Source organism: Curcuma longa, chromosome 3 (assembly GCF_044706935.1).
Source record: "Curcuma longa cultivar G26 ecotype Majalengka, Jawa Barat chromosome 3, ITB_CL_G26_1.1, whole genome shotgun sequence".
NCBI lineage: Eukaryota > Viridiplantae > Streptophyta > Magnoliopsida > Zingiberales > Zingiberaceae > Curcuma > Curcuma longa.
In genome coordinates this window covers 11,000,046-11,125,957 of record NC_133863.1, presented here as the reverse complement: position 1 = coordinate 11,125,957, position 125,912 = coordinate 11,000,046, and the positions used below count along the sequence as shown (strand labels likewise).

General features: G+C 37.7%; 19 protein-coding genes, 2 long non-coding RNA genes, 1 other non-coding gene and 2 pseudogenes across 25 annotated transcripts in view; 11 read left to right on the top strand and 13 right to left on the bottom strand.

Annotated features, from left to right (window-relative positions):
- Positions 1–601: 601 nt before the first annotated feature.
- LOC141822788 (very-long-chain 3-oxoacyl-CoA reductase-like protein At1g24470) lies at positions 602–2,021 on the bottom strand. The gene is made up of 3 exons (XM_074710116.1): positions 1,372–2,021; positions 925–994; positions 602–841 (listed from the first exon to the last, which is right to left on the bottom strand). Exons 1-3 carry the CDS (start codon positions 2,019–2,021, stop codon positions 602–604), a joined length of 960 nt encoding a protein of 319 aa, XP_074566217.1.
- Positions 2,022–4,421: 2,400 nt separating this feature from the next.
- On the top strand, positions 4,422–15,555 carry LOC141825396 (lysine-specific demethylase JMJ705-like). Its single transcript, XM_074712779.1, has 7 exons — positions 4,422–5,322; positions 5,779–5,857; positions 5,936–6,003; positions 7,134–7,284; positions 9,002–9,711; positions 11,316–12,110; positions 13,620–15,555. The coding sequence occupies exons 1-7, from the start codon at positions 4,422–4,424 to the stop codon at positions 15,029–15,031; spliced, it is 4,116 nt and encodes a 1,371-aa protein (XP_074568880.1). The 3' UTR covers positions 15,032–15,555.
- A 5,159-nt stretch (positions 15,556–20,714) lies between these two features.
- Positions 20,715–21,668, top strand: LOC141823676 (manganese-dependent ADP-ribose/CDP-alcohol diphosphatase-like). Its single transcript, XM_074710946.1, has one exon. The coding sequence runs from the start codon at positions 20,715–20,717 to the stop codon at positions 21,666–21,668; it is 954 nt and encodes a 317-aa protein (XP_074567047.1).
- Positions 21,669–24,516: 2,848 nt separating this feature from the next.
- Positions 24,517–31,342, top strand: LOC141823544 (uncharacterized). The gene is made up of 15 exons (XM_074710844.1): positions 24,517–24,545; positions 24,630–24,741; positions 24,826–24,957; positions 26,086–26,190; positions 26,844–26,927; positions 29,114–29,229; positions 29,324–29,424; positions 30,063–30,087; positions 30,159–30,272; positions 30,391–30,447; positions 30,525–30,591; positions 30,682–30,735; positions 30,886–30,960; positions 31,056–31,091; positions 31,229–31,342. The coding sequence occupies exons 1-15, from the start codon at positions 24,517–24,519 to the stop codon at positions 31,340–31,342; spliced, it is 1,221 nt and encodes a 406-aa protein (XP_074566945.1).
- Positions 31,343–31,571: 229 nt separating this feature from the next.
- LOC141823675 (uncharacterized) lies at positions 31,572–32,661 on the bottom strand. Its single transcript, XM_074710944.1, has 2 exons — positions 32,142–32,661; positions 31,572–31,878 (listed from the first exon to the last, which is right to left on the bottom strand). The coding sequence occupies exons 1-2, from the start codon at positions 32,659–32,661 to the stop codon at positions 31,799–31,801; spliced, it is 600 nt and encodes a 199-aa protein (XP_074567045.1). The 3' UTR covers positions 31,572–31,798.
- Positions 32,662–36,904: 4,243 nt separating this feature from the next.
- On the top strand, positions 36,905–41,324 carry LOC141824013 (uncharacterized). The gene is made up of 2 exons (XM_074711233.1): positions 36,905–37,723; positions 40,819–41,324. The coding sequence occupies exons 1-2, from the start codon at positions 36,986–36,988 to the stop codon at positions 40,948–40,950; spliced, it is 870 nt and encodes a 289-aa protein (XP_074567334.1). The 5' UTR covers positions 36,905–36,985; the 3' UTR covers positions 40,951–41,324.
- A 2,523-nt stretch (positions 41,325–43,847) lies between these two features.
- LOC141824925 (protein ATAF2-like) lies at positions 43,848–45,911 on the top strand. Its single transcript, XM_074712274.1, is given in 4 exon segments — positions 43,848–43,919; positions 43,922–44,087; positions 44,178–44,446; positions 45,202–45,911. Coding segments are annotated over 4 exon segments (1,110 nt in total). The 3' UTR covers positions 45,805–45,911.
- A 2,505-nt stretch (positions 45,912–48,416) lies between these two features.
- LOC141823344 (uncharacterized) lies at positions 48,417–50,263 on the bottom strand. Its single transcript, XR_012601401.1, has 4 exons — positions 50,160–50,263; positions 49,906–50,014; positions 49,651–49,725; positions 48,417–48,778 (listed from the first exon to the last, which is right to left on the bottom strand). It is a non-coding gene; the product is annotated as an uncharacterized LOC141823344 (long non-coding RNA).
- A 218-nt stretch (positions 50,264–50,481) lies between these two features.
- Positions 50,482–53,807, bottom strand: LOC141823343 (uncharacterized). 2 transcript variants are annotated; one of them, XR_012601400.1, is made up of 5 exons: positions 53,655–53,807; positions 52,275–52,382; positions 51,752–52,183; positions 51,568–51,679; positions 50,482–51,286 (listed from the first exon to the last, which is right to left on the bottom strand). It is a non-coding gene; the product is annotated as an uncharacterized LOC141823343 (long non-coding RNA). The 2 variants fall into 2 exon arrangements; XR_012601399.1 differs by having other exon boundaries at positions 50,482–51,679.
- A 4,580-nt stretch (positions 53,808–58,387) lies between these two features.
- LOC141824116 (uncharacterized) lies at positions 58,388–61,864 on the bottom strand. The gene is made up of 3 exons (XM_074711352.1): positions 61,647–61,864; positions 59,093–59,197; positions 58,388–58,688 (listed from the first exon to the last, which is right to left on the bottom strand). The coding sequence occupies exons 1-3, from the start codon at positions 61,713–61,715 to the stop codon at positions 58,647–58,649; spliced, it is 216 nt and encodes a 71-aa protein (XP_074567453.1). The 5' UTR covers positions 61,716–61,864; the 3' UTR covers positions 58,388–58,646.
- A 1,235-nt stretch (positions 61,865–63,099) lies between these two features.
- On the top strand, positions 63,100–63,181 carry TRNAS-CGA (transfer RNA serine (anticodon CGA)). Its single transcript has one exon. It is a non-coding gene; the product is annotated as a tRNA-Ser (tRNA).
- A 351-nt stretch (positions 63,182–63,532) lies between these two features.
- LOC141824115 (snRNA-activating protein complex subunit) lies at positions 63,533–72,963 on the top strand. Its single transcript, XM_074711351.1, has 11 exons — positions 63,533–63,931; positions 64,019–64,074; positions 64,161–64,227; positions 64,310–64,362; positions 65,459–65,666; positions 68,291–68,379; positions 69,089–69,179; positions 69,907–70,002; positions 70,294–70,419; positions 70,502–70,765; positions 72,658–72,963. The coding sequence occupies exons 1-11, from the start codon at positions 63,788–63,790 to the stop codon at positions 72,937–72,939; spliced, it is 1,476 nt and encodes a 491-aa protein (XP_074567452.1). The 5' UTR covers positions 63,533–63,787; the 3' UTR covers positions 72,940–72,963.
- Positions 72,847–75,135, bottom strand: LOC141824114 (putative pectinesterase/pectinesterase inhibitor 51). 2 transcript variants are annotated; one of them, XM_074711349.1, is made up of 3 exons: positions 74,967–75,135; positions 73,829–74,864; positions 72,847–73,732 (listed from the first exon to the last, which is right to left on the bottom strand). In XM_074711349.1, exons 1-3 carry the CDS (start codon positions 75,042–75,044, stop codon positions 73,035–73,037), a joined length of 1,812 nt encoding a protein of 603 aa, XP_074567450.1. In that variant the 5' UTR covers positions 75,045–75,135; the 3' UTR covers positions 72,847–73,034. The 2 variants fall into 2 exon arrangements, with proteins under 2 accessions (XP_074567450.1, XP_074567451.1); XM_074711350.1 differs by having other exon boundaries at positions 73,829–74,888; positions 74,967–75,035.
- A 1,494-nt stretch (positions 75,136–76,629) lies between these two features.
- Positions 76,630–81,021, top strand: LOC141823470 (NAC domain-containing protein 82-like). The gene is made up of 6 exons (XM_074710757.1): positions 76,630–76,683; positions 77,657–78,125; positions 78,226–78,503; positions 79,552–79,854; positions 79,937–80,194; positions 80,321–81,021. Exons 2-6 carry the CDS (start codon positions 77,972–77,974, stop codon positions 80,405–80,407), a joined length of 1,080 nt encoding a protein of 359 aa, XP_074566858.1. The 5' UTR covers positions 76,630–76,683; positions 77,657–77,971; the 3' UTR covers positions 80,408–81,021.
- A 584-nt stretch (positions 81,022–81,605) lies between these two features.
- On the top strand, positions 81,606–84,742 carry LOC141824588 (glutamate receptor 2.9-like). The gene is made up of 4 exons (XM_074711897.1): positions 81,606–81,879; positions 81,966–83,230; positions 83,305–84,000; positions 84,085–84,742. Exons 1-4 carry the CDS (start codon positions 81,612–81,614, stop codon positions 84,607–84,609), a joined length of 2,754 nt encoding a protein of 917 aa, XP_074567998.1. The 5' UTR covers positions 81,606–81,611; the 3' UTR covers positions 84,610–84,742.
- A 1,669-nt stretch (positions 84,743–86,411) lies between these two features.
- LOC141823674 (uncharacterized) lies at positions 86,412–87,006 on the bottom strand (annotated as a pseudogene).
- A 1,408-nt stretch (positions 87,007–88,414) lies between these two features.
- Positions 88,415–89,673, bottom strand: LOC141824590 (myb-related protein 308-like). Of its 2 annotated transcripts, none has more exons than XM_074711900.1 (3): positions 89,479–89,673; positions 89,263–89,392; positions 88,415–89,170 (listed from the first exon to the last, which is right to left on the bottom strand). In XM_074711900.1, exons 1-3 carry the CDS (start codon positions 89,609–89,611, stop codon positions 88,810–88,812), a joined length of 624 nt encoding a protein of 207 aa, XP_074568001.1. In that variant the 5' UTR covers positions 89,612–89,673; the 3' UTR covers positions 88,415–88,809. The 2 variants fall into 2 exon arrangements, with proteins under 2 accessions (XP_074568001.1, XP_074568000.1); XM_074711899.1 differs by having other exon boundaries at positions 89,499–89,613.
- A 3,876-nt stretch (positions 89,674–93,549) lies between these two features.
- Positions 93,550–94,081, bottom strand: LOC141824591 (uncharacterized). Its single transcript, XM_074711901.1, has one exon. It carries the CDS (start codon positions 94,079–94,081, stop codon positions 93,746–93,748), a length of 336 nt encoding a protein of 111 aa, XP_074568002.1. The 3' UTR covers positions 93,550–93,745.
- A 4-nt stretch (positions 94,082–94,085) lies between these two features.
- On the top strand, positions 94,086–99,694 carry LOC141824589 (uncharacterized). Its single transcript, XM_074711898.1, has 5 exons — positions 94,086–94,171; positions 94,400–94,946; positions 97,240–97,323; positions 97,424–97,513; positions 99,110–99,694. Exons 2-5 carry the CDS (start codon positions 94,509–94,511, stop codon positions 99,392–99,394), a joined length of 897 nt encoding a protein of 298 aa, XP_074567999.1. The 5' UTR covers positions 94,086–94,171; positions 94,400–94,508; the 3' UTR covers positions 99,395–99,694.
- A 1,409-nt stretch (positions 99,695–101,103) lies between these two features.
- LOC141822815 (protein GL2-INTERACTING REPRESSOR 2-like) lies at positions 101,104–101,589 on the bottom strand (annotated as a pseudogene).
- A 6,323-nt stretch (positions 101,590–107,912) lies between these two features.
- Positions 107,913–112,720, bottom strand: LOC141824511 (mRNA-decapping enzyme-like protein). The gene is made up of 8 exons (XM_074711818.1): positions 112,406–112,720; positions 112,258–112,298; positions 111,812–111,861; positions 111,047–111,191; positions 109,821–109,874; positions 109,045–109,165; positions 108,418–108,873; positions 107,913–108,207 (listed from the first exon to the last, which is right to left on the bottom strand). The coding sequence occupies exons 1-8, from the start codon at positions 112,562–112,564 to the stop codon at positions 108,136–108,138; spliced, it is 1,098 nt and encodes a 365-aa protein (XP_074567919.1). The 5' UTR covers positions 112,565–112,720; the 3' UTR covers positions 107,913–108,135.
- A 188-nt stretch (positions 112,721–112,908) lies between these two features.
- LOC141825643 (uncharacterized) lies at positions 112,909–116,857 on the top strand. Its single transcript, XM_074713028.1, has 5 exons — positions 112,909–112,996; positions 113,480–113,520; positions 114,698–114,843; positions 114,928–115,203; positions 115,291–116,857. The coding sequence occupies exons 3-5, from the start codon at positions 114,705–114,707 to the stop codon at positions 116,511–116,513; spliced, it is 1,638 nt and encodes a 545-aa protein (XP_074569129.1). The 5' UTR covers positions 112,909–112,996; positions 113,480–113,520; positions 114,698–114,704; the 3' UTR covers positions 116,514–116,857.
- Positions 116,858–118,506: 1,649 nt separating this feature from the next.
- LOC141825605 (NAC domain-containing protein 90-like) lies at positions 118,507–119,497 on the bottom strand. The gene is made up of 3 exons (XM_074712988.1): positions 119,274–119,497; positions 118,894–119,189; positions 118,507–118,806 (listed from the first exon to the last, which is right to left on the bottom strand). Exons 1-3 carry the CDS (start codon positions 119,428–119,430, stop codon positions 118,507–118,509), a joined length of 753 nt encoding a protein of 250 aa, XP_074569089.1. The 5' UTR covers positions 119,431–119,497.
- Positions 119,498–121,680: 2,183 nt separating this feature from the next.
- The window catches only part of LOC141825485 (uncharacterized), an 8,097-nt gene continuing 3,865 nt past the window's right edge, over positions 121,681–125,912 (bottom strand). The window contains exons 3-5 of the mRNA XM_074712869.1: positions 122,829–123,195; positions 122,141–122,503; positions 121,681–122,057 (exon numbers count right to left, since the gene is read on the bottom strand). Of these exons, the coding sequence (XP_074568970.1) occupies positions 122,453–122,503; positions 122,829–123,195 (418 nt within the window). The 3' untranslated portion in view covers positions 121,681–122,057; positions 122,141–122,452. The remainder of the gene's footprint in view (positions 122,058–122,140; positions 122,504–122,828; positions 123,196–125,912) is intronic.

Here is a 125,912-nt window from a genome sequence, read left to right as displayed (position 1 = left end):
ACGTTAATAAACCTTTATTTCCTTCAAAACAAAGTGAACATAAATATTTTCCTTCCCTTTTCTTCCCCTTCTATTAATGAACTTTTTCTCACTCCCATCCAAACAGGCCATTATGGATGCCATCCAATCCACTAAATTATGAGGTCCCAAATCGACGTAACATTAACATTAAGCGCAAAAAGTGTGTGCTTGCAATTTTGTGGGTCCTCGAAAAAGATGGATATCTACATTTTTTTTTTCCTTCTTCATGATATATCAGCCATAAATTAAAAAAACAAAAATAGTACACGAAACCTCTAATCGCGACCACAACATTCCTCAATGTTTTTTCAATAATTATTTTAATTTTATGTTAAAATTCTCGGTCTCTGTTTACGTTAAGGGGAAAGAGTGCGTTGAAGTTTGGCCGCATTATTGTTCTTTGGGGTGGTCCATCAAACAAAGCTTTCAGATCTTCATTCATAGCGCACCTACGAGCGGAACACATTCAATCGATGGAACAATTTGAATCGATCGAAATTATTGTAATTAACAATAAATAGAAAAGATATTGAAAATCTTTCGAGACAGGAAAGTAATTAATATACGAATTAAGCATGCATTATTTGTGCCCCATGGCCTGGGCCCTTTTGAATTCCCCAACGATGAGTCGCCATCTATTGAGCACGAAGTGAGGGATAAACCCCAAGAGCCACCACTGAAGGGCGTGCGACCAGTAAGGAGTGCACCTCGGCTCGAAGCCTATGCAGTCCACTGCGGCCTTGGCGTAGCTCTCCGGCGAGGGTACGAAGGTGGATGGCTTCTGGATGTCCACCATCTTCGTTGCCACATAGAAAGGAATCTGCATTAATTGTCCATCGTTTATCGTCGTACGTCTGTTTAATAATGACTGTGCAGTATTAATAGCACATATTATAATACGACCTGGCACTGCACGTCGATGCCCATGCTCCAGTACTCCACCTGCAAGCTCCTCGACAGTTGGTCTATGTACCTGGAAGAAAACGCAAATAATACATTTTAGAAGTAATTAAGTAGGATTTATGATGGACCAGAGTATGCATTAAAGTACTGCATGTGTCTTTTCTTTTTTTTCCTAATAAAAAAAGATATCGAGGTTTAATTGTCTCAAGAATGCGGAAATAAATTTGGTGGATGGTGTGGCGACAGCCGCCGTGCCTGTGCTGCTGCCACTCGTGGAGTGTCAAGAGAGCCCTCGCTTTGTGTTGGGTTGGACCATTTCAGTGTACAGATAGACATCGCAAATAAACTTAACCAACTAATTAAGTAATTGTTAATTAGTGTGTTAAGTAACTGTTAATGAGGAAGAGGAGGAGGAGGAGGAGGAGGAGTTAGCAACTATGAGCTTACGCTTTGGTGGCGGCGTAGACGGCGGAGAAGGGAAACGACGGCAGCACCACGGAGGCGGCCGAGCCGACGTTGACTACGGCGCCCCTGCGCCGGCGCAGCATCCCAGGCACGACGGCGAGCGCCACCCTGGTGGCCGCCTCGGCGTTGACGCGCACGATGCCGCGCCAGGTCGCCTCGTGGGCCTCGTGGAAGTACATGGCGTGCGGGAGCGTGGCTCCGGCGCAGTTCACCAGCAAGCCGACATCGAGCGCGTCGACGGCGGCCTGGAGTCTCGCGAAGCCGGAGAGGTCGTCGTCGGCGAGGTCGAGGACGAGGCAGTCGACCTTGACGTTGGGGTTGGCGGCGGCGGCGGCGACGTCGAAGGCCGCGTCGGCCAGCTTGTCGCGTTGGCGGCCGACGAGAAGGAGGTGGAGGCCGCGGCGGGCGAGCTCGGCGGCGAAGGCCTTCCCGATGCCGTCGGACGCGCCGGTGACGACGGCCCAGGCGCCGTAGGAGTTGAGGTTTTTGGGGGCGCGGAGGAGGGTGTGGTACAGGTGGCAGAGGAGGGTGGTGGCGGACCGGAGGAGCAAGAGAAATCCGACGGAGGAGAGGAGGAGGAGCCACCAGGGCAAGGATTTGAGGAGGAGGAGGAGCTCCGTAGCCATGGCCATGGAGAAAGAAGCCAAATTGCATTTTATATATTTCAAAAAACTATTTTTATTTTAAGACCAAATTTTCTCTAAATGTTTTACCGGACCTTCTGTTTTTACGAAATACTTCTGAAATTTTGAAGGTGTCTCAAATTGGTCCAATTTAACATTTTAAACTAATTAAATTATTATGATTTGATAATTTTTATGTGATTTCATTTACGTTTCAATATAACTATTGTTTATCGATCAAGGATTTTATTCTGAAAATTTCAAAATTTTATAAGAAATAAATAAATAAAACCATTTGGTTTAAAGTGGAGCAAGCACGGACTTTGCTTGAATCTATTCAACGGCCCGAGTTTCGCCATTTTCACTTTTCTATTAAAGGCTTATTTATGACTTTGGCAGGCTCCATTAATGACCGGACTTGTAATTCAAGGGCAACAAAGGAGAAATAATTAGCACTCACGTTTTGGCCAAAAATTAAAACTTAACGTTTTTGTTATCATTAAAATTATTTTTATATTGAAAAATATAAAAGAATAACACACTTATTTTTCATATGTAAAATTATAAAAAATTATTCTAACTTGATTAATTTTTAAAAATATTACACATTGTACTAGTTTTAGACAAAATATGAAGAGTATTTTGGGATGAAAAATAAGATGAGAAACCTTTAAAAAATTTTTTTCAATATGTGGTGTTCTTTTGGAGAGATCTTTTAATTTTTACCCGAATAATTATATAAAAATGTAATATCTTAACTCAAACTTTTAAACATTAAATCTAAACTTACAAAACATGTTCTGAAAGATAAATTTTTTTCCAAGAAAATTTAGTATAAGCCCAATCCAATTCAGTCAGGCCCAAATGGCCCATGTAACCATCGTCTAATATAATTTTTGGAGGGAAAAAAACAAAAAAAAGAAAGAAATCTACAAATGCTAAAAGAGAATTAAAAAAAAGGCAACTTTATGATATCAATAAAAAGGGAAAGATTCCATCCATGTCAATGGACACGGGCCCCACTCCGGCGGCATCAGTGTAAAATGGGCTTCGCGTCCTAACTCACCTCCCAACATTATTAAGAGAATATTTCACTTTGAAAAAAAGATGAATATTTTTTTATTTCATTTAAAAAATCCTACGGTATTTTATAGTTGAGATTACTTAATTAATCTGTTGAACGGAGGGAGGCAATAGTCATTTACTCTTGATACGGGAAACAAAGCAGGTGTTCTCGGGACATAACTGAGTTGGTTACGACGCAGCAGAGTTGTAAAAGAGAGTAAGAGTTTGAATTCTGATAAAATCAGGTAATACTCTGTTGCATCATGATCCACTGTAATTTTTTGATCGTATAGGGCCGCTAAGGTGACGTTTTATAATGAGAAACAAAGCATGTGGCTATTATATCCCGAAGGGGGGTAAAATAGACATTGCAATCGCTCTATGACCCGACCCGAGCTTGTGTCTAATAGATTTTAGACGGATGCATTTTGACTCAAAATTGCATCCACTCAACCATAGTCATGATTGACAGATGAAAATACCAAGGTACACAGACAGAGCCAGGCAAGGCTCTGTTTTTTTTTTGCCGCTTTTAGAAAAAAAGAAAACAAAAAAAAGGATAAAAAAGGGAGTAGGAAATGGGTGAAATGTAAATTGTTCTTATTAATAATATTTAATAAAAAATTATCGCATTACCTCCTCCTTTCCCTCTATCGCCACTTCTGGCTCGAAGAGAGACGGGCTCCAAAACCCTATAGTCAATAGGACTAACTGGGATTATCATTTTTAAAAAAATAAATATAGTTTAGAAAAAAAAAAAGATGAATATATTTTTATTCCATTAAAAAAATCCTACAGCACGGATCATTTAGTGATACTAGAAATAAAGCACGTATCGATTTATCTTTGATAGATGATTATAAAATTAATCGTTTAAAATTATTGTGGTCATAGATTCTACCTTTATTGCGGTAGAGAAACAAAGCTTGTGGCTATTATATCCCGAAGGGTAAAATAGACGTTGCAATCGCTCTATGACCCGACTCGAGCTTGTGTCTAATAGATTTTAGACGGATCCATTTTGACTTTAAATTGCATCCACGAAATCATAGTCATGATTGACAGATGAAAAAACCAAGGTACACAGACAGAGGCAGGCAAGGCTCTGTGTGTTTTTTTGCCGCTTTTAGAAAAAAAGAAAACAAAAAAAAGGATAAAAAAGGGAGTAGGAAATGGGTGAAATGTAAATTGTTCTTATTAATAATATTTAATAAAAAATTATCGCATTACCTCCTCCTTTCCCTCGATCGCCACTTCTGGCTCGAAGAGAGACGGGCTCCAAAACCCTGACCGCTCACACTCTCTCCTCTGTCTAGGAATGGGGAAGCGCCTTCTGCGTCACTAATGGCGTCCGCGGTGTCGTCGGCCGCTCCGGGAGTTGTGGCGCCGGAGCCACTGCCGCCGGAGGTACCGCCGTGGCTCAAAGCGCTCCCATTGGCGCCGGAGTTCCACCCCACCGAGCAGGAGTTCCTCGACCCCATCGCGTACATCCTCAGGATCGAGAGGGAGGCTTCCCCCTACGGCATCTGCAAGATCGTGCCTCCCTTCCCGCCCGCCCCTAAGAAGACGGCCGTCGCCAACCTCAACCGCTCCTTCGCCTCCCGCAATCTCTCGGGGAGCGGCGGCCGGAAGTCGTCCTCCTTCACCACGCGGCAGCAGCAGGTAGGGTTCTGCCCCCGCCGCCCCCGCCCCGTGCAGAAGCCCGTCTGGCAGAGCGGCGAGCGGTACACGCTCCAGCAGTTCGAGGCCAAGGCCAGGCAACTTGAGCGCTCCCACCTCCGCCGATCAGCCGGCCGCAGGGCTGCCTCCTCGGAGGCCCTCTCCCCGCTCGAGATTGAGACCCTGTTCTGGCGAGCCTCCGCCGACAAACCCTTTGCGGTGGAGTATGCCAACGACATGCCTGGATCAGGGTTTCCACTGCTGGCCCCTTCCACCCGGCGCTGGCGTGAGGACGCTCCGGCTAATGTTGGGGAGTCTGCATGGAACATGCGGGGAGTGTCGCGAGGTAAGGGATCGCTGCTGCGGTTTATGAAGGAGGAGATCCCCGGGGTGACATCCCCAATGGTCTACGCAGCAATGTTGTTCAGTTGGTTTGCGTGGCATGTTGAAGACCATGAGCTGCACAGCTTGAATTACCTGCATATGGGCGCGGGGAAGACCTGGTACGGAGTGCCGAGGGATGCTAGGCTCGCGTTAGAGGAGGTCGTTCGTGTGCATGGCTATGGAGGGGAGGTGAACCCGCTCGGTGGGTTTGTCTGCCTTGACATGCATATTTATCCTACTTTTCTTCCTTCTATCTACTTAATCGGTATTCTATCTTAGCCTTGTAATGCTTTTCTTAAAGATCTTCAGTCTTCACTAAACATAGGTTAGGTTTTCATGGGAAACTAAGAATTAAGATTGTAGATGGTTAGAGCCACCGTACCTTTTGCTGATACACATAGAGGAAACATTAGCTTATTAATCATTGCACAAAATGGAAAAAAGCATGTTGGTAACTTGATTAGCTAGTCATTCATACATTTGGAAGTCTAAAAACAAACCAATTTATGCAACACAGAAAGTCTTTTGCATAAAGACTGTGTAGGTTTTGCCTCTTTAGAACCTGCTTTGTAATTTATTTTGTTTTTATCCACTCAATTCTATTTATTCAACTAATTGCTTGCTAAACCTCATGCTAATGTGGTTAAGATGATGACAGTGACTTATGCAATCTTGGGTGAGAAGACCACAGTTATGTCTCCTGAAGTACTTGTTGGAGCAGGAATCCCATGTTGCAGGTGATAATTTAGAACATAGTGATTTTGTTATTTTATCTATTATTTACTAACACTGTAAAATTATGTTTATTGAATTAGGTTGGTTCAGAATGCTGGTGACTTTGTCGTCACTTTTCCTGGGGCTTATCATTCTGGGTTCAGTCACGGTAAACCATTATTTTCGCCATCATGATGACCTTATTATGAATAATTATTTCTGCTGAATAGCTGACACCATACTGATAGATGAAAAAAAGGATCAGGTAAGGCTCAAATTATATTTTTGAGATATGCCAACTATGTGGATGATAAACCACTGACCTTAGGCAAACACTCTGTTCCAGACATGCCTTGTTTCACAGGCTTAGTCATAGCATCTTCAAAAGTGACCTGACCTAGCTAGGAATTAGGATAATGGCGAGACTCCTTAAATCCTTGTCCATGTTTTAAGCCTCACCTAGTAAAAATAATCTATAAATTCATTTAAACAAATTTATTCTATCTTGCAAATATAGGTAGTACATGTACCTTCTGAGCCTGCATAGGTTAAATGTATTGGATTCTATTAACCCTTTTCAAGGGCTGGGTACTAACGGAGTGAGGTTTCTTATTGGCAAAGCTGTTTCGGTTTGACCAATCAGCTAAAACCTGATCTGTTCTTGTCATAATGCCACCCCAATTTGTGTTGATAGGCTTCTTCACTTACCAAAAATTCAAGCATAGTGGATATGTTAGAATTATAATAACTCACATCTTCTATAATGATTACATGCTAAGAGTTCAAAGTTTATTCAACTGTCAGATGGAGAGGTTCTCATTTCTAGTATCTTAATTGGACAGTTTATGACAGGATTCATGTATGTTGTATTTTCTAAATTTGTTTCTTGTTTGACACACTTCACATTATTAAGGTTCTAAATTTTGTTTCTTTGAAATATATAATCATAGTTACTGTTGAAGATTAAACCATGTTGCAAACACAACATATTGTGATCAGCAATTTGTCTTCAATGGAATTTGTGAAAAATTAGCCAGTGCAATTGATCGTCATGAAAGTTGTCTTGATAGTTTGATTGAATATTTTTTGTTATGATAATCTAAAATACACTTTTGATTGCATAAGATAACTTAGTTGTATCATCATCTTGGTATTTCCTAATTTTTGAAGCCTTGATATACAGTCTGATATGCATATCCAAGATTCTTAAACTTGATTTGCCATATCATATGTGGAAATTTTCATACCAAGACACCGTTATTGCATTTATTAGAATGATTTCTTCTTTTTTCATTGTAGGATTCAATTGTGGTGAAGCAGCAAATATAGCTACTCCTGAATGGTTGAGATTTGCTAAAGAAGCTGCAGTGAGGAGGGCTTCAATAAACTATCCACCTATGGTGTCTCATTATCAATTGCTATGTGCGCTTGCATTATCATCAAGCAGAAGGTTTGCTGTTGCTTTATTTTGTATATTATCTTTCTGTTAGTGTGTATCACTTTCTCTTATAACTATCTTTTGTATAAGTTTGCTTTGCAAGTAGCTGGTAGTTATGAAGGTAAAAAGTAATAAAGGGGTCTGAAGGGGATCAGTAGTGTTGATTGCTGGCAAAATAGTATTACTTGGAATTGTGTAGTTTGTTTTCTGTTTTCTTTTGATATCTCTCACACCTGTCTTTCTTCCTCTGTGCCAACTCTTTTTTGCCCATTGGAAGTTTATCTTCATATTATGGTTTTATGATGAGCTGTTCAAGGACTGATCTACTGCTTCCTGAGTTTTCAGGGTCTGTGTTTGTTCCTTTTCTATCATATGGCTCTAATCTCAAATGCACACTAGAATACCAAAGATTGAACACTAGACCTTCTCAATATATGGATAATGGAGTACATATGGTGAGTATGAATTGGACATACTGCTACTTTACTCACAGTATCGGAAAGCTTGCTAGTTAAATATGTTTGACATATTGTTGTCACATTTTCAATTCTTGCTGAAGAGCTATTTTCCCTGCATTCCAAATTTCCATTATACAAGGATCTTGAGTATAAAATAAATATTGAGATTTTTTGACAGCCCAGTCTCTTATCTATCTATAAGGCTATGGTATTAGTGATTTTCAGAGGGGTTAAAATGAACATATTTAAAGCATGTGACGATTGAACCTATGAGTTGCTTGATTTATGTGTAGAACTAATTGCATATTTTAAAGCTAATGTGAAGAGGATATATGTCAGAATTACTATAAAAAAATTACTGTTACTACTTATCTAAAGCTCAGCTTTATAGTGCAATTATGGGAATGGATATTCTTTTAAGAAACAATGTAGGCAACCACCTATGCAGATGGGTTCATATGAGTCCTTGACTGTAGTCCCTATTCAAGTTTTCTGTTTGGTGTTAGTTCATGTGGTTTATGTTGTGACATATGCACTGCATTGTACTGATGCACCATTTATGGTTGACATCAGCATTGCTTTTGTGAGACATCATTTTTTTCTCATTCCTAAGGTGTAAAAGAGATAAATTAAAATGTTTTGCAAATTACACGAGTTATAAGTATTCTTGTGAATCATGATAACTATTTCTTTGCTTTCTGATAACATAAATATATTCTTGATGAATAATTTGTTAAATGCATCTCTCCCCTTTTCATCTTTTTTATTCAAGCAAACTTCTTACATTATATCCCTTTGTATGTTCTCAGTTTGGCTTACCCTTATGCTTCTAGTTTCTATTGTATTTCTTTGTGTATATAAAAGTTATGCCTTTTATTTTATTTTATTTTTTCAATAAGTAATTAGAATGAACTGTGATGGCATAACTGCCTAGATTCTCAGTTGGGCTTCCATCTCACAGAATCTATTTTTCTTCCACATTTTATGTTTCAATAAAGGAATATGAGGTTATAACTTCTTCTTTGGTTATGAAATGCAATATTTATTTATTTTTAGTTTGATAAATGTGAATGCAATAGATTTAATTTTTCTTGTGGTGGGCTGGTAGCTATGATGCAAATCACATTATTTTATGAAATCTTTCATTGAAAAGATACACATGGATATCCTGCTATGTATATGATGGTCTTAGAAGAATTGCTTTTCTACTTATGAATTTATGCTTCAGATGCATAATTCTTATGTAGAATGATTGCCCTTTTTCTTTATAGGATGCCCATAGGCAATGGAAGCGAACCACGAAGTTCTAGGCTAAAAGATAAGATGAAAGGAGAAGGAGAAGAGGTGGTAAAAAATGCATTTGTTCAAAGTGTGATCCAAAATAATCGCCTCCTTGATATTCTTCAGGATGCTGGAACATCCTGCGTAGTTCTTCCACAAAATGCATATGGAAGTTCTTTCTATTCAAATTCACTGGTCAGGTCTCAAGTCAAGTTAAAGCCAAGATTATCACTTGGTCTATGCAGTCATCAAGAAGCTGTAGATGCATCACGACTTGTTCCTTCTAGTGATGTTGGTCCTGGATGGAATTCAAGAATTAGAAATTTCAATGGGTTGTTTTCATATGGAGGAAATTCATCTGTAGAAAGCGATAAAATGATTTCATCTAGCACATCTGATGAACATGCTAGTCCTTGTGTCCTCTCCTCAACCTTTGTTTTACAAAATTTGGAAGGTGAAAAAGAAGGGACAATACAAGCTAATGGTTTGCTGGATCAAGGATTGTTGTCATGTGTAACATGTGGAATTTTGAGCTTTGCTTGTGTGGCTATCATTCAACCAAGAGAGGCAGCAGCCAAATATCTAATTTCTGCTGATTGTGATTTCCTTAAGGATCATGCCATTGGTTCTGGAGAAGTTGCAGATGTAAATACAAATAAAAATTGGAAGTCAAATGGAAACAATTTGGTTGCTGACATTGGTAAGACGCTACTTCAATTTTGCAAGTTTCATCAGAATAATTCTCTTGTTCATTTCTAATGAATTTTAAACTTCAATGTTCTTTTTTTTTGTTCTACTTAAATTTGCTTAAGTTTAAAAATGGGATCTTTCTGGAGAAAACTCTCTTTTCTCCTCTAAGATATTACTAGTATAGAGATGCTTTGCTTACTGAGTCTTGTAGTCGTGAGGACCTTTTATTGTAACTGATACTATGAGATGAACTATGAAAACTGTGTTTGAGATTGTTAAGAGCTGCTTCCTAAATTCTTAATCAAACATATATCAGTTTTAATATTTGACAGATTCCACCAGATTATGTGCTTCCTGACTTTCTGCTGAATTCAAGGTTTAAAATATCGAGCTGTGCCGGAATTTCGGTCCCCGACCAGAACGATACAGTTTCGGTACCGTATCGGACTATGCCGGTATAGTTTCGGTATTTTTAAAATATAAAATATATTAATTAAAATAAAAAAATTTAATCTAAATATTAAAAAATAAAAAATAATTTTTTTGATAATTTTATAGGTTTTAATAAAGCCTATTTAAATTATTCTGAACTATAACTTTGAACTATAGCTAGGAATTGATTATTAAAACCTAATTAAACCCTAAGTTTTAAAAATAAAAAAAATAAAAATCGCCGACAGCGCCGCGCAATCGGTGCGCGTGGCCCGCGCGTAGCGTTGCTGGCGGCTCGCCGGCCTCGGCGGCGTCGCCGAGGCCTCGCGACGCCTCCGGAGGCATTCCTCGGTCGGAATTCCTGTGCCGGTGCTGTGCCCGGTGCCGGTGCCTCGGCGGAACGAAATTTTTCGTGCGTATCGTCCAATACGGCACGAGATTTCAATCCTTGGCTGAATCATAGGCCTCCTCAAGATTTTAATATTTGAAGGTTGTTGCTAAATGCGTTTTTTGGCTATCTTGATGGAAAACCTAGAAACTTATTGTTTGTTAATAAATTTTCTTTAATTTTTGGTTAATGTTGCTCAATGCTCATGAGAAAAATATATACTAGTTCATCTAATGCTCGTTCTTTGTTATGTTAATCTGGTGGAAGGATGTTTATGTTGGAGATTGGTTGTTTGGTCAAACAAAACATTAAAACCTTGGAGATGTATAACTTCCTTCTGGAATGTAGAATATTGGTCTAAGATTGGAGAACTTTAACAATAAACTTTTGGATTTACTTGTTATCCAATCTAATCTTCGGCATCAGTTCAAGTATGTACCTTTTGTTGTTCTTTGTTAATCATTATTTCTTTCTTGTGGTTTATTTGCACTTGATCCACATTGGCCCTTTTCACATATTTGTAGATTTTGGGTTGTGTTACCCTAACGAATCTTCATTCTACAGAGCTTAGATATTGATTTTTTTGGTTTCTTTTGCAATACTGAAAGATCAATATCTTTTTCTTTGGTCAAATGAAATATATCATAGCATTCTTTCTGCATCTCACTTGCTGGAAATAGGCTCCTTGACTGTACTGTTTATCTATTTTTATTCATTACATTCTTTGCCTGTTGCGGAAATTTACTCTGCTGATTGATGAAATGATAACTGATTTTTCTGTTACCTTTATTCAGCTCAGGGTTCAGACCAGAGTGTTGATATGTTTTCTGATGTTACATGTCCAAGAGATACTTCTGCACTTGATCTTTTAGCTTCTGTTTATGCTGATACATCCGACATCGAAGATGGTGTCCAAGATGATGACAAAAATGTTGTGGAAGATTCAACACCATGTAATGGCAATCATTACTCTGAAACTGCTGTTGCACTCCGAAATATCTTCTCGAAGGAGGCTGCATGTGAGTTGGACTTGTGTTTGGCAGGATCAGACAGCCAAATTGCTACATCAGCTCAAGGTCCTCAATCTGTGGGCGTTTCATATAATTTAGATGGGAAAACCAATTGTTTTGTGGATGGCAAAAGCCATCTAAAATCAGAGTTATCTAGTCCAAGCCAATCAGAAACAGGGGACATAGTGAATACATCTGATTCAGAGTATAATGATACTGTAAGGCTTGAGGGGGAACCTAGAGATGTAGGTTGCAAGAAACTATATGGTGTTTGTGAAAAGATTATGACTACTGGAGATTACTACAGCATATTGAGAATGGGAAATCAAACATCTATTTCATCAAACATTTCTGTCAAACGTGATATTTGTGGCAACCCAACTGTGCCAGGATTCAAGGCTGGGATACATTCAGAAATGATGAATTTTGATCCAAAATTGTCAATCTGTACACCAACCATGCAAGGATCCGACAAGGATTCTTCCCGAATGCATGTATTCTGTCTTGAGCATGCTGCAGAAGTTGAAAAACGACTGCAGCCAGTAGGTGGGGTGCATATGATGCTTCTATGTCATCCAGGTGATGTTCTGAATTATGCGATCATGCATTTCTGTTGAATGACTATTTTATGTTGTATTAGTTTTTACTCTTATCCTAAAATATCATTTCTTTGTATTATTTCTAACTTTTTTCCCATTTATCCTTATACCTTTCCTTTGTGTTTGTATCTTTGTGTTTGTTCCTTTCCCTTAGAGATGCAGCTTTGTAGGGATTTTGCTGCAGGAGTTGCTTTTTTCCTTAACTTTTATATAAATTTCCAAAGATTCATGTTTTGTCTCATGTTTGGTCTGCTAAGATTTATATACTTATTTCGTAGATAACAACCTTCCCAGATAGTAATTAAGAACTCAGATATTCAAATTATCTTTTTTTGCGAACTGAAACAAAAAGCTGGACACTGTTTCCACGAAACTTGAAGCAGAAAACTGAAAGCAGTTTCAAGATCTGCTGTAGGTATTCGAACATGATTGCTTATGTTAAGGCATAAGAGAGCCTGTTTCATTTCCATTTCAAACTGACAAAAATAGAAACTTATGTTGCTGTTCAATTTAAGATATAGACAACTTTCTGAAGCCACAAAAGTGTTAGAAGATGATTGTGTTAGTGTGTAAGAAAGTGTGCTTCATTCCATTTCACATTGGCAAACTATGAACGAGGATTGCTGTTGAGCATTGTGTAGCTTTATTGTCAGATACATTGGCTTGCTTAATTAACAGTGGTTCTTTATGACAGTGATAGCTAGAAACACCATTCCATTAAACAGGTAGGAATTAAATATCCTTGTTATCATTTTAATGCATATGTATGATTGCCTATTACATGCGACCAGGGATACCTAAGTAATGGAAACCACTTAGGAAACCAACTCACTACGACCAGGAGCAATTGTGCATTTATTGATCTTCGTACTGTTGAAGAATGTTGTAGATTTCTTTGCAATTTGTCTTTTCTATTTTGTTTAAAATCTTGTCTGCTGCATCTACTAACAGCTGCTCATTATTAGGGTGATAGCTAGAAGCTCTATTCTATTAAACATGTACTAAATAAATAATTACACTGTCATTTTAATGTTTTCTGCTTTATGCATCTCTACGAATTAAACCTTCTTCAAACATAAATCTTATTCTTTTATTGCTGCTTGTATGGTGGTTATGAAGTTGTGCGTTGTGGGAGGGGGGGGGGGGGGGGGGGGGGGGGGGGGGGGGGGGGGGGGGGGGGGGGGTGGGATGTAATTCAGCTGTAATCTATGTTGAGCATAACCTATCTAATGTGTTGCAATGGAGAACGATTCTCTTTCAAGAATCCTGTGAGCTGTAGCTTTCATGATACCTGAGTGGAGTGTGCGCATACGATTTGAATGTTGTAACCTGATGTACATGTTTGCATCCAGAGTTAACTTAAAACTGCATGAACATATGCTTGATTCTTGTCAAGTGATAATTGCGTTTTATTTGTTTTTCTTTATGCACATATTCTAAAGCTATCTGTAGAGATTGTAAAGTGATTTGTCTGTAATGATAAATGCAGTTTATCCCAAAATAGAATCAGAAGCAAAGTTGCTGGCAAAAGAATTAGGAATTGACTATGTTTGGAAGAACGTTAAATTCAGGGAGGCTAATGAAGAAGACCAAACAAGAATAAAAGCAGCCCTAGAGGATGAAGAAATCATGCCTGTGAATAGTGATTGGACTGTGAAATTGGGAATCAACCTCTACTATACTGCAAGCCTCAGCAAATCACCTCTCTACAACAAGCAAGTTCCATATAATCCGATCATATACAAAGCCTTTGGTTACAACTCTGTTCGTAACTCCCCTGTGAAGTCACAGGCTTGTGGTAGACGTCCAGGCCGGCAGAAGAAAATAGTCGTTGCTGGTAGGTGGTGTGGGAAGGTTTGGATGTCAAACCAAGTCCATCCATTTTTAGCCTACAAAAATGAAACTCTTGACCAGGAGCAGCCCGAAGAGGTTTTCTCTCTCAACCCTGACCTGAAACCTTTGGTGGAGACTGATACAGATCGTACCAGCAAAGCATCATCCCAAAGGAATCAAACTGGTGACAATCTGTCTGCAAAAAGGACCGGAAAGAAGAGGAAGAAGTCTATGAGGAAGGCAAAATCTAAGAAACCCAGATACTCAAGGGCAGAGAGAAATCCAAAAATGGAAGATGTATCTGAGACTCCAGCATCACCATTAGGAAGGACTCTAAGAAGCAGTCTGTTGAGGCAGAAGGAAGGCACCAGCCAGCTTAAATTGAGTTCCAAAATTGAATCAGGAGGTCCTAGCACATGTCTCAGGAAACGACCATCCAAGTCTGAAGATCTAAAGAAAAAATTGGCTGTCAAGAAACAATTTGCAAAGAGGAAACCCAGAAAATCTCAACCTGTGAATCTTACAACCAGGGATGAGGATGAACAATACACATGTGACAAACAATCTGGAAAGAGGAAACCCAAAAAGTCTCAACCTGTGAATCTTACGACCAAGGATGATGATGACCAATACACTTGTGATAAACAATCTGCAAAGAGGAAACCTAAAAAATCTCAAACTATGAATCTTACGACCAAGGATGAGGATGAACAATACACGTGTGATATTGAGGGCTGCTTCATGAGCTTTGGCACAAAGCATGAGTTGACATTACACAAGAGAGACATTTGCCCAGTAAAAGGTTGTGGGAAGAAATTTTTCTCTCACAAGTATCTGGTGCAGCACAGGAAGGTACATACTGATGACCGGCCATTGGTCTGCCCATGGAAGGGGTGCAAGATGACTTTCAAGTGGCCATGGGCCCGAACTGAACACATACGAGTGCATACTGGGGATCGCCCTTATGTCTGCTCTGAACCTGATTGTGGCCAGACATTTCGTTTTGTGTCAGATTTTAGCCGCCACAAGCGGAAAACAGGGCACTCTGTAAAAAAGAGTCGAAGATGACTGGTCCGTGCAGTCTCATTTGATGCAGGTGATTCGAAGATTGTAAAATAATGTTCTTGATTGAATGTGCCATTGCTGGCTTTGCAGGTAGAAGCCTCACTGCATGTTCCTCCATTAGTGAACACTAATCTTTCTAGTTTCCACCATTGATCCAATCAAATTGACATTGATTTGTAAGTTATCTTAATCCATCAGTCAAGAGACTGATGTTGATGCAGCTGCCAGAAACCTGCCTGACATAGCACCCGCCTAGACAACTTTAATTTTGTTGATTGCCCCTCTGTAGCATAAGGGCGCATCTCTTCTAATTAGTGAATGTTGATGAGCTCCATTACCCTGTTCTTTTTGTTTCCGGCTCCAATTGCAGGCCTGGAGAAGCCTATGGCCGTAAGCTAATGCATGTTATTAGCCAGTTGGAGAATAGTTTGATAGACAGGTGAGCCCGTTGCTATTTCTTATGGCATTGTTTTATATCCTTGCAGCCATTAGTTTCATCTCTGTTAAAGATTATTGAGCTTAACATGGTTAATAGTAGGTTTCTAATTTCTTAAATTAGTTTTATATCCTTGTAGTTGTGAAGCATTTGGTTAAAGGTATAACTCTGCTTGCAACGAAAAAAGGTGGTTCTCCATTTAAGAACATGAACTTTAAGTTTTGGTTGAATTCTGAATTGGATGTTGGTGGACTATTGCTATGTTTGGTAGGGTAGAATGGAATGGAATTACATTGGCTCATTCCCTATCTATTCCATTGCAATATTTGCTAGCACAATTTAGGGTGATCACAATGAATGAATGGTTCCGTTTCACAATTTTCATAATTAAGCTGCTAAATGTTTCTATCACCTCTCCTCTAAATATAACATTATGTGATATTTTGCAATGCTAAGAGATAGTTGCACTTAGCTTGGCCATGTCGAGTGGAATGTGCAGGCTAATTGGATGGACCAGGTGGTCTCAGCTAGTTGGGTTGACTAAATAGGTCAACCAAACCAAACATTTGAGTTGATTTAGATGTGCCTAGCAATCGAATAAATTAGTCAGGCATGATGGATTAGAAGAGTTGGGTGAATTAGACAAGTTGAGTGGGTCAACCATGTTAGGTAGATGTGACGATGCATGTGCACTATTTTGATGGGGTCGATTGGGCAAATTGGACATACCAAACAGAGTAAGTAGGTTAAAATTTAATGAGTTTGCTAAGAAAGTGAAATGATTTATACTACAAGACTTTATTTCCCTTCTGATTTCTCTCCTCCAGAAGAGAAACGTACACCTCCAATTATTGCTGTTCTCAGTGTAGTTTGTGGATTGTATAAAAGAAACAGTGTGGCTGGAGCCCTAAACAATAAATAAACGTTCCAAAACAGATGTGCAACTTATTTTAATTATTAAGGTCTGCCGAAAATACTTGGAACTTTTGCTCCAAGTAGATTTGGATGTATTTGAACATTTGAACCTCCCGTTGAAACTATTTTTTAAGAGATTATTTGATCATCCTCTGTTCATGAAAATACACGACAAAAATACGAATTAGCCAAACTTCTGGAATATCAATATGAAAATCTATTATCTTGTAGTTCATCGTCGGAATGGCTTGTGCGGCTTCGAGAGGCTCTCCTCCGATGTCAACTCCTCGTCCTTGAACAGAATGACTTCAGTGACCATTGAGAAGACTAGTGTTTAGCAGCATGATTACCAATGGTGGCAGCTTCTTCGCAATTGTTGACCATCAAATGTTCGATGAAATGTCCGCGGAGGGGATGAGGAGTTGCCCTTGCGCAACAGCTCAGAGCTTAAGATAAAGCATTGAGTTTAAGTTAGAACACTGGAGTGAGGAGAGGAAGTAGTAATGGTTAGAAATGACAACGGAGACGTTGAGAAGGAAGAGGTCACATGATAATTTTGGAAGGTCGACCTGTGGGTGAAGGAAAAATATGATAATTTGAGAGATTATATTGGTTAAAACAAACTAAGAACTAGACTGACCTTTGAGAAAAAACCCAAGTTGATCAACTGAATTGATTGATTATATTTGTTTTCAAACAAATCAATGAAAAAAAAACATATCGAACCGAGTAGACTATGTGCCTATTTAACGTTTCCATGCCAACTTTTTTTAATAATTTAGATATTAAATTTTGACTAATTTTGCCATGGAAAATTTCCATAATTCCTTGTCATTTTCTATACACAGGTTGAGTGGTCCACTGGATGCCTAAGTCAATTAATGTTTTTGTTTTTTTGAAAAGATTGGACTTGTCGGATGAACACAAAACCAAATATAACTTCCTTTAGGAAAGTTATTTGTTTTTAGACAATAATTATTATAGAAATCAAACTAAGTAATATAAATTTCTAAAAGTTTTATAAATTTACTTGCTCTAATTTTTAAAATTTTAAATTTAAAAGATATGCCTCAAATAAATATATCAAATTTAAAAATGTCTCAAATTTTAACTCAAATTATTTTAAGTCTATTTATTGAAAGTGTGTTTGGGCTAGAAATATAGTATGTATCAAATTACTTAAAAGATATGTCTCAAATTAAGATATCAAATTTAAAAATGTCTTTTTAAATCTATTTATCAAAAGTGTCATTGGGCTATGAATATAATATGCATCAAATTGCCTTTTTATATTCTTTCCTCAATTTTCTTCAATATCGCGAGATAATATTTTATTTATTTTCTTCTAAAAATAAGCTCCTTAACAATATCATGTGTTTCAATAAAAAAAAATGGATTACTATATAGAACACAAAAGTTTCATGTAAGAAACTGGATTTCAATTTAACATGATGTTTAAAAAAAAACAGAAACAGAAAATTTCCGATTTCGACGGAGTCGCGGGTGGTTTAGGGAGCGAGAACTAGTCTCAAGTTACCCCCTTCTCGCTGTTACTTATTTATACCGATGTGGATCGAACGACTGCCCTCGCTCCGTTTCTCCCTCTTCGCGGTTCGCGTCATCCCGATCGATTCGTCGCCAGATAAATCACTCGCCAAGGTGCGGATGCTCTTCTGTTCTGGATTTTTGTGAAGAAAAGCTTTGCTTTAGGTTTCTGTCGATTTCACATTTGCCTTTTTTATGTTGCGAAGATTGTCGATTTAACTATTTGATCTTTTGCATGAGAAATTTAGCTGCTGATTTTGTTCGGCGGAACGTGATTAGGGTGTGATTGTTCTTAAAACAAACGGAGCTGTTTTCTGGATGAAAATTTTCAGACTTGTTTTTTTGTTATTGGGAAATTATTTTACTAACCTCTTGAATTCTAAAACATGAATGAAGATCTAATTACGATAAAATCTATAATAAAAATAAATATAAAAAAGAGATGATAAAACCTGATTGCAGCATCGTTCTTTTGTATCATCCATGAATTTGAAATAGGATGATGGTGCTGTAATCTCTTCGTTTATTGAGAACAAAGAGATATTGCCAAATCCTTAATCACATATATGACTTAATTTATTATCAGTCCATTAATAATAACGTCTTAGATTTTCTTAACAGATATCTACACATAAAAACTCAGCAAAGGGATAAAATCCATCACTGGTTTCAATGCTTTTATGCACATGGTTTCGTGATTGTAAAGAGATTTTAACTACTTCACAATCTTGATGGTAAGAACTGTGTTATAATCTGTCTACATTCCTACACTAAGTATGCAGTACTCCTCTTAAGAGGACACTCTTCTATACCAATAACATCCCCATTCATTCAGAATATATGAAGGATCAAAATGACAAATTTTTGATTGAAATTAGACATTTTAGTGTATTAATTAGCTATTCTGGTTTCCTTGAATTCACTGTGGTTGCTGTTTTGTGTAGTCTAGAGTCGAACCTTATCGTGGACACTTTAGCAGTATTGTGACTTAATTGATGAACAATTTAATTAGTTTGGCAGTTTCAGGTTTAGCTCTTGAATTTGAGAGAAGACTGTGAGGACCTACCCGAAGTTGTTTTGTCCTTTAGCAGTATTGTGACTTAATTGATGAACAATTTAATTAGTTTGGCAGTTTCAGGTTTAGCTCTTGAATTTGAGAGAAGACTGTGAGGACCTACCCGAAGTTGTTTTGTCCTTTTATTTGATTGTCTCTAGAAGATAATTGTTCCGGCCAATACATCGTGGATGACTCAAACATCAATTTAAGAACTACTGACATATACGCTCCTTGAAGATGGTTGCAGAGAAAGATGAAGAAACCTGAAAAACACTCCAAAAAGAGGGTTAGATGACACCGGGGGTGAGTCCTGGTAAACCACTCCGACGTTCAAGTTAGGATTTTGCGTGAGGAAAGAGTTTAATGACTTGAAAAAATTAGGACTAATGTGTGCATACCTATGCCCATAGATATGGTCTCCGAAATATTAGCATTTGTTTAGGAAAAATTCTAAGATATTCGTTCCAATTTTTTAGAAGGATTCTGTCAGTTTTTATCTTATTTGGGGATATTTTTCCTATTTTCTCGGACGAGACAATCCCGGGATCTCCTAATTATATGAGTTGACCGCCCTTTGGTATTAAAGCATATGTTAAGGTTGAGGTTCGGTACGTGATGCCTAGGTCCAAACAGAAGTCAACACGAGATGTGGGAGGCATGCCAAGACTGGAGTATGAGGTCGGCACGAGATGCGGGAGGTATGCTGAGACCGGAGCATGAGGTCAACACAAGATACGAGAGGTATGCCGAGATCGGAGCATGAGATCAAGGTATGCACGAGATATGAGAGGTATATCGAGATCGGAGCATGAGGTCGACACGAGATGCGAGAGGTATGTCGAGACTAAAGCATGAGGTTGAACTCGGATCCTAGAAGAAACTTAAAAAGTCAAGAAATTAATCTATATTTTAACATAAAACGATTATACTTATCCTACTCTTCTATACTTCTCTAAGTCTCCCCTTTTCTTCTGTAAAAAAGTGGAATCCGCCACCTGGGGTCCCACGACTATATCTGTGAGGAGGTAAATCGAGAAACTGTAGTTGGTCACGATGCATGATTCGTCAGGATTCGAACCCTTGTACTCTTCTACAAGTCTGTTATGTCGTAACCAACTCAGCTATGCCACGGGGCTCTAAGTCTTCCCTTATTTTGAAGATAAGAAACCACCCTGGGTTATCACATAATGAGCACGTGTTTACTAAAAAGACTCCATCAGATCAACAATAAAATAGGGATTATAATAAACACTACACTGCATTGCTAGTTGCGGACAAAGGATTTGTTGTTTGTAATGGTTGTCTAAAGATGTGACCCACATGGGCGGTGCTTACTCCAAACCTACCTTTATCGTTGCATATGACTTCTCTATTGTCTTCTCGAGGGCAGGGTATAGGCAATGGCCTGTCCACCTATTACGTATATCGTGTATATGGGCCTTGAGAAGCTTCCATTCGGTGAAGATGAGTTTTCAACACAATACCTTACTAACAACTTCCAACTTCTTCTTCACCAACTCGGTAGCTAGAGCCTTCTTCACTTTTATATTTCAGATAGCGAGTTCAGACTCCATGGTGTTTAATTTATGCAGACTTGATGATCTTATATATATATATGCATATGTTTATGTGAAAGTGTTTATTTTTGCTGATCAATTAATCACGTATGTATCCAGGAATCCTTGAAGAGCTAGCTGCCTCTAATCTCATCTGTTTGCGAGCGGCGGTATAAAATGACTTCCAATGGCCATGCCAAGCAGGAGCAGCCCCTTTTCTCCTTCGGCGTCATAACCGATATCCAGTACGCCGATATTCCGAACGGCCACTCATTTCATGGCGTCCCACGACACTATCGCCATAGCATTCAGGTTCTACAAAGAGCAGTGCATCAATGGAATGATCAGAAGAAGAAGGTCCAGTTCTCGATGAATTTCGGGGATATCGTCGATGGGTATTGCCCCAAGGCTGAGTCACTCAGTGCTGTGAATAAAATCGTCCGAGAGTTCGAGAGGTTCGACGGACCGACCTACCATATGATCGGCAACCACTGCCTCTACAATCTCCCTCGCGATCAATTGATTTCATTGCTGAAGTTGCCCTCTGAATCTGACCATCTGTACTACGACTTCTCCCCCAGTCCAGAGTACAGATTCGTCGTTCTGGATCCGTACGACATCAGCGCGATTGGCTGGCCAGGTGATCATCCAAATACACTGGCCGCCATTCGAATCCTCAAGGCAAAGAATCCCAACGTCGATAAGAACAATCCGGCCGGCATGGAAGGTCTCGAAAAGAGATTTGTGATGTTTAATGGAGCCGTCGGCAAGGATCAGATGCGTTGGCTCGATGATGTGCTTCGAGAATCCACCAAGAAGAAGCAGAAGGTCATTGTGTGTTGTCATCTCCCTTTTTATCCGGAAGCAGCATCGGCCTTGGCGCTCCCGTGGAACTATGAAGACGTACTGACTTTGCTCCATCGGTATGGATGTGTGAAGGCTTGCCTTTCCGGCCACGACCACAAGGGTGGCTACGCCGTCGACTCTCATGGAATCCATCACCGTGTTCTGGAGGCGGCCCTCGAGTGCCCTCTCGGATCAAATGCATTTGGATATATCAACGTTTACGAGGATAGACTTTCGCTGGTAGGAACTGACAGATTGAAGAGTACAGAGATGGCCTTCAGCTAACTCTACAAAAAATCCAAAACAAATGTTCCTAGTTGAGTGTAATTGGTTTTTTTTTTAAAAAGAAATATGCATTAGTTAAATTGTGCATTGGTTTATCCATAGCTATCAAATTAATGAAGATACGAAGAAAAAAAAGACAGGAAGCAAAATTTTATGAAAACTATCAAAGGTTCATATTCATTTTTTTTTTAAAAAAAAACATCTTAAACTCCGAACACCATGATTTCTACTCCAATTTCACCCATTTCTCTTTGGGCTTCCTGAAAAAAATGGGCCCGTCTGGATATTTAATAAAAAGAAGGTCTAACTGAGTGTAATTTGCACACAAGTATGATAAATAATGTCAAATGTTTTAAAGCATTTACTTCCTAATTTATTTTGTCGGACTATGTTTTGGCTTCTTCGTCGTCATTATCATCATTTTTGTTCCATAGTAAAATCGGCGGATCGAATTGAATTGAAGGCGGTGGATTTGGAGAACGGCCGGCGGCAGGGTTTCAGATCTGCCTTTTGTTGATCGGTCCCAGGTCATCTTTTCGACCGCCCTTTTCTCGGCGTTCCATTTTGCCTCGTACTTTTTGGATTTCAGAAATGGAGTTTATTTCTTTATTCTTCTGTTTTCCGACAGCGTGGTTGTAAATTTATAGATATTTTCATGGTGTACGTCGTTGAGTGGATAAACACGATTGTGATGTCGTTTTTTTTCTCTCTCGAATATGTGTTTTGTCTGTCTGTACCATGTTTGCGATTTTTTTTTTAAAAAATAGATTTTATGTGATTCTGCGTTGAGTGAAAGATGAACAGTGGTTCGATGACCGTTAAGTTTTAAAGATCGTTCTGCGGCAGTTGTTCTTCCAAACACTTCCTTGCGGTTATTGTGACAAATGCAACATTAACTGGATGTCTTTCACGATAAGTTTCCATGATATTATTAAGAGATAGAAATTCTAGGCCTCTCGGAAGATCTCACTTCCGGAACTAGTCTATGGCTCCATTGCCACACAAATAACTCTTTCAAACTAATGAACCCCAATTATGCATTTATCTGTTTAGTGTAAAAATTGTTGAACTATGTTTCTGTGGTTTTGCACTTAGGAAATTTATAAAACTGTCATTTAAAAAAAAATCTTGGTCCTTGTATTGTGCAACAAATGCAGATTCTCATAGTAGATGAACAGTGTAGAGAAGAAACCAAATACTAAATTTCACCTGTTTGTGGCCTTGGGACTTAAATAACAGAAAATAAGTGTTGTTTGCCACAAAAGTGATATAATGTCTCTATGGCATGAACACCACAATAAAGTTAAAAAGCAACTTGTTAAAGTATCATAAAAGATGAAGATGGTGTAGATTCAAGGTATTTGCAACAGGAGTCCTTGACTAGTTACTGATATGTATTGCAGCATTTTTGTGCCTATTTCATGTTTATTTTATGGAATTGTAGCGTCCTATGCAACTTTCTCTATCGTTCTATTAATTCCTGCCTGATTTGTGGCCTTGACTAGTTGTCACATGTATGAGGTTCGTGGTTCTCCCTTAAGTGGAAGTGATTGCAGTTCTATGGCAAGATCTTAAGATAAATGGGCAATTTCTGAGAAACCTTGAGATGGACTCATTATTGTGACAGACCATCTTTGATAATGGGTTGGGACATTTTCATCTTTGATAATGAGTTGGGACATTTTTGGTTACCAAATGATATTCAAATGAAACCTATGCATTGGCTAGCGACATTTTCATCTTTGATAATGAGTTGGGACATTTTTGGTTACCAAATGATATTCAAATGAAACATATGCATTGGCTAGCGACATTTTCATCTTTGATAATGAGTTGGGACATTTTTGGATACCAAATGATATTCAAATGAAACCTATGCATTGGCTAGCCTTAGAATATAATGTTAAAGAATCATTTGTCATCTACTTCAAAATGCTCGCTTTGACATGTGAATTCCATCAATTTTCCTCAAAAGGCTGTCTGCCTAAAGACCTCAAGCATGCCAATTATGGAGGTAGATGCTTTATATAGTATTCGCAAGGTCCAGTTGATGAAGATAGTTCAGAATTAACTTAACAATCTGAAGTAAATATACTGCATTAATCAGCTTGTCATTGCCTAACCATTTCATGAACATCAAAGCATAGGGTTGGAAGCACTTGTTTTTTATTAACAAAATTCTCAAATTATTCATTACACTTCTACTTGTGGCCAACATGAATGTTTATTGTTTATATGGACAAAATGAACTAGTTGAATGAGAATATTAACAAACTATTATGCTTCATTTATTCTTCTTGTTTTATCTTTAGTTTTAGGTAAATCTATAATAGCTATGTCAGCTGATTATATAGCATGATTGTTTATAATCATGGGGTATTCTATTGAATCAAGGTTAACTTTTTGTTCTATTTCTTTCTTTCTTTATTGATTTGTTTTAGTGAGTTGGGAAGATAGGCCATTCTTGATTTTTGTTCTTGTCATTTCTGCAAATCAGTTAATATTCTTACCACATTGTGCTACTTAGGTGCTTTGCTGCTGTGAGACTTGGGACAAATTTTATAGTGTATTTCTATTTCAACTAATTGATATAGCCTTCTTTGATGTCTTCCTTTGCAACCTTGGATGCTGATATGTGCAACTCCATAAATTTGGAAACATTATCCTATTGATTTATTTATGCCTTTCCTAAAACCTAGTTTTCTCTCAGGCTGTGGCTCATGGTATGTCAACTGCGATGAGAACACTTTACTAGATGATAACTATGGATCTACCATATAATGTCAAGATGCCTTCTGCTACTAGTATTGTGGTAGCTTTCTGGCACTGAAGTTGAAAGTTGAAAAACATGGCAAAACTTGGAATTGGTGGGCGGGGGTAATTAGTGTTATCATCATTTGCATGAAAGAGTCACAATTATGCCTCACATAATATCCTGCTCAATTACATTTTGACTGGCAGTATTCTTCCAAGAAAATCAAATGAGAATATGAGGCTTGTTATTTCAACAGTCATTGGAGTAATGCTTGGATACTTGATTGGCATTTCCTTTCCAACAGTTAGCATAACAAAGGTACATCAAATTGATTGGCTTGTTACTTTTTTTTATTTGATATCCTAATATCAGATGAAATATTTTTCTTACCAAATTTTGCAGCTTCACTTTCCTCCTCACATTATATCTTACATCGAAGATATGAACTCAGGTGTCACTACCCAAACTTTATTGAACCATGCTTTGACAAAGATGAGAAATAACTCTATGTCAAACTCTACTGATGCTTTAAAGGTGCATTGCTCTTTTGATGGTCTTATTGCTATCTTTTTAATCTATCGAATATTTTTAGTATTTTATAGTTTTTTGATTTGTTAGTTAATTTTCTATTGCCAAACTAATCTTGCAAGTCTCAGATAAAAACAGAATAGTTAGCTAGCACAATTGTATGGACAATTATCCTTTCTAGATCAACAAATAGAAAGCTACAAATTTCATTTAAGCCTGTAAAATGGATGATGCTGGATTTGGTAACAAAAAATATCACTTAGATATTAAGAGAACACCAGTTAGAGTTGTGTGACATGGTATTGACAGTTGATACTAGTTCTTTAGGCAGGACATTGGAAAAAAGAGTGCGTGGGTGGCAATATTACTATCAATTTTGGTATCAGAAATTCAGAAAATTTAAGTATTGTCCGTATCAGATTGGTGGGATCAAAATCTGTGAAAAGACTCAAAAACATATGGTACAAACTAACAATATTTACCAAACATGACAACAAAAGATATAAAAAAAATATCTAAAAATGTGATCCATTGTCACCAACAATATCTTCTTGCAACCTCTCTTTAGTGACTGCATGTGGAATGTATTTTGTTTGATTTCTTTCTCACCGTTAGATGTGCTACCATGGTATTTCTAACATTAGTTGTCTATTCATGCAAACTTTCACATTTTCTCCTGTATCAAGCTAAATGCTCCTTCAATCATGATGCTTCATGCACTACTTTTTTGTATGATTTGCATTCTACCATTTTTCGAATGTGATCTGTTAGCCTACTATGTTCTCACCTAGTGTATTCGACTCATATTTTCCTTTTGAACCAGTATATCTTTTCTAGTATGTCGTTTCATGAGTTTTGTTAAATGTTAATTATCAGTTATCAGACACCAATACTTTATTCTTTATCTTTGCACTAAATTGCTAATTTTTTCCATGTAAATTGAATCCTAATTCTTTGTTAGTACTGTAGTTGCATCATGCACATATTTGGAACTGAATTGGTCAATATGAAAATTCTTTTTTTTTATGTTTGATTTCCTTAGTTGATGAAACAATGAAAAGCTATGTTTATGCCAAGGGATTTGATACTTTTCGTAATATATTGCATTCATTTTCTTCATTGATTCTTCTACAGATTTATGTTCCAACAAACCCCAAAGGTGTTGAGAGACTACCACCTGGGGTCATTGTGCCTGAATCAGATTTTTATTTACACAGATTATGGGGTGACCCAGATGAGGTAGGTAGTTTCTTAACCTATTTTTTTGGTGATAGATCCGTGACACACACCATTTATATACATATGTCAAAGTTTTGACAAGTAAACAAGAGAACCATTAAGGGTATGCCTGAAGAAGCTCTGAGTTCTTTCTCTTTTGCAACTCTTGTAGCAACAAATATTGGTTTGCACCATCAATTTGTTTCTCATATATACTATTAACTAATCTGTGAAATTATTGTTCTAAACTGTATAACTTGTAAACAAATGTACAAAAAAATTGAATTATCTCCATCGTTTCTTGATGCATAGCTGACAGCCAGTTTGATCACTGGTTAGGAAGCAATTCATCTATGTAATTATGAATCTTTGGCTGGATTTAATGGCTGGTACATATGCTAACTGTCTAAAAATGTATATTATTGGATTTTCCTCCATTTGACCTGTTTCTCATCATGATTTTTGATGCATGAACATCATGAGCTTGCCCTGTATTCTCTATCAAGCATCAACAGTATATTTTATATTCAAGGTCAACCCAAATATAACCAGTGCATGTAGTGACATGAATGATTTTTTTTCTCTTTTCCGATATATAGATCAATTTGATAACTTCTGGCAGCCTCATATAGCATGGTCTTATGAAGTTGTAATTGTTTCCTTGAAATGAGCAGGATTTGGCCATACGGCAGAAGTATCTTGTAACATTCACTGTTGGATATGATCAAAAAAATAATATCAATGCTGCAGTTAAAAAGGTGAATAGTTAACTATTTAGTACGATTCTAGTAAGTGGAATCTGAATAAGCATTAGTTATTTATTTTCCGTTAACTTTGTTAAAATATTTTAGATAACCTAAAATGATTTGCCATTGAAAAGTAAAAGCGACATGGTTCTTAGTTTAGTTATGTTTAGTATGCTATGCTACCTATATGTATATTAGTCGCCACATCCTTTGATTTCAGAACTATTGCATGCTAAATTAGGCATGATCATAATTGTTACTGATATCAGTGTCACTCGGAACTGTAAACACAGACTACCATGTGAGAATCCTTGTGGATCTTCTTAGTCAATTATCTCACAGAAAATGCACATCTATTTCAAGCCTGAGATTTATTTATAGTTCATGAGCGGGTACAACTACAAACTTTGATCATTTTGGTAGATTGCGCTGATGTAGGTCAAAGCATCTAAGGAAGGATACTGACAAGGGTGTAACCCTTAGTTGCTGGTTAATTGTTATTTATTACCAAACTTTACTTTGACATTTTTGCTAGATTGATTTTTGAAGTTTACTATTTCTTTGCTGCATAACCCATACTAAGGTACGACTGGTCAAATTACTTTGATTGAATTCATAAATAGACAGAATTTGAAAATTCAAATTATTTAAGATTGAAAGTAAGAAGAATTTGTAAAATGGCAAAGCTCCAAAATTACATTGGTTGAACCACAAAATCTTTTCCTGTTTGATTTATCCCCATCTTGATTGGTTTAAGCCTAGCATTTCTTGCTATGATTTTAGAAAGTTTGCTAACGACAATCAGTTTCTAGATTATAGCTTGCAATAACATGAAGAGAGAATATTTTTCTTTTATTGGTCAACTGTTTAAGCTTAGTCTGGCTATAAACCTTGATAATCAAAACCCCTGAAATGTTCAGAGTAGATTATTTTCTGGTGTTAAAAAAAATACAAACTTTGTATTATGCTGAAGATATAGCTGGAACTGTAAGAAATATCATTCTATTGTTTAGGAAAAGTGGAAGCAATTAGGTTTTACTTTTTGTCATCTCTTTTGTATTTGAGACATAAAACAACCCTTTTTAGTTGATTAGTCTACTAAATTGTTAGGGAAAATGTACAATAGATCTGATGCATCAATGTGCACAACAAATTCACATTCATATACTAGGCACCCTCTCTATGTTATGAACTTCATCTATAGAAGTTGAGAAGAAAGGAAGAAACTAATATTGTATATGCCATACAAGAATTTTTCATTTTGAATGTTTATCGGTTGTCACCTTTGATAACAAAGCAAATCAAATAGCCATGCCTTGCACAAAAAGATATATTAATATAATTTATGTAATACTAAGATGAGATAACATACGTCGAGATGGTATGAACATGTTAAATATATACAATTCTTCTCAGACAATAACAATCACTTTAAGATTAAAAATTAACTTTAGGTTTAGTTTGCAAGAATAGCTCTTCCATTCTTGATGAGTCTGTGTCTGTCTAATGCCAAAAAATAGCTATTCCTGCATTTTTTTTTGGAAAATTGACCTAGAATACCAATTCTGACAGAATTGTTAGTCCCACTAGTTCCTTCTTAGCTAGACAACGTATCATACTCTGATTTGGTTTGATATGTATTGTTATTCATGAACCAAATAAAGAATTAAATATACCCCTATTCTATTTATTCCCCAAGAATAACCATCCTATTGCTTCTCAATTCTATTCAGTGAAATGATGTGCCCTAATGTTTTGAGCATTAGATAATTTTGATACCTCAATAATATGTTGGTGACTTTTAGTAACCCCTTTGGAGATGTATTAAAGAACTTACTGATTGTTTCTCTTCTCTAGCTCCTCATTATTTTGCACTTCTGAAGGAGCTGTATTTTGGGATTTGCTTGGTCCATTTTTATTCCTATTGCCAAGGAGCCAATGGTTAGTCTGGACTGCCATTTTTCTTGGCATTATTTGTGCTTGTCCACTGTTGTGCTGACTTTAGACTTTGAATATGTCGGCTGATTTTGATCATATTCACAAGTTATCAAATCAAGTATCCCCAGTAGTTCTGGCTTTAGATTTTGATTAAGTTGGTTAATTTTGTTTTTGTTGACAAATTAGAGAACCTCATATATTCAATAGTTCCTTCTATCCTGCTTATTGCATTATTCTGAGAATGTTTTTTCTTCATGCAGTTTTCTGAAGATTTTACAATATTGTTATTCCATTACGATGGACGAACTTCTGAATGGGATGAATTTGAGTGGTCAAAACGTGCTATTCATGTGAGCGTCAGGAAGCAAACTAAATGGCAAGAGAAAAATTCTTTATTGTTTATTTTCTTTTTTCCATTGCTAGAGAAATGTGGTGTCTTGGTATCATCTAATCATGTTACTTTATATTAGGTGGTATGCCAAAAGGTTTTTGCACCCTGACATTGTGGCGCGGTATGAGTACATATTCATGTGGGATGAAGACCTAGGAGCAAGGTTTGAAATTTCGTGCCGTATCGCCCGATACGCACGAAAAATCTCGTTCCGCTGCGGCACCGGCACCGGCACCGGCACAGCGCCGGCACATGAATTCCGGCCGGGCGTCGCCTCCGGCGGCGTCGCCGGCCCCGGGCGGAACCTCCGGCTGCGTCGCGCGGCCTCGGCAACGCTCCTGAGGCGTCGCGAGGCCTCGGCGACGCCGCCGGAGGCACCGCCCGGGGCCGGCGACGCCGCCGGAGGCGCTGCCCGAGGCCGGCGATGCCGCCGGAGGCGCCGCCCGGAGCCGGCGATGCCGTCGGGGCCCCGCGACACTCCGCGCAGCCGCGTCCGCGTGCACCGATCGCGCGACCGCGATGTTTTTTTTTTTTTTTAACTTAGGTTTTAATTAGATTTTAATAATCAACTCCTAGCTATAGTTCAAAGTTATAATTCGGGATAATTTAAATAGGCCCTATTAAAACCTATAAAATTATCAAAAAAATTTATTTTTTATTTTTAAATATTTAGATTAAATTTTTTATTTTAATTAATATATTTTATATTTTAAAAATACCGAAACTATACTGGCATGGTACGATACGGTACCGAAACTGTATCGTTCCGGTTCAGGACCGAAACTCCAACACGGCTCGATATTTTAAACCTTGCCTAGGAGTAGAGCATTTTAATGCCGAAGAGTAAGTAAGATCTGTTAACCAAAAAAATTAATGGAAGGTCATTTAATTGTATTACTTTATCGACATTTTAGGTATATTAAATTAGTCAAGAAGCATGGGCTAGAGATTTCGCAGCCTGGTTTAGAACCTAACAATGGTCTAACGTGGCAAATGACAAAGAGAAGAGGTGACCGTGAAGTCCATAAGTAAGCTTTTGAAGTACTATTTCTATGCAAAAATATTTATTAAACCGTCGAAGTCTCCTCAATTGTTTTTTATCCTGACCTCACTAACCAATGGGTGACCTACCTGTTTTTGCTATAGAGAAACAGATGAAAGACCAGGCTGGTGTTCTGACCCCCACTTGCCTCCATGTGCAGCGTATGCAATTTATTTTATGATTATTGTATTTTTGCAAGCGTCTCTCAAAATTATGATTTTGTTCTTTGTCTAGCCAGATTCGTAGAGATAATGGCAACTGTATTCTCTAGGGATGCATGGCGATGCGTCTGGCACATGATTCAGGTAATGCCGGCTATCCTCATTGTTTATTACCATTTATAATTTACTACTCTCGCCGACTTTGCCCTCAATCCAGACCATATCACCTTGCAGAATGACTTGGTGCATGGATGGGGCCTTGATTTCGCTCTTAGAAAATGCGTAGAGGTACAATGCAGCTTTCCACTTATCACAGAAATTCGTGCGTAAATCATATTCAACGCAATCAAACTCGGTTACAAATGTGAAAAAAGATTAAACTTTCACCTTGCACGTGCATCTGATTCTGCATTCTCTCGTGATTGTTCTACTTCTCAGCCGGCTCATGAGAAAATAGGAGTTGTAGATGCTCAATGGATTGTTCATCAGGTGATTCCTTCCCTGGGGAACCAGGTGAGATGGTTGCCAAAGCTGTTGTATACTTCCGTCGTTACTACTACATTTAGGTTGTGTTCCTCGTCATATTGACTTTGCTGTTGGTTCTTCAGGGTCAAGCAGAAAATGGCAGAGCAGCTTGGGAAGGGGTAAGTAATATCCATGACATAAATAAACATTCATCAGTTATTTTCAATTACTTGCGCAGTTGGTGGAATAAATATCCTATTCCTGTTAGTTTTAACCATGGAATGAGTTTTGTTCAATGATAAATATACTCGTACAGGTGAGAGAAAGGTGTAGAAAAGAGTGGGGTTTATTCCAAACACGATTGGCAGAAGCTGAGAAGGCATACTATATTTCCCAGGGCATCACTCCCCCAAACTCGACGCTTGTTTAGATTAGTGTCACGTCAGGTTTTGCATGGTTCTATCGTATTATTCTATATTTATTGATCATCCTTTTTTTATCTTATCCCATGATTCATTCTTTCTAGCTCATTTTCTTTTTCCTTTTTTCTGTTTGTTTAGTGCCCTTGTTGCTGGATTAAAGCTTTGGTGCTTCAGCATCAAATGGTAGGAAATACTATCACTTCAACCAACTGTATCAATCCAAAATTACTCAAAAGATTGAGAGGTATTTTTACTTCCAAACATATACAAACACAGCATCTCTCTCACTTCCTACAGGAATAATGCAGTAAGAATCTGCTGTCAACCTCCTCTTCTACTGCTTCCTCTCTTCTTTTCGCCCTTCAGGTGCCATCTCTACATTCTCATCGCTCCTCTATTTTCCTTTTCATGGCCTTCGATTGCACTCGACGATCAGGTCTTTTGATCACCAGAAACATTGATGTTCAGTTGCATAATCTGATAGTGCAGGCTACTGCTTGAGCCCAATACTTCAGCCTCGCTTTAACTTCATCAGGATCGTCTCCTAGCAGCACAAGAGCACAATAAGTCACCATTTCGCCCATTTACCATTAATAGTAGATTGCTAAAGCCAACCGAAATGGGGGAAGATAATCTAGTTCTTTCATTTTGTCGTTTCTTGAAACAGTGCAAAAATTGGGCTTGGATTGAATAGAAGCCATATCGGACAGGATTTGGGCGAGATCAGAGTTTGTTGTTCCAGAGCTCAATCACAATCAAGGAATGACAGGAAGAAAAAAAAAATCAAACTTTTGGGTAGGCTTCTACCTGGGCTGGCGATCTTCCAGTTGGCGATGAGAGGGGACGACGGAGATTCACATTGATCAAATGAATCCCCCGAGGAGGAGCGATCCAACGAACGGTTCTGCTGCTGCTCGTCCAAGAACCTCTGGCTCATGGAGTAACAGAGCTCCAGCGCTGGGAGCGTGTTGCGGAGGTCGGGGATCTCCTCGTAGTTGAATCCGAACCCAAGGTCGAGGCACCCCTTGAGCTCCTCCAGGTCCTCACCCCTCAAGCTCTTCGACCTCGCGATGCCGTCCGCCCGCTCCTCGCCGCCTTCCCCGGCGTCCGCGAACCCCACGAGCGTCACACCGCCGCCGATCTTCCTCCGCCACGGTTCTTCCTGCCTCCAACCCTTCCCCAAATGAATCTCCGCTACCTTGACTTCCTCCTCCTCCTCCTCCTCCTCCACCTCCTCCTCCTCCTCGTTGGAACTAGGGATCAAGATTTCTCTGTCGATCTCCTCTTCCTCTCTCACTCTTGTACTTCCCTTCTCAATTAACCTCATTAATTATCTAGTGAGCTTTTAAATGGCTTCCACTCGTAACGATCATGCTGATGATAATCATGGCTCCCTCTTGAGATTATGATAAGGAGTTGCATGAATACTGATGATAATCATGATCACCCTACAACACTACTAACATCTCTACCTACATCACTATTACTTGAAATCTGTCTGGGTCCCACTCAAATCCTCCACCGGCAAGCATTTGCAAGGCACGGGATTTTCGGTTGAGTCAGCGAAAACGGCAGCCCACGGGTGAGGCATATCTTTCCTGCTCTTTATCCGTACCAAACCATTTACCGGCTCCATGATTGAAGGAAAAGGCAGACAGCGAAGCGGGTGTCGAAACAGATCGCCTGTGTGGGTATAAAGCAAAAGGTACTTTTTCTTTGCGTTACTTTAGGTGACGTTATTCTCTTTACCTGCTTTTACCAATTCATCTAACTGTCTCGTGAACGAATAGTATCAGGGCCCACCCGAGTTCGCCAATGAAAAGACAGGTAAGCCCATTAAGCCGCCCACGGACATTCCGACTTTTTTTGGGGTTAAATAATCACTAAATAAATTAATATGATTTAATTAATATAATGTAACCTTTTATAGAGCTCAGTGCTTAAAATATAACAAGATGATCATTTTTTTTCCCTTTTCTTTCCTTTTATCGAAAAAAATAGTGGCATAAAGAGTGAAGTAATAAGTGAATAACTTATTATTGTTCTAGATGGTGATCATCTTTTGAAGCAAAAGATATTATTTGGTTGTTGATGTAGAATTTTTTTTTTTTTTTTTTTTTAATGAATGGAATGGTCCAAAATAATTTAGACTTGGCAGATATTCTTTAGTGTTGTGTACGTGTCAAAAATTATTGCTAGTTTAATAAGTTCAAGTAGACAAAAATTGCGTGAAACACGATTAATTAGTTAATTATATCTCATGAGTTACACGAAATTCATTGTTTAATTCTTTAAATAATAGTAAGTGATGATATCAATCAATTTGAATATAAAAAATATAAAATAAAGATAAATTAAACCAAGCGAAATTGAAAATTTTTATTTTTTATCGTACAAATTAGTTTAGTCATATGGTATTGATGTTGCCATTCCAACCAAACTTGATTTAAGCATTAATTTAATACAATTCCAACTCAATTCCACTACAAATATCTGCTTAAGCAAGCAAATTTTATCCTAATTTGAGATAACAACAAGGTGGATATTTTGTAAGATGAATTATAATCCAATTTGGATTAAGATTCCATGCTTTCAGTAATTACTTAGCTAAGTAATTAAGTAGTGGACCTGGCTCATAATCTGTTTTTACACACCCGTTCTATCCCTGGTTTAAGAGCCTCGAACCAGAAAGCAACCTCCTCGCCATGACCACTCTCACCTCCTCATGTAGTTTGACTTGTCTGACCTGTTTGGCATCAACCTTGTTGCATCAACTCTTCGATTGCTCAAAGCACTATGATGGACTCGAAGGCAAATATGACTATGGAAGTTCTTTTAATGTGCATAGCAAAGAAAAAAAACTACTACGACTCGATGAACACCAGGCCAAAGGATTGGTTGCCAGAGGATAACTGAATTTGTACATAAGACCAGAAGACGATGCGCAAGACAGTAAGAACTCAAACATAGTTTTGGTGTTGAACATGAGCAATTAAGCAAAATATGTATCTTCCAAGTAGAAATTCTTGTGGTAGGGCCTGAAACACCTCAGCGGATTCATCTCGCGTAACTTCAACCCGACGCAGAACACCTGGCCAACGATCTCCGCCACAATTGCCTTCCCGACCTCACCGGCCTCCTTCAGGTTTCGGCAAACCCGGCCCTTGAAGCTCTCCCTGACCGTGAACTGGTAGCTGCGCAGGAACATTTGGCGCAGCAGCAGGTTGTCGTGCTGTGGAGCTGCTAGAAGTGGTCGTTGGCCGATATAGTCAGTGGCCAGCTCCGGTGCCGGCCAACTGAAGTCCATGGCTGCTTCTTGTGCTTAATCTTGGCTGGGGTATCAAATATAGAGTGGAGACGTCAGTGGTTGAACCATAAGTTGGGGATAGTGAAACTAAAGGGTGGTAGCTGGCAATGGTTAACCAACTCATTATGTGGACGTAATTGATGGATATAATTAGGGAGTTTTGTTGCTTTTATCAATTTGATTAGCAGTTCATCTCTCATTAATAGAAAAATCAATTGTTTGATGGGGGATCTTATGTGAGGTAGGTACAGACTTTTGATTGATCAAGTTACCAATTGGAACTGGAACACTTCACCAACTTTAACCTACCAAATGTTGAAAACGAGTAGCATCAAGAAATGACACTGAACTATTTCATTCATTGAACCAGAAGGCTGCAAAGTTAATTCCATGTAGCATAATTAAACTTTCAGCAAGACCTACTATTGGTACACTGGAGTATCTCAAGTCATTCAACAAATTTCAATAGATAGCAATTCGAGGAAATGGTTGCAACTAATGACTAACTCATCCAAACAACTAATAAGCATCAATTTATGAGGCGATGGCAAGAGTAAAGTAAAATTATCCTAAATAAAGAAAACAAGTAGCGTCTCAAGGTTTGAGAATCCATTTCTTATCAGAAAAATAAGAGAAGACAATATTAATAATTGAATCATAGAAAGTAAAGTAAGAAGAGATCACCAACCTAATTTTTTATCATTCCACCAATATAGGAATATCAATCTTGTAGAGCTGCTTCCAATGTTCAGCAACCTCCATTCCTAAAATATGGATGAACAATGGCATAGGAAAGAAGTAAGCAATCCAAAGACTATAAGATCAACCGAAGTAAAAGTTGAGTTTCTGTGTTTTCACTTCTCTCAAGCCTTTCCTGAAAACAACTTAACTACATCCTTTTTAAGGTATATTTAGTCCACAAACCTTATGCCATCGATAAACTACTTCAAGACCATAGCTGACATGCAAGTGGTAGAACTGCATAAGTATGAGAACAGTTGGAAATTGTTATCACCAAGAATTTTTAAAGGATTGCAACATATTACCATGTGGACTCTTTTAGTACCTCATTGAAACTCCATCTAGAAGTGCTGCACCAAGCCAATCCAATCTGATTTTTTTAAGCACTGTGCTTCACTGCTTGTTAAGTACTACTAAACAAGGGCTACCTTGGAAAACAATAATTTAACATTTTTCATAACTTTTAAATCTGATTCCTAAGCAGAGCAGTTTTCTTGAGATTACCTTCTAAGGCTTTCCTACTTCATGAGTCATGGAACAGCCATTTAACTGGTCTAATCAAACAGTTTGTGAAAGAGAAAGGCAGCCACAGTGTGCACAGCGCAAGCGTAATGTATTGATTCAGTACAACAAGAAGTTAAACTTATGAAACTATTGAAAAACAAATATAACAAACCATATGTTATCGATGAGAAAACAACATCAGTAAATCGCCCGAATGAAGTATTATGAGATAGAAAAAAATGATAAAAAAAAACCAATCAACGAAGCTGGAGATCAAAACCCATACATTTCCTGACTCAAATTATCATGGATTTTGTAAATGCTTAAATCTTTAACGTTAGTGCACAAAGCGTTTCACAATTAATGCCAGAATGAAGTAACCAGGAATCTGAAAGATTGGGCCTTTTGTTATCATCAGATCCATATCGTAACAAAGTTCATAGAAGATGCACATGCAACTAACTGGATGACACTGAATCGAAATGCTTTATTAAGTAAGAGAGAATAATAGCACGATCGCGAATCGGGGATCAGCTTGCACAAGGAGCAACAAAGATCGGCTTACTTGCGAGAGGGGAAAGAAATGCTAGGAGAAAAACCGAATACCTGCGGCCCATTCGTCGGATCGGAGGCGATTTGGGGAGAGGTTCCTTGCGCCCCAAGAAGGCAAAGTTGCTCTTCCAGTTCCTTTTAACCTCCCCAAAGTGCCTCCATATGAACCCTAATGGCGACGAATACGAGTTCCCTTCCATCGCCGTCTTCTTTCCTCGGTCGGCAATCGCCAGAAGAGAGTGCCCGACACGTGACTTCCAGGTGTCCAAATAAGGCAATTCCTCATTTTATAAAGCGGTAAATTAAAAAAATACCGGTAGATATTTTAATGAGCTTTTATTGCTAAATTTAAATGTGGCCACTAATTTCTGCATCAAGATTCTCGCAGACCGTGATGAACGAGCGTGGTTCGAGTTTTGCATTCCATCCTTTTCTGCGGTGAAAGAAAAAGATAACGTACATGGCTTTCCTTCTCTGACCTTCACCTTCCTCTCTGTGTTCGAGGCTTGTTCCCTCCTGCAACGCTGCGGCCCGACTCGTCGTTTTCATGGAGGAGCACGCCGACTTCCGCGACTGGGAGATCCTTCCGGGGTCCGACGCCGGAGAGGACTCCAAGACTTTGCGAGCCTCGTCCGAGGACGGCTCCGAAGACGGTGCCATCAAATTCGACTACTTCGCGATCAATTCCGGAAAGTGCTACCACAAAGGGGCCGCCTTCGGTGACAGCGCCTGCGAGGAAGACGTGCAGGTTGATTCAGATAACCCTAGCTGGATCGACCCTGAATCCGATTATCAATTCGATGATCGGACCAAAGGAGAGGTGAGTTTTCCTAAAATAAGTTTGGGCGGAGGATTTTGGTCGGATGAGTCGTCGGAGGGGCAGATATCGCCTTTTGGTAGTGAAAAGGGGAAGTCTGATGTAGAGGAGGATGTGAAGATTGTGCATGCCGAGGGGATTAAGGAGATTAAAGCGACAAGTGTGGTGAATGAGAATCTTGACCAAGAAGATGCTGATGAAAATGCGAAGATTCATATTTCTTCAGGGGATTTGGAGGGGAAAAGTGTGGGCCTGGACAAGGTTTTGGCTAATGGAGAAGAGAAGAGAGGGACATTTTGGTGGAAATTCCCTTTTGAGATTCTAAAGTTCTGTGCTTTCAACGTGAAGCCAGTTTGGTCGATATCTATAGCTGCGGCCATATTGGGGGTGATGATGCTTGGAAAAAGGTTGTATAGGATGAAAGAGAAAACTAGAAGTATTCCTCTCAGGATCATCTTGGATGAAAAGGTTGCCTTTTGCTATTTGTTTCCATGCTCAATTGATCCTTGTCTTTTCTATATATATTTTTAGCAGATTCCCTTATTAGTTGGTTTTGGTTGTTTGTTTGGTCATTAACTTAGAAAGTTTGACCCTTTGAGGCTTTTAATGATGGATCAAAATTAGAACATAGTTAATATTCATGTAGTTTTGCTAAAAAAAACACATGCACTTTTGTTCATTAGCAGAGCCTAGCTTTTAATACACTCTAATCTAGGTGTTCAAATAAGGGAGGTTTTTGATTGACTATCTAGCACAATATCATCTAATAACTTGAAATTTTGATTATATGTGGTTCTGTGCAAATTATTCACCTGATTAGATCACAAGAAATTGGTAAGTATCAAGTAATTTTGTTATTTTGATGTTTTGGAATCTGCCATCTCATTTAATTGCTCAAGTTTGAATAGTAACTTAGTTGTTTCTTCTAGCAACTTAGCATGCGTCCTGTCTTATTTGATTTCAGTATGGAATTTAGACACAGATTCTAGTGGTGCTTTGTGGCGTACTACACTGCTCATAGTGCAAATAGTCCCTTTGCTTGCAGGGATAAGATAACACTGATTACTAGAACCTCACGTAGGCTCCTAATTATTTATCTATTATAAGTAGGGGTGGCAAGAGATGACTCAATCTCTTTACACGGTACCATTTGACTCACCATAACAGATTTGGCTTGGTTGGGTTATAAACCAACTCATTTATGACTCATGAATAAACAAGTCTTTTTTGGCTTTTCTAACTTGACATGTTTTGATTCGTTTAAACACAACCTTATTTGGCTCTATAAATATAACAAGTTTTGGCCAGCCTAAAAATGGCCTCTTTTATCCCTTAGGAAATTTAGCACATATATATATTATAATTTTCAAATTCCAGTCATTGTGTTTCACGCAGTTAATTAAATGGATAAGGCAGGTTTGACCATTTAAAAGCTAATTGTGTTCAAATAATGAATTTTTTTTTGACACCTTTCTATTTTGAATTAAAGTTGAACGTGTTGTGGGCTAATGAAACACATCCTATTTATAACCAATTGACTTAATTGCCACACCTAGCTATAAGTATATCAGAAAACCCAATTTTGTTAACTCAACTTTGAGCATGCCACTAGTGAACCTCCAAAAAGTTTTAGTACTTGTCATTAGTCAGCACCATCGTTATTAAAGGCACTTGCCTGACTGCTCCTAGACGCAAGGCGTAGCCAGGCGATCCTCTTGCGCCTAGGCACAGTCAGGCAAGCCTCTTGCGCCTATGCACCTTAAACGCGCGCCTTGCTAGAGGAGGAGGAAATCGATCTTGAGGAAACCGATGAAGATTCAACTATAAAAATCTGAAACATCTGGTGATGATGATAATGATATGATTGAGGAGGATGATGAAGATTTTAATGATTTAAATATTAATTCTTTTTAATTTGAATTATACGCATAACATGTTTATTTGCTAGTGAATTTTATATTTATATTATTGTTTAATGTTTTATGGACTATAGTTTTGTTAGTGAAATATTTTGGCAGAAATTGCCTATATATGTTTGAATTGTAAAAATTTATACCCAAAGCGCCTTATTTCCATAAGACGTGCATCTCACCTTGCGTCATGCGCTTTAGGTCTCATAGCACCTATGTACTTTTGGGTGCCTCACGCCTTAAATGACTATGGTCAGCACTAGTGAACCTCCAAAAATGTTTAGTCCTTGTCATTAGTCAGCATATTCTTTGTTTATCAATATTTTATGTTTTTCCCTTCAAATAGTTGTTTTGCCAAGGAGGGAATTTAGGTTATTGTTTCTATTAGACTTGAAGATAGTTGATCGTCTTAATATATAACATCCTAATGGCAGTTTGTTGTCCAAATAAGCATATGAAGGGACACTCTTGAAGTTTGTTGCATGGTTATTTATTTATTTTTCCAGTCAAATATCCTAACTATTCTAGGTTGAGATAAATGAATTTCATATGTAGGAGCACATTTGTCTGTTTGTTGAATCGTTGTTTTACTGCAAGACTTTAACCTAAACAACATATAGTAATTATTTGTAATTGTACTTTTGGAGGCTTAGTACTATTTTTGTTTGGAAGCGCAAACATGTGCCTAAATACATGTCCCATCTATTCCCGGTCATGGTAAATGGTTTTCATTCTGTAGTTTAGCTATATGCAGGGCCAATAGTTTTTCGTACTCTAGTCATTAGGGTCTCTCTTAATTATGTTGTGTTTGGTCAATCTATCTCATACCTGAATTCTAATTGATTGAACTTGTCTAACTATAAACATATCAATCATGTTGGTATCAGTCATCTTTGAACATATTCATATCATAATATGTGGCTAAAACTATGTAAGTGTGAATGATGTATATTTTTGAAGTAAGTCAACACCTTGATCTAAAACTACTCATTTATGTTTACTATTTAAAAAAAAATGCTTCATTTGTTTCTCAAATTTCTTACATATTAAATTCATCAAGCATGGTTGGTAGTACTATATTCTCACATAATCTTTCTTTTTAACCAAAGAAGCACAGGACATGACAATCATACAAAATTGAATAATCTACGAATCATTTTAACAATACAATATTTATCTTGTGAACATATCTCAATCTATTTCTCATTGATCTTGAATAATTGATCCAAAATGTTTAAAAATTTATTGGCAGCAACTTATATACATTCAGCATAATTGTTTAATGATTTCTAATTCTTGCTAAAGTCTGTTTCATATATTCAAATGATGCACTTCATCATATGTATTTGTCCCTAGTGATAAACTCTAGTGAATTTGTGAAGGGTGATTCCCTTTTTATTTTTGGTAGGTAATTGCTGCTTTAGACCTTGACCTCAAACACTTGGAATTCATGACTTCTTGATGTAATTGTAATCTGATTCTGCTCTGCACCTTTTGGTTTCCTAGACAGTTCTTAGAAACTAGCCTCATTCTTCTACTTGGTTTGCTTATACCATGGCATCCTCGTGAGGATAAAACAGGATTAGAAAAGTTAAAAGGTCTTTGACTAACAAATGTAACTTTTTGAGGATTATTTTCCCTTTTTGTGTACAGAAAGCATCCCAGTTAAAGATTCGTGCAGCTCGTCTTAACGAAGCCTTCTCCATCATGAGGCGTGTTCCGAACATAAGGCCTTCGCTACCTTCCAGTGGCTTGACAACATGGTCTGTGCTCAGCCTTCAGTGAGATGCATCTGATCCATAGAAGCGGATCACTAGATCACTGCGCTCCAGTTATGTTGAATGAAGCTTGTAAAGTATCTCTGACTGTTGGAAACATAAAGGATTTCATGTTCCAAGCAAGCATTGATGTTCAAGGTGATCTCAAACTTGAGGTCATTGAACAAGTTATCGATGTTGCTCTTAAACTGTGGTCATGTATCTATCTGAACTAGTAGGTCTATCTTCCAGATACTGTATAATTGTAACTTAGATACATTGCTCTGTGTGTGCTCATTATTATTCAGAGAAAGGATTTGCATATACTAAACGCCTTTGCGGTTGTGGAATATTCGGAGTATTCTGCATTTGTTATGGTAACACGCTGATTCAATTGTCAAACCAGCCCAGTGAAATTCTTTGCCACTCCTAACATGGATCATGCTCTTGTTTATGATTGTGGTCGAAGAACATGTTCGTGCTAGGGCATCTGTTTCTTGTGTGTGATTCCAACTTCCTTGCTCTGGGGCATAGTTAAATGGATTACAACATAGCAGAATTGTTGAAATGGGCAAAGGGTCGAATTTCGGCAAAGTCGAAGTAATGCCTTCCTCTATTATGATCAACTGTAATTTTTCGATTTATTTTTTTACAGATGATCGTAAAGGTCATTAAGATGGTATATTTTATTTTGTGTTAAAGCGATCCTAACTTCCTTTACGATGTATGATTCTTTTGGTGTAGAGTCAAAGCTTGAGCTCTCACTCATATTTGCGAGAGAAGATAAAGAGGGAAGATTGTTTGATTGTGAAGAGGATGATAGATGGCAAATTCTTCATCACAATCATGGAGGTCGAGCATATTCATAGGGAAAGCAAAAAAAAATATTGTTTTAATTTTTTAATATCTTTTTTAAAAAAATACTTTCTTCCTTTATTTCTACTGTAAGAAACAAATTCTACATGGGCTTCAAGCAAGCCCACAAGTTGGGCCGGGCCTAACTTCCCACAACAACCGAAGTCGCCAGTCGAAAGTCAAACTACTCAACAGGGACCGACAGTAAATTAATACGAGATTGGATTTGAGGTGGAGCCCTCCTCCAAGCTCCAATGGCACGTCTCGGTGGCTTTCAAGACATTAAGATGGTCGGCGACGGCACCCACTCGACCGCCTGCCATCAACGTCCACCATTAGCCAATAGCCGTCAGGATTATGGATATTAAAGCACGCAGTCGATCCCACCGCAGCAATTCAATGCTCTCGCTATCTTTTTTTACCATTCCCTTCAAGTTTATTTCAGTCTAAGTTGACCACTGTGTTGTAATTGATTATAGTCCTCAACTAAACAAAACTAACAAGAAATAAACAGTGTTTCAGATAGTGTTCCAAATATTCCAAATTATTAATTGACTTGTCAGCTCAGTGTATTTATGCACATTGAAGAAGTTAATCAGCAGATTAACTTTAAGTATTCCGTGGAAGGATATATGAAGAGAAAGAGCCATGAAGCTTGAAGATGTAGAGCACGTACGTACACTGTCTTAATTCTCAATAGTATTCAATTAATTGATGCTGGTGGAGGAAAAAGAGAAGTTAATGTTGGAGCTCTCTCAAACTGGCCCCTCCCTTCAATTTGTCCTTGTCTCAAGCTCATTTAATTAGTAATGGAGCTTCACCACACTCACCGAAGCCATTCAAGTATATGTCCACTGTCTTCCCTCTTAGTTGACGAAGGGAATGATCAAAATGAATTAGGCAGCTAGCTGTCGTCATGCAACTTCCTCGCTTTCGATTCATTCATTGACTTCACAAAGCCTCGAAGTCAAAAAAACCTACTGTCTTCTACCAAGTTCTCGAACATCTAGAACAAATTTTGAATATTGTTACACATATATATTCTTCGAGAGCAACGACAAAGTAAAGAAGACTTGTGACGGTATTTCTGAGTTGAAATCTTGTTTAATTTAATTTCTCGGAGAGTCAAATACTTGACTTGATACTAACTAGAAGTTGTGAGACTTGTGATTCTTGATCAGTAAAGTTAACGTGTTCAAAGTCAGCTAAAGACATAGCAGAGAGGACCACTTAGGGTTTTGTGGGCCAACACCTTCAATTTTCATCTTTAGCTTGCATGACTTATCTGAAAGCAACATCCTACCAACGAACACCTCAAGCTACGATATTGCAATCTATTCCGATCGACCAATTTCAAAAATTAAAGACGCGTAAGAATCGACTAACAATCTAGTCCAATGCATTGGAGGGAAAGATCGACTCAGAAATGAACTCAAACTAGAGGCATTCAAGTCAAACTTCTTTAAGACTTTGAAATATGAGAGAGAGAGAGAGAGAGAGAGTAATTTGGCATTCTATTTATTAATGATCCAATTACACATAAATTTAACATGATAAATGCATCAATTATTGGTCATTAAAATCTAACCTTCTTGTTCCAGAGATTGTATAGTTGGAATCCGAAGGGTCAATTTTAAAGTCTTGGAACTTGAAGAAAGTGATCACGGATTGCCTTTGATCCCCATCCACCGTGATGGGCTCATTTGTGGTTAATATGTAAAAAATAAATAAATAAATGGAAAATAATATTGGTATACAACATAAAAAATTAATATAGCATGAGAGAAACATATAAAAATAAGTCAACCCTTAGAATCCATTTGACACAAACTGACTAAATTGGAGAAGCTACACATTCAAGTTGTTAGCTCAATAAATCAAGTGGACAAAATAAATAAGAAATAATAATAGTTAAAAAAAATAAACTAATCCCCTCTATATGAGCCGACATATAAATAATTAAGCTTTGCAATATTTGATGTATTGGCCATACAGTGAAACTTCTTTTTTGTGAGTTACTACGCATTAATTCATTTATAAGATAAGAAGAGTCAAGAGAAGTGACTTGATATGACCCTCGACTCTCAAGCCATCGCCATGGCTACCACCGGAGGAGGAGGAGGAGGAGGAGGAGGAGGAGGAGGAGATTAGACATCGACAATAATCCGGTTATGCCCGGGTTCCGGTTCCACCCGACCGAGGAGGAGCTCATCGAGTTCTACCTCCGCCGCAAGGTTGAGGGCAAGCGCTTCAATGTAGACCTCATCACCTTCCTCGACCTCTACCGCTACGACCCTTGGGAGCTTCCAGGTTAATGCTTAACCGGAGATGCGTCAGCATGTTTTTAGGTTCATGTAGCAGTTTTAGAGAATTAAGAGTAGTTGCCTTTATATGCAACAGCTTTTGCGGCTATCGGAGAAAAAGAGTGGTACTTCTATGTGCCCAGAGATCGGAAGTACCGTAACGGCGACCGGCCGAACCGGGTGACAGCGTCCGGGTACTGGAAGGCGACGGGGGCTGACAGGACAATCCGTAACGAGGGCGAAAACAGATCGATCGGGCTGAAGAAGACGCTGGTGTTCTACGCAGGGAAGGCTCCGAAGGGAGTGAGAAGCAGTTGGATCATGAACGAGTACCGGCTGCCTCAGACTGAGACAACCAACTGCAAGGTAACCAGATCTATGAGATCTATACTTAGATTTAGTCTGACTTTGGTTTCTTTAATTCGTTTCAATAATTTCATGAAACTTTTTCTGTTTTTGGGAGTGAAACAAAAGCAGTGCGTTGCTTGCAGAAATCTTCTTCAAAATTATATAATTAATTCACAAACCTGGGAGCTAGGGTTTTCTATGAAACCTCAAAATCCTCATGGTTTTGATTTCTGCCAAGATCTATGGGATCTACACTTAGATTTGACCTAATTTTTGCGTCTTGATTTTTTTTCCCAACAAGTTTCAGAAAGTTTTGTTAGTTTTTGGAGCAGCAACATGAACGTAGCGTTCCGTAGGAGATCATCTTCTTCACAAGAGTTGTTCAAGGAGGAAGAATTATATATATATAGAGAGAGAGAAGGCAACAAAATTATTATAATTTTAATTTATGTGCTCTAGATTTCGACAATTCGATCAAGATCTGTGATTTAGGGTAAAAGAAAGAGTGTTCCAATTAAAATTTCTTTCCGAGTTGCAATTTTTCCTTAAAACTCTTCTGCTTTTGTTTTCTTTTCTTCTTATTGATCGTTGATTTTCCTTCTTCCTTATTTTTGTTATGAAATTTCTCTTATTTAGGGAGAAAAAACAGGCAATTCTTCGATTTCTTCAGCTTTATGATCATATGTGAGACGACTAGACTGAGGTTAAACATAATCCATTACTTTTGTTCTTGATCAGACTTATCATCAGATGTGTTAAAACTTCTTCTGCAGTCTGAGATCTCGATTTGTCGAGTCTACAAAAGAGCTGGAGTAGTAGAAAATCATCGTCATCGCCCTCCTGCCACCCTAACTGCTTCTGTCCCTAAGCCTTCAACACCTCATGGAAACAATACCGGAATAACAGACAAAAACAACAACAACAACAACAATAATTCTGTATGGTCGACTCTCATGGAGAATGTGACGAGTGCAGAGGGTGGAACTAACCCTAATCCACTACTCTCGGTGCAAATGGGTGGACACACTGGTCTCTTCTACACACCAACTACCTCGTCGATGGCTCATTCTCTGAGCTCCACCACCACTTCGACTGAAGAAGACGGCGCTTCGCTTCGCCCGATTCTAACTTCGCCTAGTCCCTCCATGGCTGCTCAGGTGATTGACGAGCTCAACAAACTAGTAGGGTTCAACACCAACTTTGATGTGAGCACCAACAACATCATCATCAACAACAACAACAACAACAACTATGGCCAGTTCTTCCACTTGCCACCCTTCAGTAACTCATTGCCTATCGCCAGCGCTTCACACAAGCTGTGGGAGTGGAATCTCTCTCTTCAGGAGAATGGTAGGGATTACGCTGAATTCAAGTGATCTTAATCGAGCAGCAGAAGTAATGAGATGCATGTATACTTAATTATATATGTATTCTAATTATTCAAAACGATATATCTGAAATTGTAGCTATATATTGTGTAAGCAATATATATACAGAAGTCTAGCTAGCTTTAAGCTACTGAACTCATAGGAATAATATTAGTACTGTTATGCTTTCTTCTTCTTCTTCTTCTTCTTCTTCTTCTTTGTTTCCGTTCCATGATTAATCTCTTCAAAGGATTGCAGAAAACTAATGCATGAGATCGAATGAAGGTTGACCTTTGTATCATGGAATAATGCATGCATGCATGACATGATTTGCAGTACAAGACTTGCAGAGACATAATCCAAGGGGTCAAACGTTGTGCTGCAGAGCTCGCATGTGAATAGAGAGATATTGCAGTAATTTTGTCTTAATATGTGCACCTGCATGGAAAGCATATAGTACATCTGATCAGGTCAAAAACTACTTGTTGGATCTTATGTTATTTGTTTGTCATGTTTCTTTTAAAATGTCAGTTGTTTTCTTGTTGGCATTTATTTTAATTAACTTCAGATAATAAACATGCATATTTAATTATGTATTAAGTAGATTAAATGTTTTGTCTAATTTATGTATCCACTTTCAGATTTAATATCACCACTTGAAATAATCAGAAACAGTCCAAATTAAAGGATGTTTTGCTCTTCTTTTTCAGAAGCATTAGGCTTCTAATATAATTGTGTTTTTTAGCAGTCCAAAGGATGTTAGAATCATGTTAATTTAGAGATATTTTTACTAGCATTAATCGAGATTTAGATGATCAAGTGGAATTTGGAGCATTTTTAAAACTCGGAAATCCAACTATTAATTAGTATTCATTCAGAGAGAACATAAATTTTTTAGAGCTATAAGTAAGCTTAAATACTAATTTTTTACATAAGTTTTCAGCATTAAAATGTATATATTGTAGTAAATCTATATTATATGAATATATAGAACCCCAGTACATAATATATCATGGTGTTAAGTATGATACTCAATTTTATATATTAATATTAGAGCAATGATACATTACATGAAAACACAACATGAAAATGCAACATGACACATCTTGGGTCTCACATTTTATGAATCCCACATCCATGCAATTAGTGTGTCATATATTTTCATATTGTGTTTTCATGTAGTATATCATTTCTAGATGGATGAGTCACCTTTCATGTAATTTTTTTCAGTTGACTTTGACTACTTCAACTACTATTATCTGAATTTGTTTCCTTTAGTCAAGTTGACCTCGTTGAACACCCTCCTTTTTTCCGAGATAAATCACTTGGAGGTTAGAAGAGGCCTAAGGCATGTTTTGGCATAGTCCTTTCCATGCTCAAGTTAAAGTGGTGAACAAAGTAGTGAGATGGAGAATAGTAATCAAAATAAAAATAAAGGCGTGATGATTACCTTTTTATAGAGAAGGAGAAGATATGGAGTCTTTGTCATCGTGTGATGTCATCTTTATTTCAGGCGGCGCTATTATTACTAGCAACGGCCATATAAATCCAGCTTTCTATAACTATTGTAATTGGCGCCCCTTTTTGTTTTATACTCATTTGTATCTGGCAGCTCTTTTCCTACACTTGTAACTATCATCCGTTGAAGAAAATAACCTTTAATGCCTACTTCATAATTGAAGTACTTCCCTTTGCTAAACTCAACCTTCGTTTACCAACTAGCTCTTAATGAGTATTGTCAAACTCCTGTTGATCATTGCCGAGCTCTTCGCATGTTGCCGAGGTTTTCTACATGTTGTTGAGCTTTGGACAAACATTACTCAGCTTTCCATCAATATTACCGAGTTTCTGCCAATATCGTCGGGCTCTTGTTGAGTCCGGCTTATCTTACTCATAGCACAAGTTCCCATCAATCGAGTCAAAAAGATGTGTACAATGTGAAATTTATGTTGTCCAAGTTAAGAAAGTATTACATGAAGCCCATTTTGATCGAGTCAAAATTATACCTAGTAAGAAGCCTCTACTCACCTCCCTATCAAATATATTGTGATTTTAAATTTTATAAAATGCAAAAGTTGTAAATAGTCAGATACTATAGTTTAATACCTTATTTTTAGAACTTAAAATTATAATATATGAGCATACAAAATCATAGTACATTAATTAGTAGAAACATAATATACTTGTTAAGTGAGAAAATATATAGCCTAATAATTGAAGAAAGTAACTACTACTAGCGAGGCAAAGACTCGATCATCAAATCAGTTCATTTTGAATACCTTGAACTTTTAAAATACGTAGTGAAAAGAAGAAAAAATAAATAAATAAATAAATAAAAGAATTTTAGTTTATAGTTGCTGTTCTAAACAATGTTGAAACTTGTGATCAGTCAAGCTTTTGCGATAATTCAATCACTTATTAGTTCACACTATTTACTTATCTTTCGATACTATCTATTTACTTTATATTGCATATGGCAAAATCATACTGCGCAATCTATCGAGCAATGCTCATTGACAGTCAGAACTTATATTTCAAACCTTGCAATCCAAGGAAGAGAGGATTCAACATATATTGTGATGCATCATTCATGATCTTTGTCATATTGTACATTTTTCCAATGCAGAAAAACAAACTGAAATCCTAGACAACTAATTCAACACATCCATTGGGTGTTTTGGCCATTGAATTTGTAGCAACATCAAGAGCATGCAAAAGGAGACATGTAGCAGACCAGACAACTCTTCAACAAGTTGTTAGTGCTTTGGACATCGCAAAAATCTACAACCAAATTGATTTTCACATGATAATTAAACTATTACAACAATTTGATGGCAGAACAAAGCTTGATGAAGGAATTATGGCAATCCTCTGACACAGTGATATAGCTCCATCGTCGGTAAGTAACGTGCACAAGAGGAGGTGGTTGTTAATATTCTTCAGCAGCACTGGCTGTGCTTATTTCCATGGTGAGAATGAGAGTCTGAACGGAAGCAAAGGACTATAAGAAATTGTACAACTCAGTAGAAAGAGCATGTTGAAGGATTTGAGCCTAAAGTAAGACAGTACAGCAAAGATAACAATTCATCACAAAGATGAAAAGGAACAGGCAAATTTCTTAAAGTACTAGATGCGAATTGCAGAACATCTTTTTCAGATATTAGGGTGTTACATGAGGCAAGGATTAGAACATTTGAGGTAAATTCAAAAACCTAACTAATTAAAACATGATATATATATATATGAATTCATAATTAGCAGGGCTGACTAATTAAGGTTTTAATTTCTTAGCCGAGTGAACCGGTTGGTAAATAAAACATTTTTTAATGATACACCTGGATTGTTTGGGCTACCTAGGTGGTCCATCTAAACTGCTTTTCAAGGGGAGTGCGTAATCACCTGGCAAAGCGGTCCCATTCTAATTCCACTTAGGTGGCTACCTAGACAGCTTTTTAGAAGAATGCAATGAAGGATTTCTACCTAGACAGCTTTTTAGAAGAATGCAATGAAGGATTGTAGGTTAACATTATGAACTCTCCACCAAAAAGAGGAGGGAAGTGTTTGATCCCATTTGATCAGCCATTCAGATGTTCAATCATCAATATAAAAAATAATTAAAGAGAACATATATATAGGGACTAGGTTGTCTTTTGGCCGCCTTTCACTTTCTTAATTCTGCCTCAGCAGTTTGTGTAACCTAAGCAACACAAGATAGAAGTAACATCTTTGTTAAGGTGATAATGTTAGTGATCATGCTTAACAGATTAGCTAATACCATCGTATAACAGGAGTCATCAGAAATAACAGTCTTCAAATGCTAAATACCACCATGATAAGTTATGACAAAAACTTTACCTTTCCAGTGATCATGGTATACATGGAAAGCACATTGATGACAGTGGACTCAAAATGGGTTGTGGCATCATAACTCTGAAAAAATGGCGGAACTTGTTAAAAGGTCAACAAACACAAAAGGACCATATAATTAAGAAATGCATCATGGACTCAGAGTTGAGATAAAGCAATTATCCAGTGACGGTTCGTTTACAGGTTCATATCTGTCATAAGTTTCAAAAAACAACTCATCCACTAGCCCAAGAAGATCAATACCAGGCTTTAATTCCAAATCAGGCCGATCGGTCTCAGCTTCTACTGAGACAAAGGCAATAAACTTCCCTTTAGGGGCAACATTGTGAAGTATGAACAACAAAAGAGATACCTGCAAATCACGAGAATGTGGATCATTATGAGAAAAAGAAAAAAGAAAAAAAGCTTGATTTTAATAAAAATGAAGAAAAAGAAACTCAAAGAATTCAAGGTATTATTAGACTATATTATTAATAATATGCTCTCCAAGAACTCACATATCATACTTGCGTCCAAGTTGCTTCTGGGGCAAAATAACTTGTGCCGAATGGGACTCATCCATATTTGGGATAGGATGGCTCATTATAGCAATTGCCCTTGCAACCTTTGCCTTCCTAACCTATCAAGCGCAAGCTTGTCGACAAGAGTTATTCACGTTCAATTTTCCCAAGCAAACAAGAATATGATAACAGGGACACAGAAGTCTAATAGCAATTTTTATCCAAGAAAAAAACTCTTTGCCATTGTTATCATAATTACAGTCCTTATTGAAGATATATTTCATATTTCAATAATAAAGAAACCAGAGATTTTACCTTGTTCGGTAAGTAGGAAGGATCCCAGACAACTTTATTGCACCGAGCTGTTTCCCCTTCTGAAGTTACTCGAGCTGTTTCCCCTTCTGAAGTTACTCTACAAGTTTTTTCCAAAATGGTATGATATTATCCACTTTGGGTCCAAGCCCTTATGGTTTTGTTTTTGGGTTTTACTCAAAAAGCCTCATACCAATATAGATATCTCCATCTTATAATCCCAGGATCTTTTCTATGTATTTCCAATGTGGGACTTTGATTGTATCCCAACATCATAAGCATACAGTCATTCAAAGGATACCTTGCATTCTGGTTTATTTAACGTGTATGCCCCACCCTAAACAGCAGCACTAAGGCGTGCAAAAGCCTGTAATCCTAACAAAAGCTGAGTAGTACAAGAAAAATATTCTTCAGTGTAACTGAGAAATGAATGATTAACCGGAGGTAGCTCTCCTAATTCGTATAAGGGGTAGATATATGCTGAACCTCCTTGGAATCGAGCTAGGGGTTCTGCATACAGCTACCTCAGAAAGAGACCAAGATTAAAACCAGAACCACATCACGTCAACATAACTGATATAAGGAAACAAGTGGCCTGATAATTATTATTCCTTGTTTCTTATTTCTAAACAAGAACATGAATGAGTACTTGAAATTGGTTGGTAAGTTTAGTATTTTTCTCAATTGATAGGTCAAAAACTTTAGCATTTTCAAGGAACTAAAGAGTATATGTAGATGAAAATGAACTTTCTCTGAACCTCCTAGTGTTTGGTTGCTGCTCAAAGCCTCAAACCATATGGTGGATGTTATGCCTGGTTCAAATTAAGTGAAATTATTTCAGTAAACATCCGACAAAAAATTACACATTAGAGTTCAAATAAAATTTACCCCATTATAAACTAGTCATAACAGTCGATTCCACTAATGTGTAAGTAGAAAGTTTGACAAAAAACATAAGCATTACACCATAACATTTACTTATACACAATTAATTAATATTGGAAATAATAAAGGTCCCACTACCACAAATTGGTTCGCCAAAAATTGATTGGATACGGTAAGGATTTCTAAGGTTGGTGCAGAAAGTATCTACCTTCATCCTCTTCACAGTATCAAATTCAGGTTCATATAGATATCAATCATCTCTATGAAGAGCCAAGGCATGGCCAATGAAGTCAATTGTGTTGTCATCCAAACCATATTTTCTAAAACCACATAGAAAGTTAGTCACTAGTGCAGCAAGAATACAGAATGATAGCAGCAGAGCAGATATCTACCTAGTTTTATTTTCCCTTAAAAACCAAACCAGCTAATTGGATCTAAGACAGTTATAGTCTTTGCAGGCATCTGTTTGACTACAAAATTTTGGCAGGACAGCTAAGAAGAAAAGTAAATGATTAGTACATAATAATACATGAAAAGACTATGTGCACTTTGTGAGTAAGCATGTCATGAAATTTCGCAAGCAAGTTCCTAGTATGGAATCCAATTCAATCAACAATAACATGATATGCACAAAATAAGTTCCTTTGTAGTCATTTTAGTAAGGTCAAATCCTTCATGAGTTTTTGGATCAGTTTCATCATAGTTTTGGACATAGATGATGAATTTCTGAGCTCAGTGCTTCTCAAAAAATCCCATTAATGGAAATTTCAGTGCCTCTATATCAGTAGCAGGGACCTTGTAGATCTATTCCAATCAAAACAGAACTGCAAAAATTGGTGTCAGCATTACCACAAGTCAATAACTGTGATAGACTAGAAGCACCACAAAGTAAATAGCAAAAATGGGAGGGCATACCTTTCCTTTATTAAAGACGTAGTTACCATCGACAGCTTTGAAAGAGAGATATTTTGTGACATCGGTATGTATAAGTGTGTGTGCCAGAATACCATTGGCCATCATTAACTAGATGTACAATACAATTCACAAGTTAGCTTTCAGATCACACAGCATTCATCAGTAATTGCTTCTAAAGAGTTCAAACTTCTAGCATCGATAAATTAAAGTGAGAGAGTAAGGGAAATAAAGAGGAAGAAGATGTTGTGAGAAAGAGAACAAAGGACATGTAAGAAGCTCCCGCCAATACGGGACCCCGAGGAAGGGTCGGGTCTATTGTACGCAGCCTTATCATGTATTGCAAGAGGTTGTTTTCGTGACTCAAACCCATGATCATAAAGTTCACACTACAACAACATTACCATTGCATTAAGGCTCCCTTTCAGTCGGTCATCAAAAAAAAAAGACAGACTTTCCCATGTAAAAAGCTAAATCAGCATTAAAAGGAACAATGAAAATCATTAGCAAAATACAACATTTCATTCATGACATGAACTCAATGTGGCACAGAAAAGTTTGCCAGAAATATGTAAAGATAATTCATGTGATCTAATTATTCAGGCAGGAGGCCGCTTCATTCTATTATGAAAAGCATCAATGGTAGCTTTTTGAAAGAGAGCATGGCTGCTTATGTCCATTCAACATTCTCAACATAGAATTATACAAAAAAAAAATCCAAACAATTCTATTGAAGATGAAAAGTACATGACCATTTGGGATATTATTAGATAATTTGGTTTATGTCAAACTTGACACCAAGCAGGGTAAGACTTTCGAGTTACATAGTGCCATATTAATTTACCGAATAAACATGCCAATGATACAAATTATCACAACTTCACTTCATGTCTTACTCAATTCAAAATCAGGGGCACGGCAAAGCCCGTACTGATCATACGATTGGCCTCAGAAAAAGTAAACCAAAATCATCTACGTAAAACAAGCAAAGAATCACCAGCATATGTGCTAAATCTACTAATACGGCCCAAATTTTCACTTGAGCTATTAAGTCGAACGAGTAAATGAAGTCCCGATCACTGGAAATAAAGCACCCACTCAGCATAACCAATCAAAACCCAATTTTTCGACTCATGTCGAACTAAACAATCAAACATCGCCAAGCATTACATGCAAACAAAAGAGGGAAAACCATCTTCTTCAATCAGAAACGAAGATCAATCAAAACTACGAGAATCCAAGCTCGAGTTTTAATCACTGCAACTGCTTCCTAACAACTTAATAAGCGATAACAAGATCGAAACAGAAAAAAAAAACATAAGAAAGTACGCACTCGATGGGATCTATAGGATCAAGCAAAGAGGGAGAGGGGCGAGAGTAGACCTTAAGGCCATCGACGAAGAAGGCCACTAAGTATGCACTCCTTGAGCCTGGTGCCGGGAACGATGACGCCGTATTCTTCATCCACGGCGAAGACGAGAGGAGTGAGGACGGCAGAAGAGCTTGAAGGGTTGAGGGACAGAGCAGCAGAAGAACTTCAAGGGTTGTGGGACGATGACGTCGTATTACTGGGAGCCGTTTCTTTTCTTTTTAATCTTTTTTATTTTGTAAAATAGCAAACGTAATTAATTTATATATCTTTTTTTTCCCACTTTCTTCCCTCTCTCTATATATATATTCCTTTCTAATAATTATTACATAATTAATGATAAATTCAGATGTTGAACAAATTTTTAGCAATATAATATTTTTAAAAGTATATTATTTTGATCGGATAGAATAACTTTATATAAGGCAAGCAAAATAATTCCTTATCTACTGTTTATTTTGAAAGATGAATGAAGAAAAATAAATATTTATAGAGGATAATAGAGATAATTTTTTCTATTTACTTCATTTAAGATAAAAATAAATTATTTTATTTATTTTTTTATCTATTTAAATTGTTTAGAAATAAACATAAATGATGTGATTTTCATAATCTGCTTAATCATATTTAAGGCAATAAAGGCTTAACTATTGTGTATGATTTTATTTTTTAGATTTTACTCACAAAATTTTATATTAATATAGATATCTTCATCTTATAATTTTAATATTTTTTTGATGTATTTTTAATGCAGAATTTTGATTGCATCCCAACATATTATACTTAATCATGCTTAGATATAAGCCGTCGAATATTTTGATTTAAAGACTGTTTAGAAAAAACAAAAGAAGCTGATTGATTGAGAAAATAGATAAAGCACAACAAAAGAAAACTAAAAACCTGATTAATTCAATTTTTTATCACGATTTAGGCTTTGTTTACTAGGCAGAAGAGGAAGAAAAGAGAAAGGAGAGAAAAGAGAGGAAGCAAAAAGAGAAGAGGGAGAAAATTTAAGTTAACTTAGGGAATGAAGAGGTAAAGGAAAAGAGGATTGTAAGTAAAGTTTTAATTTTTTCTTGGCCTGATAAACAAAAGGCATTTGATTGGAATTCAGTGTCATCATGTCCAAGACAGCAGTTAGAAATGCATCAACTACTTCGACTTTAGAAGGCATTAGCGTGACAAGAAGAAGAAGAAGAAAAAGATATTTTATCATAAGCCAGCAATCTCTTCGTTTTTCTGTTAAAAATCTACTTAGCTTGCAGATGTTGCTACATGATCACCTTCGACTTGTCGGTAAAATCTTGATATGTCCACGACAGTGCGATATTGCTGAAACATATATATCTGACTTTTCTGCACGTCTATCTTCCACTACAAAGGTCAACAAAGGAGAGTGCAAAGGTCAAATTCCACAACTTGTAGCCTGGTTTTCTAAAATATTCAGCAGAATTATAGTTATCTAATCACAGATTTTCTTCTCCTTTTCCAATGTACTCCTTTCTCAAACAATACAATGCATCAAGTGCATGTTTCATCTGATGCATGATGTACCAGGATTTCCACAGTTGTAATGCTGTATTATTCCTTGAAATTAAATACAAAAAAGTGCAGGGAATTTAGAGTTAAAGCAAAGCTGAACGTCTGAAGGAGACACAAGATGGACCTTCTAGCTAGTCCATGCATCGACTTTGATACCTGAACTACCAACAAAGAACAGAACAGATTGTCCTTGTTTATTACATAAAGCAAAATGTTCTTTAACATCTTTTATTTGCAAGGAAAGCAAAATTTAACCTGAAGATTTGTCTCTATTTATTTATTGTTTCTGTTACCTGTCTTTTGGGAGGTGTACCTAATCCTCTCCATTTCCACACTGGTTGGTTGAGTTACCTGGTTGTCAAATACTTTCCACCTACTACTCCTCCAAATATAGCATTTGTAAAGCGAAATTATGATGTAAAACACAGTTAAAATGTGCCTAAACAGTACTTATCAAAATAAGAAGACTAAATTCCCCATAATATTCATCATTTTCAGAGGTGATTAAGTTGGTAAGAGAACATCTGCCTTAAACTTGAAGTAAATGAATGAGGTCAGAAGTTCTAAATAGGTCAAGGGAGATCTGAATGCAATGACAACATAATCAATCGAGGCCACCAACTCCAATTTGACTGGCCGGGGCTATGAATCAGATCGACAAACATTAATATAATAGAAAGTTGATGGACTGATAATCTAAACTCTATAGATTAAAGTATGTATTTGCAGTTATTTTCTTTTAATTTTCATTGGTTGGCATATAAATTTATAATATTTTTAGTTTAAAAATCCCCTAAGAATCTCATGTTCTTCCAAGTAATCCAAGACAAACTTGCCTTTGTCTTCCCTTCGACTGAGAACGACAAGTGTAAGTTGAACCTTGGTCATGTATATATATCAAACTTATTATAAATTAATTATTGTTTATTTACTTTTCATAGATAAAATACATGCATTATATAAGATGAGGCCTACACCTGTAATATAAATTATTATAAAGCATAAAGCTTCGATCGGCTTCATTCACTTTCACTGTCTTCTTTCTCTTTTTCTCTCCCTGTCATGGAATTTGCTAAGTGTTACTTATTCTTTCTATTAATTTTCTTTGGTGGAAGAGCAGGAAGACAAATTCGCTCTTTCTTCTTCCTTTTCTTCCTTCCTCTGTTAGCTGCTGCTGCTGTGTTGAGATCAAAGTAATCAGAAGCTTTCAGAGGAGGAGAACAGGTGAAGAGTTGGTTAGTAGATTAGTTATGTAATGGTGCCTGGCTCCCTGTATGCCACACATGATGTAGATCAAGCTCCATGGCATGCTTGGCTATTGTGGGTGGCATGCAAGGAGCCAAGCACATTAATTATATATACACATATATTATATACTTTCTTTAATTTGAGCATGCATGTATGGATCCTGCAGAATACTTTAACTGTTTGTCAGTTTTGGATTATAGATTAGTGTGTTTTTTATGTGATCTTTCTTGCTGCAAAGGTTGTTTTTTATGATCTTTCTTGCTGCAAAGGTTTCTCTCTCCTTTTTCTTCATTTTTTAATGCATTAGTTCTCTATACACATGAGCCTCTTGTTTGTTTTAAGTTCCTTTTGTGCTAAAAGAAGAATTACTTCATTTTAATAATAGTTAAGTAATTAACATTTTCTTTTCGATAATTGATCGAAGGGTACTTAAAATTAAATTATGTAATTCTCAACGGATGCATTTAATTTTAGAATTACCAAAGGCATATTTATTTTCGATTATATTTTTCCTTTTTATCTTTCAACGTTAAATTAAAGTATTCCCTACATTTTTTATAGGGTATCAGAATTAGAAATCTACATCATAAATATTTTTCATATACTATCCTCTTCTAATACATATCAATTTTTCAGACATTCAAATTTTTTAGGTCTATCAATAAATTTAGATTAAAACTCATTGATAGACCTAACAAAATCTAATTGGACTCATTCTAAGTCCAATAGGTTTCTATAATATCTCGGAGTTCAAATGTGTCCTAAGTTATTAGTTTAAAGGCATTCCTAGTAGTGTTTAAAAGGTTTTTAAAATTTTAGACTTTAAAACTATTGGCACGATCTCATAAGTTCTTGTAGGAGGTCTAAGAATTAGAATTTCACACTATAAATGTTTTCTATACACTATCATTTTTTAATATATGTTAATTTTTTAGAAATCTAAATCTTTTAGGTCTACTGATAGATTTCAATAAAAATCCATTGATTGACCTAACAAGTTTTGCTCGGATTCATTCCAAATCTAATATGTTTATTTAGTGTCCTAAATCTAAATGTGCCTTAAGTTACAGTTTGAAAGTATTCCCAACCGTGATCAAAAGATTTTTAATATTTCAAACTTTGATTTTGATATCCGAATAATAACATGACTATAGTAGTGTTGATCATTAAAAATCAATACCACCATTTTATGAGATTTAGTTCACATTGATATTTGAATAACAATAATACAATGATGTTAATCCTTAGAAATCAACACTATCATTTGTGAGATTAATAAATTTCATTGATTCTATCTACGAATAACAATACTACTGATAGTTGGAATCCAATATTAAGATGGTGTTGGTTGTAAGAAATCAGCATTAAAAAGATAGTATTTTGATGAAATCAGTACCAAAATGATGATTATTTAATCAAAATAGTACCATAATAAATTTATTTATTTAATTTTTTTTATTTAATTTTGATTTACTTCCTCTCGTAATTGAGCATTTAAAAAAGATAAAAAATAATAAAAATATTTTTTTTTTTTTTATTTTTATTAACGTTCTTTTTTATTATTGTATTTTTTATTAAAATATTTATTTTTTATAAAAATTATGAATACATTTAGAAGATGATATTTTTAAGATAACTTTTATATGAAACTCAAATAATTAATTTTTATTTGATTTGATTCAGTTTAAATAAAGAAAATCAATTTTTTCTTTAATTTAAAACTGAAAAATGAAATAGGTATAATCAGAAATAAATATGTCCTTTAAAAATTAAGTAACTTTAAATGCGTCCTTCATAACGTCGTTTCGTTTTTTTTTCCATCATGCCACCTCTCTTAAAATAAAGTTAAAATAGTTAGAAATAAATTATTATAACTGAAGGTTTTGGAGTTAAGAATCTATCTCAGCCACACCACTGTCAGATACGAAACAATTGGGCACACAACACTTTACAAGTTTTTTAATCGCATAAAATGCACCTAAACAACAAAGGCCCATTTGTATGATGGTGTGTGAAAATCATACAGATTATTACTTTTTGGCTATGGCAAATTCATTAGCTGCTTAAGTAGAAGAAACACAAACTTCTTTACAAAACCAAAGAAATCTTCATCAAAAATGATTGGCAGATTCGTTTAGTTTTCTCATCCAGCAGTTTACATCCGGAGAAAACAACAAACCAGACATTTAGCTTGTGTAATGTCTAATGAGTTCGATCTAGTAACCTTTGTTGCCACGTATCCGTGTTCTCATGTCAACCTGAAATTAGAAAACAAATAATAAAAATAAACTTAAAATTCATAAGTATCAAAGACAAACTATTATACAAGTAAATGTTAACATGAGTTCTATAACCCATTCATTTTGATCATAAAATCAGAAAGAAGCAGGTTCTTCTATCAATTAGCAACCAATGCTCCCAAATTACTGCATTTAAATTAGAAAAAAAAATGAACAACAAAACAATCTTCAAGCAAGTTCAATCAAGATGCATAACCCAACCTAAAAGTTAAAAGACAGGAGTCCGGTCTAATATTACTAGTTGAAGCATAATGGGAAAGTTTTGTATAAATCAATATTTTCTGAAATAAATCATTGATGCATGATTTACAGTTTGAAGTTTTGAAGCATTAAAAAAGTGACAGGGATTTGTTATTCCATGCCTGGCCCCTCTTGCAGTTGAAGTATGTCTCCCTAAGTCCTACGCATTCACTTGATATTGAAGGAGCCTTTTCCCCAGCACATTCCCTGTAAGATCGCTTATCCACCTGACAAGTTCAAGGCAAATGAGCATAAATGCTTGAGCTAATAAGAAGCTTATATATCGCGTTGTTCATGTATAATGTGTTTATTGAAAGTTAAATAAGTCCCCTAAAATGAAAACCATCAATGTCATCCTTCTTGGTCTCGGTTAAGAATGGTAATGCCAGTGACAAACATAGGCCATTTATTGCTAATACAAAGGCATTTCTACAAGTTGCTGAGAATTAAATGGATATCCACCAGAAAACCATGTATTACATGAGTTCAACATACAAGCTAAACAAGAGATTTATGACGAAATTGAACATCCAATGACTGTAAATAATTTGTAACCTTTGTAAGTCATGGTGTATTTGTGGATTACGGAAAAAAATTCATTACCTATAAACATTTAATGAGGGTAGTGAGAACTACATTAAGCATATAAGACTCTGATTGATGAACTACAGATGATTCTCTTTTAAACATTTAATGTTCAGTTTCTTGAAGCTCAACTGGTCCTACTCCTTTAGCTTTAGCGAAAAGTTAGAAAGCTTTTAGAATCCTAATAAAGAGATAATCTGGCAATCAATCATCACAGAATGTAGTTTTGAGCGAAGAAGTAAAGGCAAGTATTATGTGAAGGAATTGAAGCTCCTACATGGTGAGGCAGAAGAAACATTGCATTAACTAAGAGAAGAGAAAGGAAAGGAAAATAGCGGGCATACAAGGTTGACGCAGATATTTAAAGAGTCAAAAGATATGCAGAAATTTAGTGAGAAACCGTTTGCAATGAAGCTGAAATTTCTATGCAGAAATCCTTCCAGGAGGAGACATATGGAAATTGATGCAGAAATCTAAAGAGTCAAAAAACAGACAAAAGATATATGATTTCAAAAAAAATTGTTGAGAAGCCGTCTGGTAGTGATGGCTTTCCTTAAGTTGTTCAATTGCCTAGGTAAATGATGATCCAGATTGTAACAGTAATCATACAGATAAGTCTCAGTATGTCCAGACCAATTTTAGATATATTAAAATGCTATAGAATGTGCATCAAAAACCAAAATTTGCTTCCTAAGAATATCTAATATGATGCAAATACATTCCATCACAGAAATAAAATACTTTTATATATTGAAAATTAAACAATTTCCCAAAAACATGCCAAATGAACAGTTATTTTGATGACAGATGTAGTTGGTAGACTTAACATTTACACAATTTCATCAAACCATCCATTATAGATATATTGTAGAACTATATATGACCAAACATCCCTAGGATAAAACCTTGGATATTTCTCCATTTGTAACCATCGCTGTCACAAGACCTACGCTCCTTGAATGGACATGATACAACATAATTTAGGTCAACAGGAGTGTTCAAAATAGCATATAATTTGACTAGTTTCTCAGTTTGTGCATGTGTTAGTAAAATGCTGCTGCATGCAGCAATCTAGAAGAGTAGATAAATTTCCAGCCAAACTATGCATATTCCATAAAAGTAGATAAATTTCTCGATAATACTGGATGAGCAAAAATGGATCTTATCCTGTCATTCAGCACTTTTGAAAGGTCCTACCTGTATGAATGCTCGGATATGATTAAAAGAATTTTCCTTGGTTTCACTTTTAACTTCTGTAACAAAATATTCCACTCATCTTTGATAATACTTTATAGTAAATTATCTCCTTATTTTCTCTAACTTTACCAATTCATCATGGGCAATTCTAAAGGCTAAAGTTTCTTAACAGTAATTAGGTCCCTAAACATCTCTTATAGATTAGCGGTGGCAATAAAAAGCAGCAAGAATGTAATGCATCTTGAAATTGTGATAAAAATAATATGATATCGGATATCTAAACCTTAGGTGCATGAGTTTTGCATCATCAAATTTGTCTTTAGTCTAAAAGAAAATTAACATTTCCTTCTCTCGAAGGAAAAAAAGAGAAGTGATTTCATCATCTCGTCTAGATATCTTCAGACTACAAACTGCAAGGTGGAGCTCCTCTACCACTAAAATTAGTCAAAAAAGGAACACATTCAAGAATAACTCTTACCCTATCCTACAATTGGACTATTTATTATCATTTTGACAATTGGATTGAAGAAAGCCAGTTGTACGGGGCAACAACATGTTCCAAATTTCATCCCCCCAATTCGCAGTGTGCTATATATCATGTATGTACATCAATTATTCACGCCGGGCTAAAGTAAACTTTACCTCCGAAATCATTCATTGCGAACCAGAAAGGCGCTACATTTCTTAACACGCTTTACGAGAACCGAAAATAAATGTCAAATTCCTCTCCCTATGGATTCAAGCACGATCTCTAACGCTTTGATAATACTTCCCAACCCACCCACCCCACCCCCGTCCTTCCTCTGAAGACCGATTGGTGAAAAACACAAGAAAGACGATATTTTTATTCAACAACGCGAGGAAATTTCGGATCAAATTTGAAGTTTTACACACCTTCACGCAGTCAGACTCGCTGAGGCACTTGACGAGCTCCATCGCCAGACCTTTACATGACTTCGACATCTCCAAGCGAGAAAAAAAAAGGCGCACGGAAGACGAGAGAGAGTGGGAAGAGACGGGCGCGGCGGCGGCGTCGGAGCAGATAGCCGGAGGTGGTGGAGAAAAACCCTAGCAGTCGGTTCGCGGTGGTGGAGCGGAATGATTTTCTAACCCTTCTTTGGCACATGGCACGTGTGACATGAATTATTATTGTGGTATTTTTAAAAACATTGACCGTTCACTGGCGGTTTTGTGGTATTTTTTAAAAAATTATTGGATGTTTTAGAAAAATAATTAACAAAGAAGTTATTGTCGAAAAGTGACTTTAAAGAACAAATTAATCTGTGTATTAGAGATAATGAACAACAATTTTCCATCTGATAGTTTTTTTTTTTCTTGTCTCATTTCCATAAGCGTTTAAATCTCTTTTATTCTCAAATTTTTTGCAGTCGAGGATAAATATATTGTCTAAGATAATTATTTACGTAACACCAAATAATAAGAACTGAAGAGTGAAATAGAAAAGCTTAATAAGCCATGCGATGATGGATGACTGCTTTGAAGGATCAAATAATTAAGGAAGTTAAATAAGATGAAGTCGAATAAACATTCTCTTAATTGTATCTTCATCTAACCCAACACAGGCATCAAAACAAACCTAAAAGTCTCAAGATGATGCTTCAAGTACTATAAAAACTTTGGACACTTGTCTGCTTCCACCTGCCAAGCTTCTCCCTTCCCTGAAAAGTAGAACCAGCCAGTTCAGTTGTCTATAATCAGAGCAATTCCAGAAGGTAGTTGAAAAATCTTCACACTAGGAAGATCGCGATGTTCTATATGGACATAGTGCATCATAGTTTGCAGGTTGTTTATCACACAGTGCATAGAGCACACCTTGCGTTTCTCAACTGCTGTCTCATTGTCTTCAATGTAGACAGCTCTGAAACCCACAGGGTTCAGGACCTTCTCATAACTGTAAATGAGCAAGTGGTTGGTAACAGAAGAAATGAAGTTACCATGGAGGGAAAAGGCAGATTGAATCAGTGCTTGATAATGGAACTAAAGAAGCTTACTAATCTATTGTGCAATTATATGGTGGCCCTCCTTCCTTACCACAGATCTGGAATAAAAAGAGCGATTACAGATCGTGACAATATTCTGTCTCAGATTTGATATGGTTTGTGACCAAATGAAAATATGATGATCGTTTGCCACCTCAACATCCATTTTTTATTCAATTAATTAGAAATTAATTTTTTTTATTTTAATTAGATCAGTTACCATAATTCTTAAATTAAAATTTTAAATAATCACTTAAATCATATTCTGGGAAGCCCTCCATCGAGAGGGCTTGTGCCACCGAGTTTTTAGATATTTAAATAAATAATCTGCCTCTGTATTCACAAGGGTCGATATGTCCGAGTGGTTAAGGAGACATACTCGAAATCTGTTGGGCTTTGCCTGCGCAGGTTCGAATCCTGCTGTCGACGCGCTTGTTTTAAAATGTTTTCTTTCATATGAATAACCTTTTTAATATGATCCTTTATTTTTAGTTAACAGAAAGATTAATTCACAATGTTGGAGATTTTATTTAGGAGGATAATTAAAATATATCTGTTTCTAAAAAGAAGGATCAATTTTGCCTTTTTATCAAGAGATTTTTTTAAATAAAATTCAATATATAAAAATTAGTTACTTTATTTTTAAAACAATTCAAAAAAAAAAAATCTTCAAATTTCCAACTTTGGGAGCATTTTGAAATTTCCTTTAAAACTATATATATACACAATTTCTATTAATCTACGGGCTCGTCCCTCTTCCCCTCCATCCTCGCGCCCCAATTGCTGCCCTAAACACCTCGCTTTGCCGCCGGCTGTCACTGCGGCTTCCCTCGCTGCGACTCTCTGAGGCACCTTCTGGCCTTCACGCGAGCCCTCTTCGCTGTTCGGGTTTTTCCATCGTAGCAGCAGCGGAGTGGCCTACCCACTACGCGGCTCACGCCATCCACCGAACAACCGGTGGTCGATCCAGTTCGTCTGCGCCCGTACTTAGATAGATATCGTACACTGGTGGAAGACGACGCGGAATCGGACGTGATGGAGGCGGCGGAGGAATTGCGGCTCCAGGATCATGTCAGCCGCCTACCTTTTGCCCGCGGTGGTCCCATCTTTGTTCCTGGCATTGTTGGCCAGCTAACGTCGGTCTCTGATTTCAAGGCCGACGTCCTCAATGAACTCCAGGTTATTCTCGGTTTCGTCAGCTCTACTTGCTTCCGGCTTCTTAATTTTCCTTTTTTTTTTCTTCTGATCTATTACCGCGATCGACAGAGCTTGCAGTCTGAGTTGGTGTCGACGGGCGAATGCAATTTTGAGGATGAGCTCTCGTAAGATGGGAGTTGAAAGTTATTTTTTCCCCTTGGTTCCGGTTTGACTGTTTTATGGTACCGATGACATAGTTTGCTCGTGTTAGGGTTGATGAGCTGAAGGTTCTTACGGAGGAAGAATTGGTCGAGAAAGCTCTTAAGGATGATGTGGAGGTGCGCCTTCCTGTTCTTTTTGAGTGCTAAGCTAATGCTATTGTTTTCAACAACGGTTCACGTCATTTATGAGTGATTTCAGGATGTTGCTTGCCTTGACGATTCACAACTGTACCTGGAGTGCTCAGATGATATGTAAGTTTACTTTAAAGTCATTCTTTTTACCACAAAACAAGGCATGGTATTTTGGTCCATGTGCAATCAAAGCAATAAAATATAATCCAAAAACTGCACTATCATTCTTCTGCAATCCTGGAGTCCCCAGAACCATTCAATTCTGCAATTACATTTGGGGCTGTAGTCCAAATGATACCCCTTCGTTAGGCTTGATTATTTGATAAAATGAAAAATAAAAGAAAAACCAAATAGAGAGATATAGAATTAAGAGAAAAAGAAATGAAGGAGAAAGGAGAGAAATGGTGAAGAGAAGAAGTTCCCTTTTTAAAAGTAGCAGTGCTTAAAAGAATAATTCTACTTAGCCCTCACTCATCCACAACTGAGGAGATTTGAAAATTATACATATAAGATCTGGTTTTGTCTAAAAAATGCAATGCGTCATCTTGCTGCAATGAGTTTTCCCTCTTTTTTCTTCTTCTTTTTATTAATAGATGAAATATTCAAGATCCTACTTGGATTGCATCAGTTCTGTTTCATTCCTAGCTAGTAAGGTTGGGCTTGAGTTTTGCCCAGAATATCTAATTTGTTTGGGTTTTATTGGATTTGGTATAAAACATTGACTGGCCTAAGTATTGAAGCTTGAACAGAATAGCTGGGTGTATCTGGAATGTTTCTATTTTCTTTTTCATTTTTTAAATAGAGCCTAAGTTTACTTTCCAAACTAGTGGAGACTCAATCCATTCCATTCTCAAATTTCTTCAAATAACAGTGAGAAGTGAGAACCATTTCTCTTCACCTCCCTCTTTGATTGTCATCTGATGGATCCTTGGTGCTTGATTGATCTTCAACTTGTCTGTTTTTTTCCCTCGAATTTGTTTCATATCTGAATGGGATAACTTTGTTGCATCAATGTTAACTTATTCACTTATTTCTAAGTCGTTATATTATTTGCCTCATAAAAATTTCAATTCAAATATCACCTCCGATATGGAAGTAATAAATAACATATTGTTGTAGGAGCTTTGTTGATTCTTTGAAAATGTGAACTCAATTTTCCTCTGTTTCAATTTTGTTTCATATACTGTTATTTACTTGAGTTATGCTTGTGTTGTAGAGTGGTAGATCGTTGTATCTCAGAGAAGGAAAATGTTTGTTTGACAAACTCTATATCTGAATGCATAAATTTGGAGCACTCTATAATATCAAATGGTTCTCATACTTTGGCACATGAGTCCAATGTTTTGGGTAAAAAAGTTAAAAAGAAGAAAGGAACAAAAAGAGGAAGGTGCTTTGATAGAGATTCTCGAGCTACTGATCTAGAGGTATGTTGATCAATTTTCTTTGTAGTTTGATATATGTGCTTGGTCATTTTCCATTAAATTTCCAGTACTAAGTTTAAACTTTAAATTATGTTCCTTTGGTTGTTCTATATCAACTATTATATGGTGAAAATCTGTTGTGTGCATAATACTGCACAACAGACAAGGTATCCATTTTGAAGCAGGATAAATCTGGATTGACCTAGTTTTTCTGTTACATCCTGCCAAATGAGTGAAGCGAACTATTAACTAACTAGGCCTAACCTTTGATCCAAAATGCTTAAATTGAAATTAACTGTGGTTCATTCATCTAAGTTTATAAATCTCCTTCATTAGTCTGCAAGTGATCATGTAGTACTAAACCAGCACGTCACAATGCCCACCACTTAAGATCCATATCTTCGTTTTGATAATCCATCCATCATATGGCAATCTTTTTTCTTTCGCACAAAGCTCAACAATAATTGCATAACAGATATTAAGGAAAACATCTATATAAGTTCAAAGTCAGCTAAATCTATACCTTTCCCACTAGCATCTGATGAACATAAATCTCTTTATATAATCTGCTAAAATTTGTAAATTTATCATCAACAAATTAGTGACACTGATAAGTAGTATTGCCTAGAAAAAGGTTATGTAACCTCATTGCTAACTAATATAAATAATTACAACTAGGTAATTTTTTTGGAGAACAAATCAATATAAGATTTGGGGTGGGTTCTTCCCCATCACCTTTACGTTTTTCATATTTTATTATTGTTTATATAACTCTTTCTTTATGTTTTTTACTTTTTTTTTTGTTGGATACTTGAGCTTGATTTATTGATATCTGATTTATAAATTATTAAGGTAAAATTATTGAATTTGAGCTATATTGATATCATATTGTTGAATCTAACATCTTATAATTTTTTATTATTGTCTATCTTTGTTCATGGATTATTTTAACTTTTAGTATAAACATTACATGATGTCTTTTATGCTTGATTTATTCATTTGGAGAGAAAACTTTTCTCTGGAAGGGTGCGAGTTTCAAGGCATTTTTGTTCAATTACTGCATATATATGTCACTATTGAAGGGGCTTGAAGTGCCATCCATAACAATTGGTGACTTATGTGGAAGGTGAGAGGAAAAGTCCTCTGCCAAAGAAACGAGGTGTGGGTGAGAGTTGGCAATTGGAGATGTCAATGTGTTTGGGGTGTGTCAAATGGCAATGGAACGAGATGGGGTAGCGTGGGGCTTTCAATTTCCATTGTTGCTCTGTGTAGGAAATGAAGGGGACGCATGTGATGATTTTTTTCTACCCTATCCTTGCCTCACCCTACTTCTTGTGTAGATCAAATTAGGGGTGGGTCAATAAAATCTAAAATAAAATTTGTATTATTAGTATAAAATGTATAAATTGTAACTAAATTTATATAGGATTAGGTGGATTATAAAAATTCAATTTCATACTTGCCTTGCCCGACAATACGAGCTATTTTTTGTCCCATCCATACCATTTAAATTATGAGCAATGTAGGTCATATCTTAATTGGGCCGAGGCAATTGTCATTCTAATTCAAAGAGGAGTCATGGTGGAGGTGTTGTGATGTTTTGGGTGGCAGTTGGAGAGGATCCCACCAGTGAGGATATTAGTATATCTGAACAGATCATAAATTTAATACTATTTAGTATATGTTAGAAAGTTTTTATGATGTTATATTAACTTTAAAGATTCAAGATTAGAGATAGACATAATTAATAATAAACTATAAGATGTTAGATCCACCATGCAACATGGTAACTTCAGATTCAATAATTATACCTACTAATTGACGATTATAAGATAAATATCAATTTCATGCTAACATCCAACAAAATATTGTGAAATCATATTGAAAAGAATTATGTTAAACAGTAATAAAATTTGCACCCCTTACGAAAATTAGGAAGAACTTTGCTCAAATCCGAGATTGTTGTGCTCATTAGTTGGAGATTAGGATTATTAAATAGGATCCATCATGGGTTTAGTCAAAGTGAATAATTATGAGGGTTAACAATGATTTAAATACATGGTCAATAAAAGTAACTAAAACAGTTATCTAACACAATCAACTATTCAGTATAATAAATTCCAGAGTTATAATTTTCAATCACTTTCCATAGAAATTTGCAAATATGATATTTTTTAATTGATTACAAAAAAATTATGACTATTATAAACTTATTATTAAATTTGGTTTAAATAATTATGAGAAATATTATGACTATTATAAACTTATTATTAAATGATGGTTTAAATAATCATGAGGAAACTATAATATCAATTCAAATTATTTTCTAACAATTTCAAAAAAATCTAACTTATGCTTTAGGAACTTGTTTTTTAAAATTAGATTTTGTAAAAGTGGTAGATCTTGCTAAGTTATTTAAAGTTTCTTTAAATTGGGGGTTACCTTGTTGAGAGTGTAGGATAATTTTAGTATAACTTTATCTAATTTGGTTTCTTTTCTAGTTTGTAATTTTGTTTATTTCGTATTTTCATTGACTCATTTTTGGAATATTTATTTCCTTGAATATTTTTAGTTTGTTTTCAATTTTATTTGGCTTGGAACCTTTAAAAGGACACTAATTTCCTCAGGGAAATTTTTTTACAAAAGTGGATGAACTTGCAAAGATAAAGCAAAGGCAGGATGAGGATAAGCTAGCAGCCAAATTGCACTCATTTAGGTAAGCTTGCCACCTTTTTAGCATCTTGATCTTTAATGGATGACTACCTTTGTTTAGGTAAGCACATCTCTTTCATTACCATCCTGCCTTTTCATGAATACTTTTGTGTTGAGAAAGTATATGAATTATGAAGATGAACAGTGTCTTTTATGCTCCTATAGAAGAATAGTTCACTTGCAACTTGGAAGGATTTCACGGTGTTTCAACATGTATGTAGATTGCCTAATAGGCGTAGACACTTCAAGTAGTCATAATGATTGATGACTTATACATATTAGCCAATATAGAGACACATATACTCTTATGTTTTGCAGAAAAAAAATTAGATCTTCTGTAACATCTGAAATGAAGGTCAATAGGAAACAACTGGTACTATTGTAGTAATTGTTTGGAAAATGTCAGCCTTATATTTAAGTAACTCAAAAGAAGCCATCAGCTATGTAATTTTCATATGAATTTTATTCAAAATTTCATGGTATTGTTCCTCCACAGACGTCCATTTTAATACCATATTTCATGTTTAAGTAGAATGAAGCTAAAAGTGTCCACTTTATGAGGAATGAATGCTCTCAGAGGATTGTCAATGAGTTGTGCACTTGATGGTAGCTCTAGTGGTTGACAATAGGGTAGTATAGATTAGATAAAAAACAATATCAAAGTTTTTCTATTCCTTACATTATTCTTTTCATCTTGAGTTTTGTTTATGCAGTGGCAACTCAAAGCTTCCTGAAGGAACAGTTTCATCCTCACAGAAACTTAAGAAGATGAAGTCCTTGAGGTTCATATCACGCCCTGTCAAGGTTTGGCTCCAAACAATTTATCTTACTGTGTTAACTTGTAGGATGTATGGCACTGCATCTTTTTTTAAAGAAAGACAAACCTTTTCTTAAATTTTCTTTTCTTAGTTTGAGGTATTGTTCGGTCATCTGATTGCAAAAGTATACCTATTTATTTGATTTTCTTTTGATCATACAACAATTGTCATTTTCGTTGGTCAGTCATTGTCTAGAGCTAGTGCAGACTCTAGACTTCTTATTATGTTGGTATTGCAAGCATAATCCAAGCACCTCCTCTTGATTTGTGATTCTTCCTTGTTTTGGAAACTGTGGTACACAATCCAACATGTCAAATTGGGGTTAATGTTCTTGTCGTGATTCTCTGTTCTATTGTTTATTGTACATTTCAAAGTTGGGTATCTTAATCTTCATTCGTGATCCTTTGTTCCTTGTAATCAGTCATTATGGTAAACAACCCAACATTGCAGATTGGTTTATGATCCTGATTAGTGTCATGTAATATCAGTTATAAGCCAACATCAAAATTAAGCATAATTTTTTGCTATAATAGAACCATGAAAGAAAAGCTCAAACTATCAATAGCACAGTTAGAATATGTCAGTGAACACATTGGTTCAGGGTCTATTATTGTTGCCAATGGATTAGTTAAATGTTTTTCTTAAATAAATTATCAATTTCATATTTTTGTTTAGGCATTTTTCTGAATTTGTTTGTGCATTGTTTTGGACAGGTAAAATCTGTCAAATCACAAGAACATGTTCCAGTGCAGTTTCCTGAGATGGTTCTTTGTCTGGAAATATACGACAATAAATATAAATGGAGAAAGGTAAAAATGAGTGTCTTTTATATGGTTCTTAGCATTAGAAGTGATGGTACTCCCTACAGTAAATGTTTAAAATTTCAGAAATGTGGATTTTATGGCATGACAGTTGCAATAACTCGTAAACAATGTTTCTGTAAAGCATTTTTTGACGTAGCAGATAATTTCATCATAAAATTTCAATTTCAAAAAGTTTTGCATTTTTTCTATGTTCTTTTAGCTGTGTGTTCTGCTTATATAGTTTAAGACTTCCATGGTCACTAGAATACTGCTAATAAACACTGAAATGTCATGCAGAACCAAGAATTTTTAGTTTTGGGGAGCCAAACCCTTTCAGAATTGAAGAATCATATATATTGTTTGACCAATAAGTTGATGGATTCAGCAGGGATGCATGATAATTGTGGATATTTCCTAATTGAAGTAACACCTTTCCCTATCTCTGATTTGTTCTATTCCTGATTTTATACAGTGGTTGAGTATATAGAGGTTGGCCTTCATGCAGGATACCTTTTGCAATGATTTGAAGGATCCTTCTTCTATTGACTATAGCAAACCTATATTTGATTGGCTCAAGAATAACAATCACGAGGCAGTTGAGAAATGGGATTACATTTTGTCTGGTGGGCTGAAGGAAAAACAAAAGAAGCTTTTAGGGGACATGAAAGTGTCTAGCTTACCCAATTTTAGATCTGTTGATATGCATAAGACTACATTTTCTGATCTCGGAGGATTCAGATTGGGTTCTGGTTATCTCTATTGCCACCAGGTGCGCAATGTTTTCTTTCATCTATTGTGATATCCACAGTAAGTTGTTCAATATTTATCAGGACTTTCTTTTATCCACATCTTGGAAAGGAGTGTGAGTGCACAAGCCACTTTGCGCATTTTTAATTGACATATTATATATTGGATCAATACCAAAAACTTCAACTTTCTCTTTTTAGTTTTGAGATGTTCATGCCCCTTCATTTGTTTCTAAAAATTCACAATTTCATACTGAGGTTCAACATTTTGGTTTTTCTACTTGTTCCAATCTCTAGCTAAAACATAACAATATTAGTGCTGATCTAATGTTGGATTGGTCATGCCTGCTTAGTTTTTGACCAATGCCACCTTTATGTCCTCCCACTTGACCTATTTACCGGCAAAATTTTGAAATAATTACTCAATTTAATACTGTAATTGCTATGTCTAAATTCGTTTTAGTTTGAAGTTGAATGAACAAAGATTAATTAGGTTTTACGATGAGTGCTCACTGGTGTAATTAAAGTTTTATTGATTTGTTTGTTTTTGGGCTTGAGTCTGTCTTGTTTTCTCCAATTTTATATTTAATTGAGAAAAGGGGGCTGCTACTGTTGAGATTCCTCTTCTCCTGTCTTCTTCCTTTGCGTGAGATAGTGAGAGTGAGAGATTGTTCCTTGCACGATCAAATCAATGAAATAGAGAGATAGAGAGAGAGAGAGAGAGAGAGAGAGAGAGAGAGGATGTCTCCAAATGAGGGAGGCATGCAATAAGCAATTAGGGTTCAACACTGCTGCTTGTGACAGGAAGCTGCATCCGTCTCCTTGATGCTCAGGCTTATAGGAACAATGCATGATTATCAAGTTGTTCTGATTTGGCCTATTTGGCTTTGGTTTCAATTTGGTCTATTGGCAGATGGGTAATTTTTCCCTGTGTCAACTGAAACCAAACTGTTTCTTGCCTTATGATCTGTACAATACATCTGATTGATTTGCATTCTATACTGCCAATTGTTTGATATGTACCTTTTAATATGCATGTTGTGCTACCTATGTAACCACTATACTACTGGCCCTTGTGAACGTTGGATACAGATGTGTAGGTCAGTGACCAATACATTTGGAATATATAGCTGAGAAGTTAAAACACACAAGTAGGTCGGTAACATATTAAGAAAAACCATAATGGCATGATTAATCTAAATGCTCTTTCTTTTGCAGTAAATGGTAGTTGTTGGCAGATAAAACTAATACAAATATCTCAGTATATTAGGAAGCATCATCTTCAGACTGCAGCCACTCGACCACTAAGGCAATATGACACTTAAACTATAGATACATAAGCTATAGCTTACTATCACTTTTTCCAAAACAGTTCAATACTGGGTCAGCATACTCAAGGGAACTAATCTTTAGTTCATAACAAGCCCTCAGCCTTATGATGAAATGCAAAAAAAATGACTTTGACATAACTTAAACTAGAGCAGGACAGGACTTCCACTTATATTCGGATCAAAATAAACTAACTCAATGAGAGCTAAATCAAACTGAAGATCCTAGTTTAGTTGGTTTTTTGTTTTAAACGGAATAGTGAATCCCATAACATAAATAGCTACAAATTCCTGACGAGCTAGACCTTCTATCACACGTCAACTAGACCCACCTTCTAAACTTGTTGTATAATTAAACTAATTAACATTGCTTCTCTCTCTTTAATTTCCTCCATTTTATGTTTATGAGGTCTGCTACACAATTCGGTTATATTGTTTTTGTTATTTATTATCATTTCGGTGCATGATCGAATTTATGAGGCATTTTTCATCGACATGCAATATCACTCTGAGTTAATTGCTCCAGATATACCATAATCTTCCTGGTTCTTTAGTTGCATTCTCACTAGTTTGTTGGATTTGATCAGGGCAACTGCAGGCACAGCATAGTGATCAGAGACATGAGACTGATCCATCCCGAAGATGTTCAGAATCGGGCAGAATACCCACTCCTTACCTTTCAACTGCGACCACACTACAGGAAATGCTCAGTCTGTGAAATATATATCGCAACAAAGATGACAGTTGACGATAAGTGGGCTCCAAAGAACCCTTGTTATTTCTGCATCAAATGTTATTTCCTACTTCACTACAAGGAGGACAACTCTTTGTTATACCCTCACACTGTATTTGATTATTTTCACGAATAATCATATGCTTGATGGTTCATTCCCTCTGCCTTTTTCAATTTTATTTAGTTGAAATTTTAAAAGGAGCTCAAAGACATGCTCACATCTACTTGGTATTAGAATTTTCTTAGATCTTTGCTATGATCCCATCGATTCCCCTGTATGAAGTTCTCAACAGAGTACACTCCCAAATGCTCCGCCGGAATCTGGCTGCTCCACGGCACTCTCGCAGTCACATTTGCCCCCGGCCCGTCGCTGCCAGACTCCCCGTAGTAGAGCGTTACCAACGCGAAGTCACCCTTCCATGGCATCCACCCCTCCGGCCTCACGATCTCCGTCAGGTACGAGTCGATGAACACCGTCCTCGAGTACTCCTTCCACGGCCGACCCAGGTACACCCGGTGGACCGCCGGATTGGACCGGTACAGCCTCATGTACTCCTCGCTGCCGTTGACGGTGCACCGCTCGAACACGAACCCGGTGGGCTGCGCCGGGTCGGTCCGGCCGTGGGCGGTCACGGTGTTGGACTCCCCCTTCTCCGGTTTGAGCTGCCGGGGGAGGATGACGAGGAGGCAGTCGTGGAAGACGGTTGCGGAGTTGCCGAAGATGAAGTCGACGGTGCCGGCGATGCGGCAGGCGTTGTAGAACTGGCGGAGGGAGTGGGCGTAGAGAGTGTCTTGGTGGCCGAGGAACTCGACGGATTCCAGGATCGATTGGTCGCTGTCGGACCGGAAGGCCACCGCCTGGTGGGCGTCCGGCCCGGCCGTGTTCTCGAAGGTCAGGTCGCGCGCCATGAAGCCATCGCCAAGAACACCTGCAATTTATAAAGAATAGAACTGGTATTTTAAATTTAGATAGAAATATTTGACAGTAAGATAGAATTTGTAAAAGTATTTGACGTTTTGCTCACCGACGGTGGCTGTGTTGTAGGTGGAGACGCCGGGGGTGTCTGCGTTGAGGGAGCCGGTGATGACGGTCTTGCCCATGCCATCTCCCACGAACGCCAGATTGGGCTTCTCCAGCGGCACCCTCACCGTTTCCTCGTACACCCCTTCCTTTATGTAGATCACGTGCCGCCGCTCGGAGTTCACCGGCGCAGCGTCCACCGCCGACTGCACCGTCGTGAAGTCGCACCCCTCACCGCCGTCTTTGCATACCGTCGCGTCCGGATCCCCCGAGAACCAACTCCCAGGGCCGCCCGCGCCGAACACCTCCGGCTGCGGCGAAGCGGCCGCGACGTCCGGCCAGTACCCGTCCCTCTCCGTCTGCGGCGGGGCCCACAGCCAGGTGTTGGCGCCGTAGCGCTGCAGGGCGGCGATCATGGAGGCGGCGCTGCTGGTGAGGTTGGCGAGGTCGGAGAGGAAAGCCATGGCGTCGGCTACCTGCTGGGTGTCGTTGACGTACTTGTAGGCCGACCAGCAGTCGTACTGGTGAAGCGCGACGGCACCCGTGAAGAGGCGGGCGCCGGGGAGGTCGCCGGCGGAGAGGGCCGAGGAGGCGACCCCGACGCGGTGGTCAGCGAGGTAGAGAAATTCGAGGCAGTTTCGGGCGGCAGCGGTGCGGTTGAGGTCCGAGGCGGAGGCTCCGAGGATGTCCTCGGCGGTGGTGCGGGCGGTCTTTGTGCGGTCCGAGGAAGCGGCGAGGGCGGCGAGAATGAGGTCGGCAGCGGAGGGGTTGGGAGGAAGGGAGGGAGAGAGAGAGGAGAGGGCGGACTCGCAGAGATCCGGGAAGCGGGAGGCGCGGCAGGCCAGGTTGATGGCCGCAGAAACATTGGCACCAGAAGCATCCCCTCCATTGCCGGGGCGAACCGGCGCTCGCCGATGATGCGCATGGTGGCGGTGACCGCTGACGTTGGTGGAGAGAAGAAGAAAAAACAGGAGCAAAGAACAAAGGAGAGGGGAAGCCATGGCGGCGAAGTGGCACGGGACGTAATCCAAGAAAGCATCCTTTTATAGAAGATCGAACGAACACTTACCAAAGATGGGATTTAGACAGCGCAAAATATAAAAAAATGGATTTTTTTTTTCGGATAACTGATTGAAGCTTACCACAATTGACGAAGAATATTGGCAATCGCGTGAGGAACAGGGAAGGTGGGAGGCATGCCCACCTTCCACTTCCGCCATGGATGGCCGGAAGTGGAAGTGGAAGCGGAAGTGGAAAACAGGGGAGGAAGAGGAAACACAGCTTTCAGTGCTCGTCCTTTTCTTCTTGTTGCATGCAATTATTCTGCTGTTTTTGACAACAGATCAAAACACTGTTCTTTGGTGCTCCAAAATGTTAAAACTCTTTATATTTTACATTATCAGATCACCAAATTCGGAAAGTATTATGATGATCTTTTAACATTAATTGCAGCAGCTTAAATGTTTACTGTTTAGTTAAATCGGAATCACAATATCCCATACGCTGATTGTGATTGGAGGGAGGAGAAAGATAAATTTTATCCTTATTACTATAATTTATTATATTTTAATTTAGAAGGTAAGGAAGGAGAATTAAAAAAAAATTATTCTAATTTTATTTTTATTTTAAAATATTAATTTTTAAATTAATTTATTTATTTAGATATTTCATTTTTGTATGATCGCTCCTTTTCTGTAAAGGTAGAATCTGCCATCTCGGCCCTCATACAATACGCGTCATCAATCTTCAATCACTCGTATTTCATGACATTGACATGACCTTCGTTACAAATTTCTTTGAGGACAATACTCAAAAGGGCAGAGATAAATAATTTTAATTTTCTTTTTTTTTCTCTTTCAAAGATAAAGACTTACTCAAAGAACATACGATGTCTATTTTAAGACATTTTATATCTCAATTTCTACATATAATATAATATTGATAAAATTTTATAATTTTCTATTCGTCTATTTTTTTAAAAAGTAAAAATATTTTTATAATTTTATATATTTAATTTTTTATTTTCTTTTATTTCCTCTCAAATAAAGTAACCCATATTCTTTTAACAAACCTTTCCCTCCTTTTTCAAATAAAAAAATAAATATTTTATTCCCATCCAAATATAACATTAATTGCAACAGCTTAAAACAGATTGGTTCTTGACATATTTATTTATTTATTTTAAATGGAATTTAGTAGGAAGATAGGACAGCAATTAATAAAACCAACACAATATTTAAAAGGAAATAATTAAAATATCGTTCGATATTAAAATAAGTAAAATAAAATAATTAATTAAGGTAGCGAAACCTTTATGTCAAATATATTGAATCCCATACAAAAAGTCAGGTCTGAATACAAAATGTAATTGCTTGGACGGGTCAAAACTCAGCGTCCAACCACATCTTGCCACGCTGCACCCTTCGGCTCTTTTCTTCGACCAATAGTATGAGCTGGAGTGCATAGGAAGCTTCCTACCGGCCGCAATGAACAAATAACACCTACGTCCTTCAAATTTCAATATTATTATCTTCTTTATATGTGATTTTTTAAAACTAGTAATATTTTAATTACAAGTTTCGTTCTTTTATTTTCCTAAATATTTTCCCTTATAAACATTATCGTTTATCGAGTATTTAATGTACTAATATATTCAAGGAAAATTATTATTTTTAATTTTTCAAAGAACTTCTTCTTATCTATTAAGTAAGGACTTATGGATTATACCTGAAAAAGCATGGGTGCCTATGCAAAAACTCAGGCTTTTCTGCTTACATAAACCCCTTTCCTGCTCCGCCTCGCCTCACCCACTGGGTCGAGGGCAGCGCGTTTACTAAGCTTCGATCGGGTTCCCCAGGAGTAAGTTTTGTCTTCCTGAATCCCTAATTTTGCGAACATGATTTGTTATACTTCTACCAATAATTAGATCTCTGTTATCCCTTTATTATAATTGAAAATAATTTTCGTGTTTTGCCCTTTTGTCTGGCTGTTATGAGGCGTTTCTGAACGGATCGTTGCTTTGGCTTTGATTTAGATTGGTAACCCTTTAAAGAGTATGCATGTTCTTAGATCTGTTGATTGATCATGCTAACTCTGAGTAATTTGACCGATTGACTTTGAGTTCGAAGTCAACGCTTGTAAAAATTGAGTCTTTCGAGCGTTAGTTGCTTGTAATGATTATCTCAAATTGTTTGGATCTGTTTTGGAAAATAGATTCTAGACCTGCTTCTTCATAGACGTCTTTGACCTGAGGGTTAACTAGGTACCTCATATTTAGAATTTAGGTTTGCTGGTTTGTTCTTAGTTATGTCTCTCAGCTGGATTCAAGATATGTGCTTTTGAAATCCGGCAAAGTAGATCTCTCTGAGCAGGAGCTGGATATTTATGATTCATTTTCAATCTCTTATAGTGTATCATCGACTATATAAGAAATTTACTTCAATTTCTATTTTTCTTGTTACATGTTAGAGTTCTGATTCTATTTCCTGTTACATGTTTGTACTGTTTTATACATTCCAATTTTATTTGGTGATGATCTTGTAGGATTTTTTTTTTCTGTTCTGTTCTTTTTTTAAAAAATATATTATGTTGATATGGTTCCAAGCATTCGTTTAACTTTTTTTTTCAGCTTGGTCACAAACGTGTAACAAGACTTGGTTCAATATAATTAATGTACACAGTGCATATGTTTAAATATTTAGATAAATGTATTATTGTTGGTAAGCCTTACATCTCCCTTTCACTTGGCAATAATCTTTTCAGTTCAATCTTTTCTTTCTTAGAAGCATCGATGATTGTTGAACTTTACCTAACTTGAAGATTTTCCTTGCAGGATTCTGCTTCTTTATCAATGTATTTTGACATTAGAAAGGAATATCCTTGGTTTCTTAGGTGTGACTTTTGGTTTATATACCGTAGGCGGCTGAGGTGTTCTCATCGAATAATATTTCGCCACTGGACTTGATAAATACTGAGATTTTGTCTTGAAACTGGATTTATTAGATATACAAAGGCCTCGTGAAACATCCAGTTCCAAGATTGCTGAGATTGTCATTGCCATTAAGTTGTGGATAGGTCTTATAAGTTCTGTTTGGCTAAATCACTTTTCAAATCTCATTTTAGTACTACTGTGAAGAATTTCATCATCATGGCCAAGACTAAACTTCCCCCAGGCTTCCGCTTCCATCCAACTGATGTTGAACTTGTTTGGTACTACTTAAGAAGGAAAATAATGGGAAAGCCTTGTTTTGAAGCTATTACTGAAATTGAATTGTACAAATTTGCTCCTTGGGATCTCTCAGGTAACTTGATGTCTTCTTTGTTTTTTATTTCATCGTATACTTCTTCCTTTGCCATCAAATTGCCATTGTTTCTAAGCAGGCTACTTATTTTTTTATACAGACAAATCTCAGTTGTGTAGCAAAGATCTGGAGTGGTACTTCTTCTGTCCTCGAGATAGAAAATATCCTAAGGGCTCTAGAGCAAATCGCACTACTGAAAATGGTTACTGGAAAGCTACTGGCAAGGATAAAGCTATCATGCACAATTCTTCTACCATTGGAATGAGAAAATCTTTAGTTTTTCATGAAGGAAAGCCTCCTAAAGGCAGCAGAACTGACTGGGTGATGTATGAGTACAGAATTGAAAGCAAGGAACTGGTTGATGCTGGATTCTTTCAGGTTGTGCTTGATTTTCAATATTATTTAAACAATCTTTAATGCGTTTTCTGATATGTTCTCAATTAAAGCATCCTATACAATGTTAGTGCTCTGCTATTATACACTGCTGTTAACATTCTTTGTTTAGTGTATTGTCTAGTAACCTTGTGTCAGTGTCCAAGTAAAGCATTGTAGCCTACCATACAATTGTTCAGCCATTTCTCAGAATCTGCATTGCAAAGGAACATTTTTAAAGCAAAGCAATTAAGACCAAATTTTCAATTCAAAAGGGATGAACTGGTAGAAAATCCTAGAGTTATCAAGACTAAAATTAGACTTCGTGTGATATTGGCATGTGTCATGTAATTTTCACTCATCCATGAATTTATTCCTGTTGACGATCATTTTTTCTTGGGTTATTGGAATGTTCAGTATACTAGGTGCCAAATGGAGGATACTGTATGTTTAAACTTTACTATATGAGACAAAAGATGTACGGATGCACTGCAATGTTTTACATTAGGAAGCTGATTTGTTTTTTCATAAAGGTATTTGGAGGCTTAGGTTTTTATGTTTTAATTATTGTTCTATTTGGATGCATTTTCTTATTGATTATTTCTGTGCAATTAATGATTTTCTCTGATTATAGCTGTTGGCTCCTATTAAGTAGTTTAAACTAATACATTGAGATTAGTTTCAAATTGGTAAAATCCATCTGGCTTCCTGGATTTTTACTGCATTAACAGCTTTCTTGTGCATGGTGACCAATGAAATAGATGCCAGGACAATTATAGATGTCTATTCTATCCCAGGCAGCAACTTTTCTCAGACATTAGGCACTCAATACATCACACATTAAATTTTCATAATTTGAGCATTGGTCATAGTTAAGGCCTTTGTCTAGGACCTACATTCACATAATTTGCCAAATAGCTTCATGCACCTTCAAGCAGACCATCTATGTAAAAATACTGGTTGCATTTAGACTCTGTGCTCTTAAGTATCATTTTCAGTGTTACCTGATTCTAGTTATTCCTCTATGTAACTCATCTCTCGTTTTACTCTACAGGATGCATATGTAATCTGCAAAATTTTCCAGAAAAGTGGTTCAGGTCCTAAAATTGGGGAGCAATATGGCACATTTAACGAAGAGGATTATGATGATGACACAACTACCGAGGATTTCTTTCCTCTTCGTCCAGAGTCCTTAGATGTTCAGACTACTTTGTTGCATCCTGTCTCTGAGCAAGCTACGACTTCTACAGTCATTGAGACATCTTCTGACCCTGATCTTGATGTCGATGGAATACTGCTGGATGACATGTTAGAGTTTCTGAATACCACTCTGCTTGGAGAGGGTACTCATGACAAGGTATCTGACATTGTCTTCTAGTGCTTATATCAAATACATGTTTACTTATTGTATGTGATGATCTGTAACAATTATCTTGCAGATCCCTGATTCAGCCTTTCCTGATGTGAATGTCAATGAAATTCCTTCAGTAGACCCTGAGGAAATCTTTGCTGAATTAGAAAATCCATATTCTCAGGAACTTGAAAATGAGCAGTATCTGGAGCTCACTGATTTATGGTTTACTGAGGACAGTGATCCTTATCAATCTACCATGCTGACTGTTGCATCAACATCCATGCATAATGATCTGGTTCCTGTGGCTGAAATTACCAATGAACAACCTCCAATTAGTATACAGGTTCATTTAACTGATTTGTCTATTTTATGTTTGGTTTCTTTGATCAATTCATCTTTTTTTTTTTCTGAATCGAAAGCCCTGTTTGTTTGTGAATTTGACTATTTTCCTTTATCTTGGTATCTACAGGCTGAAGATGTTGAAAGATTTACCTATCACCCAGATGTCCTTGAATCTGAACTCCTTCTAGCCAGTTTCAGCAACCCCTTCATTTGAGGCATTCAACATCAGAAATCTTCATGAATGATCCTAAAGATTTTTGAGAACTCCTGAAGCGTTAACCGCTCAGATGCCTCTGCTGAATATGAGCTGGAGCTTTCCTGAGTCTGTTCGAATTTCTGCACTCAACACAGCACAACTTAGTTCTTTGGAGTATATTTAAGTTTTCATGCTGGTCATATTCCTTCTATGTTGTATAGCCAGGCAAGAATCCATGAGAGATGCCACTTGTTCTGATAAAAGATGGCCAACAGGCAAAGCAACACGATATTGCTGTATGATCCTGCTTGTGCTCTTCCTTTGCCGAAGACACAATCTTCTGAAGAAAGCTTCCGCTGCTCTCTCGATTCAAAATACCGTATCGCCTACGTACACCAGAATCAACAGCCAGACATAAACAGAGATCTCATCTGTTGCTGCATATGTTGTTGGCTCCTTAGCTCAGCATACACAATGCATCTCTCAAAACTAATGATTCCTGGGGTTCTCTCTACTACTTTGTGTCATTACTCTTTGCACTTGCCTGGCAAGAGAACCAATAGGTGAATTGTCAACTTATGCCCGGATCTGTATTCGAATCCTGAAATAATATATTTATCTCTTCTTAATCAGCTCTGGATTTCGTTCCTACTGTCTCAATGTGATTGTTAATCTTAATCTACCTTAATTATAACATGAGTCCTGTACCAATTTTGGTGACCTGAAGCCGTAAACGAGTGAAGAACAGCACACATTTGTTTGCCTTTTTTGAAGCATCTCTGTTCCAGCTTCCTCGCGGCGTCCAATGGCACAGAACTCTCTTACTCATTAAGAAGAAGAAAAAGAAGAGGAAGAAGAAACAGGCAAATTCAAATTAAGCAGGAAGCATATAGAATTTGAGTAGGCGAAAATCTGGAAAAAAAATTATCTGGCTAATTTGTGAATTTTATATTAAAAAAAATGATAAATCTCAATCAGGCTCATGGACTTAATCCCTGAAGTGGTGGTGGTCAATCTAGATGTCCAACATCCTTTGATTACGTTTCCCATTTAGAAAAAAAATCTTGCAAACAAAAAAATATTATGTAATTATATTGCCAAGACGGCAATTGCTTGACCAATCAAAACGCGGTTTGATCATTGAAAAAATCATACACAAGAATTCACCAATTAACGCCTCTCCTGTTCTCGGCCACAAACGGTTTCTGGTCTGATCGAGAGCATGAGGAGCACGAGCAACTTCCGTCTCCCTTTCCTTCTCCTTCTCCTTCCTCTTTTCACCTTGCTGCCGACCTCAACTCAAGCGGCTCATGAGCACTTGCAGGTGGGTGTGATCTTGGACAGGGCTACATTGATTGGCAACGTCAGCTGGACCTGCATCGCCATGGCCGCCGAGGACTTCTACACAACCTATCCAAACTACTCCTCCAGGTTGTCTCTTCACTGGAGGGACACAGATGACGAAGACGCCGTCTCTGCAGCGTCGGCAGGTGATACTAATTGCCCGTTCGTAATTTGAAGATTCTTTCGATTTGTATCAATTGTACGTAACTCTGTCGAATTGAATTGAATTCAGCACTAGATCTGCTCCAGAACGCCGGAGTAGAGGCCTTGATTGGTCCACAAGCATCGAGCCAGGCCAAGTTCGTGGCGGAGCTCGGCGGCAGAGCTCAGGTCCCGGTCCTATCGTTCTCGGCGTCGCTGCCACGAGCTCGAAGTTCTCCATACTTCTTCCACACGGCGTGGAACGGGTTATCGCAAGCTACAGCTGTTGCCTCCCTAGTCAACGCCTTCGGCTGGCGTGAAGTAGCCACTGTCCTCGAGGATTCAGACTACGGTGCCGCGTTCGCGCCTTTCCTCACCGATGCTCTGCAAGAAGTCGACGTCCATGTCAGCTGCCGGAGCATGGTTGCTCCTCGAGCCACCGACGCGCAAATTGCGTCCGAACTCAACAAACTCAAAGCAAACAGAACCAGAGTTTTTATTGTACACATGTACTCTTATTCTCTGGCCTTGGATTTCTTCAATCTCACGAAATCTCATGGCATGATGAAAAATGGCTACGTGTGGATCGTAACCTATAGTTTAACCGATATCGTCGATCTCATGGGCTCTTCAGCCATGGATTTGATGCAGGGAGTGATTGGTTTGAGCCCCTTGGTGAGAGAAAACGAGACGCTGCATCGATTGAATCAGAGGTGGAAGGAAGATCTTCAGTTTAAGTTCAACGTTACCACTTTCGGTTTGTGGGCATACGACACAGTTTGGGCTTTAGCCAGGGCGGCAGAGGACGTCCGAGCTCTGAATTCTTCGTTCATGGCGTCCAATTCCACCAACTCCACCGACTTAGGAAGACTTGGAAAGTCCCTGAGAGGTCCGGAGCTGAGACGTGTGTTGCTGAGCACTAGCTTCGCCGGCCTGGGTGGCAGATTCCGGCTGAATGGGCAAGTGTTGGAATCGGGAAGCTATGAGATTGTTAATCTGGTGGATGGTGGGAAGAGAAGGATTGGGCTTTGGTCACCCACAAAGGGCATTTCCCTGAGTAATGTGAATGCAACCGACGGTGGTGGCGTTGAATGGCCCGGCGGCGGGCGGAGAAAGCCGAAAGGATGGGAGTGTCCAATCGGAGGGAAGGAACTGGTGGTGGGAGTTCCGGTGAAGCCTGGGTTCGAACAATTTATAAACATTAATGAAAGCTCTGGCCCAAAAGGCTACTGCATTCAGCTCTTTGAAGCGGTGATGAAAGAGTTCTCTGTGAACATCAAGTACAAGACGTTTTCCAATAAGCAAGGAGAGAGCAATGGAACTTACGATGATCTTGTTTACCATCTCTCGCTTCAGGTCAGTTGTAATCTTTCGATTAATTCTGTATTTGTTTTGGAAGTGTAATCGGATAATTAGAATTTCGATCGCAGGGATTTGACGCGGTGGTCGGCGACGTGACGATACGAGAGAACCGGACGCAGTACGCGGACTTCACGCAGCCGTTCACGGAGTCCGGCCTGGCGATGGTGGTGCCGACTCGCGACGCCCGCCGCAAAGACGCGTGGACCTTCTTGAAGCCGTTCTCCCTCAGCCTCTGGCTCGCTAGCGCCGCCTTCTTCGTCTTCACCGGCGCCACCATCTGGCTCCTGGAGCACCGCCACAACTCCGACTTCCACGGCGTCGGCCCCGTGCTCTACTTCTCTTTCTCCACCCTCGTGTTCGCGCATCGGGAGCGGCTCGCCACCAACTCCGGCCGCCTCGCCGCCGTCCTCTGGTTCTTCGTCGTGCTCATTCTGCAGGCCAACTACACCGCGAGGTTGACCTCGATGCTCACGGTGGAGCAGCTCACGCCGACAGTCGAAGACATCGACCAGCTGTTGAGGGACGGCAGCGCCGTGGGGTACCTCGAGGACTCCTTCGTCCAGGGGCTGCTGAAGAGTTTAAAATTCAACGAATCCAAGATCATTCCCTACCAGTCGGCGGAGGACTACCACCAGGCGCTGATCAACGGGAGCGTGGCGGCCATTGTCGACGAGGTGCCTTACCTCAAGGTCTTCATGGACAAATACTGCCACAAAAACTTCAAAATGATCGGGCCGATTTACAAAACCAGTGGATTTGGATTTGTAAGCACAATTCACCATTTACTCCAGCTACTTCGATGTTTGGATTCATCTTCTCATTTCCAAATGGCCTGAAAATATCGACAGGCGTTTCCAAAAGGCTCACCGTTCGTCGGCGAGGTGTCAAGGGCTATTCTGAAGGTGATGCAGAACAACACCCTGATGCAAAAGCTGGAGGAGAGCTTGTACCCCACAGTTTGCGCCGACATGGATACTGACACAGAATCAAGCAGGCTCACGTTCCGCAGCTTCTGGGGGTTGTTCCTCATCACTGGAACCACTTCCCTCTCCGCCTTGATTCTGCATGCAATCTTCTTCCTCCGGCAGCGGAGGCCTTCTCTGCTAAATTACGTTCTGTCTCCACTCCGGCGGTTTGGCATGATGGTGCAGCTCTTTGGGCAAAGAGGCTCTTCTCCGCAAGCATCAGAGGATCCCAAACCTGGAGAAGAATCCACCAGGTCGGCCGTCGTGCTGGCTTTGCCGTACGCCGGCGCTGAAGGAAACGGATGGCGAAGCCCCTCGAGCATTGCTAGTCAAGACCATGGAGATGCTGCGTCGCAGGGTGACGCTGCAGAAACATGGCCACAGGAAGAAGGGGCATCATCTAGATGACAACGTCTAATGAGCCATTGATGGCGACGAGTTTTATCATCAATCTAGATCAAATTTGCTATTTTGGATAATTTTTGTATGTTTTTAGAAATCGAATATCAGAAGTAAACTGACAGAAATTTTACTTTTTATATAAAAGTTACAACTTGCTGATGTAATTGAATGAATGATCGCTGCAAGCAGTGAATGCTTGTGTTCCTTCTGTTTGGGCTCTGTTTGCAACCACAGACACAGGCCATTCGTGATCGCCAATGCCCATGCCCATGCTGCATGCTTCGTCTGTTAGATACCATCAAAATTTTATATTAAATAAAAATTTAAAATTATAAGATGGTCATCAAATTTTTTAAAATATATTATAAAAATAAAATCATTATCGTATCATAAAAGATGCATAACATTCATATCATTATAAAGATATATATGTATTATATCATTTAATAGTGATATCAGCATGATCTATATGGAGCCATGTAGAGTCCGATTGGAATTCATATCAAAGTAGACAATATCATATTATTATAAAAATATATATGGATTCCATTGGATCTTAATAATGGTATCAGAGCATGGTCTATGTGGAACCATGCGTGTGAGGACCCTCACGAAAAAAACAAAGGAATGGTTGGTGAGGATCCGTTGGGATCGTTAGGGGGTGGGTCTGTTAGGGACTCGAACCAGTAAGGAGTTTGTTAAAACCATTAGGGGCTCTCAGTATTCATTTTATTTAAGGGGAGTTTATTGGGATACAATCAAAATTTTACATTAAAAATATATAGAAAAAATCCTAGGATTATAAAATGAAGAAATTTATATTGGTACGATGTCTTTTAAATACAATCTAAAAATAAAATTATGAGAGTTTAGGGCTAAAGTGGACAATGAGAGCCCCCTAATGGTCCCAACGGATTAACTTAGTGATCCGAGCCCCAACGGACTAGCTCCTTTAATAGTCCTAACGGATCCTTTAATTATTTCTTTATTTTTTCTGAGGGTTTTCACATGATTTCTTGGGAGTCCCTTCTAACAGATTCAACAAACCCCTTACTAAGAGCCCTTTAATAGTATTCTCATGATTTGAATTCCAAGGGACCTTATATGGCTCTGTATAGACCATACTGAAACTACTATTAGGTGCAATATAATATAATATATATATATATATATATATATATATATATATATAAAAGTATAATATGCCCATTTTGAGTCTAAATTCTCATGATTTTATTTTTGGATTGTACTCAAAAGGTCTCATATCAATATAGATATCTTCATTTTATAATCTCAGAATCTTTTTCATATATTTTTAATGTAGAACTTTGATTGTATCCTAACAATTTACCCCTCAATAAAGGATCATCGAGAGTCCCCTAACGGTCTCAACGGATCCCTTATTAGGAGCTCCCAATCATTCCTTTATCTTTCCTGAGGGTTTCCACATGGTTTCATATAGACTTGCTCTGATAATACGGTTAAGATCCGATAAAATTTATATATATTTCTATAACGATATGATATTATCCATTTTAGATTAAACTCTCATAATTTTATTTTTGAATTTTATTAAAAAAATTAGATAAAGGTGTTATAATAATATAGATATCTTTTATTTTATAATTTTAAAAAGTTTGATTGTATCCCAAGATGGCCTGGGTCTGTGGGCTTCAGGGCCTTCTTTTCTTCCTAATCCATCACTGATCCCTTCTTCTGCTTCTTCTACCTTCAAATTGTTCATCTCCCACTGCAATGCAAAGTCCTTCACAGTCTCATCAAACAATTCTTCTAACTCCACTGGATTCTCATTCCATCTCCGTTACTCTTCCTCCGCCAGTGACTGCCTCAGAGTCCTACCTCCACGCTCTGGATCTCTCCAACTCTGCCATCATCTCCTCTTTGCTAGCCCTCGCCTGCCGGAATTCCCGCATCCGGATCCCCGCCTCAGCCACCACCCCTCTGCTGCAGCCTCGCCACGCATCGCGCCGATTCCGACGCGAAGTGCCGAGAGTAGGCCTCCGCCGGCGCCAAATGAGCCGCGCAGACAACCGACCCCCACAGCATGATCACGAGGAGGAAGGAGCCCGGCGTTCCTCAGCCCACAAAGCATGCTTCAGAAGCCGTTGAATCATCCGTATCTCGATTCCTCAGACGATGGATCTTCATCGGATTTGAACGACGATAACTCTATCCTCGTCTCCATCAGCGCTCTGTTCTCCTCCTCCAATCCAGCCGCCTCTCGCCGGCACCTCGCTTCAAAATTAGATTTTTAGATCTGCACGAAATAGAGCATGGTGTCAGAGTGGCCTGGCGAGTCAGTTGAGCACTGGAATCGCTTCTCCGCCGTTCGACAGTGGCGACGACCATCATGTTGGCTCCGGCGGAGCAACAGCTCTCCATCCCGTCCCCCGCCCAGCTGAATGACGTGACGTCACAATGGCGATAAAAGAAAGATATTACTTTATATTATAATTTTAATAATAAATTTAAAAATTAAAAATTAATACATATATAATTTGTTAATTAATATTTTAGTTAATTTTAAGCTACCAAAACGTGACCCTACAGCCGTGTCACAAGCTCTTGTTTTTTTTTAATCTTTCCTTTTTTTTTACCGCTGATCTTTTTCCGCCATTTTTTTTTTAAAAAATGAAAATGTGCTCTTAATTATCAAATCATCAAAAATGCCTCTTTTTTTTTAAAAAAAACCTTATTATAATAACTATGGAAATTATTATAACATATTAAAATAAATTAATTCAACTCAATCGAAAATATTATATATAAAATATCTTTATATTAATTTAATAATAATTATTTAAACTTAATTAAAATCATATCAACATTATTAAAATAACTGTAAAACAAAACTATTTACAGTTATTTTGAGCATGCTATTTTAATCAATTTTAAATGTATGTAAAGTAATTGTATTCAAGTTGGAGTAAGAAAGAAAAATAATTTAATTTAGCACATTATATTAACTACTTTAATAACACTAAAATAAAAATATTTTTATGACAAATGCCATAGAGTGTTTTTTGGTTTATTATTATTATTTTTTTAAAAAACGTCAACAACACTGTCATCGTTTTTGCCCTTTATTTTATTTTTTTTTTCTTTCTTATTGATTGCGAGGGGATAAGAATAACCCACAGCCAAAACGTGGCATAGCTTCAGGTAACTTAACTTTTCATCTAGAAATCGTATGTAATGTCGATCAAGATAAATAAAAAAGTACAAATATATTTAATTATTAAAAAAATCATCATAAGAAAAAAAATCATCATAAGATTATATATATATATATATATTTGCTGATTCCAACAGCACAGGGACAACATATTTTGGTGCTATTTAACAACTAGGGGCATGTCATTCTCATAGAAAGGATTCAACAAATCCATAGCTTGTTAGAAATTATTAAGCACACCTCATGTTGCATGCTCGAATAAGGATAGACATTCCATCCAAATCAAGGATTTTTAATTTAATTTATTTCAATTATTTTGGATAAAAAGCTAGGCAGATCTATCTCTCTATTGAAGGTGTTAAACAAGACTAATGTTTATCCTATTAGCAGTATTAAAAAAAAACTCACACAAAGAAGCTGAAACTCTCATACATGAAATTAAAAAACTCATTTTCTTAAAAAAAAAAATAGGCCTCAAGACATCTGCAACTTCTTTGAATTTTCTCTCTGAAGCAGAATAATAGTATGCAACATTAAGAAGTAAAGAGATTTGAAGATTAAATTGATTCTTAATAGATGTGACAAGGAATATGATTCAGGTTAATGGACACATCATTTTCTTGCAAGAAGCAAAAGGCTCATGGATGTCTTATAATTTACAATTTACAGTCAAGTCAAAACAGGGCTACAATAAACTAGAACTTCCACATTTCATCCTCGTAAGCACTATGTTTACTGATAGCAACTTTAATCTAAGCTAATACTGCTTGAAATTTAAATAAGGTGCAGCAATTAACTACCAATAATATGTGTGATAATGCAGCCGATGGGTTTCTGATTGGTACGACCTACTGTTTTAAACACCAACATCTCCATGCAACTTGATCGGTAGGATTACAAATTATCATTGATTTAATTAAAGAATCATATTTTCTTGCTTGCCAGCCGATCCTTATCGCCTTGTAGTCAATTATGCACTTTCCAATCTACAGAGTTAACCGATCATGTGGCTAAGCTTGCTGCCCTTCTTCCAATGGCGGATACTGGAAGCTAACAAAGCTTTTGGCATAGCTTTTATGGCAGCTGCATGCCTCGCTCCCTTGGAAACCAAGGAGGTAACAGAAGCAAATCGTCTGCAGTCTGTTCTCCTGCACTGAGGGCTGAAAGGTCTCCTCTGATTGCGGTGCCGCAGCCACTGACACAGTTTGCCGGTCAGAGGAAAGTGCAGAGTGATCTGAACAGCCATCAATTGGTAGGTGAGTCTTGGGATCGAGCCCTCGGGCCATGAGTTTGCGCTTGATGTGCGTGTTCCAGTAGTTCTTGATCTCATTGTCGGTTCTCCCAGGTAATCGCCCGGCGATGACCGACCATCTGTGAACACAAACAAACCAGCTAACTAATCGTAAACTGACTACAAAAGTTTGAGGTTTTGAAATTGTAGAGCCAACGATGGTGGCGCATACTTGTTGCCGATCATGCGGTGGAGCTTGATGATGAGCTCGTCTTCTTCCCCGGTGAAGTTGCCGCGCTTGAGGTCGGGTCGGAGGTAGTTGATCCATCGGAGCCGGCAACTCTTGCCACACCTTTGAAGGCCTGCAGTTAAGTAGGAACTGAGAAATCAGTAATCAAACACCACCAGAACTAGGAAGAAAATTAATAGCCGGTCATGCATGGACGACCTGCTGCTTTAGGGAGAGACCTCCAGCAGCCTTCGCCATGAGCTTTGATGTAGGCAATCAGCAATTGGTCCTCCTCCTTAGTCCATGCTCCTTTGTTGGTGTGCGCCTTCTCGCAGCAAGGAGACCTACCCATGGTTGGTGTGCACAGAGAGGAGCTCCTCCTTCCTTTATGTTGAGCGAGCACGAGAGCAATCTCTTTCCATTTTTGGCCTCTGTTGATTCCTATTGACTAGTCAACTCCTTAATCAATCAGTTGAAGGAAATACTGGGGATCAGTTTTTTAAAACTAGATAGGACAGGCCGGTTCAAGTGGATCAATTGAAAAGTGGAGATCAAGTCGGTTCTATTAATTTAGCAGATAAACTTCAATTGACCTGAAAAATCTCAAACCAAGGAGACCACCAAATCCTTTGCCAGTCAGTATCCAAAGGAACCAATTGAGATCGGAAGACATAGAGGAGAGTTATTTGCCACTAGGAGACCCACCACATTCATTGAATGTTTGGTTTAATTTATAGTAGAAAAATGTTGCCACTTGAAGCACACAAGTAACGCTAATGCCCTGTTGATCAGGGAAGTCCTGATTCAGTGGAGGATAAAGGTTTGCTTCTAAAGACTAGAAGACTACTACTAGCTACTTAGTTGCCGTGGCTATTGATGAGTTCTGACTTTGACAGGTGTTGAATATGGTTCAGATTCAGAGTTGGAGTTGAATTCGGAAGGTCAGGTTGATTTCTTGCACTTGAAACGATAATAATAAGAATAGGTTCTGATTATAATCACTAAGTAGGTTGTGACTCTAATTCGCAAGTTTGTGAAAGGGTTTAGGGTTGAATTTGAGCCATATGTGAGTTTGAGTGAGCATCAATAGGGTAACAGTACAAAGAAATTCTATCATGAGCAAGATCTGGCCCTATGCATTTAATGTGATTGAGATGTCTCATTAGTGTAAGATCGTATGAAATCGATAGAAGGGGTGAATATCATATTTTTTTTCCTTTCTTTTTTCCTTTATCAAAGTGTTAGTAGCGATGGAATATATGATAATATTAAGAAAGGACAAAGACATACAATTAATTTACTTAGTTCACACCTTTAGGCTGCGTTTGGTTTCAGAGACAGGGACACAAATACAGAGACAGAGTAGAAATTTTTGTCTCTGTCCCCGTTTGGTTTTGAGAGACAGATACAGAAATAGGATTTCTGTCTCCGTCTTTGTCTCCATTTCTGTCCACTGTAAAAATGGGGACACTGAAACGGAGACGGAGACAAAAACTACCCATCTCCGCTTCCGGCACCATCGCGCCGCCGTCCGGTCACCGCCGGCCGCCAGGCCGGGCGCGTTGGACGCGCAACTCGCCGGCGCTCCGGCCGGCGTCGGATTCCGGTCGGATTGTGGCGGAAATCCGGCCGGAATCCGACCAAAAACAGAGCCCTGCGCGCCCCAGCCACTGTTGGCCGGAATTCGGCCGGATTCCGGTCGGATTTCGGCCGAATCGGGATCGGAGTCCGACCGCGGTCGACGCGCCCAGCGCCGGCGCGTCGACCGCGGCCGGACTCCGCCCCCGATTTGGCCGGAATCCGACCGAATTCCGGCCGAAATCGGCCAACAGTGTCCCTGTCTCTGTATTACCAAACACGATACAGAGACCATTGTAAATGTGTCCCTGTCTCTATTGTATTTCTGTATTTCTGTATTTCTGTCTCTGTATTTCTGTCTACTGTAAACCAAACGCAGCCTTAGGGTACTACATCCAAGACCTACGCACTCAGTGCGAGTCCATTATGCTTATTTCCTTTTTGAAATTTTTCGGAGGCAGAGAAACCCTTTACAAGATTTGCTTACAAGCACAAGTATGAAAATTAAAGAATAAGCATATATTCATAAAATGCAAACCAGACAAGTTGATGATTAGTCTGGAAGCCCTGAGTGTCTCGTATTCCTCCTGACACTTCTCCAATCGCACGAGCCGAACTTCAAAAGCTTTTATGAGCACAGAAGAAGATGATTGAGTAAGAATTGTTGTTCTGAACGTCAAGCCTTCATCTTCTTTTATATGATTAGATTTGTTTTTCCAATAGACCTTAAAACCACGTCCGATTGATTAAACCTTGGTCAAACTTGATCCAAAGATTGAGTCCTTTGCAATCTGGATTGAGCCCTGCAATCTCGCCGTTATCAAGTTTTTCAATCGATTGAACCTTTCGATCACCAGAATCAAGACCCGAACCACCCAAACCCATCTCGGGTTTTTCCGATCGACCGGACTGATTGAGGTTCAGTTTAGCCGAGTTGAGTCTGATTCACTCTGGACTTAGTCCAGCTACATTCAGTTGCATCTGATTCGCCTGTCATGCCTTACTCTAGTCCTAATCTAGCTCCAACTTCCCGCAAAAGACCATCATGCGCACAATCCTACAAACAAGTCTAATCTTGTAGTCTACCTGACCTACTAGACTTACTTGGTTCTTTTTTGGAGTTCATTCCTCCAAGACTTCTCGTAGTACTTAGGATTCATCCTCCTAGGATTTTTTCTTTGTCAAACATTCAGTTCGCTTGACCATCTTGGACTTATCACTTATCAAACATCCAATCATCTTTGACTCATCTGAACTTTTCTTTTGTCAGACATCCGATCAACTTTGATATGCTTGAACTTTACTTTTATTAAACATCCGATCATTCTTGACATATTTGGACTTTCCTTTTGCTAATCATAATCATCTAGTCAACCTTTATCTTACTAGACTTTTCCTTTGTGTAGGCCAACTTGACTTGTCAAGACTTCTCACTTATTCAATTTCAAATATTTAATGAACCTGTTTGGATCAATTCTTGATCAATCTTAATCAAACATAAGTATATTGTCAAATATCAAAACTCTAAGGCTGATTGCACCAACAATTAGTACATGTATGCTGATTGAATGGTAGGTCAGCTAGCATTATGATCATAAAATGTGCTTACTTTGGAATGAGTAGAGAAGAAAGATAGTGAAAGAACTCTGGATGGAAAAAACAAGAAATGATTGCCTTCTCGTCAAAGCTTCAAAGTGCTTCATGATCCTCCAAAAACAAACCATTTTTATCACTAAAAAACTAGCACTTTAATTGCTGGCTTAGGTGATCGTGCAATTAGAAGTGCTACCCCTGTTTGCTTTGCTACAGAAGGTTAAGGGACGAACTATTTGTTTACTTACTGCAAGACTGTACCATTGCATGCTTAGTGTATATCATTTTCAGGATATATATATAGGTATCACTATCCAACTTCAGACTTTTGTGAAACTAATAGTGACAGGATAGCATGCATAAAAATATCAACTTATCATATGTATTTTTTTGACTTGACTTTCAATAACTAAGGAAATTATAAACGAAGGATAACTCTGTGAATGAATTCTCTTTTTCTTGTTTCTTGAATCGAAGAAATATGGTTATCTAACGAGATGAAACTGAAAATACTTTGTTCATAACCCATCTATTCAAAATCAGACAAACTTAAACAACACCAATGAAGAAAAGTCATTCGTCCTATTTATATTCAGTTGTTGAACAACACAACTTAAAGATAACTTTCTTTTCATCTCTACCTTCCATTTTTTTCTCATCTTATCTATATATCATCTTTTTAATGCACCATCACTCCAGGCAAATAAGTCCACTCTCTGAAACAGGTGTCAATGTTACATATTGATACAAAACAAGAGTATTCTCACACAGCAGTTAGCAAACTTGATGCGATACCTGATTAAATTCAGAAAGTTTGGTGGCCTGTCCAAATCATGGTCGTGCAAGTAGCTTGATATGATATCGTCAGTTATTGTCTTCTTTTACTCCTTAAAAAAGATAAGTCCAGGAAAAATTCGAAGCAAAAGATAAGTCTTACGGATGAATTCTTCCAAAATTAAACTAAACATAAATTAACAATTGTTAGTTAAAAAAAAATGGTCCATTCTCCTCATCTAGACTAGAAGATAGCTTTCTCATCATCCCTCCCTCTTCATCTTTCCTCTTTTTTATATATATTCATTCCTTCAATTTACCATTTCCCAGAGAAAACAAAGCGTAGAACCCAAAAAAAAAGTTCTCATTTTTATTACCATTACCATCTAATTGTCAATTCACACAGTAGATCTGAATTACTGACTTCAGTTTGCATGCAAGAGCAAAGAAAAAGGTAGCTTGAACAAGAAAGTTAAAGAACCCTAAACCTGGAGTTGCAGCCGAACAGCATCATTCCCAAAATACCCCAAATCAAAATATCTCACAGTTGGTAGCCACAGAAAGGGCAGAACCGGAAGTGAGGCTCAACGTTACGGCTGCAGGATCCGCACCGGAGCGGTTCGAAGATTCCGCGCCCGCCAGCGCCGCGGTCGTCGTCGGCAAGGGGGAGGGAGTGGGGCGAGAGGAAGGAGCAATCGCGGCAGTAGAAGGAGGGGACTTTTCCTGGCCAGCGCTTGACGGGGACGAAGAAGAGCTTGAGGACATTCTCGGTTTCGACGAGGTCAGCGGTGGAGCTGCAGCGGGCGCACCGCCCCGCCGCCTCCTTCAGCACCCGCCCTGCCTGCTGCTCGATGCCGCCGACGAAGAAGAAAAACATCCTCCGAGGATTCGACTTCGATCGATCGATCGATCGGAGTTTGGTTCGGCGAGGTAAAGAGTTCGCGAAGCGCAGTCGGCTACTTGACCGGTGAGCCTTCGTTCTAGAAAACTCCGGTGTATTCGTTGCCTTTTTTGTAAACCGGTTTCGGTTGTTAAGGTGAAAGCGGATCCGACCCGTTCTAATATTGATAAAGGCAAAAATTAAAAGACGCTTTTTTTATATATAAAAAACATTAAAATAACATCGTATCATTTTCGTACTCCCGTCGCACGTCTCACGATTCGTGCAGAAATCTGATCATCCTCCCTATTTAAGATCTGCTTCCTGATCAATTTGACGGCTGGGATTTTCCTTCTCCACGCGGACCACGCCTGCACTCCAAAAACAGCAGCAGACACCAGCGTCCGCCGGCTCAAGACCAGCCATGTGGCGGTGCCGCCTCTACCTCTTCTCTGGCCTCGCCCACGCTGCCCTCAGCCCGACGGTAGCCTCTCGTCCCCTTTCCGCCACCGTCGTTCCTCTCTCGAGAACTGTTACTCCTCCTCCTTCCGCTGCTTCGGCAGTGATTTTGGGTCCAAATGGGATCTTTAGGTCATCGTACAGTGGAATGGCGGTGGGAGCATCATCGGCGACGGTGAGCCTGTTGAGGCTGAACGATCTGAGGGACAACAAGGGGGCGAGGAAGAAAAAAAAGCGGAAAGGTAGGGGGATTGGTTCTGGGAAGGGGAAAACGGCTGGGAGAGGTCATAAGGGGCAGAAGGCTCGTGGGACGATGAAGTTTGGATTTGAGGGTGGCCAGACTCCGCTCCGCAGACTTCTACCCAAGCGAGGTTTCAAGAATCGCTTCAGCCTTACTTTCCAGGTGATGATTTGTTTTAGTTTGATCATTTCGTTTGTTTACTTTGGATTTCATAAGTTTGTTCTCTTCTTGTTTGTTTGACAAGATGGTGAAGAAACTAATCTTTTTGGATGGCAAGGTGCTTCAATTAGGTTGTTTAGATCGATAATAATTATTTGTTTTACGCTTAGGAAGTGTAAAGAGTCACTACGTGCATGATGCATCCCCAATGCTAGATAGCGAGTATGATACTATAACCTATTAGATATCGCATGCATGGTACCTTTTAAAACTAAGTACTTTTCTGAACTTAAACACTAATACTGGTCCATCCAGATAAAGGGTGATCAGAATGAGGATATTCTAGTGGAATTTTGTGTCACTTCATGTTAATTTTACCCTATAAAAAGCCATAATGTTTGATTACATAAAAGTTTTTAATGTTTTTTCAAAATAAAATATGTTCATAAACTGGTTAGTTCGTGGGAACTTATTTGTATAATCAAGTCATGTTATGCTACTTTCAGTTTTTTTCTGTGTAAATCGTGTTTTGGGTCTGGTCAAGTTGTGTCTAATATTGCTAACTCTTGTGACATCAAAACTTGTTCATAACTAGTCAATTGTGCACACACTCATAACCCAAACTGTTTGTAGTGTACTAGGATTTTTTGTGATAGAATGTAATCTCACCTGAATACTGTCATGTCTGCCCTGCTTTGATTAGGATCATAATATGTTTTTTTTTGGCTGAAAAGCTGTGCTTAGTTTGGGTGTTTTGTGCTTTGAGATGTAAGTAGTCGCAGAGTGCTATTAACATTTTACCTTTTGCGAATGGTTAGCTCTCTAAGCTTTACACCTCAGGAATTTGTTGTTTGTTAGATATAAGTAGTTGCATAGTATTGAGTTGGAACACATTGGACTTTTTCACGAATTATTAGATGTCTTGGCTTAGTTTCTTGAACTTACATATTTTTTGCAGTAAAGTTTTGCACAGTTATACACAACACCAACTAACAAACTCCCACAGGGGGTGCCTACAACATGAACGCTTCTCTCTGTGAAGCTCAATGATTGGTGGCAACATTTCATAAACATAACATACTCTACTTAAAATGTAGCTAAGTTGATGTTCTTGTGCCTTAGTTCTTAATTGTCATTTGTGGAGCAAGAGGTTAGTGTCTACTGTTTACTGAAATTATATGAAAGATATGATTTGTAATCCGTATCAAAGGTGAAATAATACTTGATATATACACTAAACGTTGTGCTAATGACACACAATTGAGATCAAGTAGAATACCAAAGCTTCATCTTTCATAGTGTAACTAGTAGAGAGAAAAAGGTAAGATATGTCAAAGGAGAGTGCACTATGAGAGCTGAGACTTCCAATACTTTCTGAAGACCAACATGTTTTCTATTTTTTGTCTCCTTAGAAAAGGAAATAAAATGTTGAAAAAAGCAAACACTAATAGAAATGATTTGAATGAAAATGGAACAACCATAATGATAATGTATTGCTTGTGCATTTTCTTAAGAAGTATTCAATTCCCATTACATGCATAAATTTGCTAAGATTTACGGGATAATTAACTCTGAGTTCATTATGAAATCTGTGCTGCATGAAGTGATATCTTTGCAGACTAACAAAGTGGATATTATATTACTTCTTACTTTTACGTAACCTTCATTTTTCTTTTATATATATATTTTACCTTTTTTTGTAAGTTTCTTCTTACAAAAAGGTAAAAAAATTCACCTTGTTAGTCTGCAAAGATATCACTTTTAAATACAATCGCAAAATATAAAAGTTTCGATTTCGTTAAAGAAATTAAAATCTAAAAATACATGAAAATTAACATAATTATAAATTTATTCATATGTAGCTACCATTTCATGCTTGTAGACATTAAAGTCATCATTGCTAAATGACTATATTACTTGGTGCCCATTAGAAACAGATGATGTCCTCTTCACATTTATAACAATAAAGTAGTTTCTATTGTTGTATCTTTTTATTCTTATGATCAAATATTCAATGACATTTTTGATGTTTCATACCAAAGCCAAGGTTATAATACTTGATTAGTCTTATACTTGATTATTCTTAGAGAAATGAGAAACTTTTGTTTGTGTGCTAGCTTTATGGATTTTTTATCCATTTTTATCTTGATTACCAGTTTTTGCTTTTGTTATTATAGCTACTGATAAATCATGAGGAACCTCTTGCAATCTTCTTGTAATCATCATCACATTTAATTGTGAAAAAATATTAACTGGTTTTACTTATTTTACTTGTATGTTTTTGTTACTATAAAAGCCTGTCGGACTTGGAAAGATTGCAAAACTTATAAACGCAGGGAAGATTGACTCTTCAGAACTTATTACAATGAAAACTCTCAAGGTACTCAGTTTTATCTTCAAATTATTACCATTTGAATTACTGAAATTAACCAAGAATTTTTCCTTAGCATATTCCCTTGATATTTTTTTTTGGGTCATAGGAAACAGGTGCTATAGGCAAGCAAATAGAGGATGGCGTTAGATTAATGGCTCGTGGTTCTGAACATATTAAATGGCCAATTCACCTAGAGGTCAGTTCAACTTCTTGCAATCAAAGACAAAGTGAAAAACGATTATTTGTAATATGTAGTCTCCATCTTGATTGCTGGATCATATCAAGACACCCTGTTTCTTTATTGATGATTAATGATATCATATCAGGGACTATTACAAATCCATATTAAATTTGAATAACAATCCTGATTCTGTGATTTTGTGCATCTTCTTGTTCAAATATTTGATTGCTCTAAATTGAGGAGGGCCATACTAGATTAGAATAACAATCCTGATCTCATATGATTTTCTCCATGTTGTAGTTCAAACACTTGATCTGTCTAAATTGGGACTGATCAGACGCAGTACTTCTGTTTCTGAAACTGAGTAATTGCTATTGTGACACATGTTTTTATTAGTACCTTAAGATTCAGTTATTTGCTCTTGCTTTCTAATGCTCACCTAGTCGTACCTGACATGCTGTCATGGTGTGATGGTCTTAAACCAGTGGTTTGAGTTGGCAAATGTGTTTTGTGTTTACATCATCTTTTTGCCATAGAAACACATCTAGATTTTTTCTTCAAAAAAATATAATTATTGCTAAAAATCTTTAGAGATTTTAACTGATCTAGTCTATATGGTACTACTTTGTCAGTGGTCTTATTTCTTAATTCAAAATGTTGTGATTTTGCTAGATGGATTAGCCATTCTGATCAGAATTACTAAATGGACTAAAAATATTTTGAATTCGAAAAATAAGGTCATATTTGAATTCCTATTGCTTCCAAAAACACAGAAATGGTCTTATTTTTTTCATTTGGAGTTTATTTGGTTCATCAAAAATAAAATTTAAATCAATACACTACTTAATAGGCGCATTTTAAGGAAGAAAAATATAGGAGGTGAGACAAAGTGCACTCTTTGTTTAAAAATAAAGTGCGAGGCTCTGTGAAAACTGAAAATCAAGGGTGTCCATTGAGAAATTTGCCTTTGCTCTTCAACCTTTCCAGTCTTCTAAGCATAACTGCTTGGCATCTTTAGGAGAGATGTCATGTCATAGACATCACTGATTGGACGAATCATATTTTTGTTGTTAATTTACTGACATGGCATTCGTACTTGTAAAAATTAATGTTTTGTATTTAGTTAAGCAGAAGGATTTTAAATCGACGGAAGAGCATAATTTCCAAATCTGCAGTAATCCCGTTCTCTTTTAACCCAACGTAGACTATGACCCTCACAAAAGGAATTCAATTCCTCCTTTCTTTCCTTTAATTTCCTTTCCTTTCCTTTCTTTTAAACACAGCATAAGTGTGACATGGTACCATCAGACTACCAGTTTCAGCAACTAACTTTTAACCTAACCATAGGTTTAAAGTAGATTTTATTTGTCACAAGGTGGTATAGATTTTTAAAGGCAAAGTTTAGGGCAAGAAATTAACTCAATCCATAACTAGTTATTCTTTCCGTGAAAATAGAGAAATTATGCCTTTGGATCACTATAGGATCAGCACAAGAACTTACTGTTACCATGATCTTATAGGACTGTTCTTCCATATCACTCTTAGTGACTTTATGCTGTTGCCTTTTCGGATCAGAATTCACATCTATTATCCTCCTTCCGGACTTTGCAGGTATCAAGAGTCACTGTCCGTGCAAAAGCAGCAGTGGAGGCCGCAGGTGGCTCTGTGAGGAAGGTGCACTACAACAAATTGGGACTAAGGGCACTGTTGAAGCCTGAATGGTTTGAGAAGAAAGGGCGACTACTACCCAAAGCAGCTAGGCCTCCACCAAAGCAGCGAGATAAGGTCGATAGTATTGGTCGTTTGCCTGCACCTACCAAGCCAATACCTTTTACCACCGAAGAGAAAGAAGCCGCTGCTGCAGCAGCATCAGCAAAAGCTAAAGTGTCTTCCTAAAGTTCAAATTTCTGAATGTTACTACCATTTTTTTTTTTCAATCGATATGCTCCCAGTAGATTTCGAGTCCGATTACGAGTGGTAGTTCCTTGCCATACCACTTTGAATCTCGCTCAATAATACAGTCATGGTAATTTTGTACCCATTGCATTTTGCAAATCACCTATTATAATAGTTGTGCTGTTCAACTATTATGACTTGTTGCATTCATATAACCTGGAGATTGTGTTCATTTCCAGCTACATGGAGTACTTTTATTTTATCTTCTCATATCAGATGAGTTCCACCAGCCAATATACTTTTCTGTAAAACTTCATACAGATTACTGAATACCATCTGGTAAAAAATGTTTCTGTCCTCATCTGAGAAATATTTATGAGCAGCGTCACGTCACAATCAGGTGACAACAAAGTTATTTCATTGTCAAATGTCTAGTAGCATAAAGATACATGTATGTATGTATGTATTTTATTACTGATAGCTGCATGTTTTCACGTGGTTTTGACAGACGGGCATCATCACGTAGCAAAAGCTCGAGCTTCATCTTTTCAGGTAAATATTTTAGGTTCCTGTTTAATATATCTCATGTAGTTCTTTTAAAATTTTTTTTTTGATGAATTGGAGAAGAATAACAATATGATATCTCATGACAAGTTAGTTTAGCTAATGCTTAAGTTATAGAAAGTATTCAAATACTTTATCAAGTCTACTATGTATATCCTACAATATTCCTTAGACATCAAAATTCCGCAATATATCAGGTCTACCAACCCAATTATGACCCAGTTGATTAGGCTTGGCCATTGAACCCAATCAGTTACTAGCAGTCGGATCGGTCTTGATACGTGAGTGGTTCGATTTTGTTGGCCATTTCAATCAATTGAGTGATCGGGAGGAAGGGGGTGTGAGTGGGCTCAGCGGTTTGAGATGGTGGGTCCAGACGAGCAAGGCGGAACAGTGAGTCCAAACTGGCTGATTAGGCCAACTGGTTGGGTGAACACACAAGTAACAACAAAGAATTCATAGACAAAAGAATTGTCTTCTTCAAAAAGTGAAATCCGTCTTCTCAACGGTAGAAGTAGAGAGATTCATATGGTCTTTTTACCCTTCTCTACTAAACCTAACACAAATTATTGTCAGTGATGGCATCGAACAAATTCACGGTAAAAGATTAATAATCAATGTTGAACATGTGTCACTTTTACATTATTATGATAAAATAAAAAAAATAATCTCAAATACAAGTTTGTTATGCAATTATGGTTATAAAAATCTCTTGTTGTAGTTTGAAATCCTTAGTTCTTAAGAAAATTATTTGTGAGATGAAATGGATCTTAAACTTAATTTCTATATTTTGTTAGTTAGCATCCACGAAGCTTAATTTAACTAGATTAAGGGAGATACAGATTACAAAAACGAAGGTGACAGCGAAACTTAATTAAACTAGATTACGTAGCTAATTAAGAGAGATCAATTTCTCCAAAGAAGATTAAAATATGAGATTAGAGGAGAAGAATACGTTTCAGTATCACAAAATTTATAACCAGAACAAAAATTCTATAGAAGGCTCTGCTTTAAAGATTTCTATGAAGGATGAATCGTGACCGTCCACTCTCTCTACTTCATTTTTATTCGTCACGATCCATCTTTCATACAGATCGGAGCCTTCCATAGAATTCCCGCTCTCTCGTCGGCCGGCCGGCCGGCCACTAGCTCCCCCGGGACGACTTGCCGGCGCGGTGGAAGTCGACGAGCACCGTGCTCTTGCACTTGGGGCATTTGGGGTCCTTCTCGGAGAGCATGACGTACATGAGGCAGTGCGGGCAGCCGGCGAGCATCATCGGCGGGGACGACGCTGTCGCCTCCGGCGACTTGCTCTCGCCCTCCTCCGACGACACACACGAGCTCGGAGGCGACACCGACGCTTCCTCGTCGTCCTCCGCGCGCGCGCGTCGAGGGCCCCCCTCGCGCCCGCCGCTGCCTCCCGGCCACGTTCACCTTCACCTCCAGCTTCGGGTTCTTGCCGCGGTTCAGGCTCATGGTTAATGAACGCCTAATCGCCACCAAAACAACGAATTAGCAATAAACCAACACCGGCTAAGCCAAGGATCAAGCAAAGAGAGAGCAATGGCAAACCTTGAGACGCTTGGTTCTTCAGCACAGCGCGAGACAACAAAAGCGGCTTGCTGCTTCATTATATAAAGAAGAGGGGGGAATTAATGGAAGGGCGATGGGATTCCATTAATACAACAGCAGAAACTTGTTTATTGCGGCTGTTAATTGCTTGCCTTCTCACTCACTCTCTCTTGTTTAGTTATTGTTTTTCATCTCCTTAATTATGTTCATCTGCTCTTGATGTAGGAGGGAGAAGAAAGAAGAGGTGCAGCGGATGCTTTAATGGAAAGCCTGGGTATGTATTCATTGTTGAAATAAACAGTCTTTAAAGTACAGTTCTTGAGGAACTAGACAGAATTCCACTTTGCACTTAGCACCTTAAAAGGGGTTTAAGTGGGGGTTGTTAAAGGGTTAAGCAAACAGACTTGTGATGGATTCAGTAAAACTAATTCACAAGTGTGTATAATAAATAAGCATTTAAGGTTCGCAGGCTTTGTTCTTTGTTTTCAGAGTTGCTCTTTGTTTGTTTAAATGACAAGTTTTCTTTCAAAATTTGAATGTGATGTTTCAGCTTTTATTTGAAGGGGGTTTAATTGTATGCATGGGTAGTGGAAGTTCGTAGGAAGTCAAAGTAAATGGAATATTTCGTAGTTGATGGAGTAAATGGGAATAAATGGGCACTGTTTATGCATATATATATTAGTAACTGAGCTATTAAATGACTGCTACTTTTGAATAAATGGTATTTATTTCCAATTAATGAAAGTTACAGCCAGTCTGGTCTGGTTCATACATCCAATCTCTCTATTAATGACATTTATGTAATACACCAATTCTGAAAGAAGTAACCCATTTCTTCAAAAATATGTAAAAGATAATTATATCAAACTGTAGGTGAATTAAAGATTAGGCAAGGCAGGAATTGGATATATAATACATTTCCCTCATCTTCAGTTTAATTTTATGGTTATTATTGTGAGTTTTGTTTGTTGTATACTGGTTTAGGATTATGAAAAGGAGAACTATAAATTTAGAGGATGAATCAAGGAATGAGGAATTGCAAGGCAAAAGATGAGATGAAGGTCAAAGGTTAGGCTATTCTTTCTGTTCTTACATACGCAAAGATCATCATAAAATTCTTCTTGTATTTGGCATCTAATTTTGAGTTCATTTCAACTTTCAACATTTTTTATCAGCTATTATTCATCTAGTTCTTCCACCTAATGGATGCCCACCTTCACCATCACCTTGGAGTGTTGGTTAGTCAATTCGAACTTACAAATTGAAAAGGCACAAGGTACACAATTCATATTATGTTAATGCAGTTAGCACTAGTTCTAGAACAGGTGAGAATCAAATAGGAGCATGCATAACAGTGTCATCCCTTGATGCGAGGTTCCGTGCACGTCTGATAGTGTTCGGCTATTTATTTGCCCTAAGAGTAGGCCTCAAGCATTTTGTTACGATCTGATGCACATCACAGTAATGACCTATGATGTGATCAGAATGGACACTTTGGTCCATCAGGTGTGGATGAGGTATCATGGTGTGAATAGGAGGAATCCTTTCAGACCGAAGGAGATTCTCCTAGTTAGATCTGAGGATAACTAAGTTAGCCATGAGTGCTCAATTCATGGGCTCTCCTAGTTACTAATTCCTTCCGAATGGCACAAATAGGAATCCCCTTGAATCTGAGAAATATTCTCCTACTTAGATATGAGGGCAATCGAGTCGGCCCTTTCTTGTGCGAATGAGTACCCAATTTGAGGACTGACTCTAGATACCAACTCCTGTTCTAACACGACCGTCAAAACCTCGCTACTCAAAATTCTTGGCCAAAATGAGATACACTCAACCTGACTTCTCAAACCTAGTGTTCCATGTCAGGTGTCAGCAACTCATCTACTATGTTCTAGATTCATGCATCTTTCAAATCCTTGAAACTATTCTTTGATATCCAAAATAGCTACTTACTTCAATGGATCAAATACAGAGTTCCAAGTTCCTTAAACAATGTACTTACTTTATTGTTTATTTGAGCTGCGAAGCAACAGCTGGAAAAATTAATGCAGAGCATTGAAGGTTCATACTCAATGCAAATGATTCTGACTTGATCACATCTCATTACTGTATTAGTAAGTTAAGTCAGTATTTATAAGCAGTTTGGTGTTTGTTCATGCATGCGGACATCAGAAATTAAGAAGGCATTGATTGATCCAAAGCTGGAAGGCTTGTGGGCTTCATTACTCTCCAGCTTTCACAAGTTGTGTAGTTCTCTTTCACCCTGCAAAAGTTAGGCTATTGTGAAGGTTGAAACCAAATCAAAGTCAAAGGCCACAATGTTTTTGTCACTTGGATTTATAGTGTCTGCTGACAAGATTTGGTGGCTCCTCTAGATATTTCAATTAGTGAAAGTTAAAGAGCAAGCTTGTGAAAGATTCCAAAGGACCTTATCACAGATAGTGTCTTAATTGATTAACTAGCACAGCCTTTGCCTATGTTGGTTTTACCAGGTATCACAATCAGGTAAACTAAATTTTAATCTACATTGGCATGATAAGATATGGATGTCACATCAACATTTTAACGGTGGATGGTCGAGCAGTTAATGGATGCAAAAATAATTTACGAAATCAGCCTTAGCCAAGGAGATGAAGAAGGACCACAACTATTATGATGTGATGTGGATGCCAAATAAGTACTTTAAAGACGGCAGAACTAAAGCTAAAGTTAACGGGTGCTAGATTTCGACACGAATTGTGGATATTATGACAAATCTGATACATTAGATTTGGAGAAGGCCAGTTTGGCTTCTGAGTATCGGTTTAACCGTTTGAACCGAGTCAAGTTTCAAAAACACTGGGTGTAAGAGTGTTAGCAAATCTAGTCCGAGTTAGTTGATTTAACTGAAAGAAGAGAGGTAGAAAGGTGTTTTTTTATCTGAAGTGTGCATTGATAGGCCATTTAAGGGGACATCAACCAACTTTGATACTCTTGGCAACTTAATTGGAATACGCTACGTGACACAAGTATTAAACCTCCTCATTCAAGAACATTAAATAGCTGCATGATTTGAGGTTGTGAGCTGTGATCACTCATGCTTAAATGCTCCTCTCTTTTCTTTTTCCCACAGAGCAGGGAGAATCAACTACTATGGCTGGCTCACTATTGAGTCCAAGTAAAGGTGGCCGCTGACACTTGCCTGCCTCCACGGATTGGGCAATCCTGAAGCTCATGGCTCTTCGTAGGAGGAAGCATGAGCAGCATCTGGAGGGGAGGAGAAATAGCAACAGAGAGGACATGGTGCAGTCCCTTTGACTCGGGATAGTGTCTTAATGAGGAAGGAGTTATGTTGCTTGCTGGAATGCCAGTGAGGAAGAGCTAGTGATGAGCTCATGGAATTGACATGAGAGGGTTAATTGTGAGCAGCTGAGTTAAGTGAGGGTGAGGTCGCAGCAGCTTGGTTTAAGTGCATTCAAGCTTGTGTCTGCTGAAAAAGAGAAGAGAATGTGGCACTGGTGGGCATTAACCATGGCTTTTAATTGGAAGCGAAGGGGAATCTTGAGGACAGTTCATAAAGATTTAATAAATGAAAAATGTGATCCAGAGTGATAGGAGCATGATAGATAGACAAGGGTGGCAGTGGATCAGAAAATGCTTTTTGATTCGGAGTTTTGCTTCTTCTCATCTTGGTTAATTTGTTGGTATGAAAGAAATTGTTACTGGTTTTGTTTTATGAGAATACTCACTAAACCAAGATTTAGGTTGCATGTTCTTGTTATAAACTCTGTCGTGCTATTGTAGATGCCGGAGTGTGTGTGTGTCTGTGCGCACGTGCGCATGTGTGTGTTCGCATACTCTTATATTAACTTGGCTCGAACCATTTCGGTATGAGGTAGATGTACTTAGTCGAGATAGATCGAGAGGTGGTTGAGCTTGCCGCCTGAGGTGGATGCACTTCGACAAAGGTGGACCAAGAGTTGGTTGAGTGCACCTGAGTTGGCATGAGAAAATTTAGTTGCCGACAGACTCGTTAGCTCCTTTTTGCCTCTGTCTCTCTCTCTCTCTCTGCGCTTCTATGTGTGCGCGGAAGTTGCTAAAGTTGTCCTAATAATAATAATAATATTATTATTAATAATAATAATATTTAATTTTTATTATCAAATTAATTTTCTAGGTGGATGACTTGGATCTCACAAATCAACTATCAGATAAATTTGAAAAAGCGTAGGTGAGTCTTAACATGACATTCCAATGTCATTAGTGGTTTGAACTTTACCGACATTTGAAATGTCTAATGTGATATTTGAACTCTTGTTATATAAGATTATTCTTACCTCTTACTACCGCATCGTGCCTCAAGGTTGCTAAAGTTGTCATTGTACTACGAAAGAGTGGGCAATCGAAAGACTTCAAGAGATTATTGTAGGATTAAGTCCACATGGGTGGACTTAATCAAGTCCACTTTGAATCATCATAAGATGTGGACTTATACTTAATTAACACATATACAACTAATTATCATTAAAAAAATTAAATATCAATTAAGTGATTTAATACTTGTGGCATTAAAGGATGTTTGGATATTGGATGTGGATTTAATATGTAGATCCAATAATCTGATTCATTAATATTAATGGATTGTTAACAGGTTATGAGTTTTATGGTGGATGGTCCTTGCAGGATGAGCTTGATACAAGAAGAGAAGAATTCATTCAATTTGAACATCTTGATTTTGATCTTCTTTTTCCTTGGACTCTTCTCTATTGAGACTCAGATACGGATGGTTATCTGATCCTTATAGAAGACTTCCGCTACATTGTAAGAATCCTTTCGGCGATGAGTAAGAATCAATAGTTCTTGCATTTAATTCAGATTAGTCTTCCTTTGTCATTGACATTCAATTTCAATTTTGTAGCCTTATAAAGATGATAAACTTGATCATGCATCATTAATTTAGTTTTTATGTATCGTATTGCTATTGCTTTCATTTGTAACATTGTGCCCACGGAGCAATAACCGGCAAGGGAAATTTCGAGCTCTATGTATTTGGAATGATCGACGAGGAAAGAAGGTGAGTTGCATAAGGGCCGAGATACCGTAGTCGTTTCCTTATTGTAAAAATAATTTACAAATGGACTCTAAATCATTTGTTTAGAATCCGTACATATATTTATTGCCAAATCAGACGTAATGAAATTTAGATAGAAATCAAATGGGCATCTTCATTTACAATTTAATTGTACGAGTATCTCATTTCTAATAAAATTAAATAAATATCTTATTTAATTTGAACCGTCCAAAATATTCTTATAATGCCTAATTATTCAGCCGCGCAGGAGCTCATAATTAGTTTTTATAATTATAAAAGTTAGTTGTTAATTTCTATTACAATGATTTTATATCATTTTGATTTACAAATGATGAAGATTTCATAATATTTACTTTATTTTAAATAATATTATTTAATCATTTTATTATATAAAAATTAATAATTAATTTTAAATTTATAATTATAAAAATTAATTATAAACTTCTACATAATTTAATGATAAAATAATATAAAAATATTTTAGATAGTTGTACACCCATTCGATTTTAATTAGAAATGAAACGTTGATCCGACTTTAATTGAAAAAAAAATACGATGTCATTTTAATTTTTATCCATGAAATTTTCTCTCTCTCACACAAGACTATGAACTGAAGTCTGGAACCAACAATAAGGTAAACAGCAAACTCGAAACTGTGAGCTCCCCGCGTGGCTGCAAATCGTGACCGGGAGCTCTAGTCTAGCCATGAATCACGGTTGCGAGCGTCGGCTGGTCGTGAATTGCAGGCTGCAGCCGCCGTGGCCATCTTGCGAATCCCTCGCATAGACGAGAGTAAATTCACGACGTAGCTAGGAATCCTGCTCACTCCTCTCGAGCATGGTGCTCTCATGAGCTCGATGACCTCCTAGACAAGCCGACGACCTTTTTTTTTTCCTTTCTTTTCTCTAGCAAATCCTTATCATCGTTCACGCTTCGCCAGTGAGAGACCCTCACTTTCCACAACAAAAAATCTACCATTCCATGACCAAGTTGGGCAAGGTCAAAGGGACTGTCCAGTCGTACACTTTGACAAGGGAACGTCGTTCTCGTACCTTACAAAGCCTATAAAGTGCCAAGTAGAAATCTCCGACCCAAGTTGGTCCCTAGGCTTGCTTTTACTCAGATTCAGACAGCAGCAAGCAGTGCTCAGTCACCCGCTGCACCAGATCATTGTTCGGACCGAATAACCATCCAATAGCGAATCTTTACATCTGATTCGCACGGTTTGATGGCAGAAAGCTACACGCACTTTCCTTGTCGAACAGCTGTAAAGTTTCCTATTGCCTTGTTTTGGTGGCTGCTGCTGAGAGATCAGGGAGCAGAAATGAGAACACGTTCCATTAATTCCTGCTAAATATCAATGACAGACCAAGAGTAAAAGCGAAATAATTCCCATTCATATACAACCCGACTGACAATATAAACAAAAGCTCCATGTCCTTCTCATCGGCTGGCACTATTTTTTTTTGTTGTTGCAATAGCTCAACAGGTAAAGCTGCACCATCAGCAACGATATCGACCTTAATACCATCTGCTACTGTCTTGTTTGTAATGAAGAATGTGCATTTAGGAGCTCCCGATATACAATGTCAATGAAATCATCATTCTGTAAAAAAAAATGATAATAATAATAAAAAGATATTAGTTCATACTCTTTGGAGGTAAGATTTTAGTTCATCACTTACTCTAATTGAATAAATGATATAAGAACAAGGCTCCATAGACATTTACAGGAAAGCAGTCCATTTCGTGTGTGATCGTGATCAAAGAATAAAATGAAAATAAATGATGAGAAATGTAATGGGAAGAAATTTACCTGAACAACCCTCAGTAGCGCATCACGGACTTTGTCTCTTGTGATAACTGGTCCAAAGCTTTGAGTAGGAGCAAGAGATGCAGATGGAGTGGGCGGTGGAAAGGGTTGTAGTAGTGGAGTTCCAAATGGCTGCTGCATTGTAACCGGAGGATGGAGGAGAGGAGCTGCTGGAACAGAGGATGGTACCGAAGGCATTAACAGTGCAGATGCAGGCGAGAAAAATGAAGGTTTCACCAGATTTGTAGGGCGGCTGCTGATTCCATTGCTAGATTCAAGATTATCCAAAGTCAGCAATTGGGGAGTGGAGAGAACTGACGGAACGGAAACTGACTGAACAGTTGGTAAAACAGGTGGAGTGAGGCTTGATGCTTGCGTAGCTACAGGAACAGGTACAGAAGCAAGAGGTGGCTGGTCACTAATTGCTGCAATTGATGCGTTTTCGATATTTACAGCGTTCTGAAGAAATAAAAAATAATAATTTCTATGTCAGAAACAGTTATTCAAGAAAATTTTAAATCCAGAAAAACAGTTAAACGTTAACAGAAGACACCAAGTAAGAATTTCAAAAAAAAAATGTTGCAATTGATAGGCAATATGATGAAAGAAACTATTAAGCAGAAAACATACACTGAAGAACTTCACAAATGTCTCATTAGCAACATTGGGAGTTGGTGTAGCAGCCGATGTCGGCTCAAGAGGGCCTTCAATGACTGATGAAGTAGGTACAGCTTCAAGCTCTTCAAATTCACTGTTGCAAGAAGAAAAAGCTCATGGAAACAGCCAAGAAAACACTATCACCATGTACTGTGTATCATATATGAAAGCAAATGGCAAAAGGAGAGGAGGTTATCATCATCTACCATGATCCAAGCATGTGAAAAGGAGAGAAGACATAAATTTAAGCAAAAGTGCTAATGAAAAAAAATTCACCAGCAATCACGCCTATTATTCATTTAAAACGAAATCCACACTAGCAAGCACAAAAATTTTGTTGATTTAGACACCAGTGGATCACTAAAACTGAGCATCGTAAGTGATGACAATCTAAACCAGCAGCAGGAGAAAGTAACAAGTTGGCCCATGGTCAGCCGCAGAGAATTTTTTCTACCACTGAATGAAGTAGAAGCAGGGCTAAGATCCACTGTGAATATTCTCATTCAAATGAACATAAGTAATTAACTAATTCAGAACCATACTAATCATGGTATTGTCCATTATTCAAAAGAGCCTAAACAAAAGACCATAATTCATCATTTCCTAGGAATCCAAGCGAAGCCAAATAAAACAAGAAACTGCCCAATGTTAAACAAGGGATGAATGCATTGCAAAAGAATACTAGTATCACTCCGATAAATAGACAACTAAAAATTTGTATACCATGATCAGAATGATATGAGAAATACCTTTTAGAAGTTACCTTAGGCTTTGGAGGCACTTTAGAATAAGCATTTAGTATCCTGGATAAAAAAAATGTATCAGCATAATGTATCATAATAAATGAAATTAGAAGTGCAGCACAAATAAGGACATCGAGAAAGAGTAACAGTGAATAGCATATCCAGTACTAATTAATCATGTACAAAAGCAAAACTATAGCTAACAGAGAAGGAAAGGCATATAAGCATACATAATAAGAAATGATCATTCACATCTTCATGTGTGAAGTAATACATAGGAAGTGACGGGACCAAAAAAAAAAGAAGGAACCATGCATGAAATCTGCCAATGAGGAATGACCTATGTTTGTATATCATAAGAAACGATCATTCACATCTTCCCCATTCATAGTTAATAGAATAGGAATGACATATGTTTATACATCATAACAAATGATCCTTCACGTCTTCCTTTTGCAGGAAAACATTTGACGTACTGTCAATTAAGTGCTACATAATAAACTTGATGTCTTTTAATGATGTTGTTGCTGACTATAACCTATTCTTACAAATGATACCAAATATTATAATCGTAAGGCGTCATTTAATTTATAAATGTATTTCACAATTTCAAAATTAATTGGACAAGAAAATAGGAAAAGTGATAACTAGGGTTATTTATTTGATTTGCTTCAGACCAAACTGGTTCAAACATGAACATGGCTACATTGGCTGCATGTATGCCTACATAGACTACATATGTGGGTGCATAGATCATTTCGTCCCATATACTGAAACTAATTGCATATGCTATATTCCATATGCGCGCATATGTGTACGCTGAATTTGCCAATCAATCAAGAAAACAGTGATACTCCAATAACATTGCCTAAACATTCATCATAGTCACCACATTCACCATCAAATGCATAGCAAGCCAAAGAGCGCAAAAAATAAATGCAGAGGAGGTCCTGAATCTTTATTCTCTTAAAAAAATAGGGATGCAATCATAAAGAAGAGACATTATAAGATTCTAGATTCCTCATTTGTCCTGAATCTTATCATATGAACCAGAATGGCTAGTTATGAATTACAAATTTTTTTCTTTCTTTTGGCAATAACCAGCTTTAAGTCCTTTAAGCGTTAAGATATAATGGAATAAACAAGAATATTCTTACAGAAATGATGAATAGCAAAATGTCATATCAGAAATCACTTTAGCAGCACCTTGAAAAAAAAAATCAAATTAGTACCTGAGAAAAAGATTTGCCACTGCTTCACAATCAGGTGAATTATAAAACCAAATGCCATTGACTTCTTGAGCAGCATTTCGGTATAAAAGATATGGAACCTGAACTTCATACTCAAAATCTCCCAAAAGATTCTCAACTAGATTATCTGCTAATCGAAGAAGCAACATAAGAATGATGAACCTTCTGACTGAAGTTCATATATAATATGATATATACTGGCATTATCATAAAAGGATAAATTGACATCATTCTAGGTAATATATATACATACATAAAAGATAACCAGCTCCTATAATTTTGCAAGTTAAATAAATTAGGGTTAGAAGTGTTTGGGTAAGGAAGGAACTAAAAAAAGGTTTTATATTGCCATAATATAAATGTTTGGGTTAGGGAAAAGGTAAAAAAGAACTTAACAGAATAAAAGGAAACCTAATATGACCTTGTTTAAGACATTATACCCATTTCAATAGTAGGAAAAACCCAATCTTCTTGTCTCTATGTCATTGTATCCATCTCCTTTCCTTAGCCTCTTTCAAGAATAGGATTTCAGAGATATGAAGAAACAAGTTGGTGAATTCCTGCTTCCCTAAACTACAACAAGCTATAATTTTTATGCATGATTCCATAGTATTCCCACTCTAGAGAAATAATTTTTCACTACTTTTAGTTTATGCGACTGCAACCATGTAGAAACTAAATAATTGGTAATAAGAAATGTCAGAAAATACTATAACTTCTCAACTTTAACATGGACTGATTTCTCACCTGTATTACGTCTGTTCATCACGATGAACTGAAATCTGGGCTGTGCATTCCTGCACGAATACAATCATTTGTTTTGTGCTTAATAATTGGCAATAAGAGAATCAAGAAAATTCATAATCCAACCAAATACCAGCTACAGCAATTGTTAAGGAAATAATAATAAAAATCAACAAATGAAAGCGATCGCACTCAAAAGTCATCACTTGAAAGGCACAAGTCACAACCTACTGGTCCATGCAAATTCTCCAGAGACAGGAACGCGAACAAGGGAAATCTAGATATCACTAAATCCTATCTGTCAATCATTATCAACCGAAGTGTCACTGTGTCAGAATGAAAAGAATAAGAAAAAGGCAAAAGTGATTCGCGGACACTTCAAATTCGAACATAAAGGTGATTTTTTTTTAAACAACATTGAATGCCCGAGAAGCGAGATTCCGAACTACCTCTTGACAACGAATAAGGATCCTTCCACGTCTTTACGGCTCTGAGGGAAACAAATAAAAAGAAACCTAGATCAAATAAGACAAACCAACCGAAGGCCGTCCAAAATAACCAAACAAAAAAGAACGAAATTTTCCAGTCGAGACGCACCCACTGGTTGAGCTCGATGTTGAACTCGTAGACGGTGACGTGGGCAGCGGTCATGAGGATTTCCTCCACGAAGGAATCGACCCGCTGGAGTACGGTAAGGTTGTGGAGCTTGGTGCTGTTCTGGTCGAGATTTGGCATCAACTTCCCGCTCTGCGTCATCGTCCTAGCACTCGACCAAACCCTAAATCGCCCTAGTAGCAGTTCGAGCAGACGTCAGTCGAGAAGACTAAACGAGGAATACACACGACGACAACGACAGAGATCGATCTTCAGCGTAGGAATTCGGATCGAGAGGGAGAGGCGATGGAACGGAGAGAGGAAGACGCCGAAAATAGACATTTTTGGGACATTTTTAGTTTGGTCCTAAAATTTCTGAAGCTCTCAAATTAGACATTATAAACATCGACCGGGCTTAATTGGTCTGGTTGGATGAACCCGGTTTATTTGAATGGAGTTGATTTAAGGAGGGGCTGGCACTGTAGATCCCTCTTTCTCGTCTTCGAAGGCGGACTCGAATCAATCGGCGACGATCAGCCACGACCGGAGGCGGAGCTTGAGGGCAATTGCGGAGAGGGTTGAGTATCGATTCAGGTAGTATCCTGTGTTGATTGATTTTCCGTATATGTTGATTCGATGTTGAGATCTAATCTAGGGTTAGGGTTTGTTTCAGGTATCGATTAGCGACGTTGTCGAGACTGTTTCCTCGGATCTCATCGTAGTTGGCCATGTTTTGGTTTTTCGATGTTTACCCTCTTGAGATTTATTGTCATTCTCACGGCTGCAAGATCTCGGCCGGTCTACCGTTTTGGGTTTTGAGCTTCCGTATTTGGCCCTAGTTATTGGGTTAATTGTCACAAGGGACTATCTCTTGCTCGAATTGACTTTATACGTGAAGAATTTAACTTGAAATGCTTTGACAAAGTGCTTTTAATTTGATTATATGAACTTTTTTGTGCTATTAACCCATTTTCCGCGTTTTCTCCTGATGTGCAATCAAAAATCTTTTTTTTTATTATTTGTAATTGAATGTTTATCATCTGTTGGTCTAATTGCGTTAGTAAACCACCATGCCAGGCCCAAGGCGCGCTGTGTTATTTGCGGACTTATCCTTAAAGGTAGATACAATAACAAATCATTCCTTGGTTTATGCTTTCAATTATTTGCTACTTGAATTGATGAATCATGATTTATAACTATGTTCGCTATTCTTTGTTTAGTTGTATGCTATAGTTTGCTTTATTATGTCCACACCATTGTGTTGGTTTAAGAAGAAAATGTTTGGTTATCATTTCTTTTTACGAACTATTGTTTGTCATGCATAGACTTTGGTTTTGTGGGAATCATATGCAAACCCCACATCAAAAACATCATCGTGTTCATGATCATTCAGCTTGAAAGATTCATCATTCATCAAGCCATGTTTCTCCCCAAATGGTCTCCCAACTATTTGCAGTGGACTACACAAATCTTATACCTTCATTGAGCTTTATGCAAAGTTGTATTAGTATTAGTATTCATATGTATCAAATTAATTTTGATGGCATTGGCTAATGATTTCTTTGATCTCTCTTTCCATCACACCTAATCTAATTGATTTGACTGATCTAATTATAGAATTTATTAGTAGCCTTTGTACATATTCACACTGTCTCAAATCTCAATATACTTTCTATCATTTTATTATTTTTGCAGCGATCTAGTATTCTTTTATTGTATCCTTTCTTGAAACTCCACATGTCCATTTTAACATTTTCACCACTACTACATTATCTTTTTCACCATTTGCTTGCTAGCAGCTCAACATTCAAATCCATAAATTTGATAGTCCAATCTTATAAAAATTTCCTTAGCCTAAAGAGCACATGCAATCACACAAGATTCTATCAGGTCCTCTCTTTTTTTGCCACCCCTTCTTTATCATATATTCATTGAAAATAAAATTCATATATTTAGTTTTTGTTCCATTTATCTTAAACTCTCTAGTCTGTAAATGTTCTCTCCTTAATTCAATCTTTGAATTTTATCTGATAAATTTTTTATTAAATAGCAGAACATCATCTGCAAATAACATACCTTTAGAGTGGTTATCTTGAACCTGGAGTGAGTTCCTTTACTTCTAATGTTAAGAAATAAAGACTTAAAGCTGACTCTTGATGTAATCCTATAACTATAGAAAAATAATTTTTCATACTCCCAGCTGCTCTTATCAATATTATCATACAAGGACCTCTATTGAACAATTCTGGGTGTATATCTATTCATACTTATGACATCTACTTGCTAATTATGTAGGATAGAGATGGTGTTTAACTATGATGATACATCTTTTTCCAACCAATTCCATTTAAATGGGAGATATCTCGCTTGCGGCAATCAACTTGCACCATTTGCTGGAGAAAATCTCTATGAATCTGTCCCTGCTAAGGCACTTCTTTCGGGTAACTTTAGTTAACACTTATAAGTTACCTACAAGTTACTGGGACTTAGCCAAGATATCCTTACACTTTTCTTATGCACCGAAGATGTGGAGAATGATTCGTCTAGCTATCACAAAGAGTTCATAAATGTGACTGCTGATCTTTATGACAATCTTCAAAGTGGTCTCAGTGGCAATCCTACCCTGGCATGGATGACAGGCAATACCAGTGAAGTTATTCTGTCAGATAATGGAAAAAGGTCTCTTTCTGATGACAAATCTTCTCTGCAAGTAAGCAAGCGCTTAAAACAAGTAGATCATCATTTGCAGTCAAGTTCACCTGAAGAAATTCACTCCAGTGCCTCTAAGTCGCCATCTCCAGGTAGTACAAGTACTTGGTTGTTTTCATGGTCTAATTAACTAACACATGGTTGAAAGAGAATGTCTGATCATAAGTATATATTTTTAGGTTCTATTGAGGATTTAAAGGATAGTGTGGTTGACACTATTGCTGATGAATTTGCTAGTGAAGCTAAGAGCAGTCATTTGTTTGCACAGTATACTAGTCATGAAAATGATTTGGACTCACCTACCAGGCTAACATTGCATTCTAATTTTTCTGGAAATAGCTGTCGAGCATCTGAGTGTAATCATGATAACGAGATATTCTCTCCTATATTTTGTGAATTAAATTGGAAACGTGTTCCTATTGGAGCAAATCATCAGGCCGATATTTCAGAATGGAGCCCTTGTGAATTTGATAATCAGTTAAGGAATTCTGAAACTTCATGCAATTATCGTGGAATTGATTGCAACAAATGGCTTGGGACACATTTGATGCCTATGCCTGATTCGGCTTTACTGGCTTCAGAGGTTGTAGTCTTACCTCACGAGTTGGATTGTAGTTGTCCTGATGATGGTTCCATCAGATGCATGAAACAGCATGTTACAAGAGCAAGAGAAATGGTCAAGCAAGATTTGGGGCAGGAAAGATTCTCAGAGTTGGGTTTCAACAATATGGGTGAGGTTGTGGCTCAAAAATGGACTGAAGAGGAGGAGCAACTGTTCCATGACATTGTATCTTCATATCCTGTCTCACTGGGCCAGAATTTCTGGAATAAGCTGCCTCAGTATTTTCCTAGTAAAAGTAGCAAAGACCTTGTAAGCTACTACTTCAACGCATTTATGCTCAGAAAACGAGCTGTCCAGAATAGGTTGGACCCGCTGCACATAGACAGTGATGACGACGAATTGCAAGAAAGTGATGGTGGTGAATATGCAACAGATGATGATGACGTTGATTCTGCAGTGGGCTCTCCTGTTGAAGGTGTAGATGATGTTTCTGGCCAAGATGAACTTAATGAAATGGAAATAACCGAGGAGACTGATGATTCAGAGGATCACCATTATCACATGCTGACTGGTTATAAGGGTGACATGGAAGAATTTATTCATACAAAGTCGAATCTTGTTTCCAGTGCTGCAGACCACAATATTCAAGATGATTCATGCACATCCTTTGAAAGCCAACACAATGCGACTAATTCCTGTGATCCTACTGATAAATTTGCATTGCCACATGGGTTGTTCGACAACCATGTGATCTTGCTGGACAAGGATGACCTGAAAGATGGTCCGTGTGGATTAACTCACAGTGAGTTTTCAGGTAGCCACTGTGACCTTAACACATAGGATATGAGTTATAGCTGTGGAACAGAGACAGACGGCTTCTTATCCTCTTTCAATGCCATCAAAGAGGTGTTCGGAGAAGTGCCTTCTGAGAGATAAAAACTTTTGGTCAGGTAGTTTGTTTCCTTGTTCGCAACTGAGTCAACTTGTCAAAGCTTCCGAAGCTCTCTGTTCGGTACATAGTGCATTTTGGTGGATTGAGCAGGTCGTGCTTTGTAGATAAATTGGTGTGAAGTAAATGTTCAATGCCTCATGTTACCCATAACGCTAGCCTCTGCATGCCTTGCACTTTGATTGAAGTTGAATTTATATTAATTTTTAGGGCAATATTTTTCTTCTTTTGATCACTAATCTGTTTACTACTAACTACTTATGCTTTACATTAAACGAGTGCACATCTCCTTGACATTGCTTACTCAATTTAAATGGTTGGAATTAAGTACTCATTTATTTATTTTAATAGGTCAAGTTTGATTGTCAATACGCAAGTATGTATGGGTAATAATGCATATAGTTAATCCCACAATTGTCAATGTGCATGCTTAAAAATCAAGTCGTTTGCATTTTCAATCAAGATTAGTTCAAAATTCATTGATCAGGAAGTTGATTTGTGCTGCATCAGAATTTTTTTTTTTTTTTTTGCAAAAGGTGAAATCCGTTATCCTAACGTTCACACGGTCAGTCTTATAATCATATGTGAGGAGATAAATCAAAAAGTTACAGTTGACTCATGATGGAGGAAAGTATTATCTCGGTTTCATCGAGATAATTTTATTTTTTTTCTAAATTTATTCTGTCATAACCAATTCCAGTTATATTTAAGAGCTGTATCAGAATTCTCAATCAATACAAGTTCATTTATGTGCCATATTAATTTAATTAGTCTTGGTCTTCAGGTTGAATTAAGTATTCTGGTGGTAGTAGTTTGTAGTTTATTAATGAATATATATATATATATATAGATCGATATACTGCGCGACACCGCCCGCGCAATCCTGTGCGCGCCTCCTCCGACCCCCGTTCACTGTCGCCGCCCTAGCATCGCCGTCTGGCCATCTCCGGCCGCCGGACCGGGCCCGATCGACGCGCCACTCACCGGCGCATCGACCGGCGTCGATCCGGTGGCCGGAGATGGTCGGAATCTGGCCAATTCGGCCGGAATAGTAGCCGACCAAACACAATGACATTTGCGGCCAAATCTCGGTCGGTTTCTGGCCAAATCGCGGCCGGAGGCTGGTCGAGGAAGGACCGCCGGCCGCCGGCGTGTCGACGGCGGCGGAAGCGGGCGGAGGTCCGAAAGAAATGCTGTGCACGGGCGCTTTGGACCGTCGGATGCGGCTCGTGATCGCGCAATAGACAGTTTGATTGTGGTCACGCACGAGCGCGCAGGGATCAGCCGCGCAGTATATCAAATCTATATATATATATATATATATAATCAAGGATGCCTCACTTTTGGGGCACACACAAAAAGAAGATTATATATTCATTAAATCATTAGTCAATTCTCATCACTTGAGCTGTTGAGCTGTAATGACAGCAACCCCTGTAACAACTGTCCACAGTTGGTCAGCCGCAGACGAACGAAACAATGGTCAACCCAACGTAATGCTTGCTCTTGTATTGCCCATCCGAAGAAAATAGACGCCGGCAGTGGAGCAATCACAAGAGAGGCAGGAGGAGTAGAGAAAACGGAAAAAAAAAAAAACATAAGGGATATTTATATAAATTTTTGTTTCAATCCGTTCCTTCCGTTCACCTTTCTTCCGATTCGGAAGGGATAAGATTTTCTCTTAAAATTCTCCAGATTATGGTTTTCATCCCTTTTAAAATTTTAATCAAGTAAACGTATAAAAAATTTTACTCGGCGGATAAGTTACCGACTTTTACTTTACGTACCCCCAAGTAAACGGAGCCTGAATCTTCGCCACTAATTTATTAATCAATTCTTCAATAAATAATAAATAATTATGGAAAGTAATCAATAGAATTATTGTCATATTTCGTCGGGCCCACTCCAAATGCATGCCATGAAATGGTCGTCCACGTCGCCATTTTCCCCGGCGCCGGCGCCGGCGCTCCCATGCTGTCCTGCCAGAAGGCGCTGCAAGCCATCGCCGGCTGCGCCGTCCGATGAGTTGGAGCTGTCGTGCGAGACTGATGCGGTAGATCCCCTTTGGGGCGTGACCAGCGCCGCCTCCTCTTCAGCTCCTTGCGCCGCCGTCGGACGGCGGTCGAACGCTCTTATGTAGCCCGATCTGGTGTACACCCGGCACACGCTGAATTCGCTGCGAAACTGCGCGAAGCAGAGGAGCGAGTCGATTAGTTGGGTAGTCGCCGTCGAATTCATTGCTAATCAAATTGAGCGGGAGTTAATGACTACCCTCGGTGGCGCGTCGGCTGCGGCGGGAGCGGCGGACTGGTCGAGGGCTCGGTACTCGTTCATCTTCCACTTAGTCAAGGTGCCGACGGGCGCCCTGCCCTCGTAGAACACCATGGTCCTCTTCATGCCCAGCGCCCGGTTCGCCGACGAGAACACCAGGTTCGGCGAGCCGGTGGCCTTCCAGTACCCCGACGGCGTCGTGCGCGTCGGCCGCCCGCCCTGCGCCTCCCGCTCCTGCCGCGGGCAGAAGAAGATCCACTGCTCCCCGTCCCCCCTGCACGCCTCCCCAGACATCTCTGCCCCTCCAAAATTTGAATACTCAAACAAACTCATGAAATCTTACAGCTAAAATCTAGCTAAGGTAAGAATTCAAAGCTTACGAGAGAGCTGCCAAGGATCGAAGTTGTAGATATCCACGACAGGGATGACCACCTCCATGTCTTGTCGGCGATTCTCAAGCTTGTTTCGGAGGAAGAAGCCGATCAACTCTTCTTCGGTGGGGTAGAAGCGGTAGCCCGGCAGCACGACGGAGTTCATCCTTGCAATCTGCTGGTTGAGTTTGCCTCCAATGTAACGTCGGAGACGATAAAAGGTGGGAGGGGAAACGTAGAGACCGAGTGTGAATTGTGGAAGTCATGGCCTGTGTGCATGGTGGGGTTTGTGGAAACTTAGGGAAATGACAAGGACTAGGTCGAGTGGACATCACAAAGCTTAATTATTCTCTCGCTTGGCTTAAATGAGGCTTGTTACGTCCTCCATGACGTAGGGATAAGGGATTGTTAAAGGGTTATGGGGTTTAAGTACGTGGTTTAAATTAGACTTGTTACGTAGGTATGGGTCACAATTTTACTCCAAAATAGTTTGTTATTAGTTTTTTTTTCAATGATAATTTACTGCACCACGCAACTAAGTTTCTCAAATATCTAAATCATATGCCCTACAGTGGTCAGAGATGGGAATGTTCTGGTTCATGGCTTTTGCACGAGCTTTGAGTTTTCAAAGAAGGAAATGTAGTAGATTAGTATGAAACTAGGAATCAATGCTGAACTTTAAAAGTGTGCACGCATGTTGACTCTTGGAGAGAATTGACCTAAGGATTGAATTCAATGGAGCAATTCTTGTTGCTAGCCATTTGTTAAACATTTGAGACTTTAGGGATGGAGTCTTTTTTTGCATTTGATCTTTGAACCCTACTCGATGGAGCCAAGTGATGAATTTATACCATGGGGCAACGGAGGGACTAACAACGACCTAAGAGGGTTTTGATCCTATGGAATAGAGTTGCAAAGAGACAGTAGAAATACCATGAGAGGTCTTTCTATCGCAAGTGACTCTGAGATGGACATGAGAGTTCAACTATAGAGTAGGATATAGCCATAATTAAATCTCCTTCAATTACAAGGAACAATTAACCTTTATATTATAACCATATGTAACTTATACTTTAATCACAACAAACTCAAATTAAGACTAGTTTGATAATATATAAACAAATCAAATTAAACTTAAGCAAACTTCAAATTAAACTTGAATAGCTAATTTTGCAGTTTTGACTTAATTAGGTTTCGATTGTCTTATTAAATATATTTGAATAACACAAGAGCTTAATTCAGTTTAACTCGTTTAATTTACAGTCGTATTGCTGCTAATCATACTTATGACTTATATCACATTAAATAAAAAATTGGAAAAAAAAAAAAAGCTTGGTTCGTCTTCTCGAACGCGTGATATCAACTAACTCTGGTCCACGCATTATTAATGTACCATCATATCTGGAAATATATCATAATCGATGACTATTTCCTTGGCATAATTAATAGAAGAAATTGACAAATAAAGTTTACAAAAAAAAAGTAGTATTAAGATTCCTGGAGAGCAGGTCTAACATACCGTAATTATCTAAGGAAAATTAAGTTGGAGTGATAATTTATTTTTGTTTTGAGAATCAAACGCAACGGCAGAATTGGTCTTTTCAAGTTCATTTTGAAGTTCATGCGCATATCCGCTCTTTGATTCTTGTGCAAACAGAGAAGTACTCATTTGTCCCGGGGCATAGTTGAGTGGTTACTGTAAAATAGATTTATTAAAATAAATAAAGATTTGAATTTGTAATGATAAATTATAATTTTTTAATTTATTTTTTTATAAATAATCATAAAATCGATCATATATAATTCCTGATTGACACTGATGGATTTCACCTTTGAAGAAAAGTACTCGCTCGTGCAACTCAGTCACTAAAAAGACCATTCGCATGCTAGTTCCGTTGCAATCAATCTTCGACCCACCTGAGCCATCCACTATATGCATATTTTGGCACAATTGCAATTAGAGTTTTTTTTTGTTTGTTTATTTTAAGAATTTTAAGATTGATTTGAGTTTTATTGATGCATGTAGTTTATAAATTTTATATTAAGATTGATAAGAATCTCATTAGAAATTAGAAGATATACACTCACAGTCAGTTGCGGAGAAAATAATCGATGCAAACGCTTGAGGTTCTCAAGTTTCCCAGAATTATTAAGTAACTCGTGCATGATAAAGAACTATCTAACCCTATGGTTAGTCTTAAATTATTTTAAACAATTACAGATATTATTGAAATATACCTTCACCGTTGATATATACATGTGAAAAGGAAAAAACAAATAAATGAAAAACTAGTTAGTAAAAAAAATGGAAAATGTATGATCGATTTGAAGTTGAATCAGATCTCAAGATGATGAACGTTTATTTCCTGGTCAGCCAGCATGGAATTCAATTCACGCCTCATAAGTTGATGCGAGGTGCTAGAAAGAAATTGCTCTTACTAACGATGAAGAAAAGGCCTACCTTGTACCCCCACTTCTGTCATTTTGAAAGAACAAGATGAACAGGAAATGATTATCTCATACACATCAAACTATAAAAGCCCTCTAGGTAACTAAAATGTTTGTTAGACAACTACGTTGTATATCACTGAAAATGAAAACATCAAGTGTGATGAACTTATTCGCTTCGTTATATCACAAACCAGTAAATCCAAGTAGGCCCAGAAAGCTTAACAAGCCATCTCTTGATGGGAGGGTTACAGTTGCACTGACTCGAGGTCCTACAGAAAGGCAAGGCATTTCTTCCACCAAGGATTATTGTTATCGTATCGAGAAGCATTGGGGCATGTGTTCCTGCGGTGGAAAATATACACAAGTCAAGCAGGCATTTAGGACGGGGGAGAATGAACAGTTCTAGCGAAGTGTTTAGTCCTGACCGAGTATATTACATTCCGGCTGTAACTTGTACACTTCTCCTGTTGCAGTAACAGCAAAACAAATCTTTTTTCAGTAGCCAGCCTGCACGATTATCCAGAGCACTTGAAACTAGTTGCAACAGGCTCAGATGTGCTGGGATAGGAAATCCGAGGAAGCTAGTGGCTGGAGTTTTGAGTTCAATTCGACATGAACTAACCCCTTTAAATCCTGCAGCTGCCTCAGTTCAGCCCGCCTGCAATTCTCCTGCCAGTTTGTGTCATCATATTATCAAACTCAGATTGTGCTGGCAGGCGCAGGCATGCCCTGGCCCCTTATCGGGGCCGGGCCAATCCAAACCTAGAGTCAGGTTGCTGCAGATGAGCCTGAAAGAAAAACCAGCAGTGCTTGTTAAAAAATCAAAAATAAATGCAGCAACTGGTTTTGTGTAAATGTCATGTACGGTAAACAGCGGAAGAAACATTTTGATCCCCAGAGATCCTAAAAGTATGATCAGAAATTAACCCATTGTACAAACTACGATTACACTATCAAATTTTAGCCATTAAATTAACAAATTCATCAATGAACTAAAGAAGTATACCAATTGAGATATGTTTTTTCATAGCCTTAGTTACACTGTGATAGATCTAATGTACCAAAAGGTAAAGAAGATGAAAGGCAAGAAGAAAAGGGCAAGTTAAAGTGTACCTGAGTGAATGTTTGAACAGGGCCATTACCATGAGGAAAAGACATTCCGGGATGTGAAGGCACAGAATATTGTGATGAGCTCATGTAGAGAGGTGCAGTAGAGTGACCTCGAACATGGTTGGAAGTATAGGCTGGCACCATGCCTTCAGGAGGACCATACTTCACCATACTATGCACTGCAGGTGATACCTGAGGTCCAAGTAGATGTGAAGGCATGGACCGAGTTTGGTGGTCCAGAGAAGCTTGCGCTAGGTGACCAGGTCCTAGTTGTGGGAATTCTGTATTGTAGTTAACGGCAGGGGCATACAGTGGCCGGACAGTAAACGGTCCATTGAATCCAAAACCAGGGTCAAACCTTTGCATATACCTGAAAATAGACAGTATAATAAAAACTCAGAAGCGCTTTTAATTTCTCTTGCTCATTTGGAAGTAAATGAAGGAATTCAATTCTACTTGATTCCTCTATTTTACTTCAGTCTAAATCAAGTGAGAATAAAGTGTACACATCTAATAAACACAAATAACTGACATTATCTCTCCTTTTGGTTCCATTGAAGCAAACAAGATGGTGAAATAGAGTGGAAATCATAATTCTAAAAAACAGTATCTAGATCAGGATCAGCGGGCCAAATATCTCAGTATTAGTTGAAACAAGATGTATCTAGAAAACTACAATTCCTATATTTTATGCAAGTCCAGATCAAAGGGGAAGGAAGACAAATGAAGTTGAAACATCTAATAAGCACAAATCAAGGATATGATTTACTTTGATTCCATAGAGGTAAACAACATGAATCACGAATGAAATAGTGCGGTAATAATAGTTTCCGAAATCAATAATAGGTGCAAAGCCAAAAATCTTGGTATTTTTCATATTGCTACATCTAACAATGATATTGTTTGGGAACAAATGTATTTAATGTATTAATCTATTTTTTATTTTGTTTTTTATATTTTCACTTTTATTCATTTTAATGATTTTCCTTTTTGTATACTATGGAAATTCTTATGTAGACACATGCATATAAACATTTTATTATTATGATATTAGTGGAAACCTAAGCAATACACCAAAAAATAAATATATATTATTAAAAATAAAATTAACTTATACATGTTTATAGTATAAAAAAATATGAGACATAAAGAAGTGAAAGGCACGGGTAATTAAAAAATAAAATCAATTTGTATCTTTCTAATATTATAAAGAAGCTAAGATATAAACTAAATTGTATTGCTTTTTAAAATTCTAAGATAGAATCTAAAATTTTAAATATATAGCTTTATGAAAATAGATTAAATTATCAATCAGAAATTAAAAAATTATACATTTAATTAGTTAAGACATTGCAAAAGAAAACTCAGTACAATTTACTGAAAATAAATTTTTATTTACCTAAATCTATGAGATTAAAAATCAAATATTGTACTTAATTTAGAAAACACTAGCTATTTAATACATCTATATTTTTGAAGACATAGTCCTATCAATTTTTTAAATTTCTTTGAAATATTCATACTAATCAAATGGCACATGCATGGAGCTGATTTTTTTCCTAATATTGCATGCATGCTTGGTAAGATGCATTAACTCATCTAAGATAAAGAGGTGTTTTTCACTATATGTGTGGATGTTCTACTGATGTAGCATTTTTCTAAACATAAAAGAAAGAGAAAGAGAGAGAGAGCTGTGTTTCATATAGTTTTCATATATATATATATATATATATATATATATAGATATCACAGACGTACATTTTATTTGATGACATCAATCAGTAAATAATATTTTAAAATTACAGTTGAAAGGAGACCAAGCTATTCCCCATCTAGTTGTAACTCTCCTTACCTCTAACCTACCACTCTTCCCTTACATTAACAGCTCTCTCTAGATCAAAATTTACAGTTTGCTTCCATGGTGCTTTTGGCGGCAAGGTGGCAACTACAAACAAGCTGAATGTCCCCCTACAACAAGCTACTAACTGTCTCTCATCCCTTCTACTACATCTCTCTTTCCTCCTGGTGATCTTCAAGAGGAGATGTATATGGAGCAACCTCCTGGTTTCGTTGCTCAGGAGGAGATGGGGCGAGTTTGTCGTCTTCGAAAAACTTTGTATGGTTTGAAACAAAATCCTCGTGCTTGGTTTGAAAAATTTAGTCAGGTTGTTGAAAAGTGGTATGAAGAAAAGCAAGTCTGATCATTCTGTGTTCTACAAGCAGTCAGGAGCTGGTATTATTCTGTTAGTTGTGTATGTGGATGATATTGTGATTACTAGTAGTGATACAACGGGAATTTCATCTCTCAAATCTTTCATTCTCACTCAGTTTCATACAAAAGATTTAGGAGTGCTAAAGTATTTCTTAGGTGTTGAAGTAATGAGGAATAAAAATGATATATTTCTATCTCAGAGGAAATATGTTCTCGACTTATTAACTGAGACGGGAAAGTTCGGGTCAAAACCTTGTAGTACTCCCATAACTCAGAACGTGGATCATACAGCAGATGGAGAATTATTTGAACATCTAGAGAGATATCGAAGGTTGGTTGGAAAGTTGAATTATCTTACCTTGACTCGTCCAGATATTACATATTCGGTTAGTGTTGTTAGTCAGTATATGTCATCTCCAACGGTTTATCATTGGGCAGCATTAGAGCAAATTTTGTGTTACTTGAAGGGCGCACCCGGACGACGTATTGTATATAAAAATCATGGGCACACTCATATTGAATGTTTTTCAGATGCAGATTGGGCAGGTTCTAAAATGGATAGGAGGTCTACTTCAGGTTATTGTATCTTTGTTGGAGGAAATTTAGTATCATGGAAGAGTAAAAAGTAAAAGGTTGTGTTGCGATCCAGTGCAGAATCAAAATACAGGGCTATGACACAGTCTGTGTGTGAAATAATGTGGATATATCAACTGTTGACTGAAGTAGGACTCAAAATTTCAATACCAGCAAAACTATGGTGTGAAAATCAAGCTGCTATTCACATTGCATCGAATCCCGTGTTCCATGAGCGGACTAAGCACATTGAAATTGATTGTCATTTTGCTTGTGAGAAAATTCAACAAGGCTTGATCACT

Bases quoted from the DNA above. Each gene is read 5' to 3' on its own strand.
- LOC141822788 (XM_074710116.1), bottom strand. From the start codon at position 2,021: ATGGCCATGGCTACGGAGCTCCTCCTCCTCCTCAAATCCTTGCCCTGG. The intron at 995-1,371 runs GTAAGCTCATAG...GTTTTCTTCCAG, and splicing joins GTCTACGCCGCCACCAAAGC to GTACATAGACCAACTGTCGA. The intron at 842-924 runs GTCGTATTATAA...CAATTAATGCAG, and splicing joins GCATCGACGTGCAGTGCCAG to ATTCCTTTCTATGTGGCAAC.
- LOC141825396 (XM_074712779.1), top strand. From the start codon at position 4,422: ATGGCGTCCGCGGTGTCGTCGGCCGCTCCGGGAGTTGTGGCGCCGGAG. The intron at 5,323-5,778 runs GTGGGTTTGTCT...AGATGATGACAG, and splicing joins AGGGGAGGTGAACCCGCTCG to TGACTTATGCAATCTTGGGT. The intron at 6,004-7,133 runs GTAAACCATTAT...TTTTCATTGTAG, and splicing joins TCATTCTGGGTTCAGTCACG to GATTCAATTGTGGTGAAGCA.
- LOC141823676 (XM_074710946.1), top strand. From the start codon at position 20,715: ATGACTTCCAATGGCCATGCCAAGCAGGAGCAGCCCCTTTTCTCCTTC.
- LOC141823544 (XM_074710844.1), top strand. From the start codon at position 24,517: ATGGCAAAACTTGGAATTGGTGGGCGGGG. The intron at 24,546-24,629 runs GTAATTAGTGTT...TTTGACTGGCAG, and splicing joins CTTGGAATTGGTGGGCGGGG to TATTCTTCCAAGAAAATCAA. The intron at 30,736-30,885 runs GTACAATGCAGC...TCTACTTCTCAG, and splicing joins CTCTTAGAAAATGCGTAGAG to CCGGCTCATGAGAAAATAGG.
- LOC141823675 (XM_074710944.1), bottom strand. From the start codon at position 32,661: ATGAGGTTAATTGAGAAGGGAAGTACAAGAGTGAGAGAGGAAGAGGAG. The intron at 31,879-32,141 runs GTAGAAGCCTAC...TTGTGCTGCTAG, and splicing joins CTGGAAGATCGCCAGCCCAG to GAGACGATCCTGATGAAGTT.
- LOC141824013 (XM_074711233.1), top strand. From the start codon at position 36,986: ATGGAGGAGCACGCCGACTTCCGCGACTGGGAGATCCTTCCGGGGTCC. The intron at 37,724-40,818 runs GTTGCCTTTTGC...TTTTGTGTACAG, and splicing joins GGATCATCTTGGATGAAAAG to AAAGCATCCCAGTTAAAGAT.
- LOC141824116 (XM_074711352.1), bottom strand. From the start codon at position 61,715: ATGTCGAAGTCATGTAAAGGTCTGGCGATGGAGCTCGTCAAGTGCCTC. The intron at 59,198-61,646 runs GTGTGTAAAACT...TGAACTTGTCAG, and splicing joins GCGAGTCTGACTGCGTGAAG to GTGGATAAGCGATCTTACAG. The intron at 58,689-59,092 runs GCATGGAATAAC...TTCTAATTTCAG, and splicing joins TCAACTGCAAGAGGGGCCAG to GTTGACATGAGAACACGGAT.
- LOC141824115 (XM_074711351.1), top strand. From the start codon at position 63,788: ATGGAGGCGGCGGAGGAATTGCGGCTCCAGGATCATGTCAGCCGCCTA. The intron at 64,075-64,160 runs GTAAGATGGGAG...TGCTCGTGTTAG, and splicing joins AATTTTGAGGATGAGCTCTC to GGTTGATGAGCTGAAGGTTC. The intron at 64,228-64,309 runs GTGCGCCTTCCT...GAGTGATTTCAG, and splicing joins CTCTTAAGGATGATGTGGAG to GATGTTGCTTGCCTTGACGA.
- LOC141824114 (XM_074711349.1), bottom strand. From the start codon at position 75,044: ATGGCGGAAGTGGAAGGTGGGCATGCCTCCCACCTTCCCTGTTCCTCA. The intron at 74,865-74,966 runs GTAAGCTTCAAT...CTTCTATAAAAG, and splicing joins AATATTCTTCGTCAATTGTG to GATGCTTTCTTGGATTACGT. The intron at 73,733-73,828 runs GTGAGCAAAACG...TATAAATTGCAG, and splicing joins CTACAACACAGCCACCGTCG to GTGTTCTTGGCGATGGCTTC.
- LOC141823470 (XM_074710757.1), top strand. From the start codon at position 77,972: ATGGCCAAGACTAAACTTCCCCCAGGCTTCCGCTTCCATCCAACTGAT. The intron at 78,126-78,225 runs GTAACTTGATGT...TTTTTTATACAG, and splicing joins TGCTCCTTGGGATCTCTCAG to ACAAATCTCAGTTGTGTAGC. The intron at 80,195-80,320 runs GTTCATTTAACT...TGGTATCTACAG, and splicing joins AACCTCCAATTAGTATACAG to GCTGAAGATGTTGAAAGATT.
- LOC141824588 (XM_074711897.1), top strand. From the start codon at position 81,612: ATGAGGAGCACGAGCAACTTCCGTCTCCCTTTCCTTCTCCTTCTCCTT. The intron at 81,880-81,965 runs GTGATACTAATT...AATTGAATTCAG, and splicing joins CGTCTCTGCAGCGTCGGCAG to CACTAGATCTGCTCCAGAAC. The intron at 84,001-84,084 runs GTAAGCACAATT...AAATATCGACAG, and splicing joins AAACCAGTGGATTTGGATTT to GCGTTTCCAAAAGGCTCACC.
- LOC141824590 (XM_074711900.1), bottom strand. From the start codon at position 89,611: ATGGGTAGGTCTCCTTGCTGCGAGAAGGCGCACACCAACAAAGGAGCA. The intron at 89,393-89,478 runs GTCGTCCATGCA...ACTTAACTGCAG, and splicing joins GTCTCTCCCTAAAGCAGCAG to GCCTTCAAAGGTGTGGCAAG. The intron at 89,171-89,262 runs GTATGCGCCACC...TTGTGTTCACAG, and splicing joins CACCGCATGATCGGCAACAA to ATGGTCGGTCATCGCCGGGC.
- LOC141824591 (XM_074711901.1), bottom strand. From the start codon at position 94,081: ATGTTTTTCTTCTTCGTCGGCGGCATCGAGCAGCAGGCAGGGCGGGTG.
- LOC141824589 (XM_074711898.1), top strand. From the start codon at position 94,509: ATGTGGCGGTGCCGCCTCTACCTCTTCTCTGGCCTCGCCCACGCTGCC. The intron at 94,947-97,239 runs GTGATGATTTGT...TTACTATAAAAG, and splicing joins GCTTCAGCCTTACTTTCCAG to CCTGTCGGACTTGGAAAGAT. The intron at 97,514-99,109 runs GTCAGTTCAACT...CGGACTTTGCAG, and splicing joins AATGGCCAATTCACCTAGAG to GTATCAAGAGTCACTGTCCG.
- LOC141824511 (XM_074711818.1), bottom strand. From the start codon at position 112,564: ATGACGCAGAGCGGGAAGTTGATGCCAAATCTCGACCAGAACAGCACC. The intron at 109,875-111,046 runs GTACTAATTTGA...TTTTTTATCCAG, and splicing joins GTGGCAAATCTTTTTCTCAG to GATACTAAATGCTTATTCTA. The intron at 108,208-108,417 runs GTAAATTTCTTC...TTTTTTTTACAG, and splicing joins CGCTACTGAGGGTTGTTCAG to AATGATGATTTCATTGACAT.
- LOC141825643 (XM_074713028.1), top strand. From the start codon at position 114,705: ATGGTGTTTAACTATGATGATACATCTTTTTCCAACCAATTCCATTTA. The intron at 114,844-114,927 runs GTAACTTTAGTT...TATGCACCGAAG, and splicing joins TGCTAAGGCACTTCTTTCGG to ATGTGGAGAATGATTCGTCT. The intron at 115,204-115,290 runs GTAGTACAAGTA...ATATATTTTTAG, and splicing joins CTCTAAGTCGCCATCTCCAG to GTTCTATTGAGGATTTAAAG.
- LOC141825605 (XM_074712988.1), bottom strand. From the start codon at position 119,430: ATGAACTCCGTCGTGCTGCCGGGCTACCGCTTCTACCCCACCGAAGAA. The intron at 119,190-119,273 runs GTAAGCTTTGAA...TTGGAGGGGCAG, and splicing joins CGATCCTTGGCAGCTCTCTC to AGATGTCTGGGGAGGCGTGC. The intron at 118,807-118,893 runs GTAGTCATTAAC...TGCTTCGCGCAG, and splicing joins CAGCCGACGCGCCACCGAGG to TTTCGCAGCGAATTCAGCGT.